General features: G+C 36.8%; 4 protein-coding genes across 16 annotated transcripts in view; 2 read left to right on the plus strand and 2 right to left on the minus strand.

Moving 5' to 3' along the window:
• LOC121874158 (band 7 protein AGAP004871-like) overlaps nt 1-15,900 on the plus strand; it is a 122,118-nt gene extending 106,218 nt beyond the window's left edge. For 3 of the 4 annotated variants that reach the window (XM_042378136.1, XM_042378137.1, XM_042378134.1), the window contains 4 exons: nt 4,330-4,385; nt 11,147-11,225; nt 11,971-12,072; nt 12,702-15,900. In XM_042378136.1, coding sequence (XP_042234070.1) covers nt 4,330-4,385; nt 11,147-11,225; nt 11,971-12,072; nt 12,702-12,797 — 333 coding nt within the window. In that variant the 3' untranslated portion in view covers nt 12,798-15,900. Of the gene's footprint in view, nt 1-3,815; nt 3,872-4,329; nt 4,386-11,146; nt 11,226-11,970; nt 12,073-12,701 lie in introns of all 4 variants that reach the window. The other variant, XM_042378135.1, reaches the window with a different exon arrangement.
• A 12,026-nt stretch (nt 15,901-27,926) lies between these two features.
• LOC121874157 (alpha-mannosidase 2C1-like) lies at nt 27,927-70,577 on the plus strand. Of its 5 annotated transcripts, none has more exons than XM_042378133.1 (21): nt 27,927-28,045; nt 33,129-33,273; nt 33,830-33,966; nt 37,315-37,419; nt 37,644-37,893; nt 38,951-39,149; nt 42,067-42,268; nt 43,582-43,709; nt 48,047-48,176; nt 49,822-49,970; nt 51,124-51,279; nt 52,163-52,280; nt 55,864-55,973; nt 56,636-56,808; nt 57,991-58,221; nt 63,535-63,773; nt 65,528-65,838; nt 66,730-66,905; nt 67,429-67,507; nt 67,650-67,781; nt 68,511-70,577. In XM_042378133.1, the coding sequence occupies exons 2-21, from the start codon at nt 33,135-33,137 to the stop codon at nt 68,677-68,679; spliced, it is 3,333 nt and encodes a 1,110-aa protein (XP_042234067.1). In that variant the 5' UTR covers nt 27,927-28,045; nt 33,129-33,134; the 3' UTR covers nt 68,680-70,577. The 5 variants fall into 5 exon arrangements, with proteins under 5 accessions (XP_042234067.1, XP_042234065.1, XP_042234063.1 ...); XM_042378131.1 differs by lacking the exon at nt 27,927-28,045 and adding an exon at nt 28,139-28,248; XM_042378129.1 differs by lacking the exon at nt 27,927-28,045 and adding an exon at nt 28,283-28,433.
• Nucleotides 70,578-71,642: 1,065 nt separating this feature from the next.
• LOC121874160 (hypoxanthine-guanine phosphoribosyltransferase-like) lies at nt 71,643-97,183 on the minus strand. Its single transcript, XM_042378138.1, is given in 7 exon segments — nt 71,643-71,773; nt 77,187-77,263; nt 79,411-79,590; nt 79,593-79,623; nt 79,809-79,995; nt 82,049-82,155; nt 97,027-97,183. Coding segments are annotated over 7 exon segments (666 nt in total). The 5' UTR covers nt 97,048-97,183; the 3' UTR covers nt 71,643-71,710.
• An 8,703-nt stretch (nt 97,184-105,886) lies between these two features.
• On the minus strand, nt 105,887-124,335 carry LOC121874161 (ciliogenesis and planar polarity effector 2-like). 6 transcript variants are annotated; one of them, XM_042378140.1, is made up of 6 exons: nt 124,222-124,335; nt 118,221-118,326; nt 113,711-113,829; nt 108,778-108,924; nt 108,461-108,597; nt 105,887-106,341 (listed from the first exon to the last, which is right to left on the minus strand). In XM_042378140.1, exons 2-6 carry the CDS (start codon nt 118,303-118,305, stop codon nt 106,143-106,145), a joined length of 687 nt encoding a protein of 228 aa, XP_042234074.1. In that variant the 5' UTR covers nt 118,306-118,326; nt 124,222-124,335; the 3' UTR covers nt 105,887-106,142. The 6 variants fall into 6 exon arrangements, with proteins under 6 accessions (XP_042234074.1, XP_042234077.1, XP_042234073.1 ...); XM_042378143.1 differs by lacking the exon at nt 124,222-124,335 and adding an exon at nt 124,064-124,141; XM_042378139.1 differs by lacking the exon at nt 124,222-124,335 and adding an exon at nt 123,818-124,135.
• Between the last annotated feature and the right edge of the window lie 19,844 nt (nt 124,336-144,179).

Raw genomic sequence — 144,179 nt, forward strand, 5'->3', positions numbered from 1 at the left:
ACCTTAGGTGATAATCAACAGGTTGGAATATCTGTTTTTGCCCCGACGGACGGATAACATCTTGCGCATATCTTGATAAATCGCAGTAACCCTGCACTCAAGGGCCATTTCGTCAATATACATTAGAGTCAATATTAATATTCTGTGTACAGTGATGTGTACTATAAATCAGTTGTGAGAACATTCTTCAACTGATAATAACTATTTCCAAATTTACAAGTGTTTGGAAACGAACAAGTCAACAATATAATTATAAAGTAAATATTTATGTATTCTATTATTTAGATTATAGTTGTGAGGGGCTCCTACGCTCTGTGGGTCCTAGTGTCCTCCAGCTCATAGCTAGAGTTAACCCTGAGTGTAATAGTACAGTACAGTGCCTGAATAAGTGAGTGAAGCGTGACCAAACAGGTACTACAGCACACATACTGTACACACTCTCTCTCTCTCTCTCTCAGCACATATAACCCAAGCAACTAAATTATGCTTTAACATTGTATCTCCTAATCAATTGAGGTACTCTATTATGCGAGCCTAACATATAGTAGACATTAAATGTTGATACGGGATAATAAGGAGCCGAATTTATACATTTTTCTAAGCTTTTCGAGTTTGACTTGGTCGTGGAAAAAATGAAACTGCGTTCAAAGGCTTTAACCAGTCGATACTTACTATTAATATCATTCATACAATATTCACCAGATGTAACCAATATTTGTTTACATCTGACGTCATCGCTGCAAAATTCGCCCAACAAAGACTTTACCCAGACAAGACCTTGAGAACTGGCTGTACATTATTCACTAGACAAGTATCGCTTTCATTAATATATTATGACTGTGACAAAGGCTTTTATGCTTAGAAATTTTACCAAAAGAGACGACCCGTGAAGATGAAATAATGCAGTAGAAGTCGAGTGCTTTTGTATCGGGGTGGTCATGCGGCGGCCAAAATGGACCCAACACAAATGAACGTGATGCCATTATGTGTATTGATATTACCGAAACATTGGCATTCGTGTCGCACTTTGGCAGTATATCCGGAAATTTTAACCTTTCATCTTGTAGTATCGTAATTTTTTTAAGATACAAGAGACCGTAATGGAGCCAGACTGTAACATACCTTAATTACACTAGTACTTCGTAAAAACAAAACATAATATTTTTATTACGAATTTTTACGAGTGTGTTTTTACCATTACTGTTTGAGATATATACATATATATTTTTTTTAGCCGTTCCATGTTGATATATTTTTCCTTTCTGTTTACTTAATTATTAATGTAAACTCGCTTGATCTATCACTAACAAACTCACATATAACACTAACCTATTAAGTAACACAAAACCCCAATACAAAATACACCAACACATGAAACACAGTACAAGATACCAGTAACACGTGTTAAACTATATACTATACAGGTACAACAATCCCAAACACAACTGCATGTTAAACGTCTAACCTCAAATAAAACATTATAGATATAATATAATTGATTAACTAACATGTTTTCTATTCCTGTATGATTAATATTTTTCCCATTAAATTCTGGGTCAAACACACGGCCCTTGAATACAGCAGCCAGTGTAAACCTTTAGTAACAGGCTTTATGAAACAGTGAAACAGTATGAACCACCCGACATCTGTCCAGTTTGAGTCAGTGTGAAATTCTGCTGGAACCATTTGAGAGTAACTTGTACCAGCCAGTGTGAATCCTGTTTGAACCACCTGATAGAAACTAGTATGAAAAGCAAGTATAAGTCAGCATGAATCTTCTGGTGGTAGCTAGTATAAACCAGTATGGTCATTTGGTAGTCGCTAGTATGAACGAGTGTAAACATTCTGATAGTATGTAGTATGAACTAGTATGACTCTCCATACACTAACCGGTAGGAACCCAGTATGAACCTAAGGACCAATAATGTAATAATTGACGATTTTCCAGTTACCTGTGATCTATGACAGTCTTGGCGCCCTCACCAACCTTCCTCAACCATCTCAGAGACGTTGGTTGCCTGATGGTTGCTCACTGGGTCACGCCGCCTTTTTTTATAACATTTTTTTTTTCAATTACCTCATCCACATTTGTCTTACTTTTGATGACAATTGATACAGTTTTACCTGAAGTCTATATTTATTGCTGCTGTAAAGTATAAAAGATATGAGCCATTGCACTCCATTCTTTACTCTAATCAAATTTGCTTTTAAGTTGGTAAGATATACAGATATTTACACAACGCTTACTTACTGCTTTATTAAATTATATAATAACTAAGCACAAGTGTCAACAACTCTCATGCAGTTAATCTATAATTGGTCTCGGATGATCACTAATTAGTGTTAGAGGAGACACCTTCACCTTCCTGCCTATACTGGTGAACTATAGCGACCATGGCACAGCTTAATAGGTCACGGTCAGGTGTTACGGATCATATCTACCTGTGAGAGACATACAGTCATACAACAGGTGTAATTATTATACTGCCTGAGTAAAGGTGTGTTCGTGGCACTAATATATTGTACAAATTAATAACAGTGGGTATTGCTTCACTACACTTATGTATTATGTTTCACCTTCATACTGATGAACGAATTCCGACTGATATAAAATATGTTAACTGCATTCAAGTTTGTTCAGCTGCCTGTAGCCTACACTCTTGTTCCCAACTTGCTGTGTTCATCCTCTTGGGAAGAAACAACTGGAAAATCGACAATTAACTCATATGAACCAGTTTGAATCATTTCAAAGTAGAAATAATAAATAGTATGAACACTCGCCACGCCAGAAGATACCCAGTATGATTGATTATGAAAGCCCGTGATAGTGTTGAAGAGTACAGGTGCAGTCAGCAGTAATCTCCACAGTAGCCGGGTATTGACACAATGCAACATCACCAGCCACGATAGTTCCCAAACTACCCAACAACGTTTAAACGGGAGAGGGGTGGAGAGTGTCTGTGAGAGGTATGGTACATTGGTACAATCTTACAGTTTCCGATCGCCAGGCCTTCCCTTGCCCTGGCTCCGGTTACTAGGAGGGAGAGGGGGAATGCAATTACTGCTTGTACATCCTTAATAAAACATCAAGCAAAAGATTCCTCCCACCAGAATAATATACTGTGTTATCTACGGCACTGTTCATTTCCGTAACCTTCCATTGATGCAAAATTCCCAAAACGAGTGTTAACTTTCGGAAATAACTTGACAGTCTCCTGAAGCAGACCCGCCATCCATGTCCTCAAACCTCGAGAGCTGGGGACTACGGGCGTAAGTCATTTATCATACACAACACAGACGAACCACACTTGTCCTAACTTAAGTTTGTTTTGGAGTTAGGTTTAATGTTTCATGTAAATCAAACCAAAACTGATATCAGTTACATAATTTTTTAGTTGGGTTCGTTTGGTTAGTGTCGTATGCCGCCATCCAGACTACTATAACCTTTTAGACTTTACAAAAACATTACGGGGATGAAATGTACCGTCGATACACAGATTATTTTGGTGTGAGGATTCTTCTGTTAGTTTTAAGCGTGTGGCTGTAGCATCTAAACCACATCTAAATTATATTCATACCCTAAGTATGAACCTGTGCCTGAGAGAGTATGAACCCCAAAAGGATCATGAACCCCAGGGAATGAACATAAACCCCCTGGTGGTGAAAACGAACCCCCTGGTGTGAAATATAAGCGTGTACTAGTAAGGAGGCCCCCCACTCAGTGCACCGTCACCTCGAGCACCACCACTACCACCACCTAGTGCACCAACATGGCGGCCCCCCAGCAGGTGGCTCATAGTGGTGACTACTTACAGAACGCGCTGGACGACGCCACCGACAACTGGGGTATCAAGGTAGAGCGGGTCGAGATGTAAGTAAACAAACACTTCTAGTTTCCTGTGGTCGGGGACGGGTGTGGACGAGTTGTTGATGATCAGGGTTGAGTAGACAGCTAGAACTATATTTTATTTTACTTTGCTGGTTCTATCTCTCTACTCTATTGATTTTATTTGCAATATTCTTTCGGTAATTTCAATCATTACAAAAAACAATTAAATAAAATCTGGGCATATAAAGCACCTAACTCAGACTAAATTCATCTTAGTAATAAAAAACGACCAATGAAAAAGCTATATTTGTTTTCATAAATATTTTTAGTTACTATTAAAAAAATCTTTGATATCATAAGAAAATACCCAAGAAAAATACTTCATATCTTGGTTGCCTCCAAACACACACGTCCCCCGCCTGCCAGTCTTAAGCACTTGTATTGCAGCTAATCGAGGTTGCGCCCGTGAACTGACAGCACCAACCCATTCATCATTTCAGGGAGTCTTAGACGATGCCACTGAGAATTGGGGCATTAAGGTGGAGAGGGTGGAAATGTGAGTACACAAAGAGAAGGCCGAGTGGTGTTGTGGGCCGTCCCTCTCTCCCTGCCCCACACTCTCTCCCTGTAGTTTCTCTCCCTCTCTATCTCTTGGCCAGCTCTCACTCCACCCTCGTATTTGAGACCCTGGGATGTGTAATAGATATCAGGGTGTGTAGCAGAGCTCAGAGTGTGTAGAAGAGCTTGGGGTGTGTTGAAGAACTCGGGGTGTGTAGAAGAGCTCAGGGCGTGTAGAAGAGCTCAGGGGGTGTAGAGGAGCTTGGGGTGTGTAGCAGAGCTTGGGGTGTGTAGTAGAGCTTGGGGTGTGTAGCAGAGCTTGGGGTGTGTAGTAGAGCTTAAAAGTAGTAGAGCCTCAGTGTAGCAGAGCCAGTGTGCAGCAGAGCCTGGGTGCAGTATTCAGGGGCAGAAGAGCCTGGGGTGTAGCAGAGCTCAGGCAGAAGAGCTGTGTAGTAGAGCTTGGGGTGTGTAGCAGACGGGGGTGTGTGTAGTAGAGTGTAGCAGAGCCTGGGTGTAGCAGAGCCTGGGGTAGAAGAGCTGGGGTGTGTAGCAGAGCTGGGGTGTGTAGAGCTTGGGTGTGTGCTTGTGTGTAGAGCTTGGGGTGTAGCAGAGCTTGGGGTGTGTAGCAGAGCTTGGGGTGTGTAGTAGAGCCTGTGGGGTGGTAGGCTGAGCCTAGTGTGTAGTAGAGCCTAGGGGGTGTAGAAGAGCTGGGGTGTGTAGCAGAGCTTGGGGTGTGTAGTAGAGCTTTGGGGTGTGTAGCAGAGCTGGGGTGTAGCAGAGCTTGGGGTGTGCAGCAGAGCAGAGCCTGGGTGTAGTAGAGTCTGTGGCGTGAAGAGCTAGTGTGTAGCAGAGCTCAGGGTGTGTAGAAGAGCTTGGGGTGTGTAGCAGAGCTTGGGGTGTGTTGAAGAACTCGGGGTGTGTAGAAGAGCTCAGGGCGTGTAGAAGAGCTCAGGGGGTGTAGAAGAGCTTGGGGTGTGTAGCAGAGCTTGGGGTGTGTAGTAGAGCTTGGGGTGTGTAGCAGAGCTTGGGGTGTGTAGCACAGCTTGGGGTGTGTAGAAGAGCTTGGGATGTGTCATAGAGCTCAGGGTGTGTAGCAAAGCTTGGGATGTGTAGCAGAACTTGTGGTGTGTAGCAGAGCTTGGGATGTGAAGCAGAGCTTTATGGTGTGTAGCAGAGCTTTAGGTGTGTAGATTAGAGCAGACTTGGGGGTGCACAAGAAGAACGTGAAATGTCCACCATGATCGAACCTTTTAATAATTTTTAGGTGTGAATTTGGGTTTATTTTTTCTAGAGTTCTCACGAGATGGAAAAGACTGTGTCCAGAGATTGGGAGGACTAGATTCTCAGAGGTCCTTACGTTCATTATTTTACCACGCATCTACGTGGGTGGTGAGAACTGTGCATGTACGGGCTCTTGAGTGCACCTAAACATACTAGTCTGTCAGTGTTGAAAACCCTGGACTTGAAGGAGCTCACATTTAGTGCTGTTACAATATTCTCTGGCAGTTTTTTTTTTTTTCCAAACTTCACAACTCTTACTCCAAAGATTTTAACTCGGGCTGTTTTTTTTTCTTTTTTTTTTAACTGATAGATTCTTTAACTTGGGACTGTAACTTCTAATAAAGTGGCCATCCGCTAACTCCAAATATGTGCATTTGACTGAGTAAGGAATGTTCTTACAATTCTTTATAAATTCTCACCTTGCCCTTTTGTCGTATGAACTCGGTAAGTCTAGGCGTTATAATCTCTCTTGGCAAATAAGGTCGTGAGGGCCAGAACCAGTTTGGTGGCCCTCTTTTGGACATATCATTTGACATATTTTGGAGACCACAAAGAATTACAGTACTCTTAAAAAAAAAAAACATGAAAGACGAGCCATCGAAAAATGTGTGAGAGGTCTTCATGTAAACCTCTACCACTGTATTCACATGATACACCTTTTCGCAGTTATCCGAGAACTTCATTTCGTTGTTACTATAAACTCCCAGATCTTTCTCTTCTAGTTTCAGCTAGGGGTAAGAACAATAACGTAAGGATCTTCGATAATCTGAAGACTTGAATTAAGGATGAGAGTGTTGGCGGGTTGTGAGGGAGGAACCAGCCCACTGAGGACCCAGTGCAAGCCAGTCTAGACCAGTGTCTCCCTGTGCCCGGTAGTGAAGTGTTAGACCGCCAGCCATTCTTGTTCACCTCCTGCAACCACTTCGTCTGTGGTCCCTTTCCCTCCCTCTCTCCCTCATTGCGTTTATTCCACCATACCAACCTCTTCCTTCCTGCTGTACATTACCCCCTTCCATTATGCCCTCTCCCCCAGTGGTTCCCCTACCAGTTCCTATAATACAGACCCATGCCAGTACTGTAATCAAATCCTCGTGTTACTTCATAGCAAGTTAAAATCCCTGTTAAATTAATTATTTTATTCAGGTTAAGTTATCCTGTGATTTATCTCGCATGACGTCTTAAGGTTCTTTTTCAAAATAATTTTTATTTGTCGAATGTGTATTGCCTTCAGTGTTTATTATAGTTTGCCCTAAACCTTATCTTTTGGGTGTTTTCTCTAAAATCATCTATAGTTTCGTTTTCTTTTTTGTTTAACTAACATAAACTTAAATAAATAAATAAACATATGCAGTATAATGAGAAACTTTCTTGGCCAATGTTGTTACTGAAACTCATCAAAGAAGACAGTGTTTTTTGTCTTTATAATTATTCAATATATGTTTTTAGTTTCCCAAATGCTTATTTAGGACAACAAAATTAAAAGTTTGTAATATTAATAGTTGAACAAAGAATCTCTCGGACTTAACAGTTCTAAATTTGAATAATGTTGACAATGGATTAGATAGATAGTTGTTTATTCAATAAAATGGTCCTACAGTTCACACTTTCAGAAAGCACCAAGTGTAGGCCATCGTAAGGCACTTCCTGCGTCTCAAAATAGATTGGACGAAATCAAAAGCAATTCGTCTTATTAACTCTCGTTTAGTCAATAGAGAGATACAAAACCTTAGACTCTTAGAGGATTGGTAAAAGCAGCCCGACAACGTTCAGAGTGGAGGACTGTGGTCGCCAATCCTCAGATATGAGGGCGGTACTCTCATTTAGTCAACACTCTCTCTTCCCTTTCTCTTGGCCGCAATGCTGCTTCACTCTCTCCTTTACAAGTACTTTAACGGGCAATGATCAGTAGATTTGGCAATCTGTGTGCCGCTGGCAAGGCCGTGGGCTAGTGACACTCGTCTTGCCCATGGTGCCCACCGTTTCTGTGTGGATATTTGTCTTCTGTATTTCCATCCTCTTACAATCTGTCTCGCTTCAAAAAGCTGGTTTCCGACTTCATTGTGTAGTAGATTGACATACTTTTTGTCTCTTACTTTTTCCGCCGGGGTGGGCTATTCCCCTTAATATATATATATATATATATATATATATATATATATATATATATATATATATATATATATATATATATATATATATATATATATATATATATATATATATATATATATATATATATATAGTGGATGTTAATTTGTATTGACGTTTCCTGATTTCAACATTGGCCAAACGTAATCTGAAAATAAAATATTATTTTATTATTATTATTATTATTATTATTATTATTATTACTATTATTATTATTATTATTATTATTATTGTAACTTATTAATTATTTTTATAACTTAGCCAGTCGCCCATAGTTCTAAACAGGTGTGATGGTGTGACGTGCAGTTACGTAATACTAAATGGTAGTAATTATAAAGTGCTTTATTCTAAATGTTGTGTTGACAGGTTGCAGTAGATGCGTGAAACAGCCATCACCACGTCATTACATTGTTGAGAAATAATTGGTGACTTGGTCGTAATTAATGAAAGTGAACGTAAATAAACATTATTTAATTAATTAGATTTAACTAAAGGTAGAGAGACATCACCTCACCTGGAAATAAAAGGTAAATAGTGCAATTGATTCCAAATACAGTATAATGATTCTTAATTCAATGGACGGTGTTCAGTGTGTGTGTGCGTGCGTGTGTGTGTTAGAAACGTTCAACGTGTCTTATATTCCCCCAAATCTCTGAACTCTTAACAGGAATCGAATATCCAGGTGTGTTGGGAGATAAGTTGTATAAACGTCTGCAAAACACCTGAATTTTCGTACGTGTTTTAAGTTAGCGTGACACTCAGGATTTATAGGCCCATAGACACATTGTTAACGTCTTAATTACACACATGATAAACACTCACACACGTTCCAAAAACAGTATCAAGTTTAACACCACTGATGCAGCCAGCCTGAGAGACTCGCTAGCCTAGCCCCAGGACCCAGCTACCGTATGTATGTGTGTGTGTGTGTGTGTGTGTGTTTAAACAGTGTGTGTGTGTCCATCTATGAGACATTAATTAGCAAAACCCAGTTCAAATTAAGTGAATAATACATTGATACTTCACCTTGGTTATTGATTATATTTTTTTCGTACTTATATAAACCAGATTATAATCACTGTTAGGTTTGAGGGTAAGGACAGATTTAATAGTGTGTTAGTAAACATAATGAGATGTTTCGTTTTCATCAGAAGTAATATTTCACAAAAATCAGCTTCACAACTTAGACTATAATGGGATCACGGCTTTGTTACCTTATACAATAATACTGTATAGGGTGTAGTATCCGGACTCCCGACTTAATTTACTTGTGTGCCAAAATTGTTTTATATCTGTAGCCTACTTCCACATGTGATAATATTTTAGAAATGTTAATATTCGTGTAAAAACGTTTCCTGTTGAATATACTATTGTGTAGAGTATCTGAAAATTACATAAGAGGGCGGATGTTATGTAAGGTGCATGCTGGTTGTGGGGCGGGGGAGTCACTAGGGTGGAGGGTTACACTGCTCACAGGTGGGAGTGTCACCCTTACTGTTCACACTATAACAGATGGTGGGAAATCGTCTTTGTGTTACCAAACTGACGTATATCCCTTTTCTGTTTTGAACATTCATGTGAAGATGAGTGATTTGAGATCCATATATAATCAGTGCCGGATTTAGACCTGTGGAGGCCCATGGGCAGCCTCTTTGTGGAGGCCCCCCTCATTATAACTAGCTAGCCTAATTTCTATCACGCTTCTTGCTGAACATAGTTTTACGTGATGGAATAGATAAACATGAATTTTAAAGAATGAAAATAAAAATAATCCAAATGAATAAACAAATAAATAAAATATTGTAATATGTGGAGGCCCCCAGATTGTGGAGGCCCCTGGGCAGCTGCCCACTTTGCCCACTCCTGAATCCGGCCCTGTATATAATATGAACACAATTTCTGTACTTTTTATTAAGATATAAAAACAACAGCGTGAAGAACAGACAGGAAGTGGCTTATACCAGAGGAGTGACACTCTCGTCTTTTAATGTGTGATTCTATTCCTACGTATTATCTCCATGTATCACCTTAACCCTCATCTTCATTTTACACTTCTGATAAACTACTATATTTTTTTAAATAAAGATATACTCTGTATTAAATACGATATTTGTGAATATATTTATTATATATAAGTTTTCTGTTGTTCAGTTTCAGTCTACCATATCAGCTCTGAACGTGTGCTAAAGTTGGCTTATGCAAGACGTGACGTGAGCTTGTGTGTGGCATGATACTCCTCCCAGCATCACCGCCTGTGTTACCTAGTGATAGCGTTGCTCTCTTTACCCTCCATATTGTATACTTTTATCTAAATAGAAAAATATAATAACTATATATAAATATATGTATATATATATATATATATATATATATATATATATATATATATATATATATATATATATATATATATATTATATATATATATATATATATATATATATATATATATATATATATATATATATATATATATGTGTGTGTGTGTGTGTGTGTGTGCGCGTGTAATCTCCATATTATATAAGATTATAGCACTGCCATAATACAGTATATTATTCATAGTACCCGGCTAGCTTCCCCGACAACAGAGTGGGGAGACAGTTTCCCCTTCCTCCATCGTCTGCTACAACACATTATACCGTCAGTCGTTACTCGTTAGCCAATCACAGCAAAGGTAACGCCGCTTGACACTGAATGGGAGAGCGAATAGCTTTACGCACGGACTTTTACTTGGTTGTGATTGGTTGACTGACAGCAAACGGGTGTAGCGTGTAGATAAAAGTTTCCAAAGTTATGGACAATGGATATATAGCACAGTACTCATTCAGGTCTTATATTGTGAGTAATGTATAGGATTTCCAACCTTCTCGCTTAAATTCTCTTAACTAACGTAAGTGTGAAAACTCAGAAAAAATCGTATAATTTCCCACGTATTTTCATGATCTTTTTTAATTCTCCAAACTTGTTCTTTTTTTTCCTGAATTATTTTTTTTTCGAGATCATGTTCACTTCCTTCATCATCTCTCTCTTGCAATATTCCTCACTTTCCTCTCATCCTGTTCTTTATTTCCCCACCTACTTTCTCACATTCTCCTCATCTCACTTTCCTCTTTTCCTACCTCACACATTCCTTTTCTCACCTCATAATCATCATTTTTACTCACGTACTTAACTTTCTTCATTCATATTTCTCGTTTACCACCTCTCATTTCTCACTTTCCTCTTCATATTCCGTTTCTCACTTCATGCTAATAACGTTCCCCATTTCGTGTTGCTCATTTTCTTCAACTCATATCCCTCACCTCATGTTCCTCACTTTCCTCACCTCAGAAAAGATGTCCGGCTACCCGTACAGCTACAGCGAGCTATGGCGGCAGAAGCTGAGGCTGCGAGGGAGGCCAGAGCTAAGGTGAGATCAGGGCTGAGGCCACAGTTATAGTGAGGTTAACCAATATTAAACTCCGTATTACAGACAGACACGTATCAGCTATCAGAGGTACTTGTGTGCTCTCTTATGCCGTGTTAATAGATTATGGGAGAACTTAACCGAGTCACTAAAGCACCTTGCGGGGGTTGAGGACTACACTGCCAGAACGTCGTCAATGGTGAGCCGGAAGTAAGAACCGTGACGTATGGGCTTCACTTTCCTTTCTGCTGCTTGAAGTGGAAATATGGAAGTTAAATTTTGCATTACAAAGAATCCGATTATCCTCAGCCTTTCCTACTATAATCAAAACCATTGGAAATTGTGTAAATGAAGTAAATACTGCATAAGTATATTAAATAGGCCTATATAAGTAGAGCAGTTAGTATGTTAACAAATGGAATATATAAATAATTAAAATATCAGCCAAATAAATTGGAGTAATCATTTCATTAATAACTTAAAGGGAATGATACTATATTAGTAAATTAAACAAATGTAATTAGCACGTGCAATAAAAACCGTGGTGTACTAGGAAATAAAGTATTTTCATTCGTTTGTAAGTAAAATATATAATAAAATTAAAATAATGCTGGATGTGAAGTGTAAATATGTGTTGCTTATAGCTAATTGTTACCTATAGCACAAAAATATATATAAACGAATAAATTAGATTATAGCAGTGAAGTAAACAGGTATAAGAGGATAATGAGTTTGTGTGGTGTTCCAGGTGATCGCTGCTGAAGGAGAACAGAAGTCGTCCCGAGCCCTGAAAGAGGCCGCTGAGGTCCTCTCCCTCGCTCCAGCAGCACTCCAGCTTCGGTACCTCCAGGTATAGCATCCGTTCCTCCGAGCGTCTTTGTACCTCAGGTGGGAGTTTCTGTAGCGTCAGGAAGGTATCTTTGTGTCATCGGGAAGGGGTGTTTATACCGTCAGGAGGGAAGTCTGTACCATCAGGGGGATGTCTGTACCACCAGAAGAAGGTGTTTGTACCGTCAGGAGGGATGAATGTACCATCAGGAGGGTGTCTTTGTACCATCAGGAAGGGGTGTCTGTAGCCTTCAGAGGTGAGTGTGTATCTTTAGGAAGGTCTGGTTAATCTTATGATCGTTTGAGTAGTCCTCTGTGTGTATGTTGATCAGTTGTTTATTTAAAATAATTACAATTTTGCCCATTAAATTTAACAGTGATTTTATGGAATTTGTTATGGAAAGAAACCTAATCAACTCTGACAGCCATATAGTATTTTTTTTCAAGATTAATAATTTATTTGATTATAAAAATATGATTATACAAATACTGTGTACAATATATCCAATTTTCTCGTTCTTAGCTTTTGCTTATTCTGATAAATTAAACAAGTTCAAAATAGAATATATATGTTAGTGAATGACCAGTTTAGACATTGTTGAAGTTATGAAGTTCTCTTATTTTGTTTAATCATTTTATCATTTCTTTCAGACGCTAAACACAATTTCTGCAGAGAAAAATTCGACCATCATCTTTCCCCTGCCGATCGACTTTCTACAGCACTTCATGGGCAACAACAGGGAGTGACCACCACCACCAACCCTCAACATGTGTTCCCTGAATGCCTCTTTCTGAAACATTTTTTATACATCTGCTATAAATAAAGCTCATAGACTGTTGCCTATACAGTAGTGAGGTAGAGTATAGTTCATAAAAAGATATATTACATGATGACTAACACTAGATTTGTGTTGCGGGAATGGACGGACTAGTGAAGTTTGTTAGATATCTGGTGAGAGTGAGTCTGGAAACATGACTGTATAATAATGCCAGTGAAGCATTAGTTTATTTATACAATGGAACACTGGCCTAAATTTTTACTGAGCCCCATCGTTTCCTTTTCTTTCCTTCAATCCAAACACTATTTAATTCCTAAATTCCTTACCCTAAGCAAATTTTTGCAGTATGTAACATTTATTGGTTGTAAAGATTTTGGCCATTATGATTTTAAATAAATCAAGGAATCAAGGTCGAGTTCCAGTTGTCACGTACCATAAAATAAACTCCTGCGGCGTGTTTGGTATGGTCCCTCCTACTATATCTTCATAGAAAACTTATTTCTTCTGAACCTATAGGGGGAAACTTCTTCATTTGAGCGGAAAAAATCATAACACTGTGATTTATACTTTTTTCATTTCACATTTGGATCATATATGGAGAATGTGGATTGCGTCTCACCCAAGTATCTTTTTATAGCTGGATAAGTCGGAGAATATCATCAATTACTTTAAATCGTAAACACTTTCCCGCGATGTGTTGTTCATAGTATAATCACCAAACACTTGTACAAGATGTACATATGCATATAAGAATCCCATCCAGTTAGTTATATATTATAGTCTATCATGTGAAATATAAGTTGAACATTCTGAGATGAAATAGTACAAATGTAACTTCCATTTCTACTGTACATGCACATTAGATAATGGCTGAATTGTAATTTCAGAATTTTGTTTCAATTACTGATAACTGTCATAATGACCTTCATCAAAGGCTAATTTAGTAATAATTTTATCTTCAATAGTAATTATTTTACTATGATTTTTTTCCCATTTGAAATTGTAACTGAAAACATTTTCATTGCCACTATACTCTGGAACTAGATGGGAGATCATTATGAGAAGGTAAATCTTGCTAGTAAACTTATTGGATTGCTAAGAAGATCTGAGTACCCAGGTGATCGTCTAGGGAACGTCCACAGAAGTGACACCAAAGTGGTATTGGTACTCAAATACCTTCATTACCAGGAGAGCCTATATCGTTTACAGTTAACCAGGTTTTACTTCTAGAAGAGCTAAAAATTACTTACAATTGCATAACCACTCAATGGTCAATGTGCCCTTCAGTGTGCATATTTATAAATTAACTAACGGCTGCTCTAGGTCACAGCTTCAAGTTACAGAAGCTACCAAAACGGAAAACTGTAAGTTGACTTCTTTTGGAGTAAAAGTTGTGAACAAGTGGAGTAATCTGACCAATACTGGCACATGTTCAAATGTATTCAAAAACATGTAAATGTCCAGTTACTGTCAACATTCAGTAAGCAGTAAAGTGACGAACAGGATAACGTGGGGTTGAGATCGTATGAAAAGGCACTACACTAATAAAAGTTTTGTATCGAATTGCGAATTAAAGTAAGATTATCTTAATCAGTGTTCAGAATTTTGTAAAGCTGTCTTAAAAAAAAAGTATATGAAGTTAGAAAAAACTGTAGGCCATGTATGTTGGGGACTTGTAGACAATAAACATCAGCAGAGGAAACAAACAAACATACTGGATTTTCCCTATAGCAGTTATACTATTTGATGGTGTTTGAATTATTGTCCACACTGTATTAGATACAGGGCATTGCTATTTTTGTATCCCTTTCTCACTCGTGAAATTTTAATACAGAAAGTCAGTTTCCTAATTTTATCGAATTAAGCTACATGTTCTGGAACACCTTGTTGTGTATCTTTAATGGATTTTTAGGATTGTTGAAATTTGTTCTCATAAATTTTCCCATTTTACATGATTATTAAGCTCGTCGTGGATATTCTTTGGGGTAAAAGTGTAGGTTACAGCAACCAAAGAATCTGATAAAAAAAATGTGTTACCTAACCTAACCTAACCTAATGTAATATAAGAAAATGATCATAGAAAAAATAGTTCTATTGATTGAGTGGAGTGAATTTCCGGAATTCTGTGGTTGCTCTTTACTGCAATATTACCTTCTTTTGTCACTGATATGTTTATTTTGTGTTTAAGTCCGTATTATTTCCACCATACAATTCCTCCAGTTGTACACCGTAAAGTTTAGCCTTCAGTTCACGACCCAATTTACTTCTATAGCTTTTCAGTAGCCAATTTCCGTTGTGATCAAGTCGTATATTATTGAGTGAACATCACCATCAAATATATTTCGTTCCAATGTCTGTTTCTTGGTTGAGACCATTCATAAAAACATATACGTATTTGTTTTTCTTCCGAAAGATATATTACTTACTGCCGCTTGTCATTCTTGTGATGTGTTAATATGTACGAGTATACAGTACAACACTTCGCCCCATTCATTGGATAGCTACACCTGCTTAGTCTCATTGCACTCTTGTAAATATGCAGTAATCACTTTTTGTTTGTCGATTTTTATTCCATACTTCTCCAGTTCCCCTTAATATTTATATTTATGTATTTACTTCAGTTCGTGGTGAACATTAGACACTGAACATTTCACCACATTGAGTGTATTTGTTCAGTCTCATTGGTAGAATATACCCACATAAAAAAGTTTAAATTTTCTGAAAAAATTTCAAGATTAGGCCAGTTTTTGGAAAGAAAAGTGTTTTTTGCTACACAAGTGGTACATTAATAAGCAAGAAAACTTTACTTTGCATGCTCCAGTCCACATGCTCTTTGAAGCTCCCCCTTAGGTTCCTTTGTCCTGTTTTCTTGTGACTTCCAACTCTGGTTCTCATTTTGACCAGTTCTTGTAAATATGTTTATCAACGAAGGTAGATTTTAGAGTATCATAATTATATCACATTGTGAAAAAATATTTGAAATCTACAGTTGCCTCAGTTAAAGGGCTCAGTTATGGCATTGCCTACATCTGGTATAAATTTCAAATGAAACAGAATTATATATATATATATATATATATATATATATATATATATATATATATATATATATATATATATTACAGGTACTGTATATATATTATCGATCTTAACATAGAATAAATAACAGCTCTGTCATTTTTAACAATGAGACCACTATGTGAGTCGTTCTTCTTTTTCTAGAGTAGTACTTCAGTTGGAAATTAGATTACCTAAACAGAATGAGTAACTAAAAAATATAGTGAAGGTAAAAATAACAGAATGATGACTGAAGCACAGAAATCATCAGCTTCAAGGATCACGTAATATCCGGCCACGGGGAAGTTGGTCACAAGCCAGCAATGTACTGTATGTCAGTTGGGGTCATTCTTCAAAAGACTACTTAGTGAGATCCGACTATCATCTTCAGGCGTCTGATTGACCAACAATGTGGAAGTTCATTTTCGAGAGTGAATCAACAAGGGATTATTCACTCTAAAGACATGCTCACTCATGAAGGTTTTTCACGTCACATTTTTCTCTCACTAAAGTACTGTAGTTGTGTATCACATGGATTCATAAAGAATTAGCTTTTGAGAAGTGTGAAAGCTGCTCTTGATTTGAATTTCAATGAGAGTATTTTTATTGAGAAATCATCTCAAATTTCTTTCTCTTCCAATTTATGAACGAAAGTTGACTTCTATATATCTAACTGAACTTTCTTCAACGATGAAATGATAATTATGTACAGGATAGAGATATAAAAAGATACTGTAACCCATATATTTTTGTAATATATTCTGGGTAACAGTGGATAAAACCTATATACAGAATAGAACGTTATTTCTGTTTCATTTTTGGGGGAAAGGAATTTCTAGTGCAATATTGTTTTACACAGAATTTATAAAATGGGTTCGGCACATACCATGAGCCTGGAGGGAGTACATTCCAGGGAGTACATTCCAGTCCTGGTATCTACTCTTGCATGTTGTAAACTTTTTTTAAATCTTCATAAATGGGAGATTATTCTCTTACACTATCAGCAAAAGTAGAGGTGTATGGATTTACTTCTTGACTTTATGAAGAAACACAGAAACTGGAGGAGGATTGGCAAAGTGATGTACAATTCCATCCTTCTCTTTTGGGTAAAGAATCATTTCTTGCTGATAACTTTTTACTGTGGTCTAAAGTGAAAAAAAACATTATTTCATGCAAAAAATATTTAATTATAAGCATGTATATTGGATATACAGTACTGTATAACCCAAAAATATACCATATTTTCATAGAAATGTTGATGTTCTGTAATCAAAGCACTTCAATAAATTTTGTGATCTGTAGGTACTGTACTAAACTATAATTACCAAGTTAAGCACTGCACCAGAGTAACACCGTCTTCGTTATTCATTGTTTAAAGGAAACATGTGTTACAATAAGTGACTATCACTGCTGTTACATGCGAGTCTCCACCATAAATTTTCTTATACGGTAAATAATCATATGAGATTAGTTTGTCAACTTATTGCTAGCTGATTAGGTTAATATTAATCAAATTTTTGGAGCATCATCAGAAAATATAATTATTTACATGCAAACTGGCTATACCTGTATATATATATATATATATATATATATATATATATATATATATATATATATATATATATATATATATATATATATATATATATATATATATATATATATATATATATATATATACTGTAGTCTTGCGAATTCTTGAGTTACATGGAGTTGTTGCATTTGCTTTTTATTTAAAACTACCTGCACTTAGAAGAAGTGTTTCTTCTTTCTATAATTTCTTCAAAATGTTCAGTAATTCCCGTGGTTCTTATTTTCAGTCTAGGTAATTACATTTTTCACAAATATTACAGTATATCTTACTATTTTTAATCTCTTCCAGTAACTGTTCTCTAAATATTTGGTCTTGTTTCTCTCCTTTATAACAATACAGTATGTTTGCTTATATTGGATATTTGATATTCATGTTCCAGCTCGTCAGTACTTTAACTAATTTACAACTGTTTGTTTGATCTAGTTTATATCTATTGTGTAATCCAGCTTAAAACATTTACTATTTATATGAATGTAAATCTCTTGTTTGTTCCAGTGTAAATTTTGTTTATCAAGAAAAAATTCTGCAGTGTAAGTTATTTTGAGTTTGGTCCAGTGTAAACCATTTCCATTACACATATCATTCCATGTCCTCTCACCTGTCACCACATGTCCATCCAGACCTAGTGACGTAAATTTTGATCACTGGACACTCCCCTTCTGACCAACCAACCAACCAACCCACACTCTTGGAAATAATGCAGTAAGCAACTATAGGAAATGTAAGTCCAGCAACCAATCTGTCAACATTAGGAGCTGATAGTATGATCTTGTCAGTTGTCTCAGAGCTTTGGTAATTTACCTCAGCCATTCTGTCACCCCATCTTAGGAACTTTTTATTTCTGAGATTCATTATCCCAGATATATATTTCCAATAATACTACAGGTCCCCATTCTGTTATGGAAGAGACAGTTATATACCGTAATTCATATTCATTTAAAGTCTGTGGATATATATTGAGCACTTTATACTAAATCGCATCCACCAGTCTCCCCTGCATCACCTGCCACCCACCAAAATAGAAATCCTTCACCACACATAGTAAATAGTTCCTCAGGTTAGAAATTTTCTTCCCAGTGTATTTATTTATGTCGCTGGAGTGTCGGTATTTAACATATTGCCTGCCGTGCTACACACACACACACACACACACACACACACACGCCTCCTTTGTCTCTGTAGTCCAATTTTTACTATTTGCTTTAAGTTGGATCATTTATATTTTTTCATATCCTCTCGACTTTATATATTTCATTCATAAGTGCAACACACTCCCAGTTTTGCCTCAAAATGTGCTTCTACAAATATATGTTTGTCCAAGATTTGACCAAAATAAACTTGTTTCATATATGAAATTATTTTGTCTGACATAAACAGTGATGAATTAGACATCATTATGGTTCGACTTTGTTAGACGTCAACAAAATTTTTACCATATCTTATTCCAAAACAGAATCAGTGCACCTCTTTTATTCTATATTATTCAGCACTTCATCCCTGCTATAACTAAAACCTTGAGGTAGTTCTTGATGTTTCCTGTCCACTACCAACTCTCCCAATGTACAATTACTATCATCCTCCCTTTATCTGATCTGCCAACATTAACTTACCTCTTAATCTCTTATCTGTTCATCCTACCATAACTTACCTCATATCTGTCTACCCTACTTTAACTTACCTCTTATCTGCCCATCCTACCTTAACCTACCTCTTATCTGCCCATCCTACCTTAACCTACCTCTTATCTGTTCATCCTACCTTAACCTACCTCTTATCTGCCCATCCTACCTTAACTTACCTCTTATCTGTTCATCCTGCCTTAACTTACCTCTTATCTGCCTACCTTGCCTGAACTCTGCTTCCTTCCCTCCAAGTCTTCCCTTCCCTTAAATTTTACCACCACTCCTAGTTTCTTACCTTCTACAGGTACTACAGTAACCTGTAGGCTACCTTACATTTCCTTACCCACATCAAAGTTACTTCTTTTGTCATTACCTCCGTCTAGTTGTTCAGCAACTGGCCCACCTCCACAAATCGCACAACCTAAAGTATATATATATATATATATATATATATATATATATATATATATATATATATATATATATATATATATATATATATATATATATATATATATATACTGATGAACAATATCACATAGGTGTCCAGGCACACATTATATATGGGACAATATTAATGACATCACTAACAGGTCAATGGATCTGTTCTACATAATGTGTAGCGCACTGAAGTAATTCCCAGTTGTGTACACATGTAATGATTAGCACATCTAGAGACAAATAGGTAATGTTTGTACATTTGAATATATTATGATGCTTTTTCGGTCACCCAATCAGTGGTAAGACAAATCACGAGAGTGTAATGTTATGGAAATATAAAGACAGCATGTACATACCTTGTGTTATTTCTTTATCCTTGAATTTATACTCCAGCAGATGTACTGTTGCTGGGTAGTTATTTATAAAGAGAAAATTCGTAATATTCTTGTATATGTCAATAGTTATATTACTGAAGTTTGAAAGAATAAATCCTGAGCAACATTATAATATTTTGCAAGGTATCAACTTCCATTACAACTTACATTTTATTTTAAGTGGAATTTTTGCTTAGCAATTTGTTTTCGCTTGTTTTCTTATGAAATAGTTTTGGAATCTTAGTAATTGTGCAATTTACCCACACAGGCATGGAGGAACTTACCATCACATTCCAAGTGAAGCTAGATAGAACTCCCAATGAAGGATGTCAGCAAACTAGATGGATCTTGTCAGGAGGGTGTCGGTGTTCTCAGAAGTCTTGCACTTGTTTAAGAACCAGCTGGCGGGGCAGCTCATGTACTGTATGTCACTTTTCAGTATATTAGCGACTGGCTTTTTGTCGTAGTGCAGGTACGGTAATTATGCTGTTTATCAGAGTTCAAGTGCTCATTGCTTATCCCTTTCTAAGAGAGTTCCATAATTTTGCCCTTTCTTTTGGCCATTTATGCTGGGTGGACGTAAGGGGTTATGAGAATATAATCACATATGTAAATATTTCTAAGGGAATCCTTCGTAGCTTCATTATTGATATGATCTAAACACAGTATATCGTAACGGCCATGTGTCGTTAGCGGTTTCATGGTAGCGTTGGAGAAATTAATTAAGGGTAAATTCTATTATTTAGAACTGATGACCTTCAACTAAAGGACAAGCCCATGCACGCTCTTACCCTTTCCTAGCTACACCCAAGCCATTGGGGAGTCAACAGAGGAGCAGATCCTTACGGCAATTGTTTTTTGTTTTTTTGTTTTTTTCACCGCAGTTCAACCTAGTATAATACAGTATCCGTAAGTAAAACTATCAAAAGAAGCAGCTTATGCTAGGACGATGGTTTTAGCTATAACTCTTTTGAGGATGATGGTTTAAATAAGCTACAAACCTCATGGGGGAAATTTTAAACATCGCCCAGCCACCAGCATGTTATTGTATAGGTCCCAAAATACAACGCTCAAAATATCTCGTGTAATGTTCACTAGTAAAGGCCGTTGCAGTAAGATGTAAGAATGAACCTGATTGTTACACTTAAAATTTATCACACAAATCATGTCAGTAGGAAAATTACAATAAGATTCAGTCTTACTGAATACATTCACGTAAAATCTGGATGCTGTACGTATAGGAAAAGTATCGAGCATTCCGCACACATGTACTCCAGGCTCCTTACGGCGTGAAGGATCATCACTACTGCGCAAACAGTTAACTGGGAGGTACAATATTGAAAATACTTTTGAGTTCCCTACCCCGGGTTCTTTGTTCCCCCTGTACCTGTAATGTTTTAAGAAATACAGAAATCGTATATAACTATATTTCACGTAAGGAGTCTGAAGATATTGTTAAAACTAACTGTTTGTTTAGTTTTGAACTAGTTTAGTGTCGTATCCGCGGGGGTCGTCGACAAAGCTTCGAATCATGATTAATTTTCGTTAGTAATTATCGATTGTATTTAAGGTAATGATGGCCAGACGTAATTAGAGAAAACGAATGGAGCTATAGACGGTCAATCGTGTATGGTGTTCTTTCTGCCATCCAGTCGATAAATGATACGTTTGTGTTTTTCATGTAAATCAGTAAAGTGAACCAATGAATTACGGAATCGAAGCACATCAAGGAGTCGACACTCGCCAGTGTTCATTAAGGTTTCGTTAACAATGGCGGCAACGTGTGTGTGGTGTGTTTCGATACAGTATTTGATGGTTATTTTGGGGTTTTACGTTCGCTGTTTGTGGATTACCTCGAGTTTGTGGCGCCATTAGGGCTGCTAGGATCTACGCTGTGATTATTAGCAGTTAAGTGCAGGTATGTTGATAAAACAGTTGTGTTGTTTTACTGTAGGGTTCAGGGAGTGGGAGACAGTGGTGTATGCAGTGTGTCTAGGAATTGTGAACGCTATGGCTCGAACGGTAACATTTTAGTTTCGGCCATCCGGGAAATCTTATAAATTCTTATGAATTTAACTGTTGGAATCAGTGATTTAGACAATTCTCTGACAATTTTCTTCAAACGGGGGGGGACTCCGCCCCCCCTGCATATGTAAGTCGTTTGCGAGGGAAACGCCATAGAAGAAATGTATCTTAGTATTGTCTAAACTACTGATTTCAACAGTTAAATTCATAGGAATTCGTAAGATTCCCGAATGGCCGAAACTTAAATATTACAGCTCGGACAGATAATACTACTATTAAGATGGCTATTAACCAAAGCTATCATGTGGATATATAAATCAAATTCTAGTATTGATAACGGTTCATTGTTGTTGCACGGCTGGGTACCTGTCCACCTGTAGTAGAACCTTGATTTTATATGAATTTATGTAGTAAAAATTATACAATAATACATCCATATACGGATATTTACCGAAGACAACACAAAGTATTAGCAATGCATATTTCCAGTGTGATAATCGTCAACGTAACTGAAGGTGATCGGGCTGGTTCTTTCATGTTAAGAAGCATTGTTCGTAGAAGTTTATGTCGGGTTAGATGAAAGGTATCGTCGCCACGGCCTACTTGCTGCTGTTGTCATGGTAAATTATGGAATGGGATCATTACGAACAATTCCAATTTAATTTAGGCCATAAGTGTTTGCACTTGATAGTGTAGAAATCACTGTAGATAATCCGAGCGTTACTTGGGTCGTGGTAGTACAGCGTAACGCGCGTAGCTCACCAATATATTAAGGGTTCGAATCCTGTTTGGCCCAGACATAAGTGAGGAGGGTGTTATCCAGTGAGACCCAACTAAACATTACAAGTTCCTCCTGTACTAACATTGGATAGGCCAACCGCCCGAACTGCTAGTAAGCTGATAATTAGTGTGAATGGTAAACAAAAGTACTGAGCCTTTGGGTACGCCAAAGCACACACTGCACGTGTTTTGTTTTTTTATCATCTGAGGAGACGTACATTATTTTACAATTAAAAAACGGTTTAAGCAATTCAGCAGTTCTAAATAAGATTGTAGGGAAATACATATTGAAATATATATATATATTTACCCGTCACAGCATAATGTTTGATGGATCTTTTCTACCCCATCTCTCTCTACTTATCCCTCTCCTCTATCTCTCCCCACTCCCCTCTCCCCCCTCGGGTTCACCCGTGTTTCCCTCTTCCCTGATTACACTCCCTGCTTCTGAAGTTTGAAGAATCTTGATTAAATTTTGATTATTTTTCGTGGGTGAAAAATCTCTCGTGGTGTTTGTGCCAATTAAAGGTCAAATGAATCCCAACCTGACCTGGTCTACTTTAACCTAACTTGACCTAACCTGACCTACTCTGACCTAACATGACTTCCTCTAACCTGACCGACTCTAACCTAACCTACTCTAACCTAACCTGACCTACTCTAACCTGATGATGACGTCACAGCAATTGGTGATGACGTCACAGCCGTTGCTGATGACGTCTCAGCAGTTGATGATGTCACAGCGGTTGGTGTGGACATCACACCAGTTGATGATGTCACAGCCGTTGGCGATATCAGTGTGTCGTGGTAATACAATTCGTGGGATATCAGAGGTGTTGTTTTTGGTCTTTACCGTGTGTACTTTAGGGAGGGGAGAGGGGTAGTCTGAATGTGTATCTTATAATACGTGAATTTGTCCAGGACAAGCAAGGTGTCTGTCCGGCAGTTGTAAAATACCTGTTCTCCATTCAAACATAACCCAGGAAAATCAACCAAAGTTATCTTAACATAATTAAATCCTATTTGCATTAGGATTAGTTACTTCATATTGATTTCAATAAGTGTATTGACGTTCGGGTGTTGAATGACAGGACGTTCCTTTGTTACATGACTTTTTTAACGAGTCTTCCCTCAATGTTTGTTATTTTGATTGAATAGACGTGAAAAATATCTTTATATATATTATTAATTGACGAAGACCATTAGTTCAATGTTAAAATAATGGACTGGATGCAAATTAAAACTCGTCTTTTGTTCCTCCTGGGGAAGAGAGAGGATTGTCAGGCGCACAGTGACAGACGCTCCTCCCTCTACAGGTAATACACACCTCCAGGCAACGCAACTCACTCATTGCAAAGCTGCTTAGATAAACACTGGCGAATTTATGTAAGAATGAACACGAAGGCAAACTGCTCATATCATGAACAAGATAACCAAGAACATTAGGGTGGTGTCCTAGCCTAGCAGGCCACCATTTTTCGGTCACTACTAGCTATGGCGGTCAGTTTGTAAACAAGATCAGAGCAAGTTACAGTAGATGGTATATGTCAAATAAACGCGTCTGAAGGTAGTTAAAAGACAAGAGGTGGGTCTCCTCTACAGTCTATTCATATCGCCGTATTTATGTCGTGGTATAGCGGCATGTACAATATACACCACAAGGTGCGTTAGTATGAAGCCTGGTAGGAAGTATCGCTATATTGCAGCCTTTTATCCTCTTCGCCACTGATCGGCTTGTTAGCCGCTTGGGCGATCGGTCACGTCTCTTTTCATTTATATTCTTCACCAAAAGATCGGCTCGCTAGCCGCCCGGGCGATCGGTCACGTCTCTCACGCACTGTTGGCAAATACTGGGCATGCACCTGCTCCTGAATGTACCTGAACTCGCTCCAGTGTTGGTCAAGTCTTGTCTTGAAAGAGCTCACACTCGGTGCCGTCACAACACTCTCTGGTAGATTGTTCCAAGAGTTTACAACCCTCACTCCGAAAAAGTTTGCCCTCACGGTTTTCTGGACTTGCGGCTTCTTCAATCTTGAGCTGTGACCCCTTGTGGGGCGAGCGTCCGCCAGCTCCAAGTAAGGACACTCAACTGAGTAGTGCCCCCTGAGATGCTTATAAACCTCAACTAGGTCCCCCCTTGCCCGTCTGTAGTATAAGCTAGGCAAGTTCAGGCGCTCCAATCTCTCAGGGTAGCTGAGGTGCCGAAGTGCAGGCACCAGTTTGGTGGCCCTCCTTTGAACATTTTCAACCAACTGACAGTCCCTAGCATATCTCGGGGACCAGATGGGGTGACAGTACTCCAGATGGGGAAGCACTTCACTCCTGAAGATCGTCACGAGGGACGGACCGTCTAGATATCTGAACGACCTTCTTATAAGACCCAATAATTTATTTGCCTGATTTACCTTCTTCTCACAATGGCCCGAGAACTTCAGCTCATTGTCAACATACACACCTAGGTCCTTCTCACACACAGTCTCAACTAGTACATTTTCTTCATCCCGTTGGGACATATGGTACGCCTCCTTACCGTTGGTACGCCCCAGGTGCATCCTCTTACACTTCGTGACATTGAATCTCAGCAGCCATTCCTTCGACCATTCCTGGAGCCCACAGAGGTCCTTCTGCAGCTCTTCACAGTCCGCTTGGTTCTTAATTTCCCGAAATAACTTGCCATCATCGGCAAACATTTGTATGGAGGAGTGTACAACGTCAGGCATATCATTTATGAAACAAACAAACAACAGCGGGCCCAATACACTACCCTGCGGTACCCCACTTGTTACAGGTACAGATGACGATTTCGTGCCATTAATCACCACACATTGCTTGCGGTCATGTAGAAAGTCTTCTATCCACGCTAGGACATTTCCCCGAATTCCGTACCCTTCCAGTTTGATTTTCAGCCTTTCGTGGGGTACACTGTCGAAAGCCTTGGCAAAATCTAGGTAAATATTGTCGATATTACCACCCCGTTCTAGAATATGTGTCCAAATATCCAATACCTTGAGCAATTGTGTCAAGCAAGAGCGCCCCGGCATAAAACCGTGTTGGCAATCTTTTACAAGGTTGTTTCGTAGTAGATGTTCCATCGCTGCATCTCTGATAATACTCTCAAGTACTTTACATATTATGCTGGTCAGGCTCACCGGTCTATAGTTGTTCGTGGAGTGACTATCGCCCTTCTTGAAGATAGGACTCACATAAGCCACTTTCCATTCACTAGGGACCATTTGTTCATCCAGGCATTTACAAAACAGAATCTTCAGGGGCTCTGCAAGCTCGTTGCACAGCTCTCTTAGCACTCTAGGATGCACCATGTCAGGTCCAGGACTCTTATGGACCTTTAGCCTGGACAGTTTATTTCTAATACCCTCTTCTGTGAACACAATGTGGGTCAGTGCTTATTGTTTCAGTGTCATTGATCCACAAGCAGTTTATTGTGTTGTTGGGTCTTTATACTTGATGAAACATTACTACAATAGTAAATTTGACTTTACTCAACGTTTTAACATGGAATTAACCCGCGAGTTGGTGCAGTGCTTTTCCTGTTATGTAAAAGGGACCCAAGGTTTTATTGACTCGCTAGCAAAAAAAAATATTGTAGTACTTGCTTCCATCACAACAACAGTGAAATTTTCCTCTGCGTGTTAAGATACAGGCAATTCATGATACAGTATTAAAAATAATTATGAATTATTTTTGTAGAACCAGTAAATTAAATAAGAAATTGGAGTGTGGCAACAAGTACAGTACATTGTGGGGTTCGGGTTGTTTGTTCGGACTCAGGATGGGATGGAGAAAGGAAACTCACAATGTGCTCTCTGTATACATGTTGTATTGGATGTACAATGCAGCTTGGTGCTGGGAAGTGGCAGCGTGGTTACAAGCGTGATGTAGAGAGAGCTGGTTGGTGAGGGTGCTCAGAGGAGCACAGCTTGTGGGTCGCCATGCTCGCCGGCGGGAGCGAGGGCCGCCGGGCAGCGGCGGAGGTGGTGTTGCTTGCTGGATTGGTGTAGGTAGAAAAGAGAGAGGTCACCACGAGGTCAGGTCTTAAATAGCGGGGGTAGGCGTGGCTTAGTAGTTGACCCCCGCTCCGTGGGCGGCACTGGTTGACCTAGACCACGAGACACACTGAGGAATTCGCGTGGTCGGCTACTCAGCGACAAACAGCGTTTGTAGGGGAGAAATCCACTACAACATCACTGGTGTGCCTAGCAACACAACCAACGGAAACCAAGCCGTTTCTTCGGGCAGGTTCGAGGCTTCACAAGCTCGAATATGAATTGAATATTACTCGACCAATTTGTGCCACAACTAGTAACTTAATATTCGTTTTACGTTGTATCCTCTTCGCCACTGATCGGCTTGTTAGCCGCTTGGGCGATCGGTCACGTCTCTCACGCACTGTTGGCAAATACTGGGCATGCACCTGCTCCTGAATGTACCTGAACTCGCTCCAGTGTTGGTCAAGTCTTGTCTTGAAAGAGCTCACACTTGGTGCCGTCACAACACTCTCTGGTAGATTGTTCCAAGAGTTTACAACTCTCACTCCGAAAAAGTTTGCCCTCACAGTTTTCTGGACTTGCGGCTTCTTCAATCTTGAGCTGTGACCCCTTGTGGGGCGAGCGTCCGCCAGCTCCAAGTAAGGACACTCAACTGAGTAGTGCCCCCTGAGATGTTTATACACCTCAACTAGGTCCCCCCTTGCCCGTCTGTAGTATAAGCTAGGCAAGTTCAGGCGCTCCAATCTCTCAGGGTAGCTGAGGTGCCGAAGTGCAGGCACCAGTCTGGTCACCTATGTACACCCATGATTTGCTGTGTCAACCTAACAGAACTGAAACAGCTTTCACTTTTGAGAGAAAACTAATACAATCAGAAATGGATGTCTATGCTAGGCTTCCCTGTTTATGTCGTTCAAAATTTTTTACCCATTCAAATACTTTGGCTAGTGAATAACAGAACAAATTACTAACAAAGCATCCTTTGTATGAATCGTAATCAACAATATTTATATATTTTTTTAATCTTTCAGACAAATCGTCAAGGGAAAAAGGTATATTATGGTTCAAACTGGTTCAGAATGCTCGGAACAGCTTCAAGGAAGGGTGACTTTGTGAGCCGGGCTGGGGAGACCGGTTGCTGACTCGCTGTGCACACTGCACCGTTGTTGTCACTTGGTAACAAAGGGAGGTGGAGTACAGGCATCCCAGGGCCAAGTTGATCATCCGATTACTCGTCCCTATTGCGTTGATACTCCGTGACAGTGTTCTTCATCGCTTAAGAAGACCCCAAATTATATTTTTGTAAATTAAATTTGGTAAGTATTTATTTCTATTTAGTGAAATTCTATAGTTAAATTTTATACCCGATATTTTACTCGTTCGTCTGAGTGCGTTAGATTACCGCCGCACGATATCAGTGCATGAGTGAAGACCTTATCTGTCTACAGAAGTTGTCCTGCACTCGACACCTTGGGCACCTAGACATTTTAGAACGCTTGTATTACAAGTGCAGAATACTGTAAGAGCAAACTTTTTTGGAGTCAAAATTGTGTGAACTCTTGGAATAATCTGCCAGATAATGTTGGGACGGCACTGGCACAAGTTCAGATACAGTCTGGATCCTGTTATGCCCGAGCCATGCCTACAGTCGAGACGTCTTGTCGAAAAGAATTAAAGACTGAAATACGTGACCAGCATCAAGTGGTTAGCAAGCATTATACAATACTGTTGCTTTCACTCTGTGGCGGTTAAGATCATTACGTGTTTTAAATAGTGATGTGAAACTTTCATTGAGACGTGACCGATCGCCCAAGCGACTAACGAGCCATCAGTGGTGAAGAGGGTAAAGTAAAGTGTTCAGACACAGTCAACAGAAGTAATGGATATAACGAAAGGTTTAGGAATAACAAGACCTTACAACCGGGTTTAAGATAAGTGTTTTGCATAGCTGTAGTGGCTTGTACGAATAACATGTGTGGAATGATCTATCATTTTCTTTTAATTTAAGATGCTCTTAGTCTTTGTTAAAAAATATAGTAATTTCTGAGAAGTTGACTTCAGGGTTTTATTATAGTTTTGGTCATGTCGCAAATTTTAGGTTTTAATTAGTATTGGAATCGACAGTTTATATAATTCTAAGACACTTTTCGGTAAATTTGCATTGCCACACCGTTCACTTTTAGCAAATAAAAAATTTATTTTTCTAGTGCATTTGTGTGTGTTTAGACCGAATACGACCTTCATTTTAAGCGGAAATTAGCCGGGGTGTTTTTGCGATTTTTTTTTTCGTTTGATGTTTTCCGAGAAAAAAAACGTGGCTAAGCAACTAAAAAATACACAAAAAACACTAGAAAAACAAAAACCCAACCTGACCTAACTTAACTGACTCTCACCATATGATGGAATCACCTATTTCTTACCTTATTGGCCTGGTTCTTGTTCGTCGTTGCATTCTGGGATTCTTACCCAACTCCACATATGTTGGTCTTTGCGACATTTACATTCCGTCTTGCTCTTAGTACACTTTACTGAAGTTGGAAGAACACCATGCGATCGAAAAAATGCTATAGTTTCTACGTTTTTTTTTCCTAAAACTCGCAATCAGCTCCATATACTTTAGGTGACATCCATCGCAGACTTCCATGGTTGGAACTGAACTTGAACTTCAAAATATGAGAGATCCAAAATAAAACTCGATTTTCATTGGGCCAAATATACTCTGAATTAGCAAAAACGCTTTTGATTGGCCGCGTGACGTGTACGGATACGCATGCGCGTCATGATTTATGAAGGAGACGCGAGAGACACGCAGTGTTGGGTGAGAGGCAGACGATAATGGCGGGAAATAATGGAAGAAAATAGAATTTTAGGGGGAAAAGCTATCTCCGTTATTATACATTTCCGCCGGTAATGTAATAGATGAAAATTATCTTATAATTAGACGTCTTATTCGAATATGATAATACATTAGTGGTAGGAATGAACGGTGTGTAAACGCAATAATACCCACTTTTCTTCTATAGCATTTCCGTCAGAAACTTACATTTTTCAAGTATTTTAGCCAATAAAATTTCCAACTATTACTTGTTCAAAGTGGGCAGGGCTTTGAAGTAGAGGGAAAATGTAGGGTAAAATGCTGAAAAAACACTTCACAAACCCTTTGAAAACCTTATCTAACATTTCCTAACTTGTATCTTTTTTAAGAATCACTAAGAGTTTATGGATCCCTCCACATCTGAACACCAAAAAACAACACCAACATACTAAAAACTGAATACAACACTCGCCCACTAAACACCAAAAACACGAATAAGATAAACTTTAGAATTTTAGAATTTTTAAAGGTTCGGAAACGTTTGGTCAGGTTTTGGTAAAATTGCAGATTACAGCAACCAAAGGATTTGATAATTTTTTTTTACCTAACCTAACTTAACCTAATGTAATATAAGAAAATGATCATAGAAAAATAGTTCTATTGATTGAATGTAGTGAATTTCCGGAATTCTGTGGTTGCTGTTTACTGCAATATTACCCAGGTTTTCAAGAGTTTGTTTAGTGTTTTTTTCCTTCCTATACTTCAAAGCCCTGCCCTTTTTAAATAAGTAATATTGTTGGTATTCTTTTTTTTTTATTAAAATACTCGAAAAAAGTGAATTTCCGACGGAAACTCTTTTTTAGAAGAAAAGTGTCTTAGAATTGTCGGATCTAAAAGGGATCCAAATATTTCACTGATATATATATTAATATGTAATATTTATGTATATATGTAAGTTGTAAAGTTTTGAATAAAAGGAAAAAATATATATTTTAAAAAATTTGGACTGCGTTAAATTTTGTAACTGCAAATATTTTTTTAATATCAACCCCTCTCTCCTCAAAATGATCAATGAACGTTTTAACAATATCGTTGAATCTCCCTAATCCGGTACTCTATTGTCTGGCACCTCCCGTCGTCCGGCAAAATTTTAGTTTGCCGGACGGTCTCTAGTACCCACTGGCGTTAGTATCCATGGTTCGGCATACCCTTTGTTTACATCTGATCCTCGTGGAGTATGGTATGTTCCTCGGTATTTCAAGTATCTCTGTAATATTTCACTTGTTATTTACCCTTAATATGCCTCCTAAGCGACCAGCAGGTGATACTGGTGCAGGAAATGCTTCCAAATGCCGCAAACATGTATCTGATCGATACAACAGAAGGTGGAACTGTTGAAGAAACTGGACTGTGGCGTATCGGTCCGTGCGTTATGTGATGTGTACAATGTTGGATCATCTAGAGTGTGTGGTGTCAAGAAGCAAAAAACTTCAAATCCTTATAAGTTTTATAGTGAATCTGTCACTAAAAAGTACAGTATGTGGATATGCGTAAAACACTGATGGAAGGGAAAAACAGTTTTTAATTTTTCCTTATTTGTTCTTTATTTTCTTTACTTTATTATTTCATTAACTGTACAGATATTTTGTCTTTTTTACAGGTGAACATCACCAATTTATGTGCAGGTACAGATACCGTAACTATTTTGTCATTTTAATTGCAGAATGAGAAGTTATTGTTTATCTATTTTTGTTTATTACAATTACACTGTACTGTATTATGTTACTGTAGTTGAAATACATTACCTGTACAGGTATTTCATTTTCATATTTCTTTCTTTATCCTTTTGCATACATATTTACTGACATCATTTACATTAAAACTGTGTGACAACAATAATACTATGTATTTTACAAAGACCACCTGTGGTTCGGAAAATTCAATAGTCCTGCAGCATAGCTGCTCGTGTACCTCTGTGTCACTGTACCTGGCGACAATAGCCAAACGTGGTATGTCATTTACATCAACACTCTCATTAACAGCAATACTGAACACAATTGCATTTGTTAATGCAACAGTTTGCTGTTCTCTTATATTTGCAGCCATGTCTGATATGCGCCTCTCTAAAGTCCTGGCTGCAGCAGGCATTTCTTTTATCCTTGAGATGATTGTGTGTTTGTTTGATAAATCACTAAATAAAACTTGAGAGCTGTTGAGAAAGACCTCCTTTATATTATCCCCTTAAATAAATGGTTTTCCATGTTTAGCAAAACACAGAGAATCTTTGTAGCTGGCCTCAGTTGCATGATCTTTGTTTGCACTCAGATTCTTCATAACTCTGCTTTGTTTTTCATAGCAGGATACTGCCTTCTTAATTGCTTCAGCCTTGTCTGCATGGTCCTTAAATGTCTTCTCATGCTTCGGTTCATAATGTCTCTTCACACTTGATGTCTGGCATACAACATTCTCACAACACAGAGCACACACAGCTCGACCATTCTTTAGAATAAATCCAAAGTCTTTTGTCCAAGAGGGTTGAAATGATCGAACGTCTAATTTGGCTTTCTTGGCAGCTGCCATTGTGGCTACTTAATTACGAGTAACTTCTGTTACCGCGACTGAAAGTACACTGACTGTGCCTGACGGTCTGAGTAACTCCCGCAAAAAAAAAAATTCGGTAGATTGAATACTAATAGAAAAATTATTGTGTAACTTCAATAAAAGTAATGTAAATGCATATTCAAAATAAAAAAACCATATCATTATACTCCAATTTCTTAGATATAGAAAATACAGTACCCAAGAAAAAGATCATAAGCCGAGCTACCTATTTTGTGTAGGCTAAAGCTGAGCTGATGTCTCAGTTTGTTTATTTGAAATGGCACTATTATTTTTTTATATTGTAATATGTTTTTAAAATCACTTGGTGTGCCATGGTTAACCCTCTCACATGCCAACTTTGGCACACGTGCCAGGGGTTGCCGACCCCTGATGTATAGTGAGATATTAGAGCCCCCTCCCAAATATTTGTACTTTTATTTCTTTTAAAAAATGTCGTTAAATTTGACTTTCATACAACCATGAAGCCTTCAGAATTTTATATTTTCAATCAATAGTTTAAGCAATTCTAAGACACTTTTCTTGTCTGACTTTTCCCTCACAAATGACCTAAAAATAACTTAACCTAATCTCTTAATTATGGATCCCCCAGCATATAAAAATAATTTGGGAGGGAAACGTCATACTGTATTGTACTGTATCTTCAGAAAGATCCTTGGAAACCGAAGTCACCTTCTGTCATTAAAATCACCTGGAAAAATCACTCGGTTAATTAAAAAAAAAATATGAATGCAACCCCTTTTGTAAAACTGACTCCTCTCTCCAATACAATGCCACATGGAGCAAGACAGAGGAATCCAAAGTGTTGTAGCTTATAGCATGTATATATCAATTACTTGTACGGAATGGGATTATAGTGTTTTTTAATTTTTTACCATATAGTTTAACCTACTTTTGAGTTTCTATGATACTACCTACCTTTCTTTTGACTATTTAAATATAACAAATTCCCTAATGTGTTTCAGAAAATCATGGATGAGGATGTGAAAGCCAGTATGCACAAGAACCGGCGCACCACCCTGGAGCGTATAGAAAAGTACATCTCAGACAAGCAGTTCCGGGATGTCAACTTGCGTGGAAAGCTCTATCCATTTTCAAAGGAAATTGATTGTAAGTATACAGTACTGTATATCAGTTCAGATATTTTAACATATAATACTGTACACAATATAAAATGTGGAAACCCGGTCCTCAAAATCTTTGTAAACCTGTGCTTGGGGAGGTATTACTGTACTGTAGATGGTCTATAATGTTGAAGTAATAATACAATAATTAATGTATTCACCTTTTAGAGTACCTTACATACATACATAATTTTCTCTTTTTTGTATTGTTTTAAAGTTTTGCTTTATATGAAAGGTGTTTCAAGTACATTATTAAGGTAAAACAGGAAAAAGTATAAGAAGATGGAGTTTGCTGTACTGTATGTGATTGATACTGTATTGGTAAACAAGAACTAATTTGATGAATGTGCCAAATAATTTAGGGTCTCAGAATTAAAAAAAAGGAAGAGAATTAACGGATTTATTTTGTAGAAAGTGTTGACCTTAGTTAATTTACTGATAATTAAATTTAAAGTAAATTTAATTGAGTGTGCAGAATGAAGACCTCAAACTTGTGTATCTAGATCTCAATTGGTAGGGTTCTTATACACTTGATTTTTCAGGTTTGTCTCACTGGTGTGTCCCAGGTGGTGAGGCTGCATGGGAACAGTGGCCCTTCAAACAGGTAATCACTCAGGACTTCAAACCTACATCAGTTGGAAAAGCCTTTGGACCACTGTGGAGTACTCATTGGTTTAGGGTATGTATATATGTCTTTTGAAAATGCTTTTGGAGTTCATTTCAGGTGTTTGACTTGCTGGCAAATACTTGATTACAGTTTTAGATGCTCTTTAATATAATCAACATGATTAAACTGGTAATAAATTTCTTGGTACACGTACCAGACCATTTATTCAGATTTCCCTGAAAACTGGGTGTTTTTGAACCTGGTTAGTTTTGAAACTGGCAAGTTTGGCTGGCCACTTTGTTTTGCTTTTGGTAGTGCCACAGTAGGACGCGCCTCAATTTTAAACAGCAGACATCTACCTGTATGTGTCCTTGTCTCTTTCTACTTTTTGTGGTTATTATCATTATCACTGGTGTTTATTCTGTGTGGGAGGTGAAAGTATGTGTGGAATTAGTGAGTGGTTTGTCAACAGTGCATCTGGCGACTTTGGTAGTTAGGCCTGTTTCAGTTTAAACGCTGTAAGTTTACTTTATCCTCTTCACCACTGATTGTCAAGTTGATTTAGTTAAATTTAAGCCAAGCTTAAAAGAACTATTTTCTCATTGCTCCTGCCTTGTGCCACCAGCCTAATAGTGTAATGTTACGGCTTGCTCACAACACAGTAGCCACACATCTTTGAGTCAGCTGGGTGGCAGGCTTAGTGTCGTCCAGAGGATGTTTGAAAGCAGAAGGAACTATTATATTTTATGATGTGCTTTGTATCATTTTCATATACTACTGTAATCTATTATGTATATTTTTTTAAGTTATGCAAAGTACAAAATAAGAAGGATTTGAACCTATTACAATTTATTCCATGTTAAATCTACCTGACAATGAAGTTTCTGAGAACTGCATGGATTTTTTAATACTCCACCACCACCATCCCCCCCCACCAGCACACACCAGGTTTGGGAGCAGAAATCCACCAAATCCAGCAAACCAGTTCACCTCAGGTCCTAAGCTTGCCAGTTAAATGGTCTGGTACCTGTATTTCAACCTTCTCAGTACTGTACAGTAGTGTTTTATATTTTAGAGACTGTAAAATACTGTACTGTAGAACATCTCTACTTGGAAAACTTATTAATTTGTGTTGATTTTGTATATGAGCCAAACTGTGTTAAGAGTGCTGAAAATTGCTGTAGTTTATAATTTCCACTAAAATTCAATAAGAAATGTAAAATTAGGAAACATGTAAAAATAATTAACAAAGGCAACAGCAAAGAAAAGAAATTTATGTTTTTTTGGATGAAAACTAGTTTTTGATCTAGGACTACATGACATTTTTAAGAAAAAAAATTTTGTTTGGTTGGTGTGACACTCCATGCAGGCAGTGTTTTCATTCATTTAAGTCCCATTAGACTCATCTTGAATATAAAAATCTACATGAAAAAGCTATAATAGTTTGGGATAATGTTTCTGTTAACATGATATAAAATGGCTTTGTATTATCTGGTGACAATATTTGGGCAGTACTTTTGCTAGCTCATGTTAGTTCAGTGTGCCAGCTGGTGGTCTACAGTAGGTTACTGTATCATTCAAAATTTTAGAATAGCACAAACAAAATATTTTTGGCTCCATCTTTACAATCAGGATGCATTCTTCAAAACTTAAACACATATGAGTTGGTATTAATTTGGAAACTACAGAGAGGGCGGCAAAAATTATGGCCTGATATTAGTGAGCAGGATTTTGGGGATGGAGCTCAAGGAGAAAACAAAAGAGTAATCATTACTAGATTTACTAAAGGTGTGTGTAGGTCAGGATTTTAATGAAACTGAAGTACAACAGTGGTGAGATGAAGGTTTAACCAACACAGAGCTGCTTGACTAATATGATCTTGGTAAAGATTCTGGTTCATCATTTAAATGATTTTCTGATATGTAGGGAAGTTCATAAAACTTTTGTAAAGTGTGTTTAATGGATTGGAAAGTGATATTGTATGACAACACGGATAGCTTCTTTTGTATTTTGTGATTGACATGATGAAAAAATGTTTGATAAATTGAAAAATAAGTTTGTTTATATTTTCAAACCCAATTTTAATGAGAAGAAATCTGACACAGAACTTTTTGACTCCTTAATATGTACTGGAGTCATCAGTGTTGGTATCAACTTTGTACTTACCCAGTCCTTTCACTGGGCTAGTGCTTGGGGGTATAAATCTTTACTTTAGGTGTCCTTAGAATAATATGTATACCTGCCCAGCCTCACCTCAATTGTGTACTGTACTGTGCTACATCTATGTTAAGATGATGCAGATTATACTGTTTTATACATTATTTCCATTTCCAACCTTGTGCTGTACCTATACAGTATTTAATTTGGAAACACTAGGACAGTGTTAACATAAGAACATAAGAATGGAGGAAACTGCAGCGGGCCTATTGGCCCATACTGGGCAGTCCCGTTTACACCCAACCCCTATTGCTCATATAAGCATCCAACCTATGTTTGAAGCTATTCAGCGTATTCGAGTTAATGATGATATTTGGTAACTTGTTCCATTCATCCACTACTCTGTTTCCAAACCAGTGTTTACCTATTTCACGCCTAAATCTAAATTTGTCTAATTTAAAACCATTGTTACGAGTTCGCTCCTGGTTGGATAGTTTGAGTACCTTTGTAATGTCCCCTTTGTTTAGCCCTGCCTTCCACTTATACACCTCTATCAGGTCGCCCCTCGCTCTATGTCTCTCGAGGGAGTGCAAATTAAGATGCTTTAACCTGTCTCTATAATCAAGGTTCCTAATGCCCGGGACTAGTCTTGTCATTCTCCTCTGAATTCTTTCCAAGGATTCTATATCCATTCTGTAATACGGTGACCAGAACTGAACTACGTAATCCAGGTGTGGTCTCACAAGAGCAAGATACAGTTTTAGGATGACCTCGCTAGTCTTGTAACTAACACTCCTTTGTATGAACCCAAGTACTTTATTAGCCTTGTTACGAGCAAAAACTTATTGTTTACTTGGCTTAAGGTTCCTACTTACCGTTACTCCCAAATCTCTCTCGCAGTCGGATTTCTCTATGGCATCGTTGTTCATCTGGTATCTGGTTTCCCTGTTTACATCTCCTATTCTGAGTTTTTTACATTTGTCCACGTTGAATTTCATCTGCCATTTTTCAGACCATTCGAAAAATGTACCTGATGTTTTGAATTCATTGGTCCCACAGACCATTACATTCACATTACAGGTTATTCATATACAGTAGTTTGTAAATTCCTAAACCAAGCTAAAATTTCAATCCTGATAGTTTTCAAACTAGAGAGGTACTACTATGCCTAGTAAGCTTATAGTAAACATAATTTATATCAAGACAGACCGTATACATTTTAATTATTTTTTCATGCAAACTAACTCTTTATATAAATTGCAGATTGAGGTGAAAGTGCCAGATTCCTGGAAAGGTCAACAGGTGTGGTTGCAATGGAATAGCCAAGCTGAGGCTATGTTGTGGAGCAGGAATGGCGAACCACTTCAGGTATATACTGTATACACATTATAATGTCTGATACCTGTACAGTATGAATGTTTATACCATGCTTTAATTCTCAAGGTATGTTGGGTTAATACTGTAATATTTTTCATCAATATTTTAACATAAAATATGGTTGAAAGGAAACACCATTTAACATGTGTCATATTTCAGAATGAATACAAGATTAATATAATATGGTCATTTAGAATGCAACATGGATTTTGCAGGGCATGTCACCTGGCGGTTATCATCATCACATACGAAGGGATGTTTCTACAAACAGTCAGTCAGGCCAACATGAAAAACAGGAGACAGAAAATGACCATGTAGACAGTCATGCTGAGGGTGGTCTTCCTCACCAAACGCGAACTGATTACCCAATCAGCCGTTGTTGGAATGGTTCCCAGGAAACACTGGTGTACTACATTGAATTGGCCTGTAATAATATGTTTGGTGGTGGAAAAGAAGGCATGATCAGTAAGTACAGGTACCTGTATACAGGAACTGGATATATCTGTAAATGAATTATCCCAGAGTAGTGGAAGGAACAAAAATAGCTGGCTCCACTCCTGTGTTTACTACTTAGCGTTTGCCACTTAAACTTCAAGTGAACAAAAATAGTTCAGTTGGCAGCTGAACTATTTTGTCCCCACTTCCTGATTGTTTTGATTGCTAATTAATCCCTTCATTAAAATGTCTTATTTTTCTATTTTGTTCTGGCTACTGCCAGACGATTTTATTCAGCTGGGAAAGTGCCATCTCGTAGTCAAGGGGTTAAACAAAACTTTGCTGCTTTTTCATGATATAGATTCAAACATATACTGTACATAATCCATTTGCTCATAAATGCCCCCTTTTGCAAAGGAACACCTTACTTAGACAATGAATTCATCCCCCTCTAGTCCGATTGTAACCAGTATTTTTATTATTGTCAAAGCGTGAATTTGCATTGTATTCTCTCTTATTAACTGATACATTGTACACTTCCTCCTCACCCCCAGTACCCCACCCCAAAGACACCTACCTCTGACACATCCCTCCCCCTCTTCCCTCACTAATGAATGCTTCGAATTCACATTTCAGAGTTCAGGGTTCACATTTCAGGGGGAGAGAGGATTGGCAATGCAAAGCGGTAAACATAGGGGTGGAGCCAACTTTACATTGAGAAATATGTGTAGATAGATTTCCATATTAATGGAGGCAAAGTTGGGGTTATGCATTATTTTATGGGTGTAAGGCATGGACTCCAGACAAAGAAAGAGGAGCAAATTAGATACAAAATAATTGGTGTAAATAAGAGTAATATGGGGGAAGAACATATGGCATCAACATTGAAGTCATGATTAGCTCATTAATTAATGTCATGTAAAATATCTGATTGCTTTGCTTACTAAATTCATTCTTCTTTCATGATATAGGTTAGAGTGCTTGTATTAATGTACTGTTTGTAAAAGATGGATAAAAATGGTTTTGTTCATTAGGTTTTTATCATTGTTTATGTACAGAATACTATATAACTCATTTTGTTGTTTAGGTCCCCCAGATCCAAAACGCACCTTCAAGATTGAAAGGGCTGAAATCTGCACAATGGATGCTGATGTGTACAAGCTCATTATGGACCTGGAGGTGTTGCATGATATGGCCAAAACTCTCCCCAATGATGATCCCTGCAGCTATGAAGCTCTCTATGCCGGCAACCAGATGATCAACACTATTATAAAAAATGATTACCGGTAATAATCTGACTTTTGATATTGTTTGTAATTTAGAGACATTTTAAGATATTTATTCTCATTGTCTTAACTTGAGTTTCCCTCAACTGACAATTTTTGGAACACAAATTAAAAATACAATGCAGTAATTGTAAACTAGACATTTCCAGTAAAGTACAATTCAGTTTCCCTCAATGCTTTGTGGATATTAATAAAATAATAATCTACAGTGCCCAACACCCTGACCTTTCAGTGATATTGTGCTTATAAAAAAATAGGTAGCTGTTATCTCCAAACTGCTATATTATACGTACTTTTATTTCTTTATACTGTATGTTATAATCAAGGCTGAAAAATAATGGGATGGGTAAAAAACTTTCTTGCAAGAGACAGGAAGGGAAGAGTAGGTGTAATGGAATATGTATGTCCCCTCCCCCTTAATTTTTACTAGACTTTTTTCTTTTTCTTTTACATTTTAATTATGAAGTTTGTGCCTTAATTTTTTTTACTCAAGATTTGAGAGAAAGCGTACCATAATTTCAGTAAGTAAAACTACGGATATCTTTATTGAAGTTGGAATAGTAGGAATGAAGATGCCTGTACTGAGATATTCATAATTTATTATTGACTGTGTATGTAAAGCACATGTTACAAAGTTCATAATTGAAATATGCTTATCTCTCCATTAACCGGAATCCCAATCCCCAGAACTCTCCGATAGCCAGAGTTGAAATTGGGCCAGAAATTTTCCGTTAAAACTCCCTCCATTGCGGGTCTGCGAACGAGTTTCCAAGGATGAAAATCAAGTGCATTTTCCATACAAAATCTGAGAAGGTTCCGAGAAAATCTCTTCAAACCTCTCCGTTCTGGGCCTAGGAATAAATGTGTCCCCATGTGCCAGGTGCATGGGTGGCCTAGCTGCTTGGATTGCTTAGTTCATATTCTGCTGCCAGTGCTAGCTGCTGTTTTTGCATACAATTAGTCTTGTACAGTACAGTGCATTTCTGTACCAGGACACAAGTGATTACAGTTACATATCCTGTATAGTACTGTGCATTCAATAAGTAGAAACACAGGAATACCCTTGTTTTCATCTTTATTCAAGACATCTTCAGGTCATGAGACCCACTAATCCCCTACCCAGACAGTAGGTGACCTGACATTGCATCAGAAGGTCAGTAATATGAGACCACTAATCCCACACCACACCTCCACCGCAAATGAGAGAAAAGTTTATACAGTATACATGGGTGACCTGACATTACATCAGGTCAGGCCAGTAACAGGACCCACTAATCCCCCACCCCACCTCCTTTGCAAGTGTTAAGGCATATTTACTGTTACATATTACATTCAGCTGAGTGGAGAGTCTCTGCCTACTCTAGATTCAAAAGGACAGCATCTGCTGGTGAGTACAATGCATGTATATACAGTATGGGAGTAGCATACATTTGCCTCTGTCTACCCATTAGTAATTGGGAACCTGGATGTTAATTGATTTGCGGATCGTGTTCCGGGGTAATGGTTGGCCAGTGCAGTTGGCGAGTTGTCCGGTCTTCTCGGACTATTCCTTGACACTGGGTCATGCAGCTCGTTAAATAGGGTGTGGTTGTTGTGTTGGCGACACTATCTACACCTTAAACAAATTCATGCCTTGGTGGCCCTTGGGCCTGCCATTCTCATTACACGAAGGGCAGTCATTATTATTATATTTTATTCTACCTACATGTTTTATGTTTACAGTATTAACAATATATTGTAAGTGTACAGTGGTGTTTGCATAAATAAATTTAGCTCCATGCATGATCCGTCATTTAGACTCGGGAAAATTTTCCCCATTGAAAAGTGGAAAATTGTACTGTCTTGGCTGTGACACACAGCTCCATTCATGTTTTGCTCACCTGTCATATAGATTTTTTTTTTTAGAATATATTTATTGAATAAAACTTTTAGATAAACTATTCCAGATTATTTTGGCAAAAAATGGTGTTTCCAGCTTAATTAGAACTAATTTTATTGATTCCATTATCAACATTTCTTACACATTTTCATAAAAAGAATTGAGTCTCCATCATTATATCATGTCCAAATATTTTGTTTAATGATTTGGTGTTGGGAAATGCTTCTATCAAATTCATCTCTCTAACACAATTAAAACAGATGCTGTGAATAAAGTTTATACACTTTTTTGCTAGCTGTAAATATTTTCACTCGTGCTTACTGTCTATATGTAATGGGAGAGTGTTTGTCCGTGCATAGACACGCGGAAAACTTCCCCTGCACCCAGAAACATGGGGATGTGCAATAGTGTCTGTCCATGAGAGATGCGGAGTTTAAACTTTTGGAAAACTTTTTCCAGTATGGTACCTTGAAAAATTATGGGGATGTGGGATTTTTTCTGGGTTTGAGAAAGTCGTCTTATTACCCAGAAATCTTTCATTCCCGTAAGAGCTCTGCACCAGTTATTCCGGCTAACTAGGATATCACTGTAATGACATTTCTTATCTTTTGATTCATAGCATTTTCCAGTATTAATGAACAAGATATAATTTGTTATAAATATTGCTTTCCTTTAACAGTTTTTTGTCTATCTCAAGTTATCTTTCCTTTCATATATAGTCACCCTTATTAATGTAATAAGTTACCTTTTGCACATCCAAAGTTTTAAGAGATAGCTGTTTAAGTTTGACTGAAATTTGAGTAACTTTATAACTAACCATCTTGGTATTGTGTTATCTTAATGATAAAATAGTGTCATAGTTTCTTGGAATAAGTGACTTATCAGTCTCTACAAATCTTTTGTTTCATTTTTTTATGTATACTGTCTTGTCCTCCTCTGCTAGAAAGAAGTTAGTGTGTTGTTTATGCACATTTGCTACCTTTACTTATTTTTTATAGATGAGTTTCGCTTTGATTTTATGTAACTTTCCATTTTCAGCATGGCAAGCAAGATTGCAAACACCTTCTTCTCAAAAGGCAATGGTGCCAGGGCCCACACAGTGGCACTCATGGGACACTGCCACATTGATTCTGCATGGTTGTGGCCATATTCTGAGACCAAGAGGAAGTGTGCTCGTTCTTGGACATCAACCTTGAACTTGATGGAGGAGTACCCAGAAATGAGATTTGCATGTTCACAGGTATGCATGTATTTTAGGCTATGAGAAATTTTTTAAATATAAATAAAAAATCTGAGACATTTTACCAGGCAGAACCATATGTAGCAACTGTTGATTCCTGAAATTCATAATTTTACAGTTCAGGAAGATTAGAAACAAATCCTGTATGTCACAACAGGACCTTACTTTGACCAGAACTTATTATCTCTTGAAAATCAACCTCCAGAGGCCCTACTTATAAAGGAAGTTTAAACACCAAATTTCATCAAATCTGAAGAGTGTGGGTACAATACAATGTGGACAGTACTATGAATCGGACAGTTATTCCGAGGTGAAATATTAATGTAATATCCAAATAAGTTCTAGACTTTTTGGGAAGAATTAAATGGGACTTTTTTTCCTGCAATTTGTTTAGCATAATATGGTATGGTTTTGTTTATTTGTCTATCCCTCTAGGTTTCTGCACAATAAATTGCAATAAATTATTTGTACATTTTTCAGGTTGCCCAAGGGGTAGGAATGACTTGAATTGACCTTGAATTATATGTCGAGATAATTTTTACTATAACTAGTCTTGGTCTCTGAATCATAACGCACATTTCCAACCACTAATAAACATGATTTGCATGGATTTCTCGCACCTAAGGGGGAAGATTCCTATTGATTCTGAATTCACTAAGTAGTCAGGAGAGTTAAACAATAAAACAAGTTTATAGATGTAGCTCCAGCAAAGAGTCTTCTGTGAATTTTGCAGATATTTTTTACCGTATGGGTCCTGTTTTGACCTGGGCCATTTCTGCTTTCCTGTTTTGGCTAGAAGGGCATTGGTCTTGTCTGTTGAAATTTTAATTTTTTTTATGATTGCTTGTATTTTACATATTAAGCTTTCATCATACATTAATAGGGATTTTCCTTTGAAGATACAAGTAAGCATTTTGATATTTGGGTTGAGATTTGTTAGGTCAAGGTGATTTTGACCCCCCCAAAAATATTTGATTTTCTTTGGTAACTTAATTTATGTTGTGCACCTCTAAATTTAGCTGGTAGATCACCCATTAGGTTCTGTAGAGAAAATTTAATTTATTGGTTGAATGGTCAGGGCAAGTGCCACCTCACCAGGTTGTTAACTCTCAATGGGTTTATCACATGTTGTTTGTGATATAACACACAAGTAGAAAATATAATCAGGACCCCTGTATTGAGTTTTTCAGGAAATGCCAATAATGTATGCAGTTTGATGGTAATCACATATTAAATAAGAATATATTATAATCCCAAATTGTTAATTTTTATATTTTTTTATGAATGTTTTTGTTTGTTTTTTCTCCTTTTAGGCACAACAGTTTTCATGGATGAAGTCCCATTACCCAGCAATATTTGAGAAGATCCGGACTCAAGTGAAGGCAGGGCGCTTCATCCCTGTTGGAGGTTCCTGGGTTGAGATGGATGGTCTCATTCCTAGGTAAGTTACTGTACACCCCACCAAACATACATATTATTTCACTTAGCTTATCTCCCATATATAATCTTTGTCGTATCTTACAATTTTCAACCAGCCTTTTATGACTTTGTTACCATCGGAAACAAGCTGTAATGTTGAACTGCTCCCCTTCCAACATGTTATTTGCTAAGATTTTCCAATTATTATTTTTTTTAATTATTTAATTTACCAGTGCACATAATGAATAATGTCTATCATTCTGACCCCACCCTGGGTCTCATACTGACAATTTTACCTGGCAATACTCGGGAAAGTAAGGCTATATGTAAAGGTGATTGTGGTTGGTGGATCTATTTTTGGGTATATCACTGTCAGGATAAATAAGAAGCAAACCAAAGGAAGCCTTTTTATAATAAACTATTCTGCATTATTTAAGATCATGAGAACTTTCCAAATGTTTGTGTATGTGCTTAAGTAATGAAGAAAATTTTACATGAGAATCTTGTGGCAGCTGTGGTTGTAGGTGAGTTGTTAATTCATTAATATAATTTTCTTCATTATTTAAGCAAGTACCGTATATGAAAATTTGGAAAGTTCTCATAATGTTAAGTAATGCTGAATACAGTAGACCCTTCCCATTCGCAGGTTTGCGATTCGCAATTTCGACGATTTGCGGTGGCTAGCTTGCAAGCTTTTTCCCGCAGTACAAGAAGTCACCCCACGCAGCATCTTGTTTTACTCTCAAGACTTTAGTGTTTCTTTGTGAAATGGCTCCTAAAAGACTGCCTAGTGTCAGTGCTAGTGATGCTATTATAGAGTGAAATGTTAAAGGCAGTAGTCAGTGATGTCTCTGACAAAGAAAGTTTTATTATTAGAGAAGTTAAAAAATGGGATGAGTGGTGCTGTGGCTGGTCAGTTGTTTGGTATAGGTGTACAGTAGTGCACTAAGGTAGGCGACCTGTGGTGTAATGGTCAGCATCCTCGCTTCACAAGCGAGCGGACCCGGGTTCGATCCTCGGGCAGGGTGAAGCTATGGGCAAGTTTCTTTATGCCATTTGCCTCTGTCTACCCAACGGTAATTGGGAACCTGGATGTTAATCGATTTGCGGATCGTATTCCGGGGTAATGGTTGGCCAGTGCAGTTGGCGAGTTGTTCGGTCTTCTCGGACTATTCCTTGACCCTGGGCCATGCAGCTAGTTAACTTAGGGTGTCGTTTCTGTGTTGGCGACAGCTTCTACACCTTAAACAAATTCACGCCTAGGTGGCCCTTGGGCTGGCCATCCTCAATTTTGAGTGGCTTCCATTATTATTATTATAAGTTGATATTTACGGTTTTGCCTATTCGTGCCATTCCTTGGAACCTATCCCTCACGAATAACAAGGGTTTACTGTAGTTTATTATAAAAATGCTTCCTTTGGATTGTTTAATATTTATCCTGACAGTGATACACCCAAAAACAGATCTACCAATCACAATCGCCTTTACATACAGCTTTACTTTACGAAGTACAGTCCGCTCGGATAATTCGTGGATTTTTATTTCATGGTCCTCTATTATTCACGGATGACACCCTGGATGTACCCAAGAATGTCTGTGGGTAGTTTTAAAGTTGCCGGCATGTTCGCAGCTGGGACAGGGAGCCATTTGTTCTAGAGACAGTAATTTCTGTTACCTGTATTGTATTGTATATATGTGTGTGTGTGTGTGTGTAGACACAACACACAAAACTCATAATAATGGCAAAATCCTATCCCAAATAATCAGAAACAAATGTACTTATATTAAAAATGTTGAGTCTACCCTCAAGTCTACTCCGTGCTTTGTTATTAATAAAGCACAGAGTAGACTTGAGGGTAGACTCAACATTTTTAATATACATTTGTTTCTGATTATTTGTGAGAGTATTTTCCCATTAATATTTAATTGTATGTGTTTTGTGTGTGTGTGTGTTTTGTGTGTGTGTGTGTGTGTGTGTGTGTGTAGACACACACACACACACACACACATATACAATACAGGTAAAGGAAATAATTGTCCTAAGGGCAAACACACAAACGGAATATACATTTTTTTTATACACAAGTAAAATTGTACCCCCCAATCAGCAAATGTTATTCGCTGATTTGATGATTCGCGGCCATTTTGAGAACCTAATCCCCGTGAATTTGAAGGGCATGCTGTACATTGTATTGCCAGGTAAAATTGTCAGTACAAGACCCAGGGTGAGGTCAGTGCATCTTTGGTTGAATGTACAAACACTTAAAAAGGAAGACAATCATTTTATAAACTCAAGACCCTTGAAGTCTGATTTGTCTAAAACCGGACTACTGTACTTGAGAATGTAGACTGACCCCAGATCCAGACTCAAAGTCCACTTTTCAACGAAAAAGCCCAAATGCACAGATTCTTCCAAGTGACTAAACTAGCAATGATAAATGACTTGGGGGTGTGTTAAGCTCCCTACAATGAAGCTTGTACAGTAGGGTCGGATATATCTCGAGGTATAGTCCAACAATGTTCGCTATATACTAAATCGTGATATATAATTACATGTAATCAATGGGGAAAATAGGGTTAGGTTCTGGAGGCCAAAAAGAGTGACTAAACTTGACTTAACAAATTCATTTTCTTACTAATAAAGCACCAATGAACACTAAACTCAGGAACAACAGGCTATTTCAATATCAATATCAAGGAACACCAGATTTGGCAGCAGAAGCCACACTGCCACCTTCACTTGACAATCCCACACCTACATAAATGAACACCAAAAATATTAGTTACAGTATTAAATCTTTTCCACTAAGCTTTCCATGATCTTCACTTCATTTTTCACTTCACTAGCAACTCATTTACACTTGTTTTAGAAATTGGAATCTGCACCAGACTCGGCAGCTGACGCGCCATCCTGAGAACAACAGACGACACACTGCCACCCTCATTTAACAATCATAAACAAACAAGCCAAAAATATTTCTTACAGTACAGTGATCCCTCGGTTAACGAGATTTCGGTTAACAATTTATCTTCCATAAGATTCTTAACTTCGGTTAACGAGCAATCCCTCGATTAACGAGTTTTTTACGAGCCGACTTCAACATGTTTTCGCTTGCATTTGGTGGTCCACCAGCTGTAGTATTAGTCCGCCAATGCAGTAATCGGTTTTAGGGCTTAAATTCCTTACTATTTTAGTAAATATCAAGAAGTTTATACTATTCAATAGTTTTAAATGTTTAATATTAACTTTTTTAGTCATTTTAACAATTATTGAACATAATTGAAGGTAAAGAAACTAGTTTCTGGCGTGCCATCCAGCCTGTTAACACACCAGACAGGCGTTAGTCTCTCTCTGTTTTCAGTGGAGGTAACATCTTGCTTGAGACTCTCTTCAACTAAACGCTTTCTTCTGTGTTTCCAAGCAAATTATTAGTCATTTTGAAATTTATTTTACATATTGACACTATATAATGCAGTGCAGTGTTGATTTAAAGAAAATAATCTTGAATTACACCAAGAGAACTAAAATTTTATGGGTGAAATGGTGCCATGGGGTGACTTCTCTTCCACCCCAATGCCTTCTCTTCTCCCTTCTCCTCCACCCCCATTGTAATTCCCATCATCATCATCATCCAGGAGCCTTCTACATACACACCTCAAAGTAAGTGTACTTTTCCACCTTTTTTGTTTAATTTAGGCAATTTTCGGTGAGCTGGAACCAATTACCCTAAAACCCATTGAAACAATGGTTTCGGTTAACGAGTTTTTCAGTTAACGAGCAACCTGCTGGAACGAATTGTGCTCATTAACCGAGGGACCACTGTATTAAATCATTACCATTAAGCTTTCCATTATCTTCACTTCTTTTTTCACGTCTTGAGCAACCCATTTACACTCACCTCAGAAGTCGTATTCTGTAGCGGAGTCGGCTGTTTTCTCGTCACTCACTCAGAAAGACTGAGTGAGCGAGCGTAAATGCGTGAGTGAGCAGCCACGGTGGCGCTTCTGGTAAGCAAATAACGATTTGTTTGTCATGGCGGTACATTTAAAATATTTTCTGTCCGATTTCCTTCGCGAAATAAACAAAATTATTGCTATATATAGGAAAAATTTTATAATTTTGGTAGCCGTGATATAAAAAAATATCTTTATATAAAGTCGTGATATATCCCCACCCTACTGTAATGTACCCTGTTTTTTGTTTAACCTTTGTAGTCATTCATATGCCTCATTATACAGGATACATTTTTTTTGTCAAAGACTGCAAAGTAGTGTACAAATGCATGTGTAGTAGTATTTGGTTTTTATATTTTCTTCAGGAATATTTGTAATCTTGGAAATGGTTAATTTTTATTTCAGTGGTGAATCATTTATGCGCCAGTTCCTATATGGACAGTTATTCTACCAAAGAGAGTTTGGCATTCAGTGCAAAGAATTCTGGCTGCCTGATACATTTGGCTATTCTGCGCAATTTCCCCAGATATGCAAGGTAAACAATCCCCAAAATTGTATCACATTTGGTTTTCAAATTTTACTGTAAATATGTATCACTTCATTTGTGCAGAATTTTCAGTTTTTTTTTTACTGCTAATTAAACATAAAAAGGACAAGAAAAGATTATTTACTATAAACAACAAAGCTAATATTAAGCCAGGTTGTGGATGATACTTTAGGCACAGTAAAGCTAATTAACAGTTTATGGGAGGGAGTTATACATATATTGATGATTGTAGTGATTTGCAAGGATACCTGAGTTGTTGGAAAAGAGACTTCATGGACCAAGAAGCTGTAAGATGTCTAAGTTTCCGAGATAGGTTTTGTTTTAAGGATTTAATTTTGGTGCAGTAATTTTTAGTTTGAATTTATCTCAAGTTCATTGATTGTGGGGTAAACATCATTTAATACAGTACTGTACTTCTAATTTTCCCCTTGAGTCCTGGGATGCCACCAAAACAACATAAGTGGCAGACTTCTACTTGATTGCAACCCTTTACTCTCAGATTGGCTTCTCACATCACTGGGAAATATATATATATATATATATATATATATATATATTGCTATTAGGACAGCGTCTGTCATTCACAGCCAGCAAACACATTTTAAAATCGGTGGTGTGTTCTCAGGCCATACAGAGCCCAAAGTAACAGTCACATGAAAACATACTACTGTATTTAATTGTAATGCTTATTACACTTTGTTGGTAGCATAAATTGGCTATGCATACAATTAATTCTGTAAAACATTGGGATATATATATTATGGAACTATCAAGTAATTTATCTCACATGACACCGTTACTTTAATGGGGTCAAGGTATCCCATAATTTCGGAGAACGTGGACCTTCAGCTTATAGACATTTATGTGATTAGATGGTCCACTAAAATAGTGACTTTGTAGAAGCGTGATGTAAAGCTGGCCAGTGTGATAGCGACTTCAATTGAACAGGGTAGGCTTAATGTTACGAGGAGAAAATGATAACTTGGTAGACAGACAGATGGGTTTGAGAATAGAAAGGAAGTTTGGGGGAAAAAGGTGAAGGTGAATTAGGAAGGACTGATTGATTTGTTGTAGATAATAGCAATTGATCAATGGCATAAAGGCCAGATCATTAAGCCAAATTCTCCTCTTTGATGTAGTAAGACAAAATATTGCTTTATAACCTATACCTAAATTGATATACAATGAGAATATAAGACAAGTAAAATAGAAAGTTAGGAATTATAATAAAATTATAATAATAATATGAAGATTGCCGGATTGTCATATCAGCTGAAATAGACAGTGGGATGACAGAAATACAACACGGAGTCACGAGTAAGGAGGGAGGGAGTTTGCAGGGGGGAGGGAAGACTGTGGAGGCATGAGGGATAAGGTTAAGCTTTATTGTACTTTTGGACACATGATTGATTTGTGTTACCAGACCAGTTAGGGCCTAGTAACCTTTAATGTGTATAAGAACATATGTGGGCATTTAGAGACAGTACCTAATTATGAGTTTTTATATGGTTTAGTAGTTATTATGACAGTTTAAATATTTGTTGATTAAAAACATTTTAAGTGTACTTGTAATAATCTGTTACTCTGCTATTCTAATCCCTTTTTAATGAAAGATTGACGTTCTCATTTTTAGCAATTTGGCATCACCCGCTTCTTGACCCAGAAGTTGAGTTGGAACATGGTGAATAAGTTCCCTCACCACAACTTCCTATGGGAGGGTCTTGATGGTACCACTATCATTGCTCACTTCCCCCCAGGAGACTCCTATGAGATGAATGTCAAGTATGTTTTTGAACACTCTATTAAGTTATCTCTTGGTTTGGTTCTTGACTGAAACAACAGCTATGTATTATAGAAACATGAAAAGGTGGCACCATATTCCTCCCCTAAAAAATAAAAAAAATAAATCTATCTAAAACTCGCTCTGTGCCTTACATAGCAAGGTTAAATCTATGGGGATGAAGAGTCCAACTAAAACCAAGATTTTAATATTTAAAGAGAGTAGCCTAGGTTAACCAGTCATTAACAAAAACTATCTGTTCAAGAAAACTTTTCTCTTACTTCAAGAATAAAGCAAATCAGGTGGAGGAATAGTACTTTTCCTATTCAGGTCTTTTATAAAGATTGTGTAAAGAAACACCTTAATGATGCTTTCCTTGATAATTTTTAATTACACTGTATTTATTTATTTATTTATTTTTTGCTTTGTTATTAGCAGCATAATCTTAATTGAATACAGGTACAGTATAGTATTGCACATTAAATGATAATTTGTTTTAATGAGATCATATTTTAACACCTTTCTATCTTTATGTAAAAGCAAACTTTCACTTTAACAAATAATATTTACATTTTGACACCTTTTCCTTAAAGAATGTAAACTTTTAGCTGTCAGATGGTCAAGATGACCATCCAGGATTTGGAGATGTGGAGTTACGTTCTACACTATCTGTACAAGTTTCGTCACTTTCAGTGTGTTTATTCTCTACTACAGTATTAATTTTACAGAACATATAATTGTGAACTTTGTGTGAAAAAAAAACCCAGTTGGCCAACATTTTCCTTCCCTGAAGCATAGCCCCAAGTGATATGTAGTCTCTGCCATTCAATATGAGGTTGCTTTCGTTCCCTATGAATGTAACCCCTAATAATGCATAGGTTCAGTATATGTTTTTCACTTAACAAATGAATTTCCATGGACCCCTTCATATATCTGAGGATACTGGTACCTGTGCAGTACTGTATAGGGAATGTATCATTTGTTGTACTGATGTTGGTATGGGAGCATCTTTCAAGTCAAAAGTACACCACTGACTTAAACATTATTAATCAGAAATGGTTATTCATTTTAATTATTAAAGGGTACAGTTTTCTTTTTGTGTTGTTTTAAATATATTGCCTTAAATAGTACTTTCCTTTGTTTCTGACAAATTAGGGTTGGAGAAGCTATGAAGACTGTCAGGAACCTTCAAGATAAGGGACGAGTAAGCACCTCAGCCTTCCTGTATGGTTATGGTAATGGAGGTGGTGGACCAACCAGGGAAATGATGGAACGTGCACGAAGATTGAAGGATGTGGATGGCTGCCCAAGGTTTGTTTGAAATTTTTGTTTACATTTAGTATGATGGGTGTAGAAGAAAGATAGCATACTTAGAGGAATAAAGAAAATAAAGAAATGGAAGTAGGTAAATGCATAGGGATACAAAATTAGAGTTAACAGTGAAAGAAGAAAAAGTAATGCAAATTCTACATTTGTTTGATGTTAATGTAGTGGAAAAGATATTAACATGCTGTATTCTACTGTACATACAATGTGTTCGTCAACAGTACTGTAGTTAGGTTATTGAGCTGTGCAGCATATCTTAATGTTAAACACAAAATGTGGTTTCACTTTGTCAAGATTATTGTTTTTTATTATTATTGTTTTAGTAATATTAGTCAGTGAATCTGTATTAACCAAACAAATGACTCTCAGTGCAATGTGTGGCATGTGTTAGCTTGGAACATATGAGGTAAGGAAGGAGGGAGTAGGCAGGGATGCAAAGCCAAATACATGTGAACCTAAGCCAATTATAACTGAAATTTGTTTGATAAAAAGTGAACCTTGAACTGTATGCTTGAATCTGGTTATTATGAAGCTGCAATACATGAGGGTAATCTGGACTTTATTTATGGTATATTTATTCTTGTCTGGAGATAAAAACTAATTTCTTTGCTTTATTTGTTTGAAATATACGAAAATCTTCTTTTTTTCAATTCTTTTTGAAGGTTATTGTCATTGAAGGATCATATTTCTGAAATTTGTCAAATTCTCAAGAAAAGGAACTTGAAATACATGACCCTCCAAAACTATGTTTAAACAATTGGGTCATTAAATTTAATTGATTAAAAACTTGATTGCAAACATTAGATACATTTTATGTTAGGTTTGGAATACATGGTCCATTACATAACTTGGAATATTATTTCAACAGGATGGAGCACATGTCTCCCAATACCTTCTTCAAACGACTTGAGTCTGAGAAGCAAAATCTCTGCCGTTGGACTGGTGAATTGTTCCTCGAACTCCATAATGGTACCTACACCTCACAGGTAGCTCAACCCTCCACATCCTTTTACTTTTACTTTTCTTGAATTACAGAAAGGCTTGTAGATAAAAGTTATATTTTCTGATGTTACATTCATCTGGTTTACTAACCTTTGTTCTAAAAAATGAATCATGCCAAATCTTAAACACAGATTAAAAGCACAACTCTGGAGAGTTTTATATATTAATCTTCTCAGTACCATGGTATGTATGTTACAGTCACTGTATCATATCAGGCAATCTGTAAAATACATAATGTAACCTAACCTATAAACAACAAGTAATGGAACATTTTCATGGGTATTTAACAGCTTGCTTGATTTGACACAATAACTAAGTTATATACCCAAACTCATCCTCTGAATATTCTTATTTACATGTTCTCATTTCATTTTTGGTTGCAAGTTGTAGCCCCATGAGGAAATTTTTCCATAAGGTTGGTGCACCTGTACTGTGAAATTCTTTTGTTTGTTTTGTGCTATTGTTAAAAATATGAAGAAAAAAAATGGTATCACAGGGCTTATTGTTACAATTGGTGATATAAATGAATGAGTAAGTCAGTAAGACATATGAGTTTTGTTGCTCCTGGTTGGGAATAGACCAGTCACCTTGAAATTGAATTATATAAGGTTTTACTATGAAATACCTTTTAAATTTGGGGTAGAGGGAGGTGGATCATCAATCTTAGTGTATAGATAATTGAGAAATTGACTGGTCTTGAGACTTCAAAAATTACATTCATACTCATTTAACAAAAATGGGTAACCCTTGAATATGAAATTGCATAAGTGTGAGGACCCAAGCAGATAACAATTGTTCTCCACTCCTGTATTTACCATTTAGCATTCCCAATCTTGTCTTCTTAAGGTGTGGACTCTGAAGTGTGAATTAAAAACATTTGCTAGTGAGTGGGGGCGGGGGACAGGCACGGGCGGATCCAGGAATATCAAAACGGGTGTGCCGAGGTAGGTGTCTTTCTGGGGGTAAGACAGGGAACTTGGGTGAGGAAAGAAAGTGTACAATATATTGCTTGGGGGAAGATTACAATGCACAATAATGCTTTGACAATACCGACGGGGTTTCCTCAGCCGAGTGTACCGGTAATTGTCTAGCCCTAGTCAGATGAAAATACTTGGGTTACAAAAGGATAAGAGGGGGATAAATGCATGTTTTAAGTAAGGTATTCCTCAGCAAAAGGGGACATTTATTAGCAAATGGATTATGGATCAGTTTGAATCTACAGTGCGAGTATATCTTGTAGAAGCAATGAAGTTTTGTTTAACCCTTTGACTACGAGATGGAAATTCCCCGGTTGAATAAAGTCATCTGGTGGTAGCCAGAATAAAATAGATGAGAAGACATAATACTGAAGGGTTTAAATAGCAGTCAAAATAATCAGGAAGTGGGCTGCACATATTTATTGTAATACAAACTTTATGTGAATATAATTGTTCAGTTGGCAGCTGTCCAGTATAGAATCAGCATACCACATAGTTCAGTTGTGCTAAACAGTGAGGTTAAATGGGTAAAAAAAAATTTTATTATTATTATCACCATCATCAAATGTTGAATTTATGCTCCAAAGGTCTTAAATAATAAAGTTTCTATATTGTGCACTGGAATGGTTTGTGGCCAGGGTGCACAATATACACACCCCAATTTTTGGCCATCTAATCCAGTATTGTACTGTACTTGTATATTTTAAAACAATGCTGGAAAAAATATATATAGGCCACGGAGCTTGATTTTTTGTAAACACATGTTGAAAATATAGCCTTTTCGTCCATTTGGAATACATTTGGCTCATATAAAATAATGTAAATTGAACTTAAAATATACAATTGTGAAATTGATGTTATATACATACTTAAAAAAACTGCACTTACCTGTGCAAAGTTATGAAAACATAAGTAATATCTCCGTTAGCCGGAATTCCTCAAACCCGGAACTTCGATATTTTTCGCTAAGGGAGGCAACGTCTCCTGGAAAATGAGCAGCGGTTGTCTCCCGGCAGGACATGCTGAGTTGCGAACTGGCAATTATTGAGATTGTATTTAATTGTTATATAGAAGAAATGTCCTTTTCCACATATTCCGAGTGCTTTAATTCCACCTCATACTACTTCTCTATAATCTCAATGCAGTATTCTGTGATTGGCTCATACTGACATGAGTCTGTCTTGCAAAATAATTACCAGTTAATGGAGTATCAAACAAATTTGATTTTCCTTCATAAGCTCATGACTGTTGCTTGAAATAATGGGTACACGTACCACTTGCCTCATCGAAATGAGAGGACACAAAATTATTCTACTCTGTAAATTGTCTGCAATGATTTGACAACCTGAGTAAGAGTTGGGTGGTAAAGGGGGTGAAGAGTCGAGGGTTCCACCAGCAACTTTGTCCAGGGCACAACATAGAAACTTTATTATTTAACACCTTTATTTAACAGCTACAGTATATTGCTTTGCATCATAAATTTCACATTCGATAATGATGATAATACAGTGGGTATCCGAGTTTAGCGATCGCTTCATACCATCTAGTAGCCGCTAAACTCGATATACGTAATGACTATGCTTCGTTCCCATCTCAATGCCACTGTCCATTTTTTTTCCTTACAATTTCAGCCCATCTATTGCTTCATTTTCTCTGCCTTAACATCTAAAAAACCTTTCAAATAGTTTTCAATGGTAATCATAAGCTTGCTAGTTGTAATGTGTGCTACAGAAGCAACAGTACGCAAAACTTCTTTATCTGATCTTTCTTCGCTCTCACGCCCCGTATCGTAGACTAATTCACCCCATATAACTTAGCCACTGCAGTAGGACCCATACCACATTCAAATTTATCCAAAATCTCTCCTTTCTCCCCGAGACTAAGCAGTAGCTTCGTCTTACCAAGTCGTTCTGGTTGGCTTCCTTTCCCACTTCCAATGGGTCCTGGTTGTGTGTCAGCCATTGCAAAGTTACACAGTAGAGGAACAGGCGATCACTAACTGGTGAGAGATTCGAAAACAATGGCTGCGTGACATCACAATTGTAAGCACGTGCCCGCTACAGTAGCGCAATGTGCTAATCTAGTGGTTAGTGGTGCTAAACTCGAGTTTTGGGGAATTTTAGCTTGAGAGCTAAACTCGCAAATTGCTAAACTCAAGTAGCCACTGCAATTTTTTTTCTTTTTTTTTTTTACCACCACAAAATGGCACAGCTGAACTATTTGGTTTTGTTGATTCTATACCAGACAGCTACCAACTAAGGAAATCCCGTTGGTATTGTCAAAGCGTTGTTCTGCAATGTTATCTTCCCAACAGATGTGTACTGAACACGTCGTTCCATTCTCAACTCCATACCCCGTCTACCTACATAGAAAGACACCTACACAGACACACCCCTCCCTTCACCCTCCTGCTCAGTAGCAAATGCTTCGAATTCACACTTCAGAGTTCAGGGTTCACCCTCACGGAGAAGAGAGGATTGATAACACTACGTAAGTGGTAAATGCAGGAATGGAGCCAACTGTAGACCAACTTAAGTGAAAAAGATAATTTCTTAATATTGCAACACTGTTCAGTATTTCTTATTCACAGGCCAATACCAAGCGTCAAAATCGTGAGTGTGAAATTGCACTGAGAGATGCAGAGATGATGCTTGCATTTGTTGCTGTGAGCGGAGAGCTGTCTCAAGAAAAACTTCATGCGTAAGATATCCAAATAGAGTGTATTTTAATGGGAACATTAGCTAAATACTGATGGATTTTTTTTCTATTTTACATTTATGTATTGTGACTAATATAGTTAAAAATTCTATGCCCTTTTTCCTAGAAATGCAATGATACAGTTGTGTGTGTGACTTACTGTCTATATACTCTGAAGCTCATTAATTCAATAACTCAATCGTCATTGAACTGTTTTAGTAAAATTTGATGCAGAGGTGCAAGTCAATGTTAACAAAAACTATGATGCTTTTGAAATGAATAGAGAGGTGATCCACTTTATCAATACAACCACTTAAACTTCCAATTTAAACATTACAATGAAAGTTAAGAAATTGAAATTTCAAACAAAAAGAAGAGAAGTACTGTATAACTCGGGTAAACAAATTACTGAATGTTTATACAGTATTAATAAATTATGCTTTTACCAGTCAGATATATTATTTATATTGAAGTCTTTTCATTAATTTTAATAATCACCATTGTCCATTACAAAGCCTGACAGCACTTATCACTTTATGTAAAATGCTGACATCCCCAAAAATATTAAGATGGTGTGATTGCACAATGTCACAATTGATCAGGGAACCCAAAATTTTTAGTTTATTTTTTTTGTATTGGTGGACTAAATCTGAGTGCCATTTCAGGTACCAAGAGGCTCTAGTGGGTGCTTGGAAAAAAGTACTTCTGAACCAATTCCATGATGTCATTCCTGGCACAAGTATTGGTCATGTGTACCGTGATGCAGATCAGATGTTCCAAGAATCTCAAGCTCTTGCTGCTCAGATTAAAGAGGCATGTGCAGCACTTATTTTGCAAGGTAAACAAAAATTAATGCCTTATTGAGGGATATATTATAAGACCCTTGCCATTCGCGAGTTTGTGATTCACAAAGACCCACGCAGCATCTCGTGTTGTACTCTCAAAACTTTAGTGTTTCTGTGTGAAATGGCCCCTAAAAGACTGCCTAGTGTCAGTGCTAGTGATGCTAGTGGAGTGAAATGTAAAAGGTAGAAGTCAGTGATGACCCTGACAAAAAAAGTTTTTATTATTAGATTAGTTAAAAGAGGGGATGAGTGCTGCTGCAGCTGGTCAGTTGTTTGGTATACATAGGTATACAGTAGTGCAGTAAGGTTATAAAAGTTGCTCTTCGCGATTTTGCCAATTCACGCCATTTCTTGGAACCTATCCCTCGTGAATGGCAAGGGTCTACTGTCTATATACACACCAGATGTACTGAAATTCTACTTTATTATGAAGGCATTTCAATTGAAAAACATCCAAACTCATGTTGGCACTCAAACACCTAACAAAGAGAGACAAGAACATTTACAATTGCCCACTTTAGAAGAACAAGGGATGATTTAATAGAAGTGCAGAAGCACCTCAAAGGGCGTTAATAACTCAATTATGCAAATGGTACATATGGTACTTACTGAATATACAGTACAGTATAGGTAACTGTAATCACTTTTTATATATTAACACTGCTTTAACACTATTCTTGGCTGATTGTGTCTTGGTACAATAATGTACAGTATTGTACAGTACTACTGCACACAGTACAGTACTGCACAACACAAATTGTATACAAAAACAGCAACTAGAGAGGAAACAAACTTTTAAAATGGCAGCAAAATACTGTTTAACTAAGCGATCCAAGTTGCTAGGCCACCCATGTGCCTGGTACGTGGGGATGCGTTGGTGCATGATACAATATCTCGGAACTCCCAGAATGTGCCTGATTTTCATCCCTGAAAACTCATTCGTGGACTAAGAATGGAGAGTGTTTTTCTGTAATTTTTCTGGCTATTGGAGAGATTGGGGGACCAGGGATGCAATGGAGAGTTTACTCATACTTGTATGGAACATAAAAAGTTGCAAGATGTAATCAGGTTGTTTGTGAACAGGATGTAATTTTATAAAGGGCAGAATAAAATTAAATCTTTTGACTTCTATAATGAGAATTTATATGTGCTTGATATTAAATTTTATATTACAGATACACCAGAATCCCGACAGGGAGATATGGTCGTGGTTAACACATTCCCATGGAAAGTACAACAGGTGGTTACAGTTAAAGAAAAAGGCCAAGAGCCAAGTAAAAAGCGAATTCGCATGGATGGAGAAGTTACACAGCCAGCACAAAATGGAGAATATTATGTTGCAGTGGAGGCACAGGGTATTGGCTGGACAAAGCTGTTACCCATGTGCCCAGCACCTGTCACAGTTCGTAAGTTGAAAAGAAGTTGTTAGATGCCAAATTTATATTATTTCACTTATCATATTTTTATTTTTATTTGGCTTATACAGTATAAATTTCTTAAATTACCACCTCCTTTTCATGCTATGAAAGCTTCCCCCACATATACCAATTTGGGTCATGGCAAAAATTTAAATGGCACACCCCCAGGCATCAGCTGGGGGTGCCACATCCCCTTAGCCCTGTCCCTTTCAAGCTGAGGCGTGAGTTATGTTATACCTATTTTTTTTCAATCCAGAATGCGACGTCTAGCTATGTTTCGGCCTGACAATTGCACCAAAAGTGTTTACAAAACTGACAAACATCCCCAGGGAGATCCTAAGAAGAAGGGCATAAGAGCTTTCGCTTATCTAGACAATTGGTTGATAGTGGGAAACTCTTTCGAAGACTGTCAAAGGGCAACCCAACGTACACTAGTACTATTTCAAAACCTAGGATTAAAGATAAACCAGGTCAAATCAAATCTCCCTTCTCTTATCTCAAATGTCCCTCAGTTCGGGATATCCTCACCAAATATCCGCTGCCAACTTCCTAAATTTGAACTCTTCAAGCAACAGTGCAGCAGAAGCAACTGGTTTCAAATTTATTTCATAACTTATGTCAGCATATTTTGGAGCCGACAAATACTGGGAAAGTTCATATAAGGAACTCTTTTTGTCATTAAATTGGAACTTCAAAAAACTAAACTTGTGAGCATTCCTATATGAGGGAATGAATGTTAAGTGTTTCAATATACAGTGGTCCCTCGGTTAACGAGCACAATCCGTTCTAGAAGGTTGCTCGTTAACCGAAACCATTGTTTCAATGGGTTTTTGGGTAATTGGTTCCAGCTCACTGAAAATTGCCTAAATTCAACAAAAAAGGTAGAAAAGTACACTTACTTTGAGGTGTGTATGTAGAAGGCTCCTGGATGATGGTGATGATGATGATGATGATGATGGGAATTAGAATGAGGGTGGAGGAGAAGGGAGAAGAGAAGGCATTGGGGTGGAAGAGAAGTCACCCCATGGCGCCATTTCACCCATAAAATTTTAGCTCTCTGGTGTAATTCAAGATTATTTTCTTTAAATCAACACTGCACTGCATTATATATTGTCAATATGTAAAATAAATTTCAAGATGACCAATAATTTGCTTGCAAACACAGAAAAAAGCATTTAGTTGAAGAGTCTCAAGCAAGATGTTACCTCCACTGAAAAGACAGAGAGACTGGCGCCTGTTTGCTGTGTTGACAGGCTGGATGGCGCACATAAAACTAGTTACCTTACCTTCAATTATGTTCAATAATTGTTAAAATGACTAAAAAATTTAATATTAAAGTTTTAAAATTATTGAATATTATAAACTTCTTGATATTTACTAAAATGGTAAGGAATGTAAGCCCTAGAACCGATTACTGTATTGGCGGACTAATACTACAGCTGGTGGACTGCCAAATGCAAGCGAAAACATGTTGAGGTCGGCTCGTAAGAAACTCATTAATAGAAGGATTGCTCATTAACCGAAGTTAAGAATCTTATGGAAGGTAACATATATATATATATAATACTTTCTTTTCTTACTTTTTCCAACTTGTAATTTTGGGTAGATAAGCATTTCTTTTAATATATATTATTATTCAATTACTGTACATGCACACGCACACAATCCTACATACAGAATGTGAAAAAATCAGGTCAGAAACATAAAGGAATAAACATTTGTTTGTACCATCGAGCGAGTAGGACGAGTATGTTATATTTATTTTTAACTCATAATTTCAGGTAGATAAACTTAACTTCACTTTTTTCTCTTGCTAATGCACAACATCCTACCTACATAATGTAAAAAAAAGAGTAAAAAGAAATAATTATCATGAGGCCAAATCATAAAGGAATAAAACATTCTTTGTGAGAGCGGAGAGAGCTGCTTAGGGTCGCAGAGGTAGCGCCCCCAGCCAAGCTGCATTGTTTTGGCAAGGTTTGAGTCCACGTATGAAGCAGACAGCATCTATGCAAATGGCAAAGTTATGTTAAACTTAGATTTACTCTTTTCCTTAATGGTTTAGCTCCATATTTTCATTCAGATAGTATTTTATTGATGTTTTAATATGTTAAATAGTAGATTGAGAAGGGTACTATTTATCATTAATTAGGTAGGTTTTTTGTTGTGACATATTTTTTTGGGGTTCATTGGGGGAACTGAATCTTTTTTTTCCATATTATTTTTCTGCTGTGCAAAAATTAAAAAAAATAATCTTTTTTCAGAACCTAACTCATTCATTTAGTGAGGATACCTGCATTAGATTACTTGATATAAAGGTTAAAAGGTGCACATTTTCATAGTCTGTATGACTGTTTCCATAATAGATTAGCCATAATGACAGTATAGAACTGATTGCCAGGTGGTTTCCTACAATATTAGAAATCAACACAGTTGTTTATTTCAGTGTACAGTAAGCCCTCACTTAACGTTGTCCCAGACAATGTTGTTTCATTATAACGCTGCACCTTTTAGATACCCATGATTCCAACAACTGTTTAATCTAATTCGACTGATTCGTATAACTTTGTCACCCAACACGACTACTGTGTATGGCACGCCACCCTCTCTCTCATCTTGGTGTGCTACGCCTCTCGTGGAGCATCACAGCGCAAGCATTTTCCCCTAGTCTTTGTTAAGCTTCCACAGCGTACATGCATGCTTCCAGTGTTTTTGCTATTAATTACTGTACTGTAACCATTCAAAATGAATCCCAAGCGCCCATCAAGTGTTAGTGATGGTAGTGTTGTGAAGAATCAATGCAAGACCATTAGCCTTGTTACAAAAATGGAGGTTTTAAACCATTTTGAGAAAGGTGAATGTGCTGTGGACATTGGTGTAGCATTAGGCCTAACCCCCACAACAGTGCGTACTATCCGGACCATCACAGACAAGATTAAGGCTAGTGCTGGAAGTAGTACAGGTACTTCTATGAGTGCAACAAAGACAAGTCATGCTCGAAGTTCTGTGATTGAAAAGATGGAGAAGATGCTGGCTATGTGGATAGAGGACCAGAATCAACACAATGCCCCTGTGAGCCTTATGGTTATTCAGCATAAAGCAAAATCCTTGTATGGGGCAAAGGGAGGCTGGGAAACGTAACTAGCATATTTTGTCAATATCGTATGGGGAAAATTTATTCCGTTAACGTTGTTTCAGTTAGCGTTGTGTTTTACAAGAACGTAACCGCGACGTTAAGCGAGGACTTTCTGTACTGTACAGTACAGTAGTTTTTTCTCTCTTTTCTATTTACTGTCATTCACTGTTCCTTTCCTGATTCTTGCTTGTGTATGCTTAAGGAATCTGCATCCTTTCCATATGCTTTTGCTTCATTATGGAAGCAAGACAAGAAAAAAGTTATGGAATTTTCAAATTTGATCATAGAAATATTCATCCAGCAGTTTTAAGTATTAGTGAAAAAATACATCGTTACTATTGGAACAAAATTTTCACACACATGAACATGCGCGCACGCATGCACACACTGTATATATAACTTTACTGTTGGTACAAAATTTTAGAAGTCTTGACAAAATGACATTACTGTACTAGGTAAATTGGTAACAGGTATCCCTCAAGATACGAATGGGTTTGGTTCGCCAATGACAAAAATACCACAAATCGGTTCACAGACAAAAACAAAACCTACCTAACAAATGATAAATAGTACACAACTACTCTAATTTAAATACCTAACACGTGAAGAAAAAAATATTGTTTAACTTTGGTTCATTAACTTCTGGGAGGGCAATCTGTGTATCTCTCCCCGAGATGGCCACGCCAGTTGAATCCCAGCGCATGTCTCAGAAGAACGTATTTCTTTAACAATTATTCCACTCTATATAAACAATATGGTTTAGTAATAAAGAAAATATAATATAGAACTATAAAATAAGAACAATGAAGAGCATGGGTGTGTATGTGTGACAGTCAAAGTGTGTGTACAGTCATTTCTGCTACAACGCGTGTTTTGTCAACACGAATTGGCTATAACGCGATTGATGAATAGAAGAATGATATTTGTAAAACGCGAACGCGTGTTAGCTGTAATGCGATTCCACTCGAACGTTTTAAGTGTACTGTCGCTTGGCGCGGGGTTATGCAGTGTTTACAGTTCGCGTTCGACATCACATGTTCAATTGATTCATGTGTTTTGTTTGTGAAATGTTATTTGATAGGGACTCTATAAATTTCATCCTTTTTTTTTTGCAAATTTAGCTGTTCCATAAATTCTGTATGAAAAAATAAATTAAAATAATGTTTCGCAGTGCGGACTAATAGCTTTTTACACCCGTGCTCTCTGTTTCCATCACACGATCAGTTGAAACACGTGGGTTATTTTGAAGCTTCCTCAGTGATTTTTGCTTACTATTTCTCCAATTTTGTGGTATTAACTGTGTTACATTCACTGTATGATTTCATTATTAGATATGGATGTAACATTTATTTAGACTGTGCTATCCTTTGTGTTAGGCTAACTACTAAATTTTTTTCGATTTTGAGTAGTACTGTAATCTGCACCTAACCCTATTTTCTCCATAAGCCCTGTTATTTCTATTGAGCGAATTTCTACAACGCGAGGTTTTACAAGAACACAACTATCGCGTTATAGCAGAACTGTCTGTATGTGGTGGGCTATAACTATATCTTCGACTCGTCGGCCCAGCCGCTGCGTTAAATGTTACTTGTAATGAAATTAAAAAAGTTTTCCAAAAATCATTACAATACTCTAATGTGGCTTGGAGAAAATAAAATATACCGGTAATATAAAACTATAAAATATGAAAATGAAGAGCATGGGTGAGGAGGGATGGGCTGAGTAAGGGCTTTATTCTGTGCATATCTCCTCAAGATGGCTGCACCAGCTGACTCCCGGCATACAATTTGAATTTTTGCTCAGATTAAAATTCTTAAAAGCGGGCGAAGCTTTAGTATCTCGAAACAGTGGTGTCAATTTATGAAATTCGTTTAAGCAAATTTTTGTATCTAGAACATTCGTATCACGAGGATACCTGTTGATAAGGACCACTGAACAACTTTGAAGAATGTCTATTCTCTAAATTCAAAGAGTTCTTTCTTCAGATTTATTTAATGAAATTTGGTCCCATCTTACAAATTATGAATTATTAGGGTAGACATGACATGTGGCATCATTGCCAGTCCTTCATCTTTTTATAATTATTATTATTATTGTTATTGTAGGTACTGTATTATTATTGCAAGTACAGTACTGGTATACAAAAAAATCTTAATTATTTTTAGGCATCAGCAATGGAAATTACATTCTTGAAAACAGCCTTATCAGAGCAGAAATTACCAAGTATGGGCAAGTAATCAGTTTAACATCAGCATCTGATGTATCTCACAATGTCTTCAAGAAAAGCGATGGTCCTCAGTGTTATGGCAACCAGCTGATGATGTATGATGACATTCCTTTGTATTGGGATGCCTGGGACACCATGGATTACCATTTGGAAACTGCCAAAGTCCTTAATGAAGAAGTAAGTAAAAATTTTGAAGTTCGTAAGTTGTCAACTCAAATTTGTGTCTTATAACATGTCTTGTGTTTAATTGCATCATATCGAATCTGGCTTTGGGAACGATTTTCCCGAGGGGCACATTTTCCGGAAAATTACGGGGATGAGGGATATTTTTCCGGGTTCGAGAGATGATTTAATGGCCAATTTCTGGAACTTCCGAGAAAATTTTTCCGTTACCCGGAGAATTCCGGGGATTAGGGATATTTTCCGGCTTTGAGAGATTCGTGTCGTTACCCGGAAATCTCTCATTCCTGGAAGTGCTCTGCACCAATTGTTCTGGCTAACGGGGATATCACTGTATATACAGTGGTCCCTTGGTTAACGAACACAATTCGTTCCAGAAGGTCGTTCGTTAACCGAAAATTTTGTTAACCGAAACCATTGTTTCAATGGGATTTTGGGTAATTGGTTCCAGCTCACCGAAAATTACATACAAAGTAAAAAAAAAATGCAGTAAAGCACACTTACTTTGAGGTGTGTATGTAGAAGGCTCCTGGTTGATGATGATGATGGGAATTAGAAGTGGGGGTGGAGGAGAAGGGAGAAGAGAAGGAAGTGGGGTGGAAGAGAAATCGCCCCTTACTTGATGCCGTCATTTCACCCATAAAATTTTAAGTTCACTAGGTGTAATTCAAGATTATTTTCTTTAAATCAACACTGCATTGCACTATATATTGTCAATATGTTAATTAAATTTCAGAATGACCAATAATTGTACTGTAAAAATGTAAAAATACTCTGTGTTCAAGAGACCCACAAGCAAGATGCTTCCTCCACTGAACAGAGATACAAACTGAGGCCTTGGTGGGTGAGTGAAGTGGCTGATTGGCACACCAAAAACTAGTTCCCTGCACTGCAATTATGTTAAATAAGTGTTAAAATGACTAAAAATTTTAATATAAAACTTGGAAAATTATTGAATAGTACAATTCTTGATATTTACTCCAATTTTGACGAATGTAAGCCCTAGAACTGATTTCTTTATTGGCGGACTAATCTTCCAGCTGGTGAGCAAGCCAAAGCATGTCGAAACATTTTTGTAAATCTCGTTAACTGAATTTTTGTTCGTTAACCGAATTGAATATTCTTATGGAAGGTAATTAGTTAACCGAGGGACCACTGTATATATATATATATATATATATATATATATATATATATATATATATATATATATATATATATATATATATATATATATATATATATATATATATATATATATATATATATATATTGTGTTTGTTTGGTTTATTTTCATTTTTATTGTAGCTATAATTCATAGTTTTTACCTTAACATACATACCCCCACCCACTCTCTTTTTGAATGGTCACTATTTACAAATGTTTTTGCTGAATTTATGCTTCTGTCACTAGATTTCTGTGATATAGAAATACTCTCTCTTATATCTGCTCTTATGCCCTGGCAATTTGATCACGTGTTTATTTCTTTTGATGAGGGAACCTTCTGCATTTTTTTTTTTTTTTACCAGATAAATATATACATTCTTAATATGAGAAATCAGTTAGGATGTTTATTATTTCGTAAGAGTAACCTGTTCACATGTTTTTATTGCAGATTAAAACAGGAATAAGTAGTACCCGGTACATACCTTGGTCATCCATAAAATTAATATTAATTTTTAACTAAATTTTCATACCCTTTAAGGTTTATTTCAGCTTAGTGAGGTTAATATATGTAATCTTTTTAACAGGATAGTGGGTGTGTGATGACTGAGATGAAGGTTTTAGAGAGGGGACCTCTTGTGGTAAAATTGCAGTGGGAAATGAAAATAAGTAATGCTTCCTCTCTCACTCAAGAAATTGAGTTGTCTGCTGTCAGTCCACACCTTACCTTCAATAATCATGTTAATTGGCATGAGAACCGCAAATTCTTGAAGGTGGCATTTAATACTGGCTTTATGACAAGAAATGCCACTTTTGATACCCAGTTTGGTTACATTGAACGTCCGACTCACACAAATACATCATGGGAGTCTGCAAAGTTTGAAGTTTCTGGTCACAAGTAAGTTTAAAGACTATACATTCAGTTTGTTCCATCATAGAGAACAGGAGAAATTTGTATGTAGGAGCAAATATAAATTGACTGTATACAGGTTTTAGGGATTCAATTGTGTATAGGTTCCCTCTGAGCTGAATAAAATCATGTGGCATTAACCAAATAAAATATTAAAAGTGGCATCCCCATAATGAAGGGGTTAACGAACAAATCCAGAGAAAAATTACTTTTCTATGTAACACAATTTAATGTAAAAAAAAAATTATAATAATACTAATAATAACAAATAAATAAAAAACCCACTGCCATTATGTCAACATTGACAGTGGCATTATGCGAGTGATTATGACTTCATTCTAGGCAAAAGCCACTAAATGCTTACTAATTTTTTAATATTGAGCTGCAGTCATTATAGATGACCAGACTGAGGGAGTTTGGGTTGTTGCTGGTTTGGTCATGTCCTACATACCTGCTTCAGAAAATGCATGCTAAAAGATTAGTACAGTATGAATTTATTGAGCTTATTCTTTGTAACTAATAATGTAATTTTCATTACCATCGAGATTTACAATACTGTACAGTACAGGTATCAAGTTCACACAAAATATTGACTGAAGCAACTTTACCCACCTTGTTGTATATAATGGACTGTGGGCTTTGTTGTAAACTGATGATAAACACCTCTGATTACATTACATCTTAAGCAGAGCACTAAGAGTTGTAAGGTAGATTTTTTTTTTTTTTTTTTTTTTTTAGCAGTTATTATGCTACAGCTAGGCTCAATGAGTATGGGGAATGGAAATGGAGTTGTCTTTTAAAGAAGCTTCACTGATAATTTAGAGAAATGTTTTGGTATTGTTCAGATGAAGTTTTCATAACCAGATTATTTTTTTCCAGATGGGCCGACCTCTCAGAACATGACTTCGGTATGGCAGTTATGAATGACAGCAAATACGGATGGTCAGCACGAGGCAGTAAACTCACCTTGTCTCTTCTACGATCACCTAAGGCACCTGATGAACACTGTGATATTGGAACCCACAATTTCCGATATGCCCTAATGCCACACAACGGTGAGCTAAACCAGAGTTGTAAAACGTACTAGACTTTGTAAAAGTATTGTTGCATTGATAAAATGTTACTTAAGTAGGAGTAAAAATGTATCTCATTCATAGAGTATACAAGTACTGAAAGTAAAAAGTAACAATATTATTAATCATATCAAATAGTAAAATAAATCCACAATAAATAAAAAAAAAAAATAGTTAACTAAAGATCAAAATAAAAGACACACAGCATTACACATGTTTATTTGCAAATTTTTCTCTTAAGATTTATCAGTAACTGGTTCTCAAAATTATGGCTGTCCAATCGGGATCTTTTAGGACTAAATATAAGCCACGTGTTTGTGAAATTTCAGAAATCTCATGAAATCAATAAATTTTCTTAAATGGCACCATTCCAGTGTCCCCCAAAATGAACAATTTTAAATTGAATGCCATATGTTTGATAAGTTTCTAGTTTATGTTAATGCCCTAGTATTTATATAACTGAAAAAAAATCATAAGAAATAGTAATTACCTTTTATGCTTTTAGGATCTTTCCAGAGTGCTGGTGTACAACGGCGAGCTTATGAATTTAACAACACTTTGATGATCTCGTCCACAACTTTAAGGTTCGTGAAATGTCAGATAAAACGACAATAAAACGATGTTCATTGTTGATCATAAAACATCAGCTAGTTAATACTTCATGGCACTTTATAATTTTTTCAGTGTAACATACTGTATACTTATATACTATTGCATTCTCTGCAGCGAGGATAAGGATACATGGTATAGCCTAGTTGGAGATGGAGCTATGATTGAGGCTGTGAAGTTGGCAGAAGATAAGACTGGGGATGTTGTAGTGCGTTTGTATGAGATGGAAGGTGGCAGTCCAAAAGTATGGTGAGTATGTATACGGTTGAGATACATCTGGTGTATTGTAATGTGTCCAGTTTTATTTGTATTTTCAATTGCATTTTACAAGTGGATGAATACAGTCCACAAAAACAGCATGTAGCTTTATACTGCTCTCTTGACTTAGATTCAAAGGTTTATGCAGAAACTTAATGTCAGGTAATAATTTTATGTTCTTAAAATGAAAGTAAAAAAAAAAGTCTTAATTTGCATTTATTTAGAAATTTGCCTCATAAACAAGTCATTTACACATTTTCATGAAGTTAACATGCTTTAAAATCACATTGACCAATATGCATATGCGAACTTGTGATAATTTCTTCAACAGCAAGGTTGCTCAGATACAGGCATTCTGGGATGTTGGTTAATTTATAAACTAATTTTTCTCTGGATTGCTTTAGCCATATTGTATTCTTTCATATCATAAATATTATTATATCCTTCAAAGATAGTGGTTATTTCTTATCTTTGCATAGTTTTCAGTTGGGTAGCTTCTCATTTTCCCCACTTACATACATCTGATTGTCCACCTGTCAGTTTATGGTCATTTTTCATTTCCATTTTTCTTGGAATATTTTTATAATTTTACATGATTCAATAGACTTATGTATGGATTGAAGTGAGGTTATTCAAATTAGCTTGGGAGGGGGGGTGAATACATTTACAGTCCCGCTCTGAAGGTTTTGAATATACCTTTTACAAGATAATTTGTTCCAGGCTGAAAGTTCCTTCAACACCAAGACCCAGGAGTGCTTACCTGTGCTCAGGGCTTGAAGACCCATATAAGGAGCTGTCCTTCAGTGTAGAGAAAGACAACAAATATCTCTTCATTGCACTCAATCTCACACCTTTCAAGATTGTGAATGTACGGATCAGTTATGGTTAAAAATCAGTCAATGATTTGCAGTAACATGCATAACTGAAATCAATCCCTTGGTTAGATAAGGGGACTTAAAGTTAGTTTTTAGTTTAATTGCACAGAAATATTATTATTCTGGGAATTTTAAGTTTTTCAATACTGGTACATTGTAGAGTATGCCTTAGTCGCAACAAAATCTACTTGATTACAGACGATGCAAGTGGTACCAAGATGCACTAGACATAAATACAACACATTGAAACTATATATGAAAGGTTAGAGTAATCTCCTAAAATAATTTGTTACTAGTATCTTAGGGGAATGAATTAACCCCTTCACTGCCAATAGTACAAAATGCCAGTTCCCTCCATTTTTGTGCCTTGTATTTGATAGTGACTCAAGAAAATTAATTTCAACTGGGGAAAATTAATGAACCTAAATAATATGGGAATTGTGGTGAATTGCATACTGTCGTTATAAAGGGATCACAGGCTGCCAAGCGGGAGGTGTTGACTTGTCCTCCCTCCCTCCCTCCTCTGCCACCTCCTTTCCCCGGCTACTCGTCAAATGTAGTTTTGTACAGTAACTTCGTATAATTCATATTCTGTTCCTATAATTCATTCATCTTAATCTATTTCATAATATAGTTCTACAATAATTAAAAAATTTTAAACCACTCGGTTATTTTAGATTCATTCTAAATTCAAATCATTTATTTCATAAAAAAAAAATAATACGAATTAAGCCAAAATCTGAATTATAGTGATCCAAATTAACGTAGGTACAGTGTAGTATTTTTGTAGTATTGTAATATTGCACAATTTTTTTCGGTTTTTTTTTTTTTAATAAAGCCTTTGGTGCAAAAAATAAATCAATTTCAGAAACAATACATAGTAGTAAAAGAGTTAACTATTGGTGACAAAATCATGTCATAAGAATGTACTTTAGGTTGATCAAATATCTGGCAACCATGTCTGGGAAAACTTCAAAATGTTGCATCTACTACAAGGTTTGTCATCATGCACTATTACCAGTAGTAAGTCTTGTGAAAATATTTGACAACTTCTGTGACTTCAACTACTAAGTTAAAAGTTGCTGACAAAGTTCTTAAATATGAGTTTTTGTCACAAGTACAATATGCTTGTTCTGCAGTTGATTATGTTTTTCCCTAGTACATGCAGTTCAGTTTGTGCCTATTTTAATTGAGATGCAGGTTTAGTCTGAAAAATTATATTTCAACTGACACATTAATAGTGTTAACACTAGGATAAATACAAAATTCCTGTAAATCTAATGAATAAAAATAACCAGTAAGACTAAATTAGTGCTTCGATCTCTTTTCTAGACGTATACCTGTACATGTAAGATACAGGTTGCCCTCATTAATACCAGTTTCACAAGAGGTGGATACACATTCACATTTTGTTTATGCTGGGTATACTATACATCACGGGGATGTTGGTTCCGAGGCAGAGGGCAGATTATTGGCCCTCACCTGTATCACTTGTATCACCCACAGAGGCTAGCAGGGCCTCCTTGTCAAACCCCTCAAAGTCCATATCCTCACTATCACTGACTTGGGCTGGCTGTGGTGGGTGGCGGGTGAAGAACTCGGTAATGTTTTGTTGACTGGGCGACCTAGCGAGCACACCTGCCCGCGCCGCTTCCCGCATAACTAATAATTGCCGCGTCTGGCCAGGTGCTGCGTAAATGACCAACCGTGTAAAGGAAATCCGCGTAAATCGAGACTATACTGTATTCACTTTTAAAGTAGAAGGTAAAATAATTTTCACGTTGACTACGAGTTTGCTCCAGCACTGGACCTCTCGGAGCAAAATGATGCTTACCAGAGCAATATGGTCAAGCATTGTCACTTACTCAGGCATAGGAAGCCCATGCAATATGGCCTTAACATATATAAAATTCCAACCCAGACATAATGACCTTTCAACTTCTTAAGATTTAAATTGGATAGTAAGGATTGAGTCACATCTATCACATTACATTGTTTTATTACACATAAAAATATTAGAGCAGGGGTTCTCAACCAGGGGGGAATTCAGGTTTTCAGGGGGGGGGGGAAACTGATTCGGGAGCAAGAGATATGTTCGATGAGAAATCAATCACAGAATTTTGGCCCTTGATGTGCGATTCCTACCCAAAAGTGGCAGAAAGAGCTATCCGTGCATTGCTTCCGTTTGTGTCGACATATCTTTGTGAGTCAGGCTTTTCAACTCTGTTGCAAATTAAAACGAAGCAACGTAGTAGATTAGAGGCAGAAAATGACCTGCGTTGTGCCCTTTCAAGCACTCCTCCGCGTATCCCAGAATTGGCGAAGAAAAAACAATCACAGGTTTCTCATTGACTGTAATCTTCATCTGAATAAAATTAATTGCAAATTTACAATATCCTGGTATTCTATTGAACTTTTTGTTTATTGCATTATGCTTCAGTTTGGTCTGTTAAGTAATTCATTATAAATATAAAAAAAATATTTTACTTTTATTAAAGTTTTATAAATCCATCAACATTTTCAATTGGCATTTAATTTGTAAAACTCCACTATAAAAATAATCCATGTAAAATTGTAAATGTATATGTACTAATATGGAAAAAATAAAGGATTTTCAGTATTATATGCATATTATTTGGAATGCACTTTTTGAGGCAGACAATCTTGGAAAGGAGGGGGGAATGACATTCTGACATGTGGTGAAAGGGGTGCATGGGGCAAACAAGGTTGAGAACCACTGTATTAGAGTATGGTATAAAAGAAGGTACACGTTCATTCTTTCATTGAAATGAAAACTATATACAGTACACAGGTATTCATTTGCTTTACTATACTGTATCAAAAATATAAATTATGTAACTTACATATTACTATATGGTGTCATGTAGTCTTGATCCCAAAAGCAACAATGAAAATAGATGTATTAATGGCTATCAATTCATGATACAAATCTTTAAAGGCTTCATACAAAACCATCTTCAGATGTAAACATGTTTACTTTAAACGTAGTGAATCTTCAAGTCACATGGTAACACTCTAGACTTACTAGTGTGCTCCCTGTGGAACTGCATATTTCTCTTTACCATTGTTGTTGATCACACAGATGTGCTGTGGGAATGAAATGGCATTTATTATAAACTGTATTAATAATTTATTAAGAGAGTGTTTGACGAATGGTCTCATGTTTGTCTACCATATCCTATTCAAAAGGTAGATTCTAACTTTGACTCTCATCTAGAAACAGAAGAGTGATGAATTAAATTCTGTTTTACAGAAGAGGGTATGAATTGTGTGGTCTGTAATATTCAACTACAACACTGACAAAGCCTGCTTTGTCTAGAGTTTACATTTCGTGTCTTACATCTTTACTTGCCATGTGGCTGGTTATGTGCATTACATACCTTGTATAAATTACTGCACAGCAGTTCCTCACCCAATGAATTAGGGTTGAACTCCTAGTACCACAGAAGCTTGTAACAGCACCTTTGCTTTATATAAATACACCCAAATGAATAACACCAAGTTATTCACCATGTTATTTACGAGTAGATCACTGAGGTTGCATCTATCACGGGTCAAGACAGGGTCAACTGATTCAGTAAACATCGTTCGCTCCACTATCACTCTCTCATGCCAGAGAGGCAGTTCACTTAATACCACTAGAAAGGGAAATTCACACTTAACAGAAGTGTTATCTCAAAGTGATATTCACAACACTTCCCTGGAAAGAATTCACAATATATTTTCTCAGATTGTACCTGTGAAAAAACCTGCTTTCAGCAATAAAACAGAAAACACCAAGAAGTGTTTACATTAAGCCCTGCCACTTAAAGAGTTCCAGAACTTAATTAAAACAATTAGTGTGATACCAAAACAGCTATCACAAGCTCACCTCGTAAGGAAAGTTTGTTTCCTTGCTCTTTGATACCTTAGACAGCTAAATGCAGTACAGTATAAAGATTCTAATTCTCGGAACCTCTCATTTTCTTGCTCACAAGGAACACCAAGGAAGGAGGGAGGGAAACCAGGTCCCTCGTCTCATGAAAGAGTTAAAAGTTCGTCCCACTAGCATGACTGTCCATCAGGATACTTTATCCTCTTCACCACCAATCAGCTTATTAGCCACTTGGGCAGTCGGTCATGTCTCTGTTACACACTTTTGGCAAGTACTGAGCATGTACTGGACTGGTTACAAAATGAATCTGTGCCTGTGCCAGTGTTGTTCAACTCTGGTCTTTAAGGAACTCACACTCAGTGCCGTCACAATGCTCTCTGGCAGATTGTTCCAAAAATTCACAACCCTCACTCCATAACCGCTTGCTCAGTTGCCCAGACAATTTTCTGAACTTGTGGCTTTTTTAACCTCAAGCTATAACCTCTAGTGGGCAGGCATTCATCAGCTCCAGATATGAACACTCGACTGAGTAATGTCCTCTGAGGTCATTGTATACTAAATCTTCTGAAAGCAAGGAGTCAGTATAGCCAGCAACTTCATTTCACCAAATATAAAGCGAGGTACTGTGCCCATTTACAGCTCGGTGGACTAGGAGTGCCTGGGGATCAAACCAGTGACTTTTAAGACAGGACATGAGAGCTCTATCCACTCATCCACTGCATCCCATTAATCTGAAATCCTCTGCTAAAAATATAGTATTTCATGTTGCAATCCTACATGCATAGGCTACAGGTGATCAGTGTGTGACCTGTGAGGTTCCAAAACACCAAGAAACAGGATGGAGCAGGTCTAGTGTCATGTGAACAAACTGAGCTAAAATGTTTACGGTATATGTGAAGTACGACTAATTCTAAAAACTTTTCAGTGTCACAACTGTCCAGATTTGATCACAGAAAAAGAAATGCCTATAAAATCATATGTATGAAGAGTGCAATTAGAATGGGTGGTGTAGATCAGGAGTTTATAAGATTCAAATGCTTTTATGATTTCTTTTCAATATTCGCTGTTCAGTGGGTACCGGGTAATGATCACAAGTTACCATTACTGTCCTCAAAGGGTTAATTGCTGGAACTGGACAAAAACACCATGGTTACCATTTTTGCTCTTCTAAGCAGCATAAAGAGTGTATTTTGATGTGAAAGAAAATTAACCTGCTTTCACTTTAGTAGCATGAATTTCTAAAGAATTTCTCAAGAATTCAAAAGGAAATGTTATAAAAAATCTTCAGGATGAGTTGAATAAGTAACTGTAAATTGATTGATGCAAAGATCATTATATTACAAAGACTATAGAAAGGAATGAGAGAGATTCACATGAAAATGCCATTGCATAAGAGGAGCTCCGGACCATAACCTGCTAAGACCCAAATATCGCTGAAACGTGTTATGTATTGCATTGTATTTCCCAACCTCTCCTGTCCCCTGGATAAGTCAGAGAGCCGACTGAGATCCTATACATGTGGGTGAGAGTCCTCTGAAAAGAATATTGTATGTCACACTTTCCTACCTGAACATTTTGCTTCATTTTCTATTTTGGCACTTAACAGATAATGGTCCGGAGCTCCTCATATATGCTATAAAGAGTGGTTAACTTTGTGGATGAGCTATGCATCATAAGTGTGGAAAGACTTGATAAACAAGCAAACAATTAGTGAGAATCACCATCCCCAAGCTTAATTACAGATAGGCAATAATGAAAAAGGCATGAAACCTTAAGCAAGTACTGTTGTAGAAGATAGCCATGCAGGTACTGTAGTACAATATCTATATTTTCCCCAACCTGACAATTTGCCAGAAAAAAAAAACGAAAAAGAACTGGGGGACAATCTGAAAGTCATGCAGCAATCCATAATGAGAATGCAGGCAAGAAGTCAGGATACAGGATGATAAGAAGGATAAACTAGTCTTATAGCCCTCCCATCAGTAAAGACAAATGGCAACCTAACTGTACCGGTATATAATGTGCATGCTCTAATTCCTAAATAATAATACTACTCCACTGATAATGATGATAAATGAGAAAGATTTTATTTACTCTCAAGGCTCACATATTTCTAGGATAACAACAATACACACTGGGACAATAAAGCGTTGGTACACAAATGCCAGAAGTCGAGTTTATAAGACTGAAAATTTATGAACTTACAGTATTCAGATACTGATCAACCAGACACCACTGGGATTAGCGAGTCATGGGGCTGTGAAGAAAATCAATGCAGTCAAGCAACCTGTGGTAATGGTCAGCATACTCATGAGTAGCTTTGAGTTCAAATCCCATGCAAGTTTCTTTACACCATTTGCCTCTATTTATCCACCAGTTACTAGAAACCTGGATAATAATAGATTTGTAGATCGTGTCTGAGGTATTAGTTAGCCAATGCAGTTGGTGAGTTGTAGACTTCTTGGATAATTCCTTCACCCTGGATCATACAAATTGTTAACTTAGGCAGTTGGGTAATAATGAGTGAATTAACACTTATCCTCCTAGGGCAGTCAACTGAAAACTTGCCAGTTTCAAAGCACAGATTTAACTATTGTTTGATGCATAAGATGCTGCTATTCAATAATATACTGTACATAACTGCAAGACAGTGTTATTTGCTATTAAGCAAATTAAGTGACGAGCAAAAGGCAAACTAGTTGGCTATAAAACTTTCTTATTTTGTGACTACGGTAAGATCCCCGTTAGCTGGAATCCCTGGTCCCTGGAACTCTCCAATAGCTGGAATGGAAATCAGGCTGGAATTTGTCAAGAACAATTCTCTCTATTCCGGGTCTGCTCATGAGTTTCCGGGGATGAAAATCAGGGTCATTTTCAAGGAAAAATTCCCCCAAATTTTCTCCAAACCTTTCCACTCGGGGCCGAGTAGTAAATTTTCAGGGAGTACCAAGAGACTGCATCATGCTCTGCCGCAGCTCCACGTGCGAGGTTCATGGGTGAGCTAGCTGCTTTGGTAGCTTGCACACTTAGTTCATATTCTGCTGCCATTATAGAAGGATGTTCCTCGCTAGCTGCTGTTTTTGCATACAATTTGCGTTGTGCAGTACTGTACATTACTGTACCAGGACACAATCAGCTCTGAATACAATGTTAAAGCAGTGTTAAGACATAAAAAGTGATTAGTTACATTATACTGTACTGCACATTCAGTAAGTGTAAAGTACCATATGTACAATACTCTACAGTATAAGGGAAACACTAAGAGCACCTTAGCATTCATCTTTATTCAAGACATTTTCAGGTCAGCAGGTCAGTAAAACGAGATCACAAATCCCCCACCCCATCTCCACTGCAAATGAGAGAGGAGTTTACAATGGGTAACCTGATATCGGGTCAGATAAGTAACATGAGACACCACTAATCCCCTACCCAACCTCCATCGCCAGTGTTAAGATGTACTAAGTGATTACAGTCATGTATACTGTACTGTACATTCAGGAGAGTGGACAGTGTATGCTTACTGTATGTAGGCTCAAGACGACAGCAGCCACTGGTGAGTACACTATACTGTATACAGTACAGTAGTAGTAGTATACATTATTTTGTTTATTTACAATATATTGTATGTGTTCAGAGGTGTTTGTGTAAATAAACACAGTTCTCTCATGAGATGAATAGTTTGGACTTGGGGAAAACTTTCCCCAGTACAGTACAGAGTGTAAAATTCCACTCTTGGGGGTGTCACAGCTCTATTCATGCCTCGCATGCCTGAATCATATAGATTTTTTGTTGTTTAAATATGTTCACCTAACCAAACTTTTAGAAAAGTATTAAAGATTATTTTAATAAAAAAATGGTTTTTCTAAATTTGAACTGATTTTATAGACTCTGGTAAAAATATTTCTTATGTTTCTTCATAAAATAATTGAGTTCCATCATATTGTATAAAAATATTTTTTTACTGATCTTTTATTGAAACTGTCTTGTAGAGCATTTTTTCAAGATCATTATGGTACCAAATTCATCTCTCTAACACAATTAGAACAGATGATGTGAATAAAAGTTTATACACTTTTTCACTAGCCATAAATATTTGCACTTGTGTCCACGGTCTAAATGTAATGGGAGTGTTTGTCCTTGTGAAATAAGATGTGAACCTTATATTTGAGATGAGATGTGTAGTCTAGACTCTCTTAGACCCTCAGAAAATTTTCCCCAGCACCTAGAAACATTCTGGGGATATGGGATAGTGTCTGTCCGTGTGAGATGCATAGTTTAGACTCTCGGAAACTTTTCCAAGTCGCCGGAAAAATTCCGGGGAAGTGGGATTTTTCCGGGTTTGAGACCGACTGATTGATTGTGGTAATTACATCCCTGGCAGCGCAACAGCTTAGGTCATATGTCACCGAATTAAAATAAAGACTTTAAAAACTAAAATCAAATAATGCAAGGTAAAAAAAACATAAGTAACAAATAACATAGCCGGGTTTGAGTGATTTGTCTCATAACCCAGAAGTCTCTCATTCCTGGAAAAGCTCTGCACCAATTATTCTGGCTAACGGAGAGATTACTATATATTTTATGTACAGAATTATATTCTCAGGAAACAATACAGTAATTACTTACATTAAGATCTCTAAAGTACTCATTGTAGTCCAGAGCGTAACCCACCACAAACTTGTCTGGAATTTCAAAACCACAGTCTGAAAAGGAACAAAGTCTGTGTAATTCTTTGGTTTACGGTAGCAGTGGTTCCCAAACTTTTTAACATGGCCCCTTTTGCTTTTGCAAGTCCCCCCCTCCCCATTTTTTGTATGTAAAATCTACATAGATTACACATACAGGTTTTGAGATTATGAACAAAATTGGTGAGATCAAGATTATGGGCAAAACAGTAAGAATTTAAATTTAATATGTTTAACCACTTAAGTACATCCAGAATAACACGTAAACACCATAAATTGACCCTGAAAAACCAAGGATGGCAAAATCATTAGTTAAAAAAAATCCATTATGTTGGTTTTACAGAGTTTTAGGCATTTGTAGCCCATTTTATAGCTTTTTATAGTGCTATTAATCATAAACATTACATTCATGATGATTTAGCAATCACTTATATTCTTTTCTATCTCAAAAAATCATGGTGCAAAGGCAAAATTTTTAAAACACAAGCACTGATCAGTCATTGAGACTCATCCTACATGCTTAAAGGCAAAAATTAAGTTTAAATTCATCTTAATACAGTATTCTACTTTTACAGTTCAAAGTTTTAAAGACTTCATTTAAGTACAGTTTGAGATAGAAAGATGGGCAGTAACTGGCTCCCCTGGATCCATATAATACATGATCTGAACACATTAGAATCAGAGGCTCAGAGCCCAACCATAAAGAAGCAGTCACCAACAGAACAACTTAGCTCCTCAATCAGGATTTGAGATGTGTGCAGCCCTATAAAACAGCTTATTATCACCACTTTCACCAGTGTATAATAATTCACATTCATGTTGGTGGTGGTGAGTGTTGGTGGTGAAGAGTGTTGGTGGTGAAGAGTGTTGGTGAGGTGGGGGTGTTGGTATGGTGAGTGTTGGTGGTGGTGGGGTGTTGGTGGTGGTGGAGAGTGTTGGTGGTGGTGGAGAGTGTTGGTGGTGGTGGAGTGTTGGTGGCGAGTGATGGTGAAGTGTTGGTGGAGTGTTGGTGATGGTAGACAGTGTTGGTGGTGGTAGAGAGTATTGGTGATGGTGGAGTGTTGGTGATGGTAGTGAGTGTTGGTGGTAGTGAGTGTTGTTGGTGGTGGTGGCGTTGGTGATGGGATGTTGGTGGTGAGTGTTGGTGGTGGTGAGTGTTGGTGGTGGTGAGTGTTGGTGATTATGGAGTGTTGGTGGTGGAGTGTTGGCGGTGATGGTGAAGCATTGGTGATGGTGAGTATTGGTGATGCTGAGGGTTGGTGATGCATTGGTGATGGTGACTGGTGGTGGTGGTGATAGTGAGAGTTGGTAATGATGGTGAGTGTTGGTGATGATGGTGAGTGTTAGTGGTGAAAAGTGAAACACATGGTCACTTCAGACTATGTTGGTTTAAAGTATCTCAGACACAATCTGTTATTATTCCGGATCCGAATATAGCAGACCGGTCTTCCCCCCCAATAAGTCCGTTATATCTGGGGTTTACTGTATAATAAAAATTTATGTGGTAAAAGTCATTAATTAGAAAAGCTTACAATATACTGTACACTGCTCCTCTTAACCAGTTCCTAGGGCTTACTTTAAGTTGGAAAGTACAGTACCAACAGTCTAACAGTGAGCAGGAAGCTGAATTACAGTACTGTATCTGATACAGTACAGGAGAGACAGATCATGAGACAAATGAGGGACCATGATCCCTCATTTGTCTCAAGATCTGAATCTGGACTCATACAACTGATGTGTTTGCAGTGCAATAAAACACTGTCCATTTGGATATGTCCCTGTTGTAAAACTCTCAAAGCCTCCTGAGAAGTAACATGCTCTGCTCGGATGGTGCTTGAAAGTGGGTACTGTACTGTACCCATGGCCACCGATTGGGTGGGGAAGCTGGGATAAATCCCTAGGGTCTGGGAAAAGGGGCATGTAACTATCAATTATATCTGTAAAGGGGACCCATAAATTTATCTTTCCCGTGGCCCTAGCCAGCTCTCAGCAACCCTGACTGTACCTATAGACACTTACGACCTCTGTTTCCAAAAAAATAAAAAGCTTTCAGGAATTGAAGTCCAAAGACATTTTCATTACAATATGAACAAATAAGTTTAAAAATGTCAGCCTGCATTAAACAAAATACAGGGTATAAGTAATAAATGATTAAATTCACTTACAGTTTGGTCTATATCCAGTAGAGTTTGGCCGCCTCTTAACTAACAAAGAAGCTACTTTGACAGACTTTGGTTGATGATTCTCGAGGATGGCCAAAAGTTTTTGCATCGTGCGTCCTGTATCAATGATGTCTTCAACTACCAGCACATTGCGCCCAGTCAGATTGACCATGTTGTCCCCCCAACAACCAGTATATTACCAGTAGAATCTGCATTCTGAGGAAAAAATTTATTGAAGCCTGATGCATATACTGTATTAACACACTAACACAATTTATTATCGTACATTTCAATATTGTGAACTTTCCTACCCCTGATCACATCAAACAAAGTACATGAAAATAATAAGGATAAAGGTGTTCTTAAATTACTGTACATATTGCCATTTTAAAAACTCATACCTCATAACTCTTTAGTCTAATGAAGTCAACATAGAGTGGCACAGACACAGAGCCCTGGGAACGATTCAGAGTCGTTAGTTTGTCCAGTAAATCTGTGAAGAAGCGGTATCCACCTTTAAGGACGCAGAGAGCTGTTAGGGGCTCGTCTTTTACATCCTGAAAAATATCCCGAGCCAGTCTTTCTGTTCTGTAGACAAAGTAAAAAAACAAAACAAATGTTTTCAAACACATCAGCAGAATGATTAAAAGCATAGTTGTTAAGACAGATACAAAATAAAAAAATAAAATCCTTCAGTAATAATGCAAAAATTTTATTTTATCGCAGATGAAAAATTTTAAATTTTCTGTGAATTACCCTTTTGTTTGGGCATAAATAGAAAATGTCATTAAATAAAAGCTGTACAGCAATTCAAATCCAAACAAAATGATCTACACAACTAAATGTGGCGGCACACTGGGCACATGTTTGGCAAACACGATCTGGCCAGCAAAACAAAGTGACGTTTTGCGTCACACTGTGATACTGTACTTTGTTGGCACGTCTGCCCAACGCAACAAAAACAACAACAAAGCATCTAGACGAGATTCATTGTGGATCCGCTACTACAGTTGAGGCCTTGAAGGATTGTGCTAAAGTTCTTCAATTGCTGAAGCAAGTGAGACATCTGTAAAAGCTAAAGAAAAGAGAATGGGTGAGTCTTGAAGTTTCTTTAAAAGTGACGGCGGTTGGCTGGTCAAAGGCCCTGAATAGTGATTTAACAAGCTGAAGAAGTTTTAAAGTGATGAATAAATGTAAATAAGTCACCGTTTATGTGTTATATTTTAAATTACGTATTATTGCTTCATGATTTATTTCAATTTTTACTTGAAATTATATGAAGCTCATTTGAGCACTAATCCGGCCAGCAAAGATCCCCGCCAAACTGTTGTCCATTTCTCGCAACAGCAAAAATCCTGCTCCTTGCTGGGCCGTCAGGCCAGCGACCAGCAAAACGGGCAACATGTTTGGAGGAAAGTGCCCAGTGTGCCGCCGCCTTAAGGATACCTGGATTCATCAGTGATCCAAGAAATCCAGTAAAATGGGATAACCTAAAATTATCATATGTAGTATAATTAAATACAAAAATTATTTATATTGTACAAAAATATAAAAATTTAAGGTTTGTTTTCTACCAGAAATAATCACCTATAGTGGGCTGGGTACAAAGGATGAGAAATTGAAGGTCAAAATGCCTTCCGGACTCAGTGTACTCTCAAGTCCACAAAAAAAAACATAAAATTACACCAAAGCGTTTCAAAATACATGTAATGTCTTTCTAATATACAAGGGTCCGGGGCTGGCTAATAAGTTAGGTAGGTTTCTTTGGTTGAGTTGGTTGGGTCAAGTTCCTATGAGTTCTGTGCATTGTTACATTGTTTTTATTACTTTCATCCACAGAACATGTGTGGAAAAAATGATTGAAATCGAACAACTCTTTCTCATGTTAGCCATCTGTTCCACCTTTACCATATCTATCAGCTGTAGGCCAAGCTTGGTTGCTTTAAAAATATTTTTAAGAGGTTACCCTGACTTACAGCTCTGGTTTGGCCTTTGGTATGACAAAAATGCTGGGACTCGAGTACTGTACCAGGCTTACCAGCTTCAATGTAACATTTGTTTTAGGTGCACCATTCATTTACATATTAAAGTTTACTACACACAAATTCTAGAACTTCAAAATACAGGTAATAACATGAATGGAAATCTGTCCACATAGGAGCCAATTAATGGGATGCAGCATGTACACATGTACAGGGTACAATAAAATCTATGGATAATTCATCTGGCTGGAGATATCTAATAACTTATAAAATGAATTTATTATTACAAAACAGGACATTACATATTTGGTGAAGAAGATAAAAAGAAAAAAGAAAGTAACAGAGACGTGACGTCGCCCAAGCAGCTAACGAGCTGATCAGTGGTGAAGAGGATAAAAGTAAAAGTAACCTATGGGTATGTTAGATCAGGTTCTATTAGGTTCTATGTATTGTTTCCATTTCTGTTTAATATATTAGTGTTTACAAAAAATTTAAACCAAATGCTTCTACAATTTTCTTTGGGTGATAACAGTTTCATGAACCTCTACCTAAAATACTCGTATAACCATAATCATAAGACATCTGTTCTCAGAAATCCACGGACAGTGTCTCAGCCCTCCCACATAGCAAATATTTCACCACGAAATCTGTCTAAACACCTGTCCTGGATGAGTCCCCAAGGAATCATGATATCCTCCAAGTCATCTTCATAATGCTTGGGCACACAGAAGTTGGACAAGGAATAGCCATTGTAGTTATCAAGAATCTGCAAGAGATATTTTGAACACTGTATTGTATAAGTATACTAGAAAGGTTTATAATACATGACGTTACACTATAATAGTTCAGGCCAAGGTGCAAATATTACAAGGGAAATTACATTGGGATGAGGGAAGAGATGAGAGGTATCAACTGGCCTGACTCATTAAGGCACAAACGCGCCAGACACTACGCTGAATATCATAACTAGTAAAGTGATCCATTTGATGCGATAAATATATACCCAAGACCAAACCCAATGCCTCTAGGAATCACAGGGGATCCTACACATGAACCACATATTGATTAGAGCAGAGTTAAGAAAAAAACAGAAATTCAAGGCGTGGGTTGGGTCAAATGATATGAGCAGGACAGGAGGATGTATGCAAGAGCCAGAACAAGCAAAGATAGAGTGTAGAAAGGGCTGAAAAGAGGAGTTCCAAAGGCTGGTTACTGGCGAGGTCAAGTCAAACCCAAAGGCGTTTTACTGGTATGCAAAGTCAGAAATTAAAAGCAGCGAGTAGGAGTATCAGACCTGAGGCTTGAAGATGGTAGTTCACAGATTCCGAGCCAGGATAAAGCTGAGGCATTGAACAGTTTCTTTTCACCGATGTTCACAAGAGGATGCAGTGCTGCTTCCTCGCGTTTAGGACAGGCGGTTGTTACAGCACTGACCCACATTCGTTCACAGAAGAGGGTACTAGTAAAAGAAATAAAGCTGTCCAGGGCTAGAAGATCCTGTTTTGTAAGCCTGGATGAACAAAGGTCCCAGTGAATGGAAGAGTAGTAGTGAGTCCTATCTTCAGAAGGCGGTAGGCACTCCACGAACAACTATAAACCGGTGACCTGACCAGCATAGTATGTAAAAGTACTTGAGAGTATTATCCAGAGATGCGCTTGTGGAGACATCTACTCTGAAACAACCTTGTAAAAGTTGCCAGCAACTACGGTTTTATGCGAGGTATCCTGTACTTAACACAATTGCACAAGGTATTGGATATTTGGACACATATTCTGGAACTGGGTGTGTCTCGACAATATTTACCTGATTTTGCCCAAGGCTTTAGACGGTATACACTGCAAAAGGCTGAAAATCAAACTGGAAGGGCCGCGAATTGAGGAAATGTCTAAGCGTGGATAGAGGCTTACATGACCGCCAGAAGCAGTGTGTGGTGATAAGTGACCGCGAAATCATCATCATTACCTGCTCTGGCGGGGTACCACAGGGCAGTGTATTAGGCCCGCTTTTGTTTGTTTGTTTCATAAATGACTTGCCTGATGTTGCACTCCTCCATACAAATGTTTGCTGTGTATGTAGGATTGTGGAAATCAAGAACCAAGCGGACTGTGAAGAGCTGCAGAAGGACCTCTGTGGGCTCCAAGAATGAGTCGAGAAAGAAATAATACTGAGATTCAATGTCCGCGGGGAGTGTAAGAGAGAGGATACACCTAGGTACCAGCGGTAAGGAAGGCGTGTATATGTCCCAACAGGATGAAGAAGCTGGCCACTAGTTGAGGGCTGCATGTGTGAGAAGGACCTAGGTGTGTATGTTGACAATGAGCTGAAGTTCGGGCCATTGCGAAGAAGGTAAATCAGGCAAATAAATTATTGGGTCTTATAAGAAGGAGTCGTTCAGATATCTAGATGGCCCATCCTTACATTAACGATCTTCAAGAGTGAAGTACTTACCCATTTGGAGTACTGTCACCCGCCTGGTCCCGAGATATGCTAGGGACTGTCAGTTGGTTGAAAATGTTCAAGGAGGCCACCAGGGCTGGTGCCCTGCCGCCGGCACCTCAGCTACCCTGAGAGATTGGAGTGCCTGAACTAGCCTAGCTTATACTACAGGCAGACAGGGTGACCTAATTGGGGTGTATAAGCATCTCAAGGGGGGCATTATCAGTCAGTGTCCTTACTTGGAGCTGGCGGGCCTTCGCCCCTAGGAGTCACAGCACCAAGATTGAAGAAGCCGCCAAGTCCAGAAAACTGTGAGGACAAACTTTTGGAGTTGTGAACTATTGGAACAATCTACCAGAAGTGTTGTGGCGGCACAGTGTGAGCTCTTTCAAGACAAGACTTGAACAACACTGGAGGCGGGTTCAGGTATATTCAGGAGCGATTGCATGACCAGTGCCTGCCAACAGTGCGTAACAGAGGCGTAACCGATAGCCCAGCAGCTAATAGGTGATCTTTTGGTGAAGAGGATAAAAGAAAAGGGAAAAGTAATCAAGAAGGCAGGCGATGTAGCGGCTACTTGAGCGATCAGTGGTGAAGAATAAAAGAAAAAAAAAGACTACTGTAATAACTCTCCCATTTTTTGGGAGGGAATTATTGAGTTGTCAAATTTCCCAATGTGCACCACACACGAAATGTATGGATTCGCCTGATGACTTCAGCAGAAATTTCATTGATCAAGTAAAAAAATCAGGATCCATACTTCGATGTAAGGATGCTTCTGTAAATAAAATGCTATGAGTCATGTTAAATAACTAAATTTAATTGAGCGCTGCAGTATCACATTTACAATGAAATTGCTTACATGTATATTTTGGTGTTGATATTCCTAAATACAACTGATGTTTGTTTACATTACGACATTCTGAGCTCCTGAGTTTACATTTTACAACTATTGAGCATACTCTGTGACAGTTATCACTTTGCAAAATGACAATCCTTAGGAAAACTCAGTGATGCAATAATAAATGACACCAAGTGGTAGTGTGAAGTAAAATTTAAACATTAGTCTTTATTAGCAAAGATGGATGTCTCTCCTTTCCAAATTACACTCCTCTAAAACTACTCTAACTGCTATTTCCCAGTGCGATTGCTGCACTCGGTATTATTAACACTGGATAGACCAACAAGCGTGAGCGGCTGAAAAGAGTGAAATTTATTTTACAGAGTGTGTATTCCATCAAATTCTATTGTCTATGGCAATTTTGTAGTAGCCTAAGCAGCCAGTATCATCTATAAATTATTTTTCCTCATAAATTAGTTATCTCCCATTTTTTGCCGTATTTATTGAACAAAACTTAGGTAAGATTCCATAAATCGTCTGCGAATGCGTTCACAGTATCGTGTGCGTTAAATTGCCTTGGAAAATGGACACCCGTTTCATTTGTAGTTGCCAATTGTCTTAGCTGGTGGGACAGGAAAGGTAAACCGCCCAGTGCATGGCTATTAATTATCCTGGTTTTGTATATAAGATAATGTTGAATCAGTCAAATTTAGGTCTACAATACTTTGGTGAGGCGAAACTGGATGAAGAAAATGCAAAAGGAAATATTTTTGTTGGGTGAAATGCGTGTATGAAACAGGAACTGAGTAGCGCCACAATGTGAAATTCCTATCCCTCGTCTCTGTTTCCATCTTGATTTCGTTTTCAATCGCTGAGGACCAATTGGAAATGTACTGTACTGAAAGCATATAATGCAACCATGCCAATGGAAACAACAGTGTACATCAATATGATCAATTTTTGAAACCACCACTACCCGCGTGAATGGAATCTAACTTTGGTGTTCACTGGAGCATAGTTAAGGCATTTCAAATGCATAAATTCAGGGGTGGCGCCAGAAGTCAGGCTGGAGTCACCAGAGCCGCCGACAGTTAAGTCAATATTGGGGGATATCTGGTATATTGCCACTAAGCTGAAGTTTGTGCTGCGTACTGTAATGGATGATGATGGGGTTCTTATTCAGTAAAATTGACATACATGTTTACAATTGGATGAGCATATTTATAAACTACTAAACAGTGTGAAGGAAGGCCAAGAAGACTTCCACCATGCGTAAAATCATGGCGCCGAATTTGACCTATCTCTGACACAAGCGCCTTTGTCGGGAAGGCCCAAACCTTCGCGGGGAAATTTAACACAATTGACAGGGAAGAGTCTTGAATCTTCGTTGTCAATCACAATGATTGTAATTATAATCATTCAGCATAAATAAATTACTCATTCTCAAAGTGTTCGTTACAGTCTGTTTATGAATACAATATAAAGAATCATATGAAAATATTTATGAACAAATTTGTACAAGTAAAAAGTATTGCAATGTTATTAAAAGACATTACTGTACTGTACTTTATATCATGAAGTCACAGACTTGTTGAATGAAGTGACTAACAGGCGACTGCCTTGGCCAGTAAAGCGTGGTTTTGACAAAACAATTGCTTTTAGCAGGGCTGTGGAGTCGGAGTGGTCTCAGTCGAGGTCGGAGGAAATTTTAGAAGCAATGAGTCGGTCGGTCGGTAAAATTGTCGAACTCGACTCGACTGAAGCTGTCTGTTCCTGAGCAAATGAACTCAGGCATATTCATTGCAGTGATTCCGCGATCCCACTAATTTTCTTAAATTATTAAAAGAAATTTATTTCCATTTATAAGCATTATGCCGTTTGTTGGGCACAGTAGCACTATAATTTTGGGCGATAGTCTCTTCTTTACCATTTGGGGAAATTTTGGGTATATCAAATTTTTGTTTAGGTGAAAACTGCACAGGGCTCATAAAGCTACAAAACAATTAGCTACAACCTGTTTTGGTGAGATTAAGGCAAATTTAATTTAATAACTTAATCATGTAAGGTTTTATCAAACATAATAAGGTATTATTTCTTTAATGTACATAAATATATAATTACTTTAAAAGAATTGTAGGATCATCCATTTAGATCCACATCAGATTATGAGCTTAAACAAAATTCATATGCTGGTCGAAGACTTTTTAGATATATACATGTAAGTAATTGTTTTTCTAATTTAATATCTTGAATTCTTAATAAATTTATTTTCTTTTGATTTGACTTTGAAAGTCAAAGCCTATCATCTTTTGTAGTTCTTAAATATGGTGATCATTCTTAAGCAGCTGTAGTATATTTTGAATTGAACACTTTTTACCTATACAGGTTTGACATAGGTACAATTAGGATGGTAGAAATAGTTGTTACAAATATGACCAAGGAGTCGAATTCGAGCATAAAAATTTGAGGGAGTGGTCGAGGGTTTGTGACTCCACAGCCTAGTACCTATACTGAAATTTTGAACAAAATCATTTTGGCCATGACGAAAATTGTAAGTCTAAAGCCTTAAAGGATTTTTGGCCAAAAATACTTTTTCTCTCTGAACTAAAATTTAATGTGCCTAACTATATAAGTACATCCAGAATAATACACAAGCACCAAAAAGAAATGACTATAGAGAACCCATAAGTGGCGAGTAAATTTGCGCGTGCAAAGTAATTATATTCTAAAAAATCATTTGAACATTTTCACAAAGCATTTGAACAAGTTATAATCAAGATATCAAATTTCCGGTTAACGTCAGCAAGCAGCACATTCAAATTTTCTCTTTGAAATTTTGAACGAAATCCATTTGAAATGACAAAATTGTAAGTCTAAAGGCCTTAAGGATTTTGGCCAAAATACTTTTTCTCTCTAATTTAAATTTAGTATTTTCAACTATTTAAGTACATCCAGAATATGCACAATCACCAGAAATGACCTCGAAAACCCATAGGTATGAGTAATTAGCATTGCGAAATAATTAAAATATTCTAAAAATATTTGAACATTTTTCTAAAAGCCATTTGAACAGAAGTTATAATCAAAATATCAAATTTTGGTTAACAGATCCTTAAGCAGCATTCAGAATTACCTCTACTGTGTTTGGGCAAAATCCATTTTTGGCCGAAAATGACAAAATTGTAGAATCTATTTGCACATAAAGGATTTTTGGCCAAAAAATACTTTCTCTCTGAACTTCACGCACAACTATTTAAGTACATCCAGAATAATACACAATCACCAAGAAATGACCTCTCGAAAACCCATAAGTGGCGGAAGTAATTAGCGCATTGCAAAATGGTAAATATTCTAAAAATCATTTGAACATTTTAAAGCCATTTGAACAAGTTATAATCAAGATATCAAATTTTTGGTTAACAGATCCTTAAGCAGCACATTCAGGAGTACCTATACTGAAATTTTGAACTTAAAACCCATTTTTGGCACGAAAATACGACCAAAAATTGTAGTCTAAAGCCTTAAAAGTTTTTGGCCAAAAATACGTTTTCTCTCCTGAACTTCAAAATTTTAATACTTTTCGCTATTTAAGTACATCCAGAATAATGCACCGGCACCAAGAAATGACACCGAAAACCCATAAGTGAGGTAATTAGCATTGCAAAAGTAATTAAAATATTCTAAAAATCATTTGAACATTTTTTCTAAAAGCCACTTGAACAAGTTATAATCAAGATGTCAAATTTTTGGTTAACAGATCCTTAAGCAGCATTCAGGAATTACCTATACTGAAATTTTGAACAAATCCATTTTGGCCGAAATGATGACGAAATTGTAGAATCCTAAAGCCTTAAAAAGGATTTTTGGCCAAAAATACGTTTTTCTCTCTGAACTAAAATTTGAAAATGTGCCTAACTATTTAAGTACATCAGAATAATACACAAGCACCAAGAAATGACCTCGAAAACCCATAAGTGGCGGAAGTAATTAGCATTTAAATGAGTAAAATATTCTAAAAATCATTTGAACATTTTCTAAAAAGCCATTTGAACAAGTTATAAATCAAGATATCAAATTTTTTTGGTTAACAGATCCTTAAGCAGCACATTCTAGGTACCTATATAGAAATTTTGAACACGTCCATTTTTGGCGAAATAGGCGAAAATTGTAGTCTAAACCTTAAAGTTTTGGCCAAAAATACGTTTCTCTGAACTAAATTTAATGTGCCTAACTGTTAAAATTACATCAAGAATAATACTACAATCGCAAGAAATGACCTCAAAGCCCATAAGTGGCATTAATTAGGCATTACAAAGTAATTAAAATATTCTAAAATCATTTGAACATTTTCTAAAAGCCGGCAGAACAAGTTATAATCAAAATATCAAATTTTGGTTAACAGATCCTTAAGCAGCACATTCAGGGTACCTCTGCAGAATTTTTAGACAAAATCCATTTTGGCCAGTAACCAAAAATTGTAAGTCTATTGCTATAAAGGATTTTTGGCCCAAAAAATGCTTTTCTCTCTGAACTAAAATTTAATGTGCCTAACTATTTAAGTACATCCAGAATAATACACAATCACCAAGAAATGACCTCGAAAACCCTTAAATTGGCTGATAATTAGCATTGCAAAGTAATTAAAATATTCTAAAAATCATTTTGAACATTTTTTTAAAAAGCCATTTGAACAAGTTATAATCAAGATATCAAATTTTGGTTAACAGATCCTTAAGCAGCACATTCAGGGTACCTATACTGAAATTTTGAACAAAACCCATTTTTTTTGGCTGAAAATGACAAAAATTGTAAGTCTATTGCCTTAAAAGTTTTTGGCCAAAAATACTTTTTCTCTCTGAACTTAAAATTTAATGTACCTAACTATTTAAAGTACATCAGAATAATACACAGCACCAAGTGACCTCAGGCATAAGTGGCGAGGTAATTAGCATTGCAAAAGTAATTAAAATATTCTAAAATCATTTGAACATTTTCTAAAAGCCATTTGAACAAGTTATAATCAAGAACCATCAAATTTTTGGTTAAACAGTCCTTAAGCAGCATTCAGGAGTACCTATACTGAAATTTTGAACCGAAATCCATTTTGGCCGAAATGACGAAAATTATGAAGTCTAAAGCGCCCAAAGTTTTTGGTAAAAATACTTTTCTCTCTGAACTAAAATTTAATGTGCCTGTTTATTTAAGTACACATCCCAGAGAATAGCGCACGTCACCAAAAAGTATTTACCAGCCATAAGTGGCTGAGTAATTAGCATTGCAAAGTAATTAAAATATTCTAAAAAATCATTTGAACATTTTTAAAGCCATTTGAACAAGTTACATAATCAGTATAATTTTGGTTAACAGATCCTTAAGCAGCTTACATTCAAAAGGGTACCTATACTTTGAAATTTTTGAACAAAACCCATTTTGGCTAGAAAGCTGACAAAATTTGTAAGTCTATTGCCTTAAAAGGATTTTTGGCAAAAATACTTTTCTCTCTGAACTAAAATTTAATGTACTAACTATTTAAGTACATCAGAATAATACACAAGCACCAAGAAATGACCTCGAAAACCCATATAGGTGGCGGTAATTAGCATTGCAAAAGTAATTAAAAAATATTCTAAAATCATTTGAACATTTTTCTAAAAGCCATTTGAACAAGTTATAATCAAGATATCAAATTTTGGTTAACAGATCCTTAAGCAGCACATTCAGGAGGACCTATACTGAAATTTTGAACAAAATCCATTTTTGGCCGGGGAAAATGACGAAAATTGTAAGTCCTAAAGCTTTAAAGGATTTTTGGCCAAAATACTTTCTCTCTGAACTAAAATTTAATGTACTGCTATTTAAGTACATCAGGAATAATACACAAGCACCAGAAGTGACCTCCGAGCCATAAGTGGCGGTATTAGCATTACCAAAAGTAATTAAAATATTCTAAAATCATTTGAAATTTTTTCCTAAAAGCCATTTGAACAAGTTATAATCAAGATATCAAATTTTGGTTAGCAGCAACAGATCCTTAAAACAGCACGTTCAGAATTACCACTGGGTAAATCCGTTTTTGGCCGGTGACAAGGTATGCGCAAGGGTTTTGGTAGAACTTCTAGGTAAAATTTTGTTGTACTGCTATTTTGAAAGTACATCAGAGAATAAATGCACAAGCACCAAGAAATGACCTCGAAAACCCATAAGTGGCGGTAGTAGCATTACCAAAAGTAATTAAAATATTCTAAAATCATTTGAACATTTTCTAAAAGCCACTTGAACAAGTTATAATCAAGATATCAAATTTTTGGTTAACAGATCGTAAGCAGCACATTCAGGGTACCTATACTGAAATTTTTGAACAAAACCAAGAGCAGAAAATGACAAAAATTGTAAGTCCTAACCTTAAAAGGATTTTTGGCCAAAAAATACGTTTTCTCCTCTGAACTAAAATTTAATGTGCCTAACTATTTAAGTACATCCGGGAATAATACACAAGCACCAAGAAATGACCTCGAAAGCCCATAAATTGGCTGATGCATTAGCATTACCAAAAGTAATTAAAATATTCTAAAATCATTTGAACATTTTTCTAAAGCATTTGACAGTTCGCAATCAAGATATCAAATTTTGGGTAACAGATCCTTAAGCAGCACATTCAGAGTACCTATACTGAAATTTTGAACAAAATCCATTTTTTGGCCGAAAATGGCCAAAAATTGTAAGTCTGTACCTTAAAAGTTTTGGCCAACAATACTTTCTCTCTGAACTAAAATTTAATGTGCCTAACTATTTAAGTACATCAGAATAATACACAATCACCAGAAATGACCTCGAAAACCCATAAGTGGCGAGTAATTAGCATTGCAAAGTAATTAAAATATTCTAAAAATCATTTTGAACATTTTCTAAAGCCATTTGAACAAGTTATAATCAAAACAAATTTTTGGTTAACAGATCCTTAAGCAGCACATTCAGGAGTACCTCTACTGAAATTTTGAACAAATCATTTTTTGGCCGAAAATGATGACAAAATTGTAAGTCTATTGCCATAAAGGATTTTTGGCCAAAATACTTTCTCTCTGAACTAAAATTTAATGTACTAACTATTTAAAGTACATCAGAATAATACACAATCACCAGAAATGACCTCGAAAACCCATAGAGTGGCGAGTAATTAGCATTGCAAAAGTAATTAAAATATTCTAAAATCATTTCGAACATTTTCTAAAAGCCATTTTGAACAAGTTATAATCAAGATATCAAATTTTGGTTAACAAGATCCTTAAACAGCACATTCAGGAGTACCTATACTGAAATTTTTGGACACAATCCACTGGTCGAAATGACGAAAATTGTAAGTCTAAAGCCTTAAAGTTTTTGGCCAAATATACGTTTTCTCTGAACTAAAATTTAATGTGCTAACTATTTAAGTACATCAGAATAATACACAAGCACCAGAAATGACCTCGAAACCCATGAAATTGGCGGTAATTAGCATTGCAAAAATGGTACAAATATTCTAAAATCATTTGAACATTTTCTAAAAGCTATTTGAACAAGTTATAATCAAGATATCAAATTTTTGGTTAACTTGGTCCTTAAGCAGCACATTCAGGAGTACCTATACTGAAATTTTGAACCAAATCCATTTTGGCCGAAATGACGAAAATTGTAAGTCTAAAGCTTTAAAAGGATTTTTGGCCGAAATACTTTTCTCTCTGACTAAAATTTAATGTGTGCCTAACTATTTAAGTACATCAGAATAATACACAAGCGCAAGAAATGACCTCGAAAACCCATAAGTGGCGAGGTAATTAGCATTGCAAAAGTAATTAAAAATATTCTAAAATCATTTGAAATTTTCTAAAAGCCATTTGAACAATTTATAATCAAAGACCAAATTTTTGGTTAACAGATCCTTAAGCCCAGCACATTCAGGAGTACCTATACTGAAATTTTGAAGACAAAATCCATTTTGGCCAAAATGACAAAATTGTAAGTCTAAAGCCTTAAAAGTTTTTGGCCAAAAATACGTTTTTCTCTCTGAACTAAAATTTAATGTGCCTAACTATTTAAGTACATCAGAATAATGCACAAGCACCAAGAAATGACCTCGAAAACCCATAAGTGGCTGAGTAATTAGCATTGCAAAAAGTAATTAAAATATTCTAAAAATCATTTGAACATTTTCACCAAAGCCATTTTAGACAAAGTTATAATCAGATATCAAATTTTTGGTTAACAGATCCTTAAGCAGCACATTCAGGAGTACCTATACTGAAATTTTTAGACAAAACCCATTTTTGGCTGAAAATTACAAAAATTGTAAGTCTAATATTGCCTTAAAGGATTTTGGCCAAAATACGTTTTCTCTCTGAACTAAAATTTAATGTGCTAACTATTTAAGTACATCCAGAATAATGCAAGCACCAGAAATGACCTCGAAAAACCCATAGAGCGAGTAAATTAGCATTACCAAAAGTAATTAAAATATTCTAAAATCATTTGAACATTTTTCTAAAAGCCATTTGAACAAGTTATAATCAAGATATCAAATTTTGTTAACAGATCCTTAAGCAGCATTTTCAGAATTACCTATACTGAAATTTTGAACAAAATCCATTTTTTGGCAGAAATGACGAAAATTGTAAGTCTATAGCCTTAAAGGATTTTTGGCCAAAAATACGTTTTCTCTCTGAACTAAAATTTAATGTGCCTAACTATTTAAGTACATCCAGAATAATACACAAGCACCAAGAAATGACCTCGAAAACCCATAAGTGGCGAGTAATTAGCATTGCAAAAGTAATTAAAATATTCTAAAATCATTTGAACATTTTCTAAAAGCCATTTAGACAAAGTTATAATCAAGATATCAAATTTTGGTTAACAGATCCTTAAGCAGCACATTCAGAATTGCCTATGCTGAAATTTTTGAACAAAATCCATTTTGGCCGAAATGACGAAAATTGTAAGTCTATAGCCTTAAAGGATTTTTGGCCAAAAATACGTTTTCTCTCTGAACTAAAATTTAATGTGCCTAAATATTTAAGTACATCCAGAATAATACACAAGCACCAAGAAATGACCTCGAAAACCCATAAGTGGTGAGTAATTAGCATTGCAAAAGTAATTAAAATATTCTAAAAATCATTTGAACATTTTCTAAAAGCCATTTGAACAAGTTATAATCAAGATATCAAATTTTGGTTAATAGATCCTTAAGCAGCACATTCAGGAGTACCTATACTGAAATTTTGAACAAAATCCATTTTTTGGCCGAAAATGACAAAAATTGTAAGTGTAAAGCCTTAAAGGATTTTTGGCCAAAAATACTTTTTCTCTCTCAACTAAAATTTAATGTGCCTAACTATTTAAGTACATCCAGAATAATACACAAGCACCAAGAAATTACCTCGAAAACCCATAAGTGGCGAGTAATTAGCATTACAAAAGTAATTAAAATATTCTAAAAATCATTTGAACATTTTCTAAAAGCCATTTGAACAAGTTATAATCAAGATATAAAATTTTGGTTAACAGATCCTTAAGCAGCACATTCAGGAGTACCTATACTGAAATTTTGAATAAAATCCATTTTTTGGCCGAAAATGACAAAAATTATAGAGATCCTAAAAGCCTTAAGGATTTTGGCAAAAGCAAATATCTCTGAACTAAAAATTTAATGCGCCTAACTATTTAAGTACATCTAGAATAATACACAAGCACCAAGAAATGACCTCGAAAACCCATAAGTGGCGAGTAATTAGCATTGCAAAAGTAATTAAAATATTCTAAAAATCATTTGAACATTATCTAAAAGCCATTTGAACAAGTTATAATCAAGATATCAAATTTTTGTTAACAGATCCTTAAGCAGCACATTCAGGAGTACCTATACTGAAATTTTGAACAAAATCCATTTTTGGCGGAAAATGACAAAAATTTTAAGTCTAAAGCCTTAAAGAATTTTTGGCCAAAAATACGTTTTCTCTCTGAACTAAAATTTAATGTGCCTAACTATTTAAGTACATCCAGAATAATACACAAGCACCAAGAAATGACCTCCGAAACCCATAAGTGGCGAGTAATTAGCATTGCAAAAGTAATTAAAATATTCTAAAAATCATTTGAACATTTTTCTAAGCCATTTGAACAAGTTATAATCAAGATATCAGAAATTTTGGTTAACAGATCATAAAGCAGCACATTCAGAGTACCTATACTGAAATTTTGAACAAAATCCATTTTTTATGGCCGAAATGACGAAAATTGTAAATCTAAAAAAGCCTTAAAGATTTTTTGGCCAAAAATACTTTTTCTCTCTGAACTAAAATTTAATGTGCCTAACTATTTAAGTACATCCAGAATAATACACAAGCACCAAGAAATGACCTCAAAAACCCATAAGTGGCGAGTAATTAGCATTGCAAAAGTAATTAAAATATTCTAAAAATCATTTGAACATTTTCTAAAAGCCATTTGAACAAGTTATAATCAAGATATCAAATTTCGGTTAACAGATCCTTAAGCAGCACATTCAGGAGTACCTATACTGAAATTTTGAACAAAATCCATTTTTTGGCCGAAATGACGAAAATTGTAAGTCTATAGCCTTAAAGGATTTTGGGCCAAAAATACGTTTTCTCTCTGAACTAAAATTTAATGTGCCTAACTATTTAAGTACATCCAGAATAATACACAAGCACCAAGAAATGACCTCGAAAACCCATAAGTAGCGAGTAATTAGCATTGCAAAAGTAATTAAAATATTCTAAAAATCATTTGAACATTTTCTAAAGGCCATTTGAACAAGTTATAATCAAGATATCAAATTTTGGTTAACAGATCCTTAAGCAGCACATTCAGGAGTACCTATACTGAAATTTTGAACAAAATCCATTTTTTGGCCGAAAATGACAAAAATTGTAAGTCTATTGCCTTAAAGGATTTTTGGCCAAAATACTTTTTCTCTCTGAACTAAAATTTAATGTGCCTAACTATTTAAGTACATCCAGAATAATACACAAGCACCAAGAAATAACCTCGAAAACCCATAAGTGGCGAGTAATTAGCATTGCAAAAGTAATTAAAATATTCTAAAAATCATTTGAACATTTTCTAAAAGCCATTTGAACAAGTTATAATCAAGATATCAAATTTTGGTTAACAGATCTGTGCAACAGCTACAATCAGGGTACATATACTGAAATTTTGAACAAAATCCATTTTTGGCCGAAGCCAATAAAATTGTAAGTTTAAAACCTTAAAGGATTTTTGGCCAAAAATACTTTTTCTCTCTGAACTAAGCTATGGCTGTTTTCTTATAAAAATATATTATATACAAAACAGTCTGGTGCTGGGAAGTTGCTGTGCAGGAGCTTCTTTAGAGGAGGTGTTGCGTGTTGCAGGGCTTACACTATATACACGTCCAGCGAACGTAGAACGGAAGTAAGCTCTCTGGTGTCGACCCCCCCCCCCCTAGTCTAGGCGGCTAGATTAGTCAGAGAAACTTGGCGCAACTCTAGGCAGCTAGGCTTGTCAGAGGAACTTCGTCGTGGCAGTTGTGGGGAGAGTATCCAACTACAAGGTCTAAATTAGTACTCTGAGGCCATGCTGTAAGGATCACAGTAACCAAAATTTGATATCTTGATTATAACTTGTTCAAATGGCTTTTAGAAAATGTTCAAATGATTTTTAGAATATTTTAATTACTTTTGCAATACTAATTACTCGCCACTTATGGGTTTTCGAGGTCATTTCTTGGTGCTTGTGTATTATTCTGGATGTACTTAAATAGTTAGGCACATTAAATTTTTAGATAGGGTATAATAATATCGAAAAACGAATATCGGCAACACAATGGTCTTGGGGGCAAAACGGTTATAGACGTATTGTACAAATATTAACCCAACCACTCACAAAGACCTCAGTGATCAGATGCGGCTTATCAGCGTGAACCAATATCAACATTTTAATGAATAAAACAAATTATATTATTTACACCTAACGAACTAAAACATGGTCAAATAAAAGTAATCACCCCTCGGAGAGGTTCTACAGTAGTGAGAGGTCAATAAAAAAATAAACAAACTACCTGCCAACGCCACCTGTTAACTATTATATGCAATGTTAATTTCACAAACTTTTAATATTGAAAACACGTCGCCTGCAATTGCTTCTTAATATGATATAACCTTAAGGAACTTTGATTCCTAAAACTAACGTCGAATAAAGGTCTATTTACGAACGCCGGTCAGTGTTAACTACGAAATAATTCAAGCACAGTGCCCTGAACAGCTGAAACCTTGATATATTGATTTACCCTTAAAAGGTGAAGTTTGTTCACTTGACCTTACCTTTATGTAAGATTCCGACATGATGAGTAGTAAGGGAATGAAAAGGAGAAATGAAAATGTTCCAGAAGTTCCTAACACGAGCTACGGACCTGACTGTGGCCAGCGTACACTACAGCGTCCACACGTGCAACAGTCTTGTGCTCCAGAGATTCGGAATTTTTTTACTAAGTATCCTACGCCTACCCTGATTCTCTCAACCCCCAGTTCATTTTTTAGAATTATTTATTGTATTAATATTGTACAAGTTAATAAGAAAAAAATGAATAATAACGAAGGGACTTACAGCTTTAAAAGGCATATTATACCATTAAGAATAATTGTCTTTAACTGGGTAATTGGCATCTTGTTCCGGACATACCAACAGATGCGACTGACAGTATGCCCAACCTTCCCGCCAGATTTTTACCATTGTATTATTTTATCCTCTTCACCACTGATCGGCTCGTGATTCCTGTGTGTGTTGGTGTGCGGATTAGTGGATGTCATGATTATGACCTGACCTCATGTTTAGTAAGGTCACCCCTGTGGCGCACCCAGGGGGGTTTCCTGGTTGCCAGGATCCCCCCCCCCTCCAGGAACTGCATGGTGCGGCCAACCCGAATCCAGGTAAAAAAGTCACAGGAAAAAAGTCACAGGAAAAAAAGTCAGGAAAAAAAGTCACAGGAAAAAAAGAAAAGTTAACTATCGAATTCTCAAAAAATTTTAAGGTTAATATGTCAATCAGTTTCAGTAAAGGAATATGCAGAACCTAACCTAACCTTACCAACCACCATAAATTAATTGTGACTTTTTTCCTGACTTTTTTTCCTAGCCAAAATTGTGACTTTTTTCTGTGACTTTATTACCGGCCACCGCCAACCCATTCCTGACCTGGCGACACCTTAGTAACACGAAGGTTGGGTCAGCTTACCTGACCTCACCCCACGCCAAGGTAACTTACACCACCTCTGCCATTCCCATGCACCTGAATGCACTTAATATACAGCACCACAAGCGTAGCTGGGGGGGGGGGGCGGGCGGCACTTTTGGGGGGGCGGCACTTTTGGGTCTGCTCATCACCCATATCTGCAGCTACTGGAGACGTTAATCCTTCCCTTTGTATCGGCGGCAAGTTAATCCTTGTCGTGTCTGACCTAACACCTGACCCACATCATCACGGCCACGTCATGAGCTACACACCTTGCTATGCGCCCCCCCCGCCACACACACAACCTGTAACCTGTTGAGGATTAAGGAAACAACTTCAAACAAGTACGCCAGTGAGCTCATGTGGTGTGGGTCAGGTGTTAGGTCAGACACGACGAGGATTAACTTGCCGCCGATACAAAGGGAAGAATTAACGTCTCCAGTAGCTGCAAAACCATGCAGTCTCGGGTCATATCAGTTCATGTACAGCCGACCAATCCACCAGTTACAAGCAATTCACTTCAGTTCTCCACAAGTCTCCATCGTGACAAGACGAGGGGAGGCTAGACGACTTTTAAGTTCTCTTGTGTTTTCGATCCAGTTATTTACTTCGTTGGAAGACATAATACTATAAGGTAAGAAATATTAAAGTATTGGTTAAAAAATATTGATGTGACTTTTGCTGCGGTACTGAGATTAAATATTAAGATTTTGTTTCACAGCATTGCGATTTTATACTAAGACACTATCCTCACTGGGGTACAGACAAAAGCCCCCCCGACAAAAGCCACCCAGACAAAAGCCCCCCAGACGAAAGCCACCCAGACAAAAGCCCCCTACTTTGATCGGGGTGGCTTTTGTCTGACAACAGTAAGGCAAACTATTTAATATATATATATATATATATATATATATATATATATATATATATATATATATATATATATATATATATATATATATATATATATATATATATATATATATATATATATATAAGAGTGAGTCACTGTGCAATATGTATTTTTTGTAGGGTCACGGGGGGGTGGGGGGGGCGGCAAACTCAAGGGCCGCCCCGGGTGGCACACACTCTAGCTACGCCACTGTGTAACAGCACTGCCAAATATTGAGATTTAATGTGTTTTTTTTTTCATTTTCTCATCTACATTGTATATTTTCTATAGATTTTACATGTTTATAAATTATTTTTCCATCCACTTTCACATATTTGATGATTTCGCAAGTGTGCTTCAAATAACTTCAAAAACTGTTAAGCAAATTTTATGAGCTCTGTTAGTGTTCAATGTTAGTTAGTCATTATATACATACAAGTATTAAAATGCTTAATGATTGTTACACATTCAGTACAGTAATAACCATATTATATACTCTATATTTAGTGCAGTAAATTCATTTATTTTAAAATTGTGTAAATAAAAAAAAAATATGACTTCTATTATCCTGTAATATAAAGTCTATATACAAAGATTAGGATGCTAAATTACACCATCTTCAACCTCAGATTATTTCCTAAGATTTCTGGGTGCGCCCCTGCACCCTGTGTACTTAAGCCTCTCTCCGTCTATGTAATTCAGTTGCCTCAGAAGATGTCTCGAATAAGGGGAATCAAGTACGACGTCTTCTTAAGAGAAAAAAACAACAGGGTCATACTATCACTTCTCCACTTGAATTTGTTACTTTGCTCAAACCATACCATGATGATTTCATAGACCTGTTTTAGCTGATGTGTGACTTTGCCAGTTAATTCTGCAGCATGTGAATGCAGTTTTTCCTGCCTGCTACTGACAAAAACTTACTTGAGGAACAGCAGTATTGATAGCAAAACAAGTGATATTGCAGTTATATTGTGGGGTATGAGATGTTGGGTTCACACTCAGAATGGGATGGAGAAAGGAAACTCACAATGTGCTCGCTGTATACATATTGTATTGGATGTACAATGCAGCTAGGTGCTGGGAAGGCAGCATGGTAACAAGCGTTGAGTAGAGAGCGCTGGTTGGTGAGGGTGCTCAGAGGACTAGCTTGTGGGTCGCCATGCTCGCCGGCGGGAGCGAGGGCCGCCAGGCAGGAGGAGGTGTTGCTTGCTGGTTGGTGTAGGTCGAAAGAGACGGTAGGTCACCACGAGGTCAGGTCTTATATAGCGGAGGTAGGCGTGGCTTAATAATTGACCTCCGTCATGTAAGGTGGCGCTGGTTGACCTAGACCACGAGGCATACACTGGGGAATTCGCGGGGTCGGCTACTCAGCGACAAACAGCGTTTGTAGGGGAGGAATCCACTACAATATCTATAGATTCGAAAAGAGCCAAGAGTCTGAATGTTGAACATATTATTGATACTTTTGCTGCCAACCACAACAACTGAAGAATCACACTGCTAAAACTTGTTTTCAGTTACCCTGAGGCTTCCACCTGAGAGTAGAATGAACATATGTTCATCTGTATATTAGTTATTTGAAATTTCTGTCTTTTTTTCAAATAAATTTCTTCTTCATTATTTTGATGGCTTGCATGATGTAATTTCATTGTGTAATTATTGTTCTTTTTTTATGTACAATTGCATGGTTTCTCAATCTTATGTAAAGTGTGAATAAATGCATTATTAGAAAACTGCTATTTTTATTGATATATAATACAGAATGCTCTAAGTAAAAATAGTGTGCTTGCTCTGCAAATGCAACTTTGAGACAAGTCCCCCTAGCCCCCTCTTCCAACCAGATTGCCACCCCTAAGCCCCTCCAATATGGAAATTCTGGAGCTGTCGCTGCCTGTGGTACCCCACTTATCACAGGTACACATGATAATTTTTTACCATTTATCACCACACACTGCAGTCATGCAGAAAGTCTCCGATCCACGCTAGGAAACTTCCCCGAATCCTGTACCCTTCCAATTTGATTCTCAGCCTTTCATGGGGTACTCTGTCAAAAGCCTTGTCAAAATCTAGGTACAGTATCTATTGTCGATATTTCAGCCTTGTTCTAGAATTTGAGTCCTAACATCCAGTACTTTGAGTACTGTAATTGCGTTAAGCAGGATTGTCTCGGCATAAAAGCTCACTGGTCTATAATTATTAGTGGAGTGACAATCGCCCTTCTTGAATATAGGGCTCATATAAGCCATTTTCCAGTCACCGGGGACCTTTTGCTCTTCCAGGCATTTGCAGAACTGGATCTTAAGCTCGTTACACAACACTGGGATGTACCATATCTTGGCCAGGACTCTTGTGAATCTTTAACTTTGACAGTGTATTTCTTATAACCTCATCCAAGAATACAATGTGGGTCAGCACTGTGTTAAACTGGCTTTCCTCAAATGCAAGAAGATTGTTCACATCCTCTTTTGTAAATACCAATGAAAAAAATTTGTTCAATGCCTCTGCCTTATCCTGGTCAGAATCTGAATAACTACCGTCTTCAAGCCTCAGGCCCGATATGCCTACTCACGTTTTTAATTTTGACTTTGCATAGTGATAAATAGCCTTTGGATTTGACTTGACTTCACTTCCAATCTGCCTCTTTGAACTCTTTTTCAACCCTTCTACACTCTGACTTTGCTTGATTCCTGGATCTGGCATACATCCTCCTGTCCTGCTCATCCCACATCTCAAAATCCTGAGTTTTCTTCTTAACTTTGGCAACCGCCACATGGTTCATGTGTAGCGGTCTCCTTGTATTCAGCATAGCATCTCCATTCTTATTCCTTAGTAAGTCAGGTCTACTCCTCATCATGTCATAATTTCCTTTGTAGTATTTGAACCTGGACCTGGTTTTGTCATGAACCAAGTACAGTAACAATTAAATCTGAAGGACAACATTATGTGGCGACTGGTGCCAACTGGGGCAAGGTGTTCCTGATTTGCCACCATACTCTCTTCGTTAGTTATGATGAGGTCCAGCGGTTTGGGTGTTTGCTCCCCTCTCTAGTGAGTCGGATCTTTAACATGTTGGAATAGAAAATTGTCTCTCAGAATTTCTACAAAAAGAGTGGCTGGATTATTTAGGTCGTTTGGCATAGATTAATTTCTCCAGTCGATATTGCCATAATTGAAGTCCCCCCATAACAAGGAGGTGGCTATGGTTTAGCGCCGTTACATTGTCAATTAAGTCTCTTAAGTTCCTCTGGTTTAATATGCTACAGTTTGGGGATCTGTAGATACATCCCACAATGAGTAAGTCTTTCCCCTTCAGTTTAATTTTACACATTGATTCTACAAAATCATCCTCTCCCCACACACTCACCTGGCTGGCTCTAAGGTCTTGTTTAGCATAGATAACCACACCCCTCTTACTTCTTCCTCTGTTCTGTCAGCTAATTCCTCAATCTTAGAGAGGATCTCTTTCGCAAACTGTTCCAGCTTGGCAACCAACACGGATTTAGATTCCTCTTTTTTTTTCGAAGTATCTCATTCCTCTGTGATTTTCAAACATCTCGTTTACTTTGATTTTGCAGTTAGGGCAATTCCAGCAACAGCCTTCATACTGAAATCGGCTATTTCTAAGTATCAGAGTACAGGTGTCGGTAACAGTATCTGGCAAAATCTTGGTTTCGGTATCAGCCAAAATACTGGTATTGGTACATCTCTAATTTTCAGTTCTCATTAATATTTCTTTGCTAAAATTTCAATCTGGCATCTTTATTTTGTTAGGCTTAGTTCTGGAGTATCTGCACTTTGTATGCATAGTGGATGTTAGTGCAATGACTGTAGTGTAGATGATAGCTAAAGGCTGTAGTATAGATGATAGCTAAAGGCTGTAATGTAGATGATAGTCTAAGGTCTGTTGTGTATATAATAGTGTAGCATCTGACAGCTTTGTTGGCTATCCTTGGTCAAATTGTCTCACTGTTTACCATTGTTGTATACTGTACCTGTTTACACTGTCTAGGCACATAATATACTGTACAGTGACCCCTCGGTTAACGAACTCAATGCGTTCCAGAAGGTCGTTCGTTAACCGAAACCATTGTTTCAATGGGTTTTTGGGTAATTGGTTCCAGCTCACCGAAAATTTCCTAAATTCAACAAAAATGGTAGAAAAGTTCACTTACTTTGAGGTGTGTATGTAGAAGGCTCCTGGATGATGATGATGTGCATTTGAAGTGGGAGGTGGAGGAGAAGGAAGAGGAGAAGGCATTGGGGTGGAAGAGAAGTCACCCCATGGCACCATTTCACCCATAAAATTTTAGTTCTCTTGGTGTATTTCAAGATTATTTTCTTTAAATCAACACTGCACTGCATTATATATTGTCAATATGTAAAATATATTTCAAAATGACCAATAATTTGCTTGGAACACACAAAAAAAGCATTTAGTTGAAGAGAGTCTCAAGCAAGATGTTACCTCCAGTAAAAACAGAGAGAGACTAACGCCTGTTTGCTGTGTTAAGAGGCTAGATGCCGCGCATTAAACTAGTCACTTTACCTTCAATTATGTTCAATAATTGTTAAAATGACTAAAAAATTGAATATTAAACTTTTAAAATTATTGAATATTATAAACTTCTTGATATTTACTAAAATAGTAAGGAATTTAAGCCCTAGAACCTATTAATGTATTGGCGGACTGATACTAAAGCTGGTTGCCCGGTCAGTGCAAGCGAAAACATGTTGAGGTCGGTTCGTAAGAAATTCGTTAACCGAATTGAAGATCCTTATGGAAGGCAGTTCGTTAACCGAAATTTCGTTAACCGAGGCGTTCGTTAAACGAGGGGTCACTGTATACAGTACCCTTATGGCCTATTTGCACCGTATACAGTAAAGTACCTACATGGTCTTTATCATGGTGACCTGTATAACTGCATAGTTTGTAAACAGGTATCCCTCATTTAATGGAAAAATGGAGATTCTTTGCTGCAAGTGCGCATCATTACAATACAGTAATCTAATGTGGCTAAGAAATAAAGAATATACAGTATAATATAAAACTATTAAATAAGAAAAATTAAGAGCATGAGTGTGTATTTGTGAGAAGTGAATGTATGTACTGAGGCAGTGAGCTATAACTGTAGCCAGCCACACTCTCCCTCCTTCCTACATGATGTTATGGCATACAGGCAGCAGCCACACACGTATCTTGAGTCAGCTGGGTGACCGACCGACTGAACTGTGTCATGAGTATACAGTACCAGTAATTGTGAGGAATATATAAAAATAATAATAATAAATAAAATAAAAGACTGATTTGTCATTTGGCAATCGTTTCACTCCACATGGGATAAGAGACTGCAAACAGCTGTGAGATCCCCCAAGCCCCCCTTCCTCTGCTGTCTGTGCGAACTCAGTCTCACCTGCTCTGAATACAACTGGGTGGCGAGTCAGCTACACAATTACATGCTACCTCCACAGATATTATTCCTTGTTATCACTTGTTTCGGATATAATTCCTTGTGATCTCACATTTAGGATATTACTCCTTGTTATCTCTCATTTAGCGATCATTTCACTTAATGATGGGTTTTTCAGGAACACATCCCATCATTAAACAAGGGATACCTATACTGCACATGCTTATCAAATTGTTAACCTATATGACAAATTTGCTGAATAAATATTATTATTAAAGTGTGGTGGATGCAGTGTAGATGACAGTGTAGTGCAGGGGTACCCAACCGGCGGACCATGGTCCGAATCCAGACCGCAGTTAGCTTTGGTGCGGACCCGAGCATCTCTCTCTCTCAAGAGAAAAACTTTATTTTCTTTTATGCACATCAGTAATTATCAGTATTTTCTAATTAGTATATCCTGTTTTCAGTTAACTGATTTAAAATGATACACGACACATTTTTCTTTACTGCAGATAATTAGTTTTTCCTTTTGTTCATCTCCCCCTCCCCAGGTTGCCTCTTCAGCAAGATGGATGGATGGTTACTTTTTTGGCTTCTTTTGATACATGGGTTCTTGTTCATTTCTTTAATTCATTGCACTGTCAACAGATTTGAGAATATAAATGCATGTAGATGGAAATAAACTGAAATATGTACTCTTCATTTGTATGTTATTGCCTCATATTATATGAAGTCTCATCCGGACCTTGGCCATCTAGAAAATGTGTGTGACTGGACCTTCACATATAGTAATTGAGTACCCCTGGTGTAGTGGATGTAGTGTAGATGATAATGTAGTGGATGTAATGTAGATGATGGTTTAGTGGATACACTGTAGATGATAGTGCAATGGATGTAGCATAGACTGTGTAATGATGTAGTGTAGCTGATAGTGTAATTACTGACAAAGTTTATGAGCTATCCATAAAAAATAATTGGAGCAGAACGGTACCAGGTTTGAGAGATTTCCGGGTATAGAGAGGAATGGTCTCATTCCCGGAAAAAATTGCTCATCCCCAGAATTTTTTGGCTAAAGTATTGGTGAAAGTTTTCCTATAGTCTAAACTATGCATCTTGCAAAGAGCTACTTGACTGTAGTTGGACAGACACAGCTATATTTATTTATGCAAACATTCCTCAATACTTGTACTTTACATCAATGACTGGCTGATTACACATTTCATTGCTTGCTAAATCTTATCAATAGCAATTACAGTACATAGATTTTGATGTACAGGTACGATAATAATATACGTAACAAGTATCGCTGTGATCACTACAATATACCGTTAGGTTTTCTTAGCTAAAAATAGATCATACAGTGTTAACGAGAGTATATACAATACAAAGAAGGTACATGATGTGACAACAGCATAATGAGTAGGACTAGGGAGTGACTGTCAGTGCTAGGCATTCCCATGGTGATGGACCAAGGTCAAGATAAGAGGCTCCTTTATTTGGATTGCAAGAGTTCAGCAAGTATAATTTTTATATTTTCCATAGGTTTTAGACGATTCCTAGTTAATTTCTGCAAGATTTTTTTTTTCCAGCAGTGACGTGGCATTTAAATATAATATCTTGTGGCGACGTATGGGTTAAAGCAAGGTATGGTTAGATGGGTATCATTTGTATTAATAAATGTATAGCATACATAGTTGACCATCCTGTCATGGACACACCTGAGCTAAGCCTTCTCATCTGGAAGATACAAGCTTAGAAATGGAAGGTGTAGTATTTGAAAAATATATATACCCAGTACTGCTGTTGAGCCAGTAAGATTCTAATTCAAGTGAAGAGGTAATACTAAATCTCTTATTTATATTTATATTTATATTTTTTCATGGAACATAGCCAAAGCATAGAGGATTCACTGCTTAATGGAGAGCAGTTCTTGGTCACGCTGCCACAATCGCTTACACAGGAAATTGAGAATGGGTGCTGTGTGAGTTAGTTCATCTGAATAATCATCTGCAGTGTTGCCTAGTTTCAAAATTGGTATTCCATGAGTTGCTTCAAAGGATTCCATTTCTGCCTCAGTTACTTCTCGGTGTGAGAACTGATCATACCTGTCAAATAAATCAACATCTGAATATGACTCACTCGTCACAAAGGGTGAAGGACGAAACATTACTATAAAATTATATCTCTGACTCTGGGTTTCCTGTGCTACCTAATAACCCCAAATCAACATCATGCTTGTAAATATTCAGTATAGTGAACCCTGAAGGAATTACTTTTATTAGAATATAAATTAGATAATAATAGCCTTATTAATATAAATTAGTTAACAAAGGCCTTACTAAAATAAATTAAGCAACAAAGCCTTACTAATACAGTCAATTTATGGTAGAGGACAATTAGTATTTTTCTTCTGATAATTTCACATATACAAGACGATTTTCTTCTATGACACTTTTCTTGCATTTTAGCCACAACCGAGATATAGTGAATTGAAAATCAGAAAACTACTAACACGGCTATTATTGCATTTGTTGCCACCAACTAAATCTTTGCAAAAATAGTTTAGACATTTCTAAGACACTTTTTCTATGACATTTCCTTCGCAAACGACCTGGAAATGAGATATTTAATATGCCATGGTCAAAAACAAAGAGATTAAAAAAATTTACGTCCCCGTGAGTTAGTGTGGATTGCGAATGTGAGAAAAGGGTGAGGCATCGGTATCTCAGTCTCCTGCTAAGCTGTGAGCTTCGTTATTGCTATTTTTTAACTTGAAATTTCTGGTAGATAAACGTAATTTTTTTTCTATTTGGTTTACTCTGTAACATGCACACCCAATTGTTCAAACAGAATGTGTAAAAAATTTAATAAATAAATAATTATCATAAGTTCAAAAACATAAAAGGAATAAAAATTTCTTCTATCCGGAAATTGTGGTAGGGGTAGCACAGCAGGAGCTGCATTATTGTTATTTTTCAATTCATATTTTTGGGTAGATAAATGTTATTTTCGAAAAAATTAAAATAAATTAAAAAAATAAAAAATAAAAAGTTACATGCACACACAATTGTTCATACACAATGTGCAAAAAGTAATAATAATAATTATCATTAGGCCAAAAACATTTATTACCTGTGGGAGCTAGCAGAGAGATAGAAGAAGGCACAAAATGCTCCGCTGTTTCATATGTGACAAGATTGCCAAATGGTAATGCAGCTTTTTTTTTTCATTTATTCCTCACATTTACTGGTACAGTACAAGTATATATATTGTTTTATGTACAAATAATAACTTCTTCAAAACGCAAACCATCCTCTGGGTGACGTGACGCAGTTCAACTGCCTAACCTGGCAGTCACCTGGGACGGGCAGAACCTCCCACGCAACCTGCATGGGTCACACTTTTTATGCCATTCTGAGATTGCATCATCATATCTCAGAATATTGTGAGTTATATTCACATCACTTTTTCATAGCGGTGACAATGCGGGAAAAACATTCAGGTAGTGACCATCGTAAAACTGATTTTTAGCCATCGCAAAGTGGTAAATAGTGTTAATATTTTAATATAAAACTGATCAAGGGGCTTTCCATTTTGTGTTCCAATAAGTCTCAGCAGTGGGGTACTTATTATATGGGTCAGGGCCAGCCCACATTTTAATAAATGGTGCTGCCCTCACCAAGGGTTTGCTCAATGCTTTTGACAGGAAAACATTATAATCAGGCTCGAAAAATGCATATGCTCCTAGCAACTGCCATGCAGTGCAAGCATATGGATATGTTTTTGCAACTGGAAGAGGCAAATGACTGAGAAGATGACTTCTTTGAAGGAGACAGATGAGTACATAGCATTCACGACGGCCTATGAAAGCTTCTGCCACAACGCCAGAACTGTATGAACAAATGTGGACCTTTCAGCTTCATGCTTGGGAAAACTATTGACATTTTCTTTACTGCAAACTGCCAAAATTATGCATGCTACTATCTCTTGAAATATAGAAGCAGTGCTACCCCAAAGATGAAGAGAAAAACCATCACCTTGGAGATGACACTGGAAGTACTTCAGCATATCTACTAAGCTCTGGGGTTAGTGTCCTCAACAGTATGCACAATGAACAACCAAGCTGAGAAAATTAAGTAGTTGAGAGCCCCTTACTGAACAGTGACTTAAAAAAAAAGGGGAGATTTGTAACAACAAGAATTACTGGCAGAAGATAATTTTCACCTTGTCGCTACAGCAATAACAGCTGCACGATCTGTTGGCTGAGTAGCAGTTGACAGCAAACGTGGGAGCTCTATCCAGCTCTCTCTTTCAGTTGTTGAGAAACACAGTAGCACAGCATCAACTCCTTCACGACATGCCTAAGAGAAAATGCTGAAGGTATCACACTTTCAATAAATTGTGTTTTATAAATAATACAGTATTCATATACCCTGTACACATGAGAAACCCTACAAAACTCTGTCCACAATGCTGATAATAATTATATACCTAATTGTTTATCTATCTTATACATGACAGACAGGCAGGTGAATACTTACTGGTAGAACATGGTTGTAACGCTTGACGCTGGAATCCCCAGCATCCCAGATCTCTAATCGAAATAAGATGAGACGGTTGCCAATCTTCATAGGCCAATATACATTACTACACTGGATTCCCACTGTTTCTATATGTTGACATGGTAACTGTAAAATGATTTTATAATAATTAGGTGTCAAAATATACTTAGAACATAAGAACATAAGAATGGAGGAAACTGCAGCGGGCCTATTGGCCCATACTGGGCAGTCCCGTTTACACCCAACCCCTATTGCTCATATAAGCATCCAACCTATGTTTGAAGCTATTCAGCGTATTCGAGTTAATGATGATATTTGGTAACTTGTTCCATTCATCCACTACTCTGTTTCCAAACCAGTGTTTACCTATTTCCCGCCTAAATCTAAATTTGTCTAATTTAAAACCATTGTTACGAGTTCGCTCCTGGTTGGATAGTTTGAGTACCTTTGTAATGTCCCCTTTGTTTAGCCCTGCTTTCCACTTGTACACCTCTATCAGGTCGCCCCTCGCTCTACGTCTCTCAAGGGAGTGCAAATTAAGATGCTTTAACCTGTCTCTATACTCAAGGTTCCTAAAGCCCAGGATTAGTTTTGTCATTCTCCTCTGAATTCTTTCCAAGGATTCTATATCCATTCTGTAATACGGTGACCAGAACTGAACTGCGTAATCCAGGTGTGGTCTCACAAGAGCAAGATACAGTTTTAGGATGACCTCGCTAGTCTTGTAACTAACACTCCTTTGTATGAACCCAAGTACTTTATTAGCCTTGTTACGAGCAAAAACACATTGTTTACTTGGCTTAAGGTTCCTACTTATCATTACTCCTAAATCTCTCTCAGTCGGATTTCTCTATGGCATCGTTGTTCATCTGGTATCTGGTTTCCCTGTTTACATCTCCTATACTGAGTACTTTACATTTGTCCACGTTGAATTTCATCAGCCATTTTTCAGACCATTCGAAAAATTTGTTTAGATCTTCCTGTAGTTTTGCCGAGTCCTCGTCAGATTTAATAACACGTCCTATTTTAGTGTCATCGGCAAATTTACTTATGTTGCTGTCTATGCCGATATCTATGTCGTTTATGTATATAATAAATAATAATGGTCCAAGTACTGAGCCTTGGGGAACTCCACTTGTGACGTTGCTCCAATGGGACTTAGTGCCGTTAATGCTCACTCGCTGTTTCCTGTCCTGTAACCACGCCCTAATCCATTTAAGGATGTTACCTTTGATGCCATGTTCTTCTACCTTTCTAATTAGTCTTTCGTGGGGGACTCTGTCGAAGGCTTTGCTAAAGTCGAAATATACCACATCATAATTGTGCCCCTCGTCCACCGATTCGAAAACTGATGAAAAGAATGTTAATAGGTTAGTTAGACAAGAACGTCCGCTTGTGAAGCCATGCTGGGAATGATTGATCAATCGGTGCGTCTCCAGGTGATTTCGAATAGAGTTTGAAATGATTGCTTCCAGTAATTTGTCTACTATTGATGTTAGACTGATTGGGTGGTAGTTAGAGGATAGTGATCTATCCCCCTTCTTGAAAATCGGTATTACATTCGCTATCCTCCAGGATTCTGGTACTACACCTGTTTTTAATGACATGTTAAACAACTTTGCTAAGGGCATACTAAGCTCATCCTTACATTCCTTTAATACTCTGGCAAATATCTCATCGGGACCAGGTGACTTATTAGGCTTTAGTTTGTCTATTTGCTTACTAACCTCGTTACTAGTCACTACTATCTCGCTTAATTTGTTTTCTTCACTACCTCTGAATAGAGTCGGTGCCTCGGGTATCATGTTTAAATTTTCGGTGGTGAAAACTGTTGAAAAATATTTATTCAAATTATTGCTCATTTCTCTGTCGTTATCAGTGAGCTCGCCGGCGTCGGACCGTATTGGTCCAATCTTTTCTCATGTTTTAGTTTGATACATTTGGTAGAATCCTTTGGGGTTTGTCTTTGCTTCCCTTGCTATCCTTACCTCATTATTCCTCTTTGCTTTCCTTATCTCGGTTTTAACCCTACTCGCCAATACCCTATAATAGTCCCGGAGGTGAATTTCGCCACGATTTATCCTTCTACCTATAGCCTTCCTTTGGCCGATGATGTTCTTTAAATAATTATTTATCCATTTAGGGTCATTGTTGTCTGATCTGAGTTTTTTGTATGGTATGTAATTTTACCTTAACTGTGCCTGAATGAATATATTCTCGGAAATAAATAGTAGTTTTGCTGAAACGTGATGTATTTTAATGTAAAATAGGATAAAATACATGAAGAAAACACAAGATTTTACCTAACCTTCCGATGTTCAAGAGAAGTTACTCGTTTTTTTAATAGTTTTTGGTTAAAATATTGTTATATTACAATGGTATTCTATTCATACTGTGCTTGATATAATGCATTCACGGAAATGTAATATTTTTGCTGAAATGACGTACATTACAGTGGAAAGTGGGATAAAATCGTGACGAAAACAATGACTTTCGCTTTCTTTCGTTCAAAAGATGTTACCATAATCGCTTTTCGAATGGTTTTCAGTTAAAAAACTGTTGTATTACAATAATATTCTATCCTAATTGACTTGAATAAATACTACGATACCATATTTCGGAATATTTTCATTAAAATTCATCAAAATCATTTTCCTTGTCATCGTCTGCAGCACCAAACAGCTTCTCCCAGTCCTCTCCTTGATCAGGGCTAGAGGCTACGTGTTTTTCTAATCGTTTTCAGTTAAAAAACTATTACATCACACGTATATTTTACCTAAACTGCGCCTGAATGAATATATTCTCGGAAATAAATAGTAGTTTTGCTGAAACGTGATGTATTTCAATGTAAAATAGGATAAAATACATGACGAAAGAAAAAGACTTTACCTAAGCTTCCGATGTTCTTGAGATGTTACTCGTTTTTTTTAATAGTTTTCGGTTAAAATTCTGTTATATTACAATGATATTCTATTCATACTGTGCTTGATATAATGCATTCACGGAAATGTAATATTTTTGCTGAAATTACATACGTATTACAGTGGAAAGTGGGATAAAATCATGACGAAAACAATGACTATCGATTTCTTTCGTTCAAAAGATGTTACCGTAATTGCTTTTTGAATGGTTTAGTTAAAAAACTGTTGTATTACAATAATATTCCCTCCTAATTGACTTGAATAAATACTTGAATGGAATTATACAATATTTTTGTTGAAACTACCCGCGTTTCAGTGTAAAGTGGTGTAAAGTGTCGTGTCGTAATAATAAATGGTAAACAATTTGCCTTCAGCACTCGGTGTTTCGGGCACGGCGAGCCTCAGTTTATAGGACGTAGAGCGTTTTTACTGAAGGTTTTGTTGTTCCATTACCCTCAAAAACGTGGGTCGACCTATAAACGAGGAATATCATAAATTAACAATTTCTTGGTCAAAAAATCAGGGTCGACCTATAAACGAGGGGGGGTTATAGACGAGTATATACAGTACAGTACTGTATATTACAGATTGCTCATGTAGCTAAATGTGTTGCACAGTTTTTTAAAGTTATTTAAAAATGCAAAGGGGCCCTGCAGTGATTGAATTGCCCCAGGGCCCGCACCCCCCGCCTGGGAAGATATTGGAAGCATAATGCGTTGTCTAATGGTAGACCCTGCTGCCATATGGCATCACAAAAATTGTAACCACGTCACAGGTTGCTGATCTGACTTTCTGCCTCATTTACACACAATTGCAGGGTCTCAATTGTTAGCCGGAATCCCTCAAACCCGGAACTCTCCGATAGCCGGAATTTAAATTTTCTCGGATAATCGTTCCCGGTCGGAATTTTCCGGAAAATTCCGGCTTTGGGAACGATTTTCCGAGGGGCACATTTTCCGGAAAATTCCGAGAAAATTTTCCCGACACCCGGAAAATTCCAGGGATGGGGGAGTTTTTTCCCAGGTTTGAGAGATGAAAATCAAGCGCATTTTCTGGAAATTCCGAGAAAATTTTTCCGTTACCCGGAAAATTCCGGGGATGGGGAATATTTTTCCGAGTTCAAGAGATAATGTAATGGGCAATTTCTGGAACTTCCGAGAACATTTTTCCGTTACCCGGAAAATTCCAGGGATAAGGGATATTTTTCTGGGTTCGATAGATGATGTAATGGGCAATTTCTGGAACTTCCAAGGCATTTTTCCGTTAACCGGAAAGTTCCGGGGATGAGGGATTTTTTTCCGGCTTTGAGAGAGTCGCTTCGTTACCCGGAAATCTCTCATTCCCAGAAGTGCTCTGCACCAATTGTTCGGGCTAACGGGGATATCACTATCATTTCTCACTCCATATTTTTTAATTTTTTTTTTTATTATTTATGGCTCTTTATTATTATTAATATTATTTATAATTTTTATAAATTAGTATTTTCTTTTATTGTAATCGTAATTTATTTTTATATATTTTTATTAATTTTATTACTATTACTGTATTATCATCATCATAATTATTATTATTATTTTATATTTTTGCCCCCCCAGGCCTTGATGTGGGTCATTAAAAATGACCTCTGCCCGGGTGGGCTAATACCCGTAAAAAAAATAAAAAAAAAGGATGGCCCCAGTAGCAGACAATGATCCCATTACTGGATATGCTAGCCACGTCTCCTAATTATATTGTACAAAATGACATCCATTATTGGGAATATCTAGTACATTATTAAGCGGTCTAATATTGAGAGGATTTACTGTACACTTGTACTTACCAAAGGCAGTGATAATCTTTGTATGATACTGTGTATACAAAATAAAAGATTGTGGCACATGATTATAAGTTGGCTCCTGACAATTATTTTTTATTATTAATTGCTTCATAAATTTCTGCAAGTTTATAAATTCCTTGATAGTTACTGACACATAATTACAAACAACACTCACTTCCTGTCCTGAGAGTCGATTCATAGTCCATGTCTTCCCAGAGGATGCTTTCCCAAACATGAAAATTTTATATGTCACGCTTGGAGCAGATGGTGGTAGGTTGGGTTTTTCCAGTATTCCTATAAATGAAATTAAATCCAAATAAATAAAAAAATTCGTCTCCTGATCACTTTTGCTAATGATGTAATGACATATACAGGTTGTACCTCTCTAGTCCGGCATTCTGTGGTCCAGAAACTCCCGTGGTTCGGCACGATTTTAGTTTGTCCAATAGGTAGATAGGCAGCTTTTTTTTTTTTTTTTTCTGATTATTATTATTATTACAGGAGTATTAAATTTTTGCCCCTCAGGCCCCAATGTGGGTCAGTGACCTATGCCCGGGTGGGCTAATCCCCATAAAAAAAAAACAACAACAAAGCCGCGGGAAATTAAGGTTTGTTTACATCCGGCAGTTCGGCTGCTCTCTCTCTCTCTGCTTGTCTATACAGAGTACAACATTTAACCCTTCAATATATATGAGCAGTAAATAAGTGTTGCTTTCATATTCTTATGTAGAGTAATGACGATATGTTTTCACATACGCGCAGTCTCACTTTTTTTCTTTACCATTAATGGTTAGCTACTTATATTGTTCCATTTATTACATTAAATAACATTACTTCAAACAAGCATATTAATTTTTTTACATTAATTTTACTACAGCTACAATCAGGGTCTTATTTTCTTCAGTTTTATATGTAGAACCAATCAGTCACTGGTTTTGTAAGCATTAACGAAAACAATGCCGGCAGCCATCTCGTCTCCTCGTGTTAATATTCCACGTATTATTAATGAATTGTATTGTTCATTTTGCACACACAAACATTAATTCAATAAACAAAATTCAGAAACATTAATTAAAATATATATGAACGGTAAATTAGTGTTGCTTTCATATTCTTATATAGAGTAATGGCGATATGTTTTCACATGTGCGCACTTACATACGCGATCTCTCCTTTTTTCTTTACCATTATCGTTAGCTACTTCTATTGTTCCATGTATTAACATTAAATAACATTACTTAAAACAACCATATTAATTTAACTACAGCTCCAACCAGGGTCTTATTTTCTTCAGTTTTTTATGTAGAACCAGTCAGTCACTGGTTTTGTAATCAACGAAAACAATGCTGTCTCATTTCCTTGTGTGTTTTAATATTCTACGTATTATTAATGAATTGTATTGCCCATTTTGCACACATAAACATTAATTCAATCAAAAAGACATTCAGTAATAAACAATAATGAATCTTTTGTACATAAGAGAAATGACGCTGTTTACATGATTGTGCTCGTCGTCTGAACGTTGGTGGGCCGTTCAAACACGTCGAAATTTGAGTTTCCGCCGTCAAAATTTTAAATCGTTTTATTTTTTGGTGTGTTCAAATAAAAAACGTCAAATTAAAATCTCGCAAAATTTGAGAAGCTACTGTACGACATTTAACCCTTCAATATGTCTTCAAAGAGACCATGAAGCAGAGAAAGTGGTGCTAGTGCTTCCAAGCATAAGCTCAAGTCACTATCTATCCAGGAAAAGGGTGAATTTCCATGGTCCGGCAATTTCCATGGTCCGGCACCGGTCAGGTCCCGAGGTATATGATTGCATTTCAAAAGTATTTTATGACTTAGTTTTTGTCTACAATTGACATTTTTATTAAAAGATTTTAATTCTGAAGTTTAATTTAATGTAAACAAAAGTAAAACTTTTGATACTTTACAAGTTATTATTAGCAGTAAAATTCGATTTAAAGTGGTTGGCTTCAATGGTTATTCAATAAATATATTTGCCAACTAGACATAATCCTGACACCTCTGTCCTCTTGTTCCACCTTAATACAACCCATGTTGTACTGCTTCCCACCTTTATCATATTTATGTCTTTCAATTACACTGTGTATTATGTATATACAGTACTTATAATATAAATGTAAAAAAAAATAAATAAAAAAAAATAAAAATAAATAAATATCAAAGTGATAACTGTGGTAACATTCTGATATGTTCTTATTACAATCATGTTATGTACTATTCCAGTTGATATTAAATGTTACATAATACTTCCTTCAGATAAATGTACAGTACAGTATACAGTATATCAGGTGCCTACAAGAGAGCTCAGGCTCTCAACTGGCTCAGCCATGTTAATATTATGATTTTTAATCGACTTTGTATCTGTGTTCTTCTGGCTAAATAAATTGTTTCAATATCAATATTAATAGGTGACCCTATCAAATATTGCAGGTTTTCTCCAACATGTACTGGGTACAGTGTTGGTATTGATACTGATATTGAAACAGTTTATTTTGCTAAGAAAAATATACTGTATACAGTATACAGACATATAAGGCATTTTAAGATGCACGGAATAGCTAACGCGTTAGCTTTCCCGGACTTTCATTAAAAAATACGACATTGGACCGTGTCTTGGGCATAACTGTTGTACAACACAGTCTTCAGAAAATAATAAAATTAGGAGAACTGTTATTTGGACACAATATGGAATGAAATAGTGAAGAAAATATATAGAAAATTATGGAAAGAGACAAAAAAAGGAAAAAAGTCAATCAGTCAACAATAACTAAGAATAACACCAAAAATCAACCACATTGTAAAAGTAATTTCTCCCAGACTCTGAAACCACACTATCCAAAGACCATCTTTCTCTCGCGGCTAGGTGTTCGCATATTTATACACGAAATACGACAAATTTCAGGTTCGTTAAAGCCTTAATTTTTGCACTTATAGAACTGTAATCAACTTGTTCACCCTTATTTAAAGCATCTTACGAGTAATGATATTAAGGTTTCAATCATACAGTGGTCCCTCGGTTAACGAACACAATTCGTTCCAGAAGGTCGTTCGTTAACCAAAAATTTCGTTAACCGAAACCATTGTTTCAATGGGATTTTGGGTAATTGGTTCCAGCTCACCGAAAATTACATACAAAGTAAAAATAAATGCAGTAAAGTACACTTACTTTGAGGTGTGTATGTAGAAGGCTCCTGGTTGATGATGATGATGATGGGAATTAGAAGTGGGGGTGGAGGAGAAGGGAGAAGAGAAGGAAGTGGGGTGGAAGAGAAATCACCCTATGTTTGATGCCGTCATTTCACCCATAAAATTTTAAGTTCACTAGGTGTAATTCAAGAATATTTTCTTTAAATCACACTGCACTGCACTATATATTGTCAATATGTAAAATAAATTTCAGAATGACCAATAATTGTACTGTAAAAATGTAAAAATAGTTTATGTTCAAGAGAGTCTCAAGCAAAATGTTACCTCTACTGACCAGAGATACAAACTGATGCCTGTTTGGTGAGTTGAGTGGCTGTTTGGCGCACTAAAAACTAGTTTCCTGTACTTCAATTATGTTAAATAAATGTTAAAATGACTAAAAATTCTAATATAAAACTTGGAAAATTATTAAATAGTACAATCTTCTTGATATTTACTCAAATGGGAACGAATTTAAGCCCTAGAACAGATTACTGTATTGGCGGACTAATATTCCTGCTGGTGAGCAAGCGAAAACATGTTGAGAGGAATTCGTTAACCAAATTTTTTTTGTTAACCGAATTGAATATTCTTATGGAAGGTAATTCGTTAACCGAAATTTCGTTAACCGAGGCGTTCGTTAGCCGAGAGACCACTGTATTTGAGTAATTATCAAAATTGTTACACCAACATCACCAACGGCTTATGCAATCGGACAACACCCACTTATAAAAGGGCGAAGCCAAAACAAGTTTCCACTAGGCACGATTCTTTTCAATTCTTTCACGCCGTACGCTTTGTTCTAGGTCCTATCCAATATACTATTGCATATAGAATTATTTTTATTATTATATCACAGATTTTTATTGCCATACATGCCCCCAACTCTTCAATATTAATCAAAACATTCTCCATTAGCAGCCATGATTCGCATTCACCCACTGGAGAAACTCGCTGACCGGTTGTTAGCTATTCAGGGCGCTGCTGCACACGCTAATATCTGATTGAGGCGTTTGCTTTTCTCTCTGAAGGTGTCATGCGCAGACACAATAGCTAATGCGTTAGCTATTCCGTGCATCTAAAACGTCTTATAATAAACACCTATACACTGTACTGTACTGTATATACATTGACATGGCTGAGCCAAATGAGAACCCAAACTCATACATACTTAAAATTTTATACCTTATATCTTGTTTGTTTGTTTTGTGTTTTAAGTTTATGTATGTAGGACTGTGTATGCATGTAAATGAGTAAAAAAAATACTAGCTGAAAATAGCCAGAACATATAACTCACAGGTGGGTAATGGTTGGAAATTCCTTGCTCAGTTCCAAAACAGAGCTGGATTTTGGAGCACCAGGATGCTGGATACATGATCCCATACCTGTATTTACCCTGCCATTAATTTATGGGAAGGGTTTGTACTCACTCAGATGATGATTAATTCATAAATTTTAGTTTTTCAACTTACCAAATAATTTTCTCTTATTTGTTCCTGGTACTAACAGCTTTTGTTGGTAGGTTTTGCTCTCTCCAACTGCCCATTCTGGAGCCATTTTCCCCTGCTATAGCAATATCTGCAATAAATTACATTTATAAATACTGTACTGTACTGTAACAGCTTGAAACCTATTTTTCAAAACTTAATACGAAAAATGCTTATCTTTATACTGACAACAACTCTTCAGATTAAAACAAAAGTTTGTACTTTACAATATACATGTTAACATTTGCATATGCATGAAAAGCTACTGTATCTCTAGTACTGTACAGTACATGTACCTCTATAGATACTGAAAACAAATCCAAATATGAATATTACCACATAATACAAATAAAGTACACTACAGTACATTAAGTACAAAATAAAATGATCACAAATATAAGCTTTACATCCCATGTTACCAAAGCATCTGTTGGGTTCAACATTTATTCTCTGAGAATTTTTTTTAGGTACTAATGAGATCAGCGTTTCAAAGAAAATAGTCACATTTTTCCCAAGTCTAATGTAAAGTTTTAGTGTACTTCCTGTTATAAAAACAAAAATAATACATTACAGTACAAGAGTGCTTAATTTGTAAAATTAGTGGTAGAACACTAGTGAGCCAAAGACAGATGCTGGGAAGCAGTGACGGAACCTGTGGAACTGACAAGTCACTTAGTATTGTTATTACATTTACAATTACAATTTACTCATTCAAAAAAAAGTATATACAGTCAGTCCTCGACTTAAGACGGGGTTAGGGACCGATGACCAGGTCGTAAGTCGAATTGGTCTTAAGTCGACAATGCGAAAATAATACATAGTAAATCTAAAATGGGTGTCTCTTTTTCTTCTCAGCACCACGAGAACTCTCACTTTTATGCTTGCCAGCCATTTTAAAGGGAATGACAAACGAAAAAATTTTCAGTACACAGAGCGATCACTAACGTCAGGACTCGAAAATACGTAATTTGAAAAATATTTTATACGACTGCGGCGGTCGGATGTCCAGGTGGTCGTAAGTCGAATAGGTTGTAAGGCAAGGAGTACCTGTACTGGAATGCCATTCCAGTACATTCTCGCACAAATTAAGCAATGTTGTATATAATTTCTTCTTTGTTTATCGCATAATAGGATGACCCCATTACAACTAAATTTGGGGAAAAATGGCACAATTGTCAAATTAGGAGTAAAATGGCACCAAAATTTTGTCACTAGCTTAACCCTTGTGTACGATGTCACCTCCGAGCCGAATAAACTCATCTGGCATTAGCCAAATATCAAAGGTGACCCTATAGCGAAGGAGTTAGGGAGAGGGGGTCAGGTCCCCTAACCTGACGTCAACGTAACCTAACCTTTTCTCACCTAACCTAACCCAATGAAAATCTAATCTTTATCTGACAGTCCAATAATCACATCAAGAAATACCTGTACAGTATAAGCTTTGACCTAACCTAACCTAGCCTAATTTAATCTACCCTAAATCCCTCCCTTTCACCAAGTGAAATTTTCTTTGAAAGTTGTGCCATTTTTTCAAAGAACCTTACAACCATTTGTTGTATATAAGCATTCAAGTACAGTTACAGTACTGTTGGACCCTCAAGTGGTATGGCATGATGATTTTAATTTCAAAGGTTTGTTTGGTGTTCTTTTTAGTATTTAATGCACACATTTCCCCTCTACTTCAAAGCCCTGCCCACTTTGAACAACCAATATTATTGGTAATTGGGGGGAGGGGTCATATTGATTAAAATACTCGAAAAATACAGTATAATTTTGCGATGGAAATGGAATAAAATAAAGTACAGTATTTTATTTTTTTTTTTACCTAAACAAATCTTTACCTTATTTTTTGTGTTCGCTAATTTATTGATTACCATTAAAAAAAATTTATGGTAATGTATGAGAACACCGCTACCAACAGAAGGAGCTGTTCGATTTTGTTCATTTTTCCACATGTTCTTATCACCATTGTAAGTATTTTAAAAGAGGCGACATTTCATAGAACCTAATAGAATGTGTAACCAGCCAAAGAAACCTACCTAATTTCATAAGAGACCCCCAGACCCCCCCTGCCATATTAAGCAGAAAGTACTTATTATAATATCTGGTACCAATGAAAATAAATTTGTCGAAGCATCGTGGTGTAATTTATGTTTTTTGTGGAAGTGAGAGTATGCTCGGACCAAGTGGGTCAGTTGTAAACAAACAGACAAGCTGTGACTCAAATATTTTGGAGGAGTATTTACAGTAAATAATTAATTTCTTCATGTACAAAGCACATAGACACATAGTTTTAGTGTCATATGATCAGTTTTTCACCGTGTTTTACCCTGAAATTTCCCTCATCCTTCATGCCCAGCCCACTACAGGTGATTTATGATCGTTGTAACCGCCTTGGTTAAGGACAGCCGGGTGACGGGCAAGTCGAAGGGAACGATTGAAACCCGCCTTTTGACGCACTCGGTATTTATTGATATGGTCAAAAACCTGCAGAGAACAAGGCGTTCATTATTATTACATGGTGATCCATCTGATACATAATTTGTTAGTCTCACCCAATTTTATCTTAACTACATAAGGTCATTAAACATAGTGACATACTGTAATTCAAATTCAAAGTACAAAACTCTATTAATCTTAGTTTCACTTCACTCCACATTGTCTTATTGCTCCAGATAAGGCAGGAAACGAGTAGGCACATTATTCTATAACATCAGGTTATTACGAGCATAATTAGTCCACAATATATCAGTACCGAGGGGTACATCATCAAGTAGGCTGTACTTACAAGTGAGGGTCGATGTAAATCATACCGATGTAAATCAGTATGGTGTTCCAAGAGACAATAATACTGTGCAAATTGTCTTAGCACAAAACTCAGGGACAGGATTGTGAGTTGGTGTGTTCACTACACTCGATGGGGTTGGGTGATATACTGTGTGCCAGAGGTGTCCCGAGCCCTTATCCACGGTCATAACAACAAAATGCTTGTTCTATGGCTGCGGTGTTTACAAACATCTGGTGAGGTCACAGGTCGCTCGGCCATATGGAAGTCACAACAGCCGATCAGTGAAGAGGATAAAAGTAAAAAGTACAGTCTATAAGGGAGGTCGCGGTGTATATGGCCGTAGGCTGAGAGATTTATGTTTAAGTAAGGTGATACTCGTAGATGGCATATCGGTTGAGGTGCTGGCTCAGTGCTGAGTGGAGGTGCTGAAGGCAGCAAAAGCCAGCACTGTGTAGCTGAAGCCAGCAGCAATAACAATCGTAGATAGAGAAAAAGAAATAAAATAAAAATACATTTAATTAATTTAAAAAGTTGATGCCTCCTTTAAAATACTATACAGCTAAATTGGGGGATTTTACAACAGCATGTGTTTTTTGTTTTGATGTTCATCTTCTAATCTTACTATATTTTCATCAGTGAGTTCTGATATAATAATTTTTATGGAAATTGCTTAGTTTAGTGGATAATTAGGCGACTAGAAACACACTACTTTGTCTTTCTCTGCGTGATGCGGTGGTACCCAGCCAATATCTCCTATTGACACCAGTCGCCAGTGTATGTTTGGGCGGCTGCTCTAACGTCTACAAAACACTTAAAATTACACCATATAATAGTAAGTTCTTTCTGTTTAATATACCGAGGGATCCGGAGGGTTGAACCTCATGGCTAGAAGTTAGGTAAGGTTAGGTAGGTTTCTTTAGTTATGTTGGTGAGGTGTTCTAACAATGCTTCTGTCGCTTGTTTTTCACATCAACTAAGGTTAGGTTAGATTTAATTTTGAAATAACCACTTTTAACACATTTTCCATAGCTATGACAGTGTCCACCATCATACACAGTAAAATTGCGGCATATTAAAATTCGTTTTTTATGAAAAAAAGCTGTGGTTGTAAATAATTACCTACTTTACTTACTTACTTACGAAAGCGTGGAAAAATTAATGAAATTGAACAACTCCTTCTGATGGTATCCATGTTCACATAAATTACCAAAAATACATTGCAGTTTCAAAACCACACAACTACCAATGAATAGCTGAAAATGTAAGATTGTAGGTCATAGAAGAAGTCTTAGAATTGTCTAAACTATTGTTGGCAAAGATAGAATTCAGGAGATTCAGTTGGTGGCAACAAATGCAGGTAAAATTATCCTTTCAGTCATCCACCTTTTTGTTAGTTGTTTAAAACATATAAAAAACTATCGGAAAAATATAATTTCAAACTAACCTAACCTAAACTTAAAATCCGATAATTTGAGCAAAGAGTTGAAGGACATTCTACAATCTGGGTATTTATTTCGCAGGCTTTCAGCACAGAGTGAATGTTTTGGTTTCATGCTGGCAATTACGCGCAGTACAATATAGCATAACGTTAGATATTTAGCACTGGTTAACGTGTAGATTAATGCTGCCAACTATTCTAGCATGAACACTGCTTTTCTACCATAATTTTGTTTTTAATTGCTAGTGACAGTGTTACCTTTAATACTATAATACCATTGGCAAGCCCGTCAGCAAGTGCGTAGTGTGCACTACCATGCTATATAATACATGACCCAGCTCTGAAAAAATGGCATTTCCCCAATAGCGGAATATGTTACGTTAGGTTAAATAAGGATAAGTTAAATACCTATACTGACATTATATAACTACTCGCGGGGGGGGGGGAAGGGAGGCGAAAACCCCCGCTAGGGGGGTTAGGTCAGGTTATGTTAGGTTAAGTTAAATAAGGAAAACATTAGTTTTTTTCCCCCAGAAAAACTATCTCCAATAAAAAAGCAGCAAAATTCATACAAGAAAAAAAATGCAGGCGAAATCGCTCGCAGCGCTTACGTAAACGTTTACCTTCTCATTTTACGTATTTCACAGAACACCATCACAACACTGACAAATTGTTCCAATTATCATGCAGAACGAACATAAAGAAATACTTCTTCCCAGATATAGGGTGGAAGACGAATTAAAAGCTGTGGAGTAAAGAACAGCAATAGGCTTCAAAGTTGTTCTTGACAAAATTATCAAGAACAATGTAGGGATTCTCTGTACACAAGCCACGGGTCTCCAACTAATTACCCAAATGTTGCCGCAATGAAGTCAAATAATGGTCCTACATGAATAAATCGGACTGCCAATCACTTCTTGACTAGTATTTGGTGTCACAAAGTCACAAAAAATTGGTAAACTTAATTTAATCTGAGTTAATAGATCGAGTGCATGTACCTAACCTAACCTAACCTAACACAACTCAGATTAAATTAAGTTAACCAATTTTTTGTGACTTTGTGACACCAAATACTAGTCAAGAAGTGATTGGCAGTCCGATTTATTCATGTAGAACCATTATTTGACTTCATTGCGGCAACATTTGGGTAATTAGTTGGACCGGGGTGGCCACTTGGTACAAAGGTAAATAAACTTTACGGAAAAAGTTCAATATCAGCCATGTGTACAGGTGGGTTTATTGACGGTCAGCACTCATCAAACCACTCCCTGGTTTAGATACCGGGGCCATATTTATTGATTTATTTATTTATTTATTTATTTATTTATTTATTTATTTATTTATTTTACCACTTACTGAATCAGCTAACTAGCCGTCGGTGTGTCTGTCCATGTTGTGTTAGTAGAAAAAGAAACCTGTGATGTTCAGTTGGGCGGGCAGGATTCGATCGGAAACTACGGCATGTTATTTTTACTTTTAATCTCTGATCGGCTCGTTAGTCGCTTGGGTGATAAGTCATGACTTTGTTGCACACTGTTAGCAAATAGTACCAAGGAATAATATTATTGCTTGGCAAGTACTCGCTCCAGAATGTATCTGTACCTGCGCCAATTTTGGTCAAATCGGCTGGTCTTGAATGACCTCACACTGCACTGTCATACTCTGGCAGTGACAGAGTGTTACAACTTCCCAACACTCCGAAAACGTGAAAATTAATGTAATGAAATAACACCATACCTATATCAAAGTTATAAATTTACCCTTATTTTTTTACTGCCGATTCCTTGTATCAACCAATTCAGGACTAGTACAGCAGCAACGAAAGTCTTCTCAGCCATAAATATCATAGGTTCGAATCCTGGCCCAGTATACACGTGGTGAAGGTGTTATCCAGGATGACTATCTAGCTCAGGGGTTTTCAAACTATGGGTCCCGACCCTTCAGTCGGTCGCGAAATAAATAAATTGGGTCGCAAAATAAAAATGGGTCGCGAAAATAAATAAGAAAAAAAATAAAATGGGTCGCGAAAATAAATAAGAAAATAAAAATAAATGCACCATAATTTAGGCTTGGTTATTGTAATGTACACTCCACAGTCTAGGAAGCGACTGCAAGGAGAGCAGTGTTTGTCTTTGATTTACTCATTTCATATCATTACACTTAGGTTTAATGGGTCGCAATTCAAATTGTTGTTCTGACTGTGGGTCGCAGTAAAAAAAGTTTGCACAGGTATGGGTCTTTTTGTAATCCTTTTTACTTTTTACTTTTATCCTCTTCGCCACTGATCGGCTTGTTAGCCGCTTGGGCGATCGGTCACGTCTCTTTTCCTTTATATTCTTCACCAAAAGGTCGGCTCGCTAGCCGCCCGGGCGATCGGTCACGTCTCTGTCACGCACTGTTGGCAAATACTGGGCATGCACCGGCTCCTGAATGTACCTGAACCCGCTCCAGTGTTGGTCAAGTCTTCTCTTGAAAGAGCTCACACTCGGTGCCGTCACAACACTCTCTGGTAGATTGTTCCAAGAGTTTACAACCCTCACTCCGAAAAAGTTTGCCCTCACGGTTTTCCGGACTTGCGGCTTCTTCAATCTTGAGCTGTGACCCCTTGTGGGGCGAGCGTCCGCCAGCTCCAAGTAAGGACACTCAACTGAGTAGTGCCCCCTGAGATGCTTATAAACCTCAACTAGGTCCCCCCTTGCCCGTCTGTAGTATAAGCTAGGCAAGTTCAGGCGCTCCAATCTCTCAGGGTAGCTGAGATGCCGAAGTGCAGGCACCAGTTTGATGGCCCTCCTTTGAACATTTTCAACCAACTGACAGTCCCTAGCATATCTCGGGGACCAGATGGGGTGACAGTACTCCAGATGGGGAAGCACTTCACTCCTGAAGATCGTCACGAGGGACGGACCGTCTAGATATCTGAACGACCTTCTTATAAGACCCAATAATTTATTTGCCTGATTTACCTTCTTCTCACAATGGCCCGAGAACTTCAGCTCATTGTCAACATACACACCTAGGTCCTTCTCACACACAGTCTCAACTAGTACATTTTCTTCATCCCGTTGGGACATATGGTACGCCTCCTTACCGTTGGTACGCCCCAGGTGCATCCTCTTACACTTCGTGACATTGAATCTCAGCAGCCATTCCTTCGACCATTCCTGGAGCCCACAGAGGTCCTTCTGCAGCTCTTCACAGTCCGCTTGGTTCTTAATTTCCCGAAATAACTTGGCGTCATCGGCAAACATTTGTATGGAGGAGTGTACAACGTCAGGCATATCATTTATGAAACAAACAAACAACAGCGGGCCCAATACACTACCCTGTGGTACCCCACTTGTTACAGGTACAGATGACGATTTCGTGCCATTAATCACCACACATTGCTTGCGGTCATGTAGAAAGTCTTCTATCCACGCTAGGACATTTCCCCGAATTCCGTACCCTTCCAGTTTGATTTTCAGCCTTTCGTGGGGTACACTGTCGAAAGCCTTGGCAAAACCTAGGTAAATATTGTCGATATTACCACCCCGTTCTAGAATATGGGTCCAAATATCCAATACCTTGAGCAATTGTGTCAAGCAAGAGCGCCCCGGCATAAAACCGTGTTGGCAATCTTTTACAAGGTTGTTTCGTAGTAGATGTTCCATCGCTGCATCTCTGATAATACTCTCAAGTACTTTACATATTATGCTGGTCAGGCTCACCGGTCTATAGTTGTTCGTGGAGTGCCTATCGCCCTTCTTGAAGATAGGACTCACATAAGCCACTTTCCATTCACTGGGGACCATTTGTTCATCCAGGCATTTACAAAACAGAATCTTCAGGGGCTCTGCAAGCTCGTTGCACAGCTCCCTTAGCACTCTAGGATGCACCATGTCAGGTCCAGGACTCTTATGGACCTTTAGCCATAGTACTGTAGTAATTTCAATGATTATGGTATATTCCTCCCTGTTTTTTTTAAGTGTATTTTCCTATAACAAGAAAAGTCCTCAATAATACTGAAGGCAGAACTTATAATTCTCCAGTGATTCAAACTTGTCCACATCCCATATGAGTTTTGCTAAACCAAAACAGGATGTCTATTTTGTCTGGGAAGTGAGGCAGTACTTTTATTTCTTTAAAAACTTGAATTAGTTTGGTAGCCCAAGGTAAGTAGGCATAGATCAAACTACAATTTTAGTTGCAGGATTGTACTGTACTGTATAGCTTAAATTCCTCCTACTGACTGTCAAAAGAATTAATTTGGATTATTAAAACAAATGAACACTTGCACTAGGAATTTGGTGAAACTAAAATGACCAGTGAGCACCACCCTCCTTGACTTTTAAACAGCGGCCATCATCAGTGGAAGTTACTGTGGGGATGGTGGTCTTCATCAGTGGACATTTCATGTTTTTTGCATTACATTTTTGTAATTTTTTGTGTACCGGTACAGGGAGTATGGGGTAGAGTAGGTAATCCATAGTCCACTGGTAAAGAGTTAATCCATTAAAACTCTGAAGTAACTATGATAAAATCATGTGTCAATAATTTAAAGCAGTGAATTTCAACCTTTTTCATCTCACGGCACAGTGAGCCAGGCGCTAAAATGGTCGAGGCACACCATCAGTATTTAAGGATAAATTCGATCATTTAAAAGAAAATGAATAAGAATGTGTTCATAATTTAAAAAAACTAATAATTTATTAATTTTATAGCCAAAAGTATATTGTTGATCATGGTTTTCAAAATAATTTGAAAGTTTTGTGCATATTTGTTATTACTACACATTGAAACAAGATGTCATTGAAAAAGATGCCATTCATTAAAAAATAATATGAAACGTTCAGATATAGATTGTATTCAAATACAAACATGAGTAAAAATAAAAGGACTTTGCTTACCGGTACATAAAAATATCAGTGGGAAACACAGGCTTGGTGTTGTCTCATGATGTTCCTTGTCCGAGGTCGAATGGTTGACCGGCATAACCTCAAGTCCTCCTCCAGTGTTTGAAGCCGCGACCTGTTCTTGCTTTTCTTTGTGTTCATAGCAGAGAAGCCAGCTTCACACAGATACGATGTTGAGAAAGGAAGAAGTGTTTCAATTGCCTTCTTTGTAATGATGGGGCATTCCTCTGGAAGGGACAACCAGAATGAAGTCATATCTGTTGATAGGTGCTGCAGTTTCAATCCTCTGTCGTTTCTGATTTCCGTCAGCTCATCCTCTTCGGCAACGGTTAATCCTGCTGACTCACACGCACTTACCACAAACGGATCTCTCGCCCAGTCCAAGGAAGATACATCAAGTGATGGGAAATACTTTTAAATTTTTTTACTCAGTAGCGACAAACTTTGTAGAATTAAAGTCTGCAACCTTTTGTCAGTTCAAACATTTCAACTTTGTTCTCTTTTTTATTATGGCTCCCCACAGTGCTATCCAAATGCTATTTAAACTCCCGTGGCACACCTACGGATGCTTCGCGGCACATTGGTTGAAAATCACTGATTTAGAGCAATGCATATCAATACAGTATTAAAGCTATATTTTCTCAATTCTTGTACAATGCAGAACTTCCTGGGTCTTGGTGATGCTGACCAGAAGGAACAGGCATGTACTTAAGCATGACCTCTAACAACAGGAAACAGAAGAGATGAAGTTTCTTTTATGATTGAGGAAGGTTTTGAAATGAGATCTAATGAACTAGGGTTGACCTGTATGAATCAGCAAGTCTGAATCCTTGCTGACTTTTAAGCCAGCCATTGGTGCATGGCGTCTGATAATCCATTTTTTCCACTATCTGGCTAACACACTTGGATAATATAACCTCTATTAAATTATAGTACAGTATATACTCTCTCAGGACAGTAAATGGTAGCAGTCTCACAGGGCACTTTCAGACAACCCACAGATCATTCAGGTCAATTTTAAAATTAATTACAGTATAACCATTTTCATGAAATGAAAACGGTCTTGTTGCTATAATTGCTGATATTCTATTTTTTTCTGTACTTGCAAGAACATTAAATACTGATGTATTTTATAAAAAAATAAAGATAAGATAGTGCAAATTATTGGGAGAATAAAAAGACAGTGAAGGGTTGCCTTCTATTTCTTTACAAAATTACATATCTGTGTGTAAATGTTAATACATACTGTGCTTTTACATACAGTTACCTGCATAATTTGTACAATGTTATCAGGATATCCCAGTGTTTACTCTCCATAATAGCAAAAGTTAGTGGGCCAATAATCTTTTATGAGTTGCTGACAAATACTACTGTATCAAGAAGATGCTCTGGGCAATCTGTCTTAACTGTGACACATGATAACCACATAGAATTCACTGGCCAAGACCTGATGATATTACCTGTATGTTATTTATCTACTCACATTTGTGATTATACTGTAATTCACTGATCTGATTATTTTTTGTTTGTGTCCCTCATAGGTAAACCTACTGCCTTCTTAGAAATAACATACCGTACGCTTTCTACACAGTTCCTTATGTAATAACACCAATACATATTTCTGTAAAGTGGAATACACTCCACACTGATCCAGTCATATAGTATTCCAAATTCTTTTCCATAACATACTATTAACTGTAACTCCAATAACCAGTGGTGGGCACGGTTCCGCTAACCGATAATTAGCGAAGCTTACTTTCTCATTAGCAGATTAGCGTTTTCGCTAACTTCAGAAACCATTAGCGGACCAATTAGCTTCCGCTAAATTTAGTTCCGCTAACTTTAAGTCCGCTAACAAAATTTATACATGTTTGTTCCTTTCTGTTGTAAGCGTGTGACGCCGCGACGCGTGTCTCCAACAGCCAGTCAGGCACGCTTGTCTGACTGCGTGTTAGTAAGTGTAAACGTGACAAGACATGATTTGTCGACGCCGATTATTAAAGTTTAATACTTTTTTTTACAGTAATAAAAACTGTCAGTGTATGTTGAAAGAATCATAGAATGTAATTGTAAACTAATGTATAATTTCATTTCTTATTTATTTGTTAATTTAATTAGGATTTTTTTGTGTCAATATATTTGGTTATGCTAAGTACTGCATAAGTTCAAAACCAGGATGTCATCCAAGGTGTGCACCAAACAAAATTTTCTAAACTTACTTTTCATTAAAGTTTAGAGTTTTCTATTTATTTACATGACTAAGACCAACAATAAGTTATATAAAAATGCACTGGTATAATGACTAAGACCAACAATAAGTTATACAAAAATGCACTGGTATAATGTGTATGTGGTTGGTATTGCATATTTACATGAATAGTGAATAAGGCCGATAGGTTGTATGAAAATGCAAATTAATTATTTGTGAAATTGTGTAACGTGTACACCTTGATAAGTTGATCACCATCTGATCTTGGCATGATGCTATTTGCTACCTATGCAGTACTATAGTTTTTGGATTCGTTTAATACTTTCTGTCTTTTCGTACAGTAAATAAAGATTATAAAGTGTATGTTGAAACTTTTATGTAAACTAATGTTTAATTTCATTTGTTCATTTAATTATTTGTGTACACCTTGATCATCATCTGATCTTGGCATGCTATACCTTTTTGGAAAGCTCTATGTCTAAGCTACAAAACAATACAGTATATGAAAATTTCAACTCTCTAGGTCTGTTTTTAAGGGTTTTAGAGCCCCCCTCCCCCCCCAAAAAAAAACGAAGCTAAATTCATATAATAAAAGTTAGCGGTTAGCATCAGCTTCCTCTAATTTTTTTAGCTGTTTAGCGTTAGTGAAGTTAACTTTTTAGTTAGCAGATTAGCGGTTAGCGAAGCTAACTTTTCATTTAGCTGTGCCCACCACTGCCAATAACTCATTTTACTAAGCCCTGCATTATCAGTACTGTACCGAAGTGTTTGTGCCAACAATAAAAATTTATTCTGTAAACAAGAAAATATATGTGCACTGCAGTTTATAGGTTTCATTGGTAGAGTATCTCAAAACTTAATTTTTTAATTATTCTAGTATTATAATTCACATTTTACTTGGAGACTTGCATTAGGTCCTGATAGCATTATGTGACTATTCTATACATTATCAAAGACAAAAGCAGTTAACTTTATGTTGGCAATTCTAAGCCCTACAAAATATAGTACAGTACGGTACTACTGTAACTACTTATCACTAATATGGTTACATTAACTGCTAATAATATTGTACCTGAGTACCTACACTGACAAACCATATTTTATGTTTGTATTAAGAGTAAAAAATAATAATATTTACTGCCACACCACACCAGGTAGTGCTTGATGGTCTGCCCAGCAGCCACAAAAGGCATGTATCAAATATCTAAATATAATATCAACAGCAAAAATTTTCACAAATGTCTCACAATATTCCTTTACTTTGTCAGACTATTTCTCAAAGGAAATTTGTTCAGTTTAACAGTGAAATCAGCATTAACAAAGATGAGCAATATTGATGCTGCTGAAGGGGAGATGAGATGTTGTACGTATTTAAATATGCAATCCATTAAATCTCACATGTTATGTAATAAATATGATCATTAAAATGAAAATTTTTAATACCGGTATTGTACAATACAGTATTTCTGTTATACAGGAGTGTGCACTTCAATTTACAAAATCTCAATTTACAAAATTTTGTTCATCTGAAAAATTAACTTTGTTCCAGTACTTCAGCATACAGCTGTACAAACAAAAATGCTGCTTTTAAGAAAAATTTTATGTTTTTTTTTTTTGTATCATCGGAAGATGCTTAGTTGCTGACACAGGCATCTGAGAGCATCCCGTGCTAAACACGGACAGTAAGCAGTGCACTATAGAGTGGGGCAACGTTTCTGTGCTTATATATACATATATAGTACAGATAATATGTCATCGGAAGGTGCTACTCTATACTGATCCAAAAGCATGGCTAACCTATCACGAAATATGAGGCAGAAAATTATAACTAATTACAGTACAGTACTTCAATTATGTTGATATGGAGGAAGAAATTGATGAATCTATGCCTCTTTCACACACATACCAACAAGAACAAGGCAATGACCAAACTCAGGCCCCACACAACAGGAGAAGGAATTTGATTGTGATGTCACTTTCTTAATCTTGATAACAGCCATGAATGTTCAATCAATTACTCTTGAGTTTTATAGGCCCCACATAACAGGAAGAGGAATTTTATAATGAACATGATACACCAGATAATCTTGATTGTGACCATGAATGTGACACCAATTACTGTAAGTGTTTTATAGACCCCACACAACAAGAGATTGAATTTGATACAGTAATAATGATGATAGTACAGGTAGATCCTTAAACAGTACGTAATGTTTTACACCCTCACACCGTTCATTGTGAAAATCTGTCGTTGTGAATGACATTGGAAATAATTATCCAAATGCTTCTTTTAGTATGAAAGAATTATTCAAAGAAGTAAGAGATGAAAATGACTTACGTAACTACAGTACAGTAAACCCTTCTTATTCACAGGGTTTAGGTTCCAAGGAATGGCACAAATAGGCGCCATTCAGTGATTTTTTTCTACCACAATAAGTACAATTGCCATGAGAAATTATGGTTATGGGAGCCTCAAACTAATATTCAGTAAATTCATTGTTAAATAGAGGTAGCAAGTGTACACAATGCACTACTAATACAAACATTACCATAGAGACATTGTGGTTTAGAATTATCCAAGAATTTCATCCTCCAATTTAATGTACTCTTTGCTGAATCACCCTGTATACTGTGGATGACTCCTGAACCGCTGAGGACTGAGGAATTATGCCCTGACCTCATTGACAATGAGGTGGTCATATTTTTGAAAAATGTCATATACATAAAATACACATTTTGCAAATAAATTCATCCCCAAAATATTTGTGTTTAATTATGAAACACAGAAAATGGAATAATTACTGCAGTTGGTATAAACAAGAATAGTGACAAAATAACCAAGAAACCAAGATTGCCTTTGAACATTAACACAAATCATCACTCCATGAGGCAGAATGTTGCCATGGGTAAACCTATCTGGTGACAAACAGTACATAGCTCACTCCAGCTGCACTACACCAACCAAACTGTATACAGCTCCTCCCCGACTTACAACCTGCTCGACTTACAACCACCCGGACATACGACCGCCTCAGTCGTACCAAAAATTTTTCAAATTACGTATTTTCGAGTCCCAACGTCAGTGATTGCGCTGTGTACTGACAAAATTTTCGTTTGTAATCCACTTTAAAATGGCTGGTAAGCTTAAAAGTGAGAGTTTTGTGGTGCTGAGAAGAAGAAGAGACACCCATTTTAGATTTTCTATGTATTATTTAAGCATTTTCAACACGATCTGGATTTGGGTCCCTAACCCCGTCGTAAGTCGGGGAGGAGCTATATATTGTATCCAAACTTATTACATAATGATGAGGAAAAACAGAAGCTTATTTTTAAATTTCATAATCAAAACTATAGTGCTTAAGTTCACATATGGTGAGGGTTGATTGCATAAACATTAATGAAATTCCTTACTGATTTCACCTTTAAAGGTACAAGAAAGTAATAATTACCATCATGAAGCTGTCACATATACTTTCTATGTTGTTTTAAGCTAACATGAAAGAAAAAAAAATGACATCCCACAGGTGAAAATGAAACAGAAGATAATACAGTACAGTACTGTAATGTTAAACCATATACCCAACTCATACTAATATATATTGGAAGATTTATATATTTGTTTAATTAATTCTTAATATTATGTTCAATTAAGAGTGATACATTCACGAAAATGAATGCAAGAGGCTGATAAAATGAGGAATATGTCAAGTGTGCATTCTATAGGAACAAACAACCTCCATATACTGTAACTACAGCTCCTCGACTTACGACGGGGTTAGGGACCTAAATCTAGGTCATAAGTCGAAAATGCTTAAATAATATAATAGATAGAAACTCTAAAATGGGTGTCTCTTTTTCTTCTCAGCACCACAAAACTCTCACTTTTAAGCTTGCCAGCCATTTTAAAGTGAATTACAAACAAAAATTTTGTCAGTGCACAGCACAATCACTAACGTTGGGACTCGAAAATACGTAATTTGACAAAATTTTGGTACGACTGAGGCGGTCACATGTCCGGGTGGTCGTAGGTCGAGCATGTTGTAAGTCGAGGAGTAGCTGCACTACTGTCATGACCTACCCTATAAAGGCTATACAGTACAGACACAGTACTTACTTTGCACATTTTATATTCAGTACATTGAGTTCTGCTGTAACGCGTGTTTTGATAACGCGAATTTGCTCTAACGCGATTTATGAATTAGGAACGATATTTGTATAACGCGAACGCTTGTTTGCTATAACGCGATTTTTGCTTACTATTTCTCCAATTTTGTGGTATTAACTGTGAATATGGTAAAGAAGAATATCTCCAAGAAGCGTTCTGGTGATAGAATTCCCGGTGATGATCGTAAAAGAAAGGATATAACACTTGAAGAGAAGCTCGATGTTATCAACCTCAAAATCACCCTTCTCCCCCATCAAGTTACATTCATATTTTTTCAAGGTAAAGTGTTACATTTACTGTATGATTTCATTATTAGATATGAATGTAACATTTATTTAGACTGTGCTATCCTTTGTGTTAGGCTAACTACTAAATTTTTTCGATTTCGAGTAATCTGCACCTAACCCTATTTTCTCCATAAGCCCTGTTATTTCTATTATGCGATTTTCTATAACACGATATTTTACAAGAACACAATTATCGCGTTATAGCAGAACTACCTGTAATGTATTTTAGGCAATTCATTTAAAACCCACATGAGTAAAACAATTCTGGGGTAAAACTAAATTGAAAATTATATAAACCTTTCCATTACCTGTATTAGTACAGAAATTAAGCTTAGGTACTGTTTAGTGATATCCCCGTTAGCCAGAATAATTGGTGCAGAACTCTTCCAGAAATGAGAGATTTAAAGGTACAGTACTTATTGGGATGAATTTCTCATCCCAGAAAAAATCCCATATCCCAGAATTTTTCCGGGTACAGTACTGGGGTAAGTTTCCAAGAGTCTAAACTACGCACTTCACATGGACAGCCACTACTGCAAATCCCGGAAAGTTTTCCAAGAGTAAACTATGCTTCTCACAGAACTGTATTTATTTACAGAAGCACCACTGTACATGTACAATATATTGTAAATAATCAAAATATATTACAGGGTACTGTATACACCATACTGTATTGTACTTATGATCCAAGCAGGCCAAATGGTGATATGATGATAGGGGATGGCCTGCCTTTGTCCTTTCCATCTGCTGTAGCAGGTGTTGCTAACTGTCACTTGTCTCCTTCCATGAAGAAGGGATTGTATACACACACACACTGTATAATATACATACACCTCTATACACTAGCCTGCTGTAGGCATACATTGTCCACTCTATTGAATGTATAGTACAGTATACATAACTCTAATCACTTTTAACACTGTATTCTTGGCTGATTGTACCATGGTACAGTACTGCACAACACAAATTGTATGCAAAAACAGCTGCAAGAGAGGGAACAACCTTATACAATACAATGGTAGCAGAATATAAACTAAGAGCGCAAGTTACCCAAGCAGCTAGCCTACCTACATGCCTGGCACATGGGGAAACATGCAGAAACGATGGAACATGATGCACTCTCGGAATTTCCAGAAAATTTGTTCCCATGACCAAAACAGAGATTTTCTCATAAATTTTCCAGAAAATGCGCCTTATTTTCATCCTCGGGCTATTGTTCTCTTAACCAGAATGGCAAGAGCTTTCCCAGAACTTTTCCTATGCAAAATCAATTCCAGCCATTAAAGAGTTGCAGGAATCCGGGATCCCAGCTAACGGGAAGAATACTGTAATTCATAAATCATCCTAGAAATCAGGAAATATGCAGTTTGAAAATTTAAAGAATCATCTTCTTAACGCTGCTCAAAATAATTATGTTTGTTAAAATAACGAGTGATGCCTGCTTAAAACCACTATACAAAAATTTATCTAGCAAATAAGGTTAAAACAATTATTTAGGAAAATAAATTTCATTGACTTGTTTCTTTATTTTTATTATCATTTGTAAAACCAAAGAAATACAATATTAGATGGGTGATGGACATCTAATACCGTACTGTATTGTATTTTTTGTAAGTTTCACTAAAGATAAAAAATACTCAAAACCCTCTAATGACCTCTGTATTAAAAACAATGGTACAATGTATGTGACAGCTGCTAAATCCCTTCCTGGCAGCAAAACTATATACAGATTGTCTGAAAATTGGGCCTATAATACAGAGCCTACTGTATAGCTGCTCCCCGACTTACGACAGGGTTAGGGACCGACATCCAGGTCGTAAGTCGGAAATGCTTAAATAATACATAGAAAATCTAAAATGGGGGGTCTCTTTTTCTTCTCAGCATCACAAAACTCTCACTTTTAAGCTTGCCAGCCATTTTAAAGTGAATGACAGATGAAAATTCTTTCTGTGTACTGACTTTGGGACTCGAAAATATGTAATTTGACCAAATTTTGGTACGACTGAGGGATGTCGTAAGTGCAGGTGGACGTAAGTCGAGTAGGTCGTAAGTTGGGGAGGAGCTGTATACTGTACGTATATATATACGAGTACAGTATACATAAATTCCCATCCAATACTTTTTGCCCTCCTTTAGTAGTAGAGACTACAGATAGATGTTCATTCATCAGAACCCCAAAAGCTCAGAAATGTTTGTATAAATTACTAATTTGCATCTGAAGAGCCATGGACAAATAACATGGTCAGTGCTCTCCAGCAGTCAAAAGAGGACGATCACCATTTTTTTGCTCTGATTTTTCTTGAGAAGTCTGGTTTTTGTTTACCATATTGAACTTATATTGTCTATGTATTCTTGTAAATAACAGCCCTAAGTATGTCTCGAGGGAGAAAATGTACTTTTGATAGCCAAATATAACTCTATTTTGAAGCAAGATGTAAATGATGACTTTATAGATGAGATTAGTGATGACAGTAAATCTGAAGAAGTGATGTGTCTGACTAGCAACAATGAGTCACAACTTGAGCTTGCTGAGAAACAGGATGATAATCAGTTAAGTGATGAAGTGGATTATGAAGGCAGAAATCAGTTTGGACAGATGCCCTCTGCTTCTGTGAGTAGACAGATCTTTCCATTAACTAGAGATGATGGAGTAAAACTAATTCTCGAAGATACTCAGTGTATATTAGAGATATCTGAATCTTTCCTTGAAAGAGATATAGTTTAGCTTACTGTGTTAGAAACAAACAAATATGCAATTAAGGTTATGTGAAGAAAACAAGAAGTGGTAAAATAATAAGAAAAGGTAGAGATCTGCCGTAGAAGAAAACTTATGCTGAGGAGATATATGCCTTTTTAGGTCTGGTCATAATGCAAGGTAGTATAGTGGGAAAGCCAACACTTTTACTCAAATCATTCTACAAACCAAATGATTTTTACCCCATTTTGCAATAGAGGCTATATGAGGCCGACAAGGTACCAAACGCCACCCACTAAAATTTTTTTACCGCATAGTATTATCTGTACTCCCCAACCTTTCCTCTATCTGCAGAAACACAAACTGTCCCAGTAGCACAATATTTGTAAGGATGAGAGCCATATTAGTGAAGGTAGGTAAATCTGCCTCTACAGTACCTGATCTGCACCTCAAGGCAGACCGAGGGGGAGAAAGGGACAAGCGCCTGTGGCCCCCAATCATAGCCTCTCTCCAGTTTATTAGCTAATGGGAGTCTATGTTTCTACAAAAATATCATAAGAATGCTATATAATAGTACTTGAACTTTTTTTTCCAACTAGCAGAAAGGAGGGAGTGAGGGCCATTGAGAGAAAAATAAACAAAATAGAGGGAAAGGAGGGTGGGAGTGAGGGCTGGTGGCATGTGGCGTGTCATGTTCTGGCCTGTCTGAGCGACGAGTCTTATTACACCAAAAGGAGGAGGAGGTGGTAATATTGGTAATACAAGTCATTGTTTACTGTAATTTTTCTAATAATAACTAAGACTTAAGTACCTGCATTTTTTTTTTATTATACTTTTGGGGGCTTGGCCCCTGGTTGAAATATTGGTTATACCTATACTGTACTTAGTATTGTTTGCTTTTATGCAAACAGTACAATGACCTTTGACTTTCTGCTGTGATTTTAATACACTATTTCTTCCATGTAATTAAAATTATACCTCAACAATGGATATTAATGAAACTGCAAACACTACCCATCAAAAAAATGCAATTTTTACTATAAACAATCTTATCAATTAATATGACTTTATTAACTCTGAAACCAGCTTTAAGAGCTCTACAAACTGCTACTTGAATAAACTCAATATCTTCATTGGTTCAAAAGTTACGTAATTTTAAATTTTTCCAAACTTTAAAAAAGTTTTTCTCGATTGTGATTTTTGGCACTTGGTACCTTGTCGCAATCGGCGCCTCATATATGACGGTGCTAATCATCCCAATTTTGTGGCAGAACTATAAATATTGTGACCAGTAATGCTCGACGATGGTGTCTATACAGTATATATATATATATATATATATATATATATATATATATATATATATATATATATATATATATATATATATATATATATATATATATATATATATATATATATATATATATATATATACACACTGTATATGATTTTGGTTAATAGTGTATGTAGGAATAACCTGCCAGGGCTGCATAGCGCCAATGCGACCATATCATCTCACGTCCAGAAAATTCGTAAAATTCCACCATATCATAGTAAGTTCTTTCTGTTTAATATACCGGGGAAGATAGGTAAGGTTTGTTTGGTTTTGTTGGTTAGGTCTGTTCTTCATACCCACAAATGTTAAGTAGCATTTATTTTAAAAATATCCATTTTTTAACATATTTCCACAAACTACAACAGTGTCCACTATAATATAACAGGGTCAGTCCTACATAGTTACCATGAATTTTTATTAGGTGCTCTCTCTAGTGATCCTGCTGCCAGGAAAGGGTTTCATGAAATTATTTCACCAAATTAAATATTCTTACTAATGCATGAAGTTTAAGAGTTTCATATATACAGTACAGTACTAAAATCAAATTTTCTTATTTTTTTCTATTAGTACTATTATACCTCTTATAATGGACAAGATACAGTCTTGAGGCTGGTCCATGAAACGAAATATACGTTAAAAGAGGCCATTACAACATGGTGCTTATGGATATGGGTTCTTATTAAAAGCCAAATTGGTCAAACTGATATATAAATCCCTTTAAATACTACTATTTTCTTACAGAATGATTAAATAGTGATTGAATGTACCAAAATAGGTCTTAATTGCTTTTACCGGTGCTTAGACATATACTGTACGTGCTTTTCCACCACCATCTCCGTATGAAAAGTAAATATTAAGCAGCAAGCAAACAGCTCCAGCACAACAATAATAATAATAAAAAAAAATGGCTGTCACAAGGTGACAATGCTTAACTTTTACATTCAATTGATTAATTCGTTAACATCAATAATAAAATAAATTTAAAAACACTCACCCGTTAATTTTTTTTAAGCTTACTGCCTCACTCCTACTCCTTCCTAACAGCAGTGAGAGATGAGAGACAGCAGCTACTTCTGGGAAGACAGGCCAGGCTGTGACCCATCCTCCTCCTCCTCTTCAAAGAAGGCATCCAGGGTTGACTGTCTTGCCTTCCATTTCTTCTCATGAAGCACCTCCTCATTGGGACAAATTCATTTAAGATGTTCCTCTTCACTCCTGTTCTTTGCTCCATATCAGGGTCATTTTCGGGAAACCATCAGTACAACCAAGGATGTGGTAGACTGGCTGGTTCTTTTTATGTTCTCACTGTTATCGAGTATAGTTTTAACAGTGGAGGAAGCCAAACCAAGCGACATACCAAAATAGAGCTGATGCTCACCTGCTTCAGCTCTTCCTATCACTTTCATTTTAACGTCCATACTCATAACTTTCCTGGGCACCTTGGTTAAGTTTATCAACACACTCACTTGCAGGCTGTTTCTCAGACATAATGGGCATACAATGTTCACAAGAGACACGCAGATCTAGCAAAATATGACGAGACCTACCGCAACACAACAGACATGAATCTTGATAAGCTACTGTATACATTTTAAGATGATCGATGATTGGCTTAACAACAAAGATGACGGTGGACTTTATCGTTGGTTCTTTTACACTAACGATTGATTTTTTTCCTTGAATGATCCTATAATTACTACAATACAGTACAGCATTTATTAAATTAATATTTTTTCATGTCCATTAAATGAGACTCCATTGGCCAAGGCCCCAAAAAAGAGGTGATAGTACTTTTGAAATTCTTACCCAATTGGTACAGTACAGTATTATATTTCTTGAAGTTTTACCAGAGAAAAAAATACTTTTTGTACTGTAGAGTCATCCCTCCATAGCAGGAATAACAAAGGCTAAAAGCCTTTCTGAGCCACATATGCTTACACACAAATTTACAGTGCAAGGATTCATCTGCAAATTAGGGTGTCAATTCTTGGATTTAAATCTAACCATCGAATAATTGTATTTAATTATATGCAATGCAATATTATTACAAATATAAAATACCCATATAGAACAAAGTACAGTATGTATTGTTCAGTGGCATATTCTTAATGAATGCAATGCATGCCTAATTTTTAGAGTCTTCACAGTTTTCACTCAGGAAAGTCGAGGAGACTCAGCATCCCTCAATGCATGCAGAAGGATAAGCTGCATGTCCTCAATGGACATATAGACGTAACCATCCTATCAATAACATGCTAAAATTAATTTTATTGTGTTGGAGCATAAGGAATTTGAGCCATTTTAGTCAAATTTAATACTTTTTTTCCCTAATAAGCATTAAATCTTATGTTATACAGTGATATTATTATATATTACCTAAGAGTTGTTGTTCCATAAGAGTGGCCATTTCAGGACGACTCTGTAAATATAATGGGTACAAATGCATGCAATTCGAAAACTGCATTTACTTGTCGAGAGGCTATGTAGATTAGTGGGGGCTCTCCATCAGCTGGACAAAACTGGTCCATATTATTATTTTTAATATTTATAAATAACCCTACAGTCCGCTTTCAGTTATAGTTTTTCACTTGGGAAAGTTTAGTCTTCTGTTTTACTTGAAATAATAATTGGATCATATAAATAAAAATATTTATTAATTATTTAAATGTTCAGCAATAAGATCATTGGCAATTTTACAGAGGGCCAGCATTGTGCATGATGCCTAATCGGTTTTTTTAACTACTGTACTTTATTTCTAAATTACTGTAGATCACACTGAAAGCTTAATATTCTTTTGCCGTAAGTATTTTTGCATCCATTATTTAATGATTTATAATAGATAAATATAATTTGTCACATGCTACTGATATAATTTAAGAAATTAGGTGTCAAAAAAAAGCTTGACAACCCTTATTTAGAGCGAGGCCATATCCTACTTGATATTTGATTTGCTAACTGATATATGTGGTGTTCTGCATGCCCCATCAGTGCAACCACAGTATGCCACTGGTATAGTTGATTACTGTATTTCTGCCAAATGATAACTACCCTGTACACTGTAATACACATTACTGAAGTCTTAAAGTACAGCTCCCCCCCGACTTACGACAGGGTTAGGGACCCAAATCCAGGTCTTAAGTTGAAAATGATTAAATAATACATAGAAAATCTAAAATGGGTCTCTTTTTCTTCTCAGCACCACAAAACTCTCACTTTTAAGCTTTCCAGCCATTTTAAAGTGAATTACGAACGAAAATTTTGTCTGTGTACTGAAGTCGAGACTCGAAAATACGTAAGTCGTAAGTCAGGGAGGAGCTGTACAGACATTACAAATTTCAGAATTAACAGTTGGAATGGTCACAAAATCAGCAGAATCAGCCAGTTACATTTCAGAATATTTCATAAAATTTTTAATTATCATCAATATTTATGGCCATTTTCCAAGCTAGCATGGGTTGGCCCTGATTACCCGATTGACAGTTTTCCATGTTGTATGGTCTCTTGCAACCTCTCTCGTCAGATAATTATCCAAGATTTTTTTCTCAAACCTCTCACCAAATCATTCTTTGCCTAACCCTTGCACATTGAAATCCAGTTATCTCTTAACCTAACTGGTCTCCTTTCTTTCCACATGCCTGAATCATCTCAATTTATCTCAATACAAAATCTCACTCATACTCTCAGTACCCAGCTGCCCTCTTAACTCCTATTGCTCAATGTCACATTACACAATCATCTCACCCTTTTCATTTCAATTAATTCAAGTCTTTGTATGTCATCCTCTTTAGAGGCCCATGTTTCAATGTCATACAACAACACACATCTTATTTTTTATGCAATTTTCATACAACTTTTCCTTAAAACAAAGATGAGGTCCTCTCAATGTTAAAAATAACAACAGGTATCTAAATTTCTTCCTGCCATTTCCGACTCCTACAAATGAGCTAGCTTTAGTAATATCACCCAGGTAGGAGAAATCATTGACACAATCCAGGACTATATGCTCAATAACATATTTAAAATTTTGTAGGAACGGAACTTTTGTACATCTGTTTAGGGAAATTCTTCATTCAATGTTAAGAGAATTTTGTAAACTAGTTTTATCAGCTAGCATTGTTGTTCTTAAATACAAAAAAATATACAGGCAGTCCCTGAGTTACTATCATCCGCACTTACGAATGGGATCCCAATAGTATATTTATTGCAAAAATATGTAATAAATATACCACTTTTTACTGTACGTATTTCCATTATTCTATACTATTTAACATTACTTTATTTACAGTATTTACATTATTTGTTATGTATGGAATATTAATGTTGTTTTGTATGGGCAGGGTTGTGCTTTAACCTAACCTAAACTATGGAATTAACACTGTTCTCACTAATGAACAAATTGACTTACAGTCAGGGTTTAGGAACATATCCCTGCCATAAATCAGAGACTGCCTTTATATATTTATATTTACAATTTACTTTAAACCCATCCAAGTGCTTCCAATCAAAAGAGTAATCATTCTTGAGGACAGAGATTTGCCTCTTGGATTAAGTTAAGTCATAATGGGACATGCATTACATAAAGTTTGGTATTCTCTTTGATTATATAACACTTGGTCTCAGCTTAAGGCTTTGAGTTTAACAAAGAAACTGAAGAGCATTGATCAATTGAAGGATACTTGTCTAAAAACCTCTTGTGCCCATATTACTCAATAATGGAGAGCAAATTACATTTCAGTGTTAATGATGACAAATTATTACTTCTTCCTTGAATGTACACAAATGTTTTCCTAATAATGTGTCTAAAAAATGAAAGCAAAGAATCTAGTTTGAAATTAAAATCGGTTTGGCCAGATAGAAAAATCAAAGATATGTCTTCAATTTATACCTAGCCTCTGTTGGATTTGGAAATCTAGAAGTATTAGTTCTGTTCACCTACAAGACCTAATAGGTGGACTTTGGATTAAGTAAAAAATTTCTCAGACACGTTATCTACACCCACTGTTTCACAATATCCCCGTCTACGGAACAGAAGTCCAGATCAAATTACAACCCATCACACTACTCCATCAACAAGACCTCCTGTATTGAGTAAAATATGATTCGTCATGAATGAATGTTTTAACCTTTTTAATTATTATAATTCAGTGATGTAAATCTTTGTATTATGATTGACAAATTGTGGAGAGCACAGCATACTGGCTTCATGATATCAAATTGTACAGTTAATGAGGCATCCCCTCAATGAACAGTTTCCAGTGCATAGATGTCCCCCTGGTAAAGAATACAACAGTGGAGGGTACCTCAGACTTAGTGCAGATGAGGAGTTCAAAGGTTACCCCCTAAATAAACTGCATCCATTTATCTGTCCTGATCCATCTGTCTTAGCATACAGATCCCCTGGGGGTTTACATACAAATTAAGCGAAAATCGCATGCAAGCACATAAATCCCCTTGGTGTATGTTGCAAAACAGCTTAAAACCTCGAGAGGGTTTTCAGACATGCCTTCACAGCCATCTAATGACATTCCTAAAACCACTAGCCAACACATGTTAGGATCAACCCATAAAAGACTAAAACCACCACTAGTAATACAAGATCACTAAGGTGTTTACTACTGCCCCTAAGTTGATTCACAAGTGCTGGTGTAAACAACAGGCACTTACACATTATTACCAGTCCTATCTTTATGACAACACCTGTAAATGTAGTAAAGTTACAGGTAATTATATCAAAATTGTCATAATAGAGTAGAAACTTAGAATTTACTTGTTGAGCAGAGTAGGGAAGAGATGTGAACGCTTTCGGTAAATGTCAGCTGGGGATTAATGAAAATTGGCAATTGGCCTTGAAATCAAAGATGGCAACTCACAGAGGTGGCAAGAAGTACTGACTATGTAGCTTGGCTCTAATTACTACATTTGCCTCTAGAAAGCAACCCCAACTTCTAATCTCCCACTTTTGAAGGCAATGGTTGTGAGGGGAAGGATGGGCAATTGTCAGATCAGCCCCAGCAGTCAAAGGGACCACAGCATGATAACAAAGCCCTAGAAATGGCCAGTGCAGTAATGAGAACCACCTGTTTGTTGGTATCTAGCTAGGAAAGATTTTTTCTCAAATATTACATTCTATT

This window comes from Homarus americanus, unplaced genomic scaffold (genome assembly GCF_018991925.1).
Source record: "Homarus americanus isolate GMGI-L3 unplaced genomic scaffold, GMGI_Hamer_2.0 scaffold49667, whole genome shotgun sequence".
In the NCBI taxonomy this organism is placed as follows: Eukaryota; Metazoa; Arthropoda; class Malacostraca; order Decapoda; family Nephropidae; genus Homarus; species Homarus americanus.

Coding starts and splice junctions, on each gene's coding strand:
- LOC121874161 (XM_042378140.1), bottom strand. CDS start 118,305: ATGGCTCCAGAATGGGCAGTTGGAGAGAGCAAAACCTACCAACAAAAG. Junction 113,830..118,220: donor AAATAAGAGAAAATTATTTG/GTAAGTTGAAAA, acceptor TTTCATTTATAG/GAATACTGGAAAAACCCAAC. Junction 106,342..108,460: donor GTTATTGCTGTAGCGACAAG/GTGAAAATTATC, acceptor TTTATTTGACAG/GTATGATCAGTTCTCACACC.
- LOC121874157 (XM_042378129.1), top strand. CDS start 28,368: ATGCCTACAGTCGAGACGTCTTGTCGAAAAGAATTAAAGACTGAAATA. Junction 48,177..49,821: donor AATTTCCCCAGATATGCAAG/GTAAACAATCCC, acceptor TCTCATTTTTAG/CAATTTGGCATCACCCGCTT. Junction 52,281..55,863: donor ATGGTACCTACACCTCACAG/GTAGCTCAACCC, acceptor TCTTATTCACAG/GCCAATACCAAGCGTCAAAA.